The sequence below is a fragment of the Microchirus variegatus genome (assembly GCF_963457635.1).
Source record: "Microchirus variegatus genome assembly, chromosome: 4".
Taxonomy (NCBI): domain Eukaryota; kingdom Metazoa; phylum Chordata; class Actinopteri; order Pleuronectiformes; family Soleidae; genus Microchirus; species Microchirus variegatus.
The window spans coordinates 32,337,731-32,470,442 of record NC_139805.1 but is presented as its reverse complement, the minus strand read 5'-3'; the positions used below and the strand labels follow the sequence as shown (position 1 = coordinate 32,470,442).

Below are 132,712 nucleotides of genomic sequence, written 5' to 3'. Positions count from 1 at the left end.
GTTCTCGCTGATTAAAGTAGAGTTTCCAAGCGCTCACTTTTGTGTCTCTACCCAGGAAACGTCCAAACTAGAGTGAATTAATGGTTTTTGAATAAAAACTGCCGTTTGAAACAACACAATGTAGGATTTTGACCTTCAAATAAGGTCTCAAAGATCATTTTAATAATACATCTACTTGCAACAGGGGTTAATGACACCCCCGTCAAAGCATTGCATTGGCACAGCCTCAGGTCGGTACCGCGATGACACAACAAAAAGAACTGCAAAATTTGACTTTATTTGCAAATTAGACGTCCTACTTCAGAATTAACTGGTGTTTTTGGCTTGTTAACAATTACATGTGCAAACTTAACAAATTAACAACATTTTACAACAGTTGTAATACCGTTTAATACCCCCCCTACTTTTGGATTTTGGATTGTTCTAGCCCTACTTCAATCCAGAACTGAAACAATTACTGAATGAATCGTCAACTATTTTGATAATCGATTAATACGCTTTTTCATGATTAAAACAAGATTTCTGATTGTTTTAACTTCTTAAATGGGAATATATTCTTCATTCTTTGCTCCATATAACAAAGAAATCACTGAAATTCAATCATTTTGGATTGTGGACCAACACTGGACCAAACGATTAATCGGCAGATTAATCTATTATGAAAATAATTGTTAGTTGCAGCTGTACTTAAGTCTATTTGCAACATGTGTGTTGTGAAACTGGGTTTGTTGAAGCCCTTCAACAAATGAGAGGGAGGGGAATATAAATGCAAAATACTTATCATGGCAGCTATAAACCGATTTGAACAGTGTTTAAAAATACATCCGTATGATTTTAAAAAGTGCGTTGTTGAAATGTCCAGGTCCGGCTCTACATGAAGGCCTGCAGTTTTCTGAGAATTTGCTTGGCTGCAGCAGGAGGTGAACGACCTCAGTGTTTCAAAAACAAATCTGCTGGTCCAAACCACAGCGAGAGAGGGGGGGGGGGGGAACTGTCTCTACAAGGCGACTTTACAGGCTGAATTAGGACACGGAAGAAATGTACCCACCTTCCCTCCGATGAGGGGGAGGATGTGCATCTTGCCGGTGTGGGCGTGTTTCACCGACGACACAATGAGGCAGGTGCCGCTCAGTGTGACCTGACGCTTCGACCAGCGGTTCACCGGCAGCGCCAGCTTCCCTTTGCGAACGTTGAACACGCCGGAGAGCTGCACGCGCTCAGAACCGCCCACGCTGCGAGGCTTACCTGCAGAGACAGAGAGGGAAGTTACTCGGGAGAACAGCAGACTTCTACATCATTTACAGCCACCAAATTCAAAGACTTTCCAGGACCAATTCCCTCAAATATAAGGACTGCATGTGCTGACGCAGCTTAAGAAGCAGCACGTTCTGCATCTGGACAAGTGATTATCCTCGGAGGGAGTGTGCAATTTTGCCCTTATAATCAACCCTCAAAATGTAGTGAGCTATGATGCGGGCTTAAAGCCAAGTGGAAGATGAAATTACCCATGATGCTTTGCAAAGTTAGCGAGCCGGCTGATTTTTTTCCAACAAAGATGGCGGCCACATCTGCCAAGGAACAATTTTGTTGTAATAAATTTTCCCAAATAATGTTACAATGTCGAAATGTGTTGGAATATGTTGGTTTGATATACATCCAAAAGACCGTTGAGCTTTGAACACTAAAAATAACTGACGATTTATGAAAGCAGCTTGCTAACTAGCTAACTAGCTGGCTTGCGGCTGTTTGCCGGTGCTTCGGGAGAGTATGCCCGTCATGTAGAGCTGCACGGTGGGCGGACACTCTCGGGGCACTCGGCAGGTAGCCGCTGGCTAGTTCTGCTACATCTGGGTAGTTTTGTCAGTGTTTTGGATGTGTGTACCAGCGTTCAAGCTAACAAATACCCTGGACTTGTCAGATTTTAATCACATGCACGTGATATAGCATTTACGAGACAACGCAACAGGCAACACAACAGCTGGATCCGCCGGCATTTTTCCTGAATGAAAATAGCAGCACGCTCCATGTGACGTAGGTTAGTTACGTTCACTGCGCTAATTTGCATATAGCAGTGTCCCAATCTCATAGGGAAGCCACTTCCCTCAACAAGGGGAATTTACAGTTGTGTGCACTCCAAATCAACTGGAAAATTTAAGGGGGAGAAATGGGACAGGGCCTCTATCATTTGCGCTCTCTTGCTTAACTTTACTCGCTCATTGTGCTGCGTGCAATCTCACACCAACCGGCAGTGAGAGAGAGACCGTGGAGTCCTGTGTCCACAACACCGCTAGTAATTATGACTCTTGATGACTCTTGATGAAGCTTGTTCTGTGTAGGACTAGTGTACATAGCAAGTGTACGAGCAATGCAGGGCATTTAACATCAACTTAACTTCTTAATTCAAGTACTTCCAACAACCCAAAAATCAATTTTGCAAACTTTCAAGGACCTGTAAGGACCCTGTGTTAGGTAAATTAATTAAAACGTAATGTTTATGCTACGTTATTTTGTTTAAAAGACAAAAATACGAACTATAAATTCAGCAAACTTGTCCCGACGCAGTGTTTTGGGAGTCACTGCTGTATACGATGTCGCCGAGCTCGCTGGCAAACCAGAGTATGCCGGTTATTGCTTTTTAAACGACAGAGATCCACACAGCACAGCAAAGCAAAGCTCTGTGGGTTTTTGTGAATCAGCTCTCACGCTGGGGCCTCTCTTTCAGAAAGTGAGAGCAGCAGGGAGAAAGAGAGATGTGTGGTTATGTAAGCGAACTGTAGCTAATAGCCCGAGGGCTGAGTGAGTGAACAAGTCACTCAGGCGTGAGTTGTTACATCGCTGGCACCACAAGCTACCACAGTTCATTTAAAGACACAGGCGGTGCTAGAGGGGGGGACGGAGGGCCGGGGCTGTGTTTGGATCCAACTATGACAACAGAACTGAATATTTTCTTTAAAAACCTGCTCCTTTCCTGCTCTGCTCATCACACACACACACGGCATAGAAAAGGTGAAACACGACACATGACGCAGAGTCAAGGCCTTCAATCAGATTAGCTTGTTATGCAACACAAAAGCATCACTTAGGTTGAGTGGAGATTATCGAGCATCCACTCCGGATCAAACCTATTCAAGTGTGTCCGCGTCAAAGAGCCTCAAATGTCAGGGTCAGAGTCAATGTCTCTTTTGTTAGATTTTAATCATATAATTCCAGATATTAAATCAACTATTTGTCAATTTTTAGTGACTTGTGCAGCCGCTTGCCTTTAAATAACGATAACATCATGAATAGTTTTGGATTCGGAGAGGAAATAAATACTTTCCGACCACATTGAAAAGCGATTTAACCAATGAATTTGTTTTTGAAGAAAATCTGATTAAGATTTCATACTTTACAACCATTTAAAATTACCATGGAAGGAAAAATAAGAGCACCCACTCAGTAACTGGGTAAGGAAATCAATTAGTGAATCTGAAATTCAGGTCATTTCAATGTTTTTAGTTATATCTGACATTTTATAAGCAGAATAATTAACCAAGAAGACAGTGATATTTGCAGGGCTAGTAAATCATTTTTTATGCCCATTAACGTAAGTAATGTTACCCCACATTTTAAGCAAATGTTTAAAATTTAATGGTGGTTTAATGGTCCTTTAGTCACTTCATTCAGCCAATATAAACATGTTGAGAAAGTAAATCTACACTTCTTTCAACAAAGTAATATTTACCAAGAAAAAAAAATCTTTGCAGCAACTTAACCCGTTCCTTCAAACGGTTTTCAACCTATAACCTATAAATCATAAAAATATAGTCGCATTATTACTTCCCAACGGTTGGTTTGACAGGCTTCAAACTTGGTAGGCGACTTACGAACGGTATCAGTGTGTGCAGTGCCAACTCTGACAGTGTTTGGATGAGAAACGCAAGAGATATCCATAGAAATGTGACAGATATGATCGCTGAAAAAGCCGCTTCCACTTCCTCACAAAAAACCCTGAAACGACACAAAAATAGAAAATGAAGTATATTATAATTTTCCAAACCTCAAGGTAATTTCTGTTTTTTTTTCCCCTGACCAACAGTCCAACATAGACATTTGATTACACAGTCTGAGAAGATGGAAACGGCAACAATGATTGAAACTATTCATCCATTATTAAAATAGTTGACCAGTTTTTCTCTGGGTCTAACTCAGCGTCAGCAGTTCTGTTTGTAACACTGCCATGATGCATAATTCCAGTGCTTTTATTTTTTTTTTGCTATTTATTTCCAGAATGTAGGATCTGCCCACATTAAATGCTCCTTTTCAGATCTCTGAACAGAGCACAGGGCACAAACGGGAACAGCGAGTCCTGAACATAGACAGAAACGTGACGCAAGCAAAACATCAACGCTGGAAGACAAAAACGAAAAAATGTGGGTTTCTTTGGAGTAGATCGGTTCTGGTCCTTTTCGAAAATAAACAGCAAAGTGGAATGTGTATTGTGCGAGTCCACCCTTCCCTGGGAGGAGCAGGGGAGACGTAGCGCGTTACACACATGCCCTCCTTCCTTCCTCTCAGCGTGGAACATCCTGTCTCTCTGCGAGTCATTTCCTGTCCGCGATACATTGCCGCATCTCGTCCTTCCTCGTCAGGTCTTGATGTTCCTGAAAGCAGGACTAGAAAAAATGGTTCCTGCCTTTTTTTATATAGTTAAGGCTGATTAATCAGTTAGTTCTTGGATAATCTGTCATTTGTGAATTTCATTTTAAGCTCTCTAATAATTCCCATGTTGATGTTTGTCTTTGTGATATGTGACAATAAACTGAATATCCGTGAGTTTGGACTGTAGACCGGACAAAGCGAGGACATCTTGCCACTTTTCCAGTATTTTCTGATGCAATGCAGACATAACAAAACAAATATAATTTGAAGATTAACCAAGAATGTAAATATGTGAAGTCTTTTATTCTGAGACTGTACCACAAACTTTCACTTAATCCAAACCAGCCTCTTAGTCCTGGACCATGATAGCATTCATTAGGAACAAACCTCGACTCTTATGGTTTTCTGGTTTCATATTAAGATATTAGTGGAAAAAAAATTTTCTTTGTAAGGCTTTATTCTATTTCAGCTCATGTTCCATAGACATGTTTCTCCATTATCTGGTTTCTTTTTGCTAGGTTTAAGGTCAAGCACTATGGAATTACATTTGTTTTTGACTTGTGCAACACAAATAACCTTTCTTTCCTTATGATGGATGGTTGATGCGTTCTGGACGTCACACGGTATTTAACCTTGCAAAGTAAAGCGGTGACCTCCGAGTGCTGCAGTCCCGGGATGAAAAGGAGTCTGCTGCTGCGACCGTCTCTGAGAGATCCAAAACACTGAGGAGGTGAAATCTGAGTTCTGCTAAAGGTTGATTTTCTTAGTGTCAGCACTGTGTGTGTACGTGTGTGTGTGTGTGTGTGTGTGTGTGTGTGTTAAAAAGAGAGAATGTGCATTTTGCTCTTAGTCATCCTCCTCTGGCTCGATCCTGAACATCAGCATTAACAACCAAGAGTCAGAGGTTTTTGTGGATAGTTTTACTTCTTCTCTTCCAAGTTCTCTTTCGTGCTTGAAATAAAAAAAAAAGGAATACCTCATCAAAAATCAAAAGGACTGCGAGTTAACTTTGCTTCCCCTTTTAAAGTCAAAAAGGCCCGTGTTTTCCAGTCGATGACGCTTAAATATTCCATTTCATGTCATGTCAGTGGAAAATCTTACAGTATCTCATCACACCACTTCTCTAGGAAGTTGCCCGTCACGAGGCACTTCCCCGTCACGCATATCAGCGTTAAAAGTACACGTTTTTAATAATAAATTAGCTAGAGCTGCAACTAACGATTATTTTCATAATCGATTGATCTGTCGATTATTTTCTCGATGAATCGTTTGGTCCGTAAAATGTCAGAAAATGTTAAAGTAGACACATTATACCCTATTATTTCTCCAATTTAACCAAGTTCGCCTGGTGTCCTAATGAACAGGTATGTGACATGCTTTGGTCAAAATACCATAAAGATGACGCACCACAACAGTTTAATCACGCTGCCAAAACAACCCTGTTCAGAACGCTCTGTTTAGTAATATCTCTATAGGTCCACCTTAAAAAAAAGTAAAACGAAACTTAAGGGACAGGAAATGACATCAGCCACAGAGGCTACTCGGAGCTAACAGCAGTTAGTATTTGGCAAAGTGATCATTTGCAGGCTCTAGCAGGCACATTGCCGTCGTATATAACATGTATCCACTGGACAGACAAATCCTCTGAGGCTGGAAGTTTGTGTAGAACTCTGTGCTGCGCTAACCCTAACCCTTTCGTATACAGTTGCCCTCGCCAGCACTCTCGCGTGTTTTACGGACAAAGCGGGGCTCCGCGACACAATAATTCCAGTAATTTAGCGCATTGTGACGTCCCGATGAGCGTGAAAGTCAACATCGCGCGTTTCTTCTCCAGAACTTAGAATCAGGAGGACCATAAAAACATGAGTGAGTCATCTTTTTTCGCCAAATGATAGGACCTCCAGAGGCCTACAAATATAAGGCTTTGAATGATTATAAAGTTGATTTTGCATAATATGCCCCCTTAAAATAAAATAAATCTGTGTTTGTCAAACCTGGAAATGACGACATTCTCGAATGTCTTCTTTTGTCCACAAACCAAAATTATTTAGTTTTAATGATTTCTTTATGGAGCAAAGAAACTAAGAAAATATTCACATTTAAGAAGTTTAAACAATCAGAAATCCTGTTCTAATAATGAAAAAAGCTTCAAACCAACGATCAAAATAGTAATCGATTAATAATCGATTAATCATTTCAACTCAAAAATTAGCCAGCTATTACAAATTAGGCTGCCCATATTTCTAAAAATCAGCATCGACTTCTGACAGCATCTCACCGCTGTGTGTAAATGTTAGTGTGCAGCAGTTAAAAGGGCCCCTGCTCTCAGCAGCGTAACTATATGTCATGTTTTGTTTCTCTGTCATGAGACTGTGGGAGCCAAAGAGCTGCAGGGGGGGTGGAGAGTGGAAGGGAAGGCGGGGAATTAACCAGGCAGCTCTCCGTGTGACAGTTTTCAGGGTGTGTTTGACACTTAGAAAAGGAAATGAGTGTCTTTGGTTTAAAAAAATGCTTCATAAACTTGATTGGATAGACCAATATTTTGCAATAAATGACAGAATCCAGATTGATTGTATATCCATTATCTAAACATCTTATCCTTTGGGGGTTGGAGGGGGAACTGGGGCCAATCCCTGGACAAATTAATCAATATTGAAAATAATGACTAGTTGGAGGCCGTCTTGAGTTAATGGTTTCTTTCGGGTGTGAAATAAATTTGACAAAATAAGGAAAAGACTCAGCTCCAAATCTTTAAAAAGGATCAGAAAGTGTGTTAATGGTCCAAAAATGTTATGTTATTATTATTACACCACTAGCTCCTGATCTTTATCCCGTCTCTTTGCTGAGGGTGTTAAAATAAGGTCACAAACAATATCCAGTTGTGTTAATCCCAGATCATGGCCTGGGTTTTTTTTTACATCCTCTTACACTGAAACAGGTTCAATAACAACAACAACAACAACGACACCATAATAGGAAGAGAACCTAAATCCATTGTGCCTCATATTTTTGCTCCGCAGTGTGTCAACAGATCACACCTGTCACCTCCAGATGTGTCTCCCTGCATCACTACACACACACACAGAGCTGTAAAGGGGAGTTTACAGGCAAAACACTGGGTATTGTCCCCCACAGGACAATCGCACACACTGGTTAAACAGTCCCACTGACCAAACACAATGACAGCGCTCACGCTACACTGAGAACGGACGAACAATGAATGAGCAGAGATGAAAATGGCATGGTGTAACTGGCGCCCAGGGGCAAAGACTCTGACAGCTCAATTTAGCACGCTTGATAAATCTTCCCAGGGTGCTTTATCAAGCGTGTTAAATCATACCTGCAGTCGTCTTTACTGCCTAAAAATAAAACATGACTCGAGTTTTGATACGTGTGCAACTCACCAAAGTAGAAACGGATCAGGCAGCCGATTTCTGGATTCATCCCCTCTTCCTGCACCCTCCAAGCATCCTCATAGCCCAGATTGGTGAGGTACTCGTTTAATATCTGCAGAGGCCTCTCCTCGTCTGCCAGCCGCCGCACAGCTCCACCGTGCAGCTGGACAAAAAGGGCTGGGGTCGGAGTAGAATTTATGGGCTCTGACCATACTCTGCTCCCCCCAGAGATCTCCGGGTCAGGCTGGACAGATGCTTGGCTGGTCAGGGGTCGAGACAGGGAGCTGCTGGGGCATTTGGAGGGAGGTTTGATTAATATTGGGGTATCTGTGTTATCCCCAGCGGCCGTCTCGGTGTCTTGATCTAGTCTTGTCACTTGGTTGGAGGGGTCAGAGGTGGTGGTGGTGGTCAGGTCTCCCTGCTGGTCCGCGGCACAGTCGCTGTTTGAGTGTGTTGGGGATGAGGCGAGGTCCACTTCATCAGAGGAGCTCTCAAAGGGGTCAGGGTCCTCTGTGGCACTGTCACAGTTTTGGCTCAAGACCGAGGAGTCGGTGTTCATGCCCAGGCCATCGCTGATCGAGTCTCGGTGCTCTGTGCTCCTGGATCCAGCTGTACTGAAGTCCTCACAGGTGCTGCTCTCCATATCTGAACCCGAGTAGACCCCATAACAGTCTGCACTCAGACTCAAGTCCACCCCAATGTCATTCAGGTAAACCTCAGATGAGGAGTTGCTTGTGCTTTTATCATCCAACAAGTTAGAGGAGAGTTTAGTGTCGAGATAATACTGTTTCATGAGTCCATTCTCGTCTACTTTGTGGTTTCTGACGTCCACACCAACAATCACACTGTTACTATCATCAGACTGACCATTACTGTATTTACAATTATCATTTACGTCAACTGAAGCAGCAGTTCTGCTGTTGATTCTCAGCACAGCCCCAGCTTTGCTCCCCTCCAGCTTCGAGGCTACCTCCCTGGCTGAGGTGTCCACTGTGCACAGAACGGGGCGTGGGTAGGAGGGCGTGAGCCAGTCGTGGACGTGAATGCAGCCCCGCCGGTACTCCGATCTCACCCATGACTTATCCGAGGCCTGGAGCTGCTTGGACTGCTTCTGCCGAAGGAAAGTCCTCCTGTCCAGGCTGAGGGTGCTCAGCGGCGAGGCGGAGGCGGCGGCGCCGGCAGCCTCCGCGGAAGACAGCGCGGCAGAGGCGCTGGTCGGCGGAGCCCCCAGCGACAAATTCCTCTTGTGTCTGTGTCGTCTCCTGCTGAGCAGAGAGTTGACAGAAGTGCTGCTGTTGGCCGATGTCAGACTGTAAATGTTGGCTGTTTTCACGGCGGGCATGTTGGGGTTTTTGGCCGCACCGCCGCTGGCGTTGGCAACTTGATTTTGATAAATACCGTTCCTGATCGCAATCTGAAGAAGGGAGGTGGCCGCGATTCCCTTCCCGAAGAGTTTCGCCTCTGCGCCTCCCCCGTCATCCTCCCCGATGGAGGGTCTCTTTCCAGCGGAAAGCGGCGTTAATCCACTGGGCTTCATATAGTTACTGTCACTGACACAGTCCGGTAAACCATGTGGCGCTGACGGCGTCGAGACTCCGCCAGTCCCGTTTTCCTTCACACTTTCCATCGTCCCGTTAGCAAGCGGCGGCGGCGGCGGCGTCACGGAGTTAGCAACAGCCCGCAGGTGGTGAACGCTAGCCCCGCGTTAGCTCGCAGCCTGTTAGCCTCGCTCGAACTATCACTGGCTACAGTTTCACCGACACGCTAGCTTAGCATGCTAAAGTGCTGCGCAGTTCGCCAGAAAAAGAGTTACTCCGCTACATCATTCCGTCCGGTAACGCACCCGTTAGCTCTCCGACAGGACCGGACCGGCTGGCCGACATGAGAAAAAGGCGTTTCCAGCTGCTCTCCGTGGAGGCTGCCACGAGAAGGCGCGACAGCTACTGTACAAACCCACAGCAGCAGTTATGGTCAGCAGTGCACGGTGGACAGGGCGGGGTCTCATTGGATATGAATTATGAGGCGTTTAGGTGTCAGCACAGTGCTCGGAATTATCTGCATTGTGTGTGTGTGTGTGTTGTCAGCGTTCTGAAACAAACCGCGTTGCGTTTAAAAACGTACAAATCCTCGAGTTATTTTAGATATTTACGTGTCTTCGGTCCTTACAACAATGCAAATACTCATATTGTTTAAAGTAAGGGAGTCAACGCCGCATCAGGCTTCTTTTTTAACGTTCAAAATACCAATATACGGTGTGTTTATGCAGAATGTATCGTTTATATCCTTTTTGAGTTATCCTTTACGAGGTATGTGAATCTAACACGGACTGTAGTTTATTACTTTGTCATCAATCCAAATAATAATAATAATAATTATAATAATAATAGTAATAAAGTGTTTCCCCGTTTTCATTTTCTCATTCTACACTCATTTTTAACTGTAAATTATGAAAAGGTCCGCAGTTTCGTGTGGAATTCTGCAGTTGTTTTGAAACACGTCTTCTACTGCCATCTAGTGGTGTACAGAAAAACTACATCACTGGAGTTACCAGCAAATTCCTCAAGTATGATTTAACCCTCATTAATAGTATATTATATTATATTATGTAATGTTATGTTATATTTTATTATATTACATTATATTATATTATATTATATTATAGGTAGGTAGGTAGGTAGGTAGGTAGGAAGGCAGTTAGTTTGGTAGGTAAGTTGTAAGAAGGCAGTCAGGTAGGTAAGTAGGTAGGGAGCTAGTTTGGTAGGTAGATAGGAAGGAAGGATGCCTAGGTAGGTAGGCAGTTAGGTTGGTTGGTCGGTAGGTAAGTAGTTAAGAAGGCAGTTACCAAGCTAGTTTTGTAGGTAGGTAGGTAGGAAGGAAGGAAGGAAGGAAGGAAGGAAGGAAGGAAGGAAGGAAGGAAGGAAGGAAGCCACTAGGTAGGAAGGAAGCCACTAGGTAGGTAGTAAGCTAGTTTGGTAGGTAGGTATGAAGCTAGTTTGGTAGGGAAGTAGGTAGGTAGGAAGGAAGGAAGGAAGGAAGCCTCTAGGTAGGTAGCCAGATTGGTCGGTCGGTAGGTAAGTAGTTAACAAGGCAGTTACCAAGCTAGTTTGGTAGGTAAGTAAGTAGGAAGGAAGGAAGGAAGGAAGGAAGGAAGGAAGGAAGGAAGGAAGCCGGTAGGTAGGTAGGCAGTTAGTTTGGTAGGTGTCGTAAGAAGGCAGTTAGGTAGGTAAGTAGGTAGGGAGCTAGTTTGGTAGGTAGGTAGGTAGGTAGGTAGGTAGGTAGGTAGGTAGGTAGGTAGGTAGGTAGGTAGGTAGGTAGGTAGGTAGGTAGGAAGGAAGGAAGGAAGGAAGGAAGGAAGGAAGGAAGGAAGGAAGAAAGCCACTAGGTAGGTAGGCAGTTAGTTTGGTTGGTCGGTTAAGAAGGCAGTTACCAAGCTGGTAGGTAGGTAGGTAGGTAGGTAGGTAGGTAGGTAGGTAGGTAGGTAGGTAGGTAGGTAGGTAGGTAGGTAGGTAGGAAGGAAGGAAGGAAGGAAGCCAGTAGGTAGGTAGGTAGGAAGCAAGTTTGGCAGTTAGGTAGGAAGCTAGTTTGGTAGGTAAGTAAGTAGGTAGTTAGGTAGTTAGTTAGTTAGGTAGGAAGCCACTAAGTAGGTTAGGTTGGCTGGTCGGTAGGTAAGTAGGTAAGAAGGTAGTTACCAATAATATCACAATACAACAATTCTGTGATAATCAATATCTTGCAAGACAATCATATAGAGATACATCACAATATCTACATCACATTGCATGAGGAAGGATGACGATATAGCACCAAATCGATATTTTGACCCACACCTAATAGAGAGAGATATAGAATGATGTATTTTATTAATCCGACCCAAAAAAAACTGGGAAATGATTGTGTTACAGCAGCACGATTTCAAGCACTTTACAACTCATAAAATAAAAAATGGTTCAAATCAACAATAATGAATAGTGGTTGTTGAATAATTATATTATTATTATATATTATAAGAGAATAAATCCTGAGCAGAAAGTGTCCCAACTTTTCTGGTATTGTAGTTTGTGATTTCTTCTTTTTTTTGTGTCTCTTATCAGATCAGCGTCTGTGACATAAAAACGTGTCTCTGTGTGTGTCTCTCCCTGTTTAAATAAACCTGATAAAAAAAGAAAAATCATTGCCCATATGTCGCCTCAGTGCAAACTACTGTGAATGTGAGCGGTGTCAGAAGTGTCTCAGTCCCTTATCGCCTGGCCTTATCCACACAAACAGTCAGTCCCACAGAGGGCAAAGTGCAAACTGTGACAGTGTGGCTTTATCATGCTCCCTCCCTCTTCCTCCTCCTCCTCCTCCTCCATGTCAAGTCTCCACCTCGTTTTTTAATAACCAGTCGCACAGAGACTTTCACTCATCAGGCTCCACGGTTGCTGTGATTTTCACTGCAGCTACAGCAACATTCAGGTAAGAACTTTTCCTTTTAAATTATGTGACATGAAATGAAGGAGGAGATGACAAATCTGCCTGTCTTTGCAACACGGTGACTGTAAACTGCACAGATTACACGTTTGTTTGTTTGTTTTTTTTAAATCCTCATTGAACTTTACTTCCTTGCCACTGCTGATCCAAATTCCACCACTAAATGATCACGTGATGGATGATGCATTTTGGGGGTGAGTGGGGACTGAGATTAGGAGGTAATTTAATCCCGACTGAATTGATAATTAACTGGTGTGATAAAGAGGAGCAGATTGATTTGATTTGGAGAAAACGAATGAAAATGAAATTACCTCTCTCTGCTGCTCCCGAGTTTAATTCAATAACTTCAAATAAGGTTTTTGTAATCTGATAAAGAGGCTCAGTGGGGATTAAAATGAGCTAAAGTGGTATTATTTTGCTGCGCTAATAACACACCAAAAAGAAGCACTAACTGAATAGGAATAAAATAAAATAAATAATTATAGGATATTTGAGAATGACAAGGGAAAAACAGTAGCTTGACTCGTGTCACGTGTTCGTGTCAATTTCAGTTCTGGTCTTTTTTGCACAAACACTTTGGCTGTTGAATCAGCCGCAGAATTAACCACAAAACACACAATACAATATGTTCCCGCTGCGTTTAAGATGACAAATGATGTTTGTGTCCACGCTGAGGGGAAAAAGACATAAACAATGGAGGATAATCTGCAGTGGAATGCCTCTCAAATGCCTTTCAAAGTGGGAAATAGAGACGGACTAAAATTAAATGTGGCTATAGTTTCAGTTTCAAGGCCTTGGTGAATCATGTATATGTACAGTATATATATATGTGTGTGTGTGTGTGTGTGTGTGTGTGTGTGTGTGTGTGTGTGTGTGTGTGTGTGTGTGCACTCGCTCACTTCCGTTTGTTTTGGTAACTCAGGCGGAGCGACGACGAATTTAGCATCGGGAAAAAATGCTGGAAAAACAGAGCAGCGATACATAATTGGAGAGCAGTCGGCGCAACTTATATATAGTTTGGTTGAAAAACCGAAGTGCAGTGTTTCAGTCGGGGAGACGTACATTAAAAAAAAACTAGAAAAATAGAAACGTGCCACCGTGTAGACCCATATAGAGAGATTATTCTGTATCTATAATATAATATATACCACGCTGTGCCCACGTAGACCGCGAGGCCTGGTGACGGAGGAGAATGCCTGGGTTCGGTCGTCTGAACTTTGCTTTGTCGACAATGAACTTAGGCGGGAAACTGGTGAGGGGTCAGATATTTGTCACCAGTGAGTCATACATATATATATATATATATATACATATATATATGCACTCTGACACAGTTTAGCTCTTCCTCTTTTTCGCCCACAACTGAAAGAAAGTGGTGACAATCAAAGATAAGAGTGGATTTCCCATCGTCTGAAGATGAATATCGTTATAAGGGACAAACATAGCGGACGTAATCCTCCAGTTTTGTCGGTTGAAGCCAGCCAGGAAACAAAATCAGACCTTTTAGTCCAGGTTCCACTGGATCCAGAAGATCCCTGGTTTACTTCTGTGCACGTGCGGGGTCAGGGTCCCTGTAATATCCCACTTCACCATCAGGTGGCGGTACAAAAAAGAAGAAGCCCAAATCGGTTACAATCACAATTCAATTCTTCAGTAAATGAGAATTTAATTTGTGGCGGGATTCCAAAATGATCACAAAAAACAATCTTCGAGAGGACAAAATGTCTCAAAAACTACATTTAATGTAGATTTGATGAATAATCAAATAGAAAATAAGACAATAAGACGTAAACAGAAAAAAATATAGTATTTTCAATGGTTTTAATGACACTTTTAACATGAATTCAATAGTTTAGCTGTGTGACGAGCTGTCACTTGTCATTATTCTGTGTCATACATGATCACGTTAGCGTTCCACCACGTTAACCACATGTACAGTGGTGACATGGTGATGCTGTGATATGAATGAATGACTGAGATTGAAAACAGGAAGTCGTGGAGTGTTTCGGTGTGCGTGCTGCTGCAGTTCCCAGCAGGTTATTTCCGTGCGTTGCTCTGGCGAGCACTGGTCATATCACTGTTTACCCTCCTGTGGTCACATGGTCAGGGTGAAGGCGAGGTTAACCACCGCTCTGTGTGTGCGTGTGTGTGTGTGTGTGTGTGTGTGTGTGTGTGTGTGTGTGTGTGTTGGTGCGTGTCTTCCCACAGACATGCACCAACATGCGTGTAATTGCTCTGGTCCATATGTTAGCATACGGCACAGCTAGCACTGAATTCGCCGCTCCGTGGCTCACGCAGGAATGTGGAAGGAAATTCTTCGACATCTGAAATCAGATTCTGAAGGAGGAAGAAAAATAAAAAAAATTTAATTCACACAGCTTAAAGGTTTTCTCTGTGTTCAAACAAAAACAGCATTTACAGACACATTTCATGGCCCCCTTTTTAAGGTCAGAATAACAGGCACCTCACTCTATTAGAGCTCTATAATAAGACTCTCCTTTGGGTTGCCAGGTTGTGGAAATTCCCTCTGCTCTGGCCTGTTGGCCCAAAGAGTCCATTGGAGAGGTGTTTCATATTATTTAAAGAACTAAAAGGACACAACATGTAGTGTTGTAGCTGGTGGAGGAGTTTACCCAACCTGGCAACCTAAAGGTTCTAATTAATTGTGGATAAACAAAGCACCAGCGCTTGATGTATAATTGCTTAAACGCTTTAATAAACCCATTAATTATTGCTTAAAACCTGTTCCATTTATTAATTAAACTAAATAAGCGACTGCAAAACACCTCAGTGACTTGAAAAAGATAAAATATGTGGCAAAACAGCATAATAATGAAATTCTGAAGTGCGAAAAATAATTAGGGCCGCCATTTTGAGTCATGTGTTTCTAGCAGCCTGAATTGACAAAAAAAATATTAGCTAGTGTGCAGTTTAAAGTGTAATCGTACTTCACAAACAATGATGATGACATCACAAAGGCCACCGTAGTTTCTTGACACTGTGGGGAAATATTGTTGCTAAGTAAAGCTATGTTTTTAGCTTAATTGTCTGTCTCTTAAACGCTGGGGGGAAAAAGCTATCATCTTGCTAGTATTAGGTAGTTTCTGGATTAGCTGGTCGCTAGTTAGTGCATCGAGCGCCGTTTCTTTAAAGTCTTGAGCCACTCCCCCACAAACGTTAAAATATAAAGTTCTTGAAGCTGACAGAGTATAAGCTGGCCTGAATTTTAAAATGCTGTACTTATTCTTCAGTATATTAGCTCTGTTTTTCATTTCCTGTAGTATTAGATGGGGCTAGTGGGAACATAGCCCCCAGGCTAGCTTGTGCATAACTGCAACTTCACATACGCTGAGTAAGGATTCCAAGAAGGCTGTTTCTTTTTACTGTTAAAAGCATGTTTTTCGTATTTGTTTCACTGTAAATCAGTTGTAAACATAGTATTGTCTCATTTTTAATGAGTAAACGTGTTGCTAAACTGTTTGTTTGGGTTTAACAACGATTAGCCTGTTGGAACACAACCCGTACACAGAGGCGATTCTAGAGTCTCTAGGGGCTGTAGGCAAAAATTCCCAGGGGGCCCTTCCTTCCAACCAGTGTTCATCACCATTACGTTACAAATAATCTGACACCAACGAAAAATGTATGACTTCAAAATAAAAAAAAATTTCAGAATGAATGAAATAACATGGAAAAACCTTGCAATTAAAAAGTATGTGAAAATATAAATGTAAAGAACAATAAAATACTGTTAATAACTTTTAAAAAACTATATAAACGTCGTAAAAAAATACATTACACTGTAAAGAACCCACATTTTAAAACAATATAAATATATAGAACAATAAAATACTGTCAATAACTGAAAAAAACATATATAAACTGAGTAAAAAAGATATGCATTACACTGTAAATAATCCTCTTCATTTTCCAGAATGATAACTTCACTGAGGTGGGGTCCTTTAGGGAGGTTTCCTACTGAGATGTCATTGCAAATTGCCCATTGCTTTTTAAGGGGGACTGGGATGCGACAGCCCTCGGGCTCCAAGTGTCGGGGGCCCCCTATCGGCTCGGGGCCCCAAGCAGTTGCCTGTTCACAAGCTGCGCCTCTGCCCGTACAGACTCTTCTTTGTCGTTCTCCTGACTGATTGGACTATTGACTTACACTGCCCCCCATGATTTCCAGTGGTATTGGCTGTTTTGGACGAAATGAACGATTCATTAGAATCTGATCCTTTAAAGGCAATGATTTAGTTTCCTTGTCAGATTCTTTGTTTCAGTGGGTTTGTGCTGAAAACACACGAGGCTGTGCTTTTTTAAAATCTTCTCTGACTCACCATCATCATCTTCATCATCACGTCTTCTCTGGTCATGAGATGAGTGAGATCTTCCAGTTTTGTTTTTTTGTTGTTGGCCTCGATCCCAACATCCAGTGAAAGGATTTAAGGATTAAATGAGGTTTTGACCGCATTTGAACCCAACTATTGCCGTCTGGGACAAACCAGTTCCAGTTCCAACTTCATATATAAATACGCTGGAAAAACATCTGCTGACCAGGGTTAACAGTTCTCCTCTCTCTCTCACTTCCTTAAATGTTCACGGTCACACCCTGTATTTCACTTCTTACGACTCTGTAGGCGTCCATGTGACCGACTGCAGAGATCAGCCATGGAGGAAGCGCGCCAAATCGATCTGACCTACATCACCGAGCGCATCATCACCTTATTCTGCCCCCACGAGTGTCCAGAAGAGACCTACAGGCCAAACCTGCAGGACATTATCCACATGCTGCAGTCAAAGCATGGACACAACTACATGGTGAGGGCTTTGAAGAGACGATGTCTGATGGGTCGTCCGTTCATCTGCTGTTGATGTACCTAGTTTGTACAACGGCTTAAAAAGAAGAAAACTTTCAAATAAAAATACTCACATCTGAGAGAAATAACTGTTAAATATCACACACACACACATTCCTCATGAATTACAAAGGCTTCCTCACATTTTTAGAATTTTTTTTTTTGCTTTGATCTCAAGTCATTTGTAATCGTACCACTACTTCTCCCGAAATCACATATAAGCAGTTATACAAAAAAAAAATCAAATTCAAATTTTTGGAGTAAAATTTGAGTAATTTAAAGGTGCCATATGTAAGAATGTGGCCAAAAAGGGTTACTACATTCAAATTCAAAATACCGAGGTCTTTTAGTTTTCGTTTTCTGACGTAACTGGCAAATCGTGGTTGCTTGGCAGCTGAGACTCTACTGACTGCAATGATTGGTAGACAGCGGTAGGTGGCGCCACATGCCAAAACATGATTCCGAAACATAAACATGATTTGCAGTCTGCAAAATATATTTTTTTATGCAAATATGTTGTCTGTACTGTTTTGTTGTTGAGTTCAGTTTGTTATATGAACATTATTCCTGAGTCTCTGTGACATATAAGGAGGATTTTATGGCCAGTTGATTTAGATTTATTACATAATGCACCTTTAAGTAAACATAAAGAGAAATAAACTGCTGCTACTTTTTTTGTAACCATACAACGTTTCTAATTCTCATGCTATTTATTTTTCCTTCCTTCTCCAGCTCATCAATCTCTCACAGAGGAATGAGATACTCACACACATGAACCACAAGGTAAAGTTATGTGACTATTTGATTGCGTTATTAGTTCAATATTCAAATATTCCAATAACTCCAGCTCATGAGAGCTACAGTGAAATTAATGGAGGGGTTCACAGCGTGCTAAACTATAACAGGAGCAGCTGCAAGATGCATTCAAGAAACCTCGTAAATCTCTATAATTTCTTTTACCACCATCTTAATGCTTGCTATAACAGGAGCAGCTGCAAGATGCATTCAAGAAACCTTGCAAATCTTCTATATCTTTCTATACCACTGTCTTAATGCTTGCTGCTGCTGCCGCAGTATTCCAGAGACTGGGAGCAGCCACTGAAAAGACTCCATCACCTCTGGTTTTACATCTTGTCATCTTAAAAAACGAGCAATAAAATCTTTAAATCAACCCTGAAGCAGACAGGAAGGCAGGAGGGAGGACAAAAATGGTGTAATGTGGACATACTTTCTTTTTCCAAGTTCAAAAATCACACCCAAGATTGACAAGAAGAGTGTGGAAACAGTTGTCCACTGTGTGCAGTAAAGTGCAGTGTGTGTGTGTGTGTGTGTGTGTGTGTCAGGTTTTGGACACAGGTTGGATGGACGTCTTGTCTCCCAGCTTGGATCAGATCTTCGGCGCGTGCACGACGATGGAGAACTGGCTCCAGACGAACCCGAGGCACGTCCTGGTGCTTCACTGCAGGGTAAAACTAACGCCTGTAACGCATTCTTCTGCACACACAGAGACACTGACGTCCTCTATAAATTGAACTGCGCGTTAAATTAATGCGTCTCTAACCTGTGTCTGTTTGTCCTCCACAGGGAGGAAAAGGACGACTTGGAGTCCTGGTGGCCGCATACATCCACTACAGCAACATGTCAGCCAGGTAACACCGATGCTAACGCATGTGTTATTATAGTGAATAACCACTCGTGAATTAGGTTTAAAGCTTATTTTTTTTGGCTATCCTAATACTCCTGCACAGTGTAATGATGTGGTTATGTTGATCCCCTATAACAGCGGTAACAAACTGGTGGCCCGTGGGCCAAAACGTGGCCCGCCAGCATAAGTATGTGGCCCGGCAGATGAATTCAAAAGTTTTTAAAATGACATTTTATTCTCCACATCTCACACTAATTTGTGTCTTAAAGAGTTGGTGATTAAAGACAAACATCCACATGATCACATAGGCCACTACTGTGACACAAATGTGGGTTTTTGTCTCTGACTGAAAACATATTAAAGGTCCTATGTGTGAAAATATTGGTGATATTATTTTGATTTGGCAGAAATTGAAAATAAAACAACTATACTTAAAGGTGCATTATGTAATAAATCTAAATCAACTGGCCATAAAATCCTCCTAATATGTCACAGAGACTCAGGAATAATGTTCATATAACAAACTCACCAACAACAACAGTACAGACAGAAATATTTTGCAGACTGCAAATCATGTTTATGTTTTGAAATCATGTTTTGGCATGTGGCGCCACCTACCGCCGTCTACCAATCATTGCAGTCAGGAGAGTCTCAGCTGCCGAGCAACCACGGGTTGCCAGTTACGTCAGAAAACGAAACCTAAAAGGCCTCGGTATTCTGAATTTGAATGTAGTAACCGTTTTTGACCACATTCTTACATATGGCACCAACATTTTTCAAGTGTAAAAATCACCACATTATATCCAGGGTCAGCTCATTTTGGAGCACCGTGTTTCTACAGTAGCCCACAATGGACAAACTAAACTTTACCTCTTTTGAGTTTTAACGCCAAGTGAAGGCTACAAAGGTTCAACAACACACTCGTAAGGGAAGTGTGAGGCAATATTTACACACTGTACCTTTAAGACACGAGCACACACAGTGACTAAATGAGTCATTTTTGTATAACATTGGATAATTTGCTACTCAACAACTCCATTAATTGCACAAAGGAACTTAATTAAAGGTCCAGTGTGTGAAAATTGAGCTGAAATGAAGTTAATTTAGCAGGAAGGTGACTGTTTGAAGGTTTGGTTTTTTATTGCCTTATTATGAGTCTTTTATGTTGATATCAGGAGCCAGCTCAGCTCTATCAGCTGCACACGGATATTCAGGAACACGTACGTCGCTTTAGGCTCAGGGCCACGTTTGTCCCCCCCCGGGGGGCCGAACCATTATCATTAGCAGAAGTGGCCCACGTCCAGATGTTATGTGAGGGAAATGACTATTCTTAAGAATCATGTAACTGTAAATTAATAACACGTGTGTGTGTGTGTGTGTGTGTGTGTGTGTGTGTGTGTGTGTGCAGAAGAATAAAAGAATAAAAAGCACTAACAGTGAATAAAGGCTGAGTCTGTGCTCAACAGACTTTGAACCACAGACGTGTTATTTGATTTTACAGGCCGGGGTCATAAACATGACGTTCTTTTGTTGTTCCTCTGTATGTCGTTAAAGAAGATTTTTTTTTTTTTTTTTTTATGGTTTCTATGTCAAATATTAAAGGCAGATCTTTATGTGAGATGAAGTGAGAGGTGAACGACCTCATGGAGACCAAAAACCTGGTCTGAATGAGGCAGAATCTCGTTTTCTGAGGAACTTCTGTTCAGTTTAGATGGAATGATTGGAATTGTGGTTATGGTTATGGTTAGTGACCATGCTTTGTTGACGCTTTGCAGATGAATGGACGTCTTGTGGGGACATTTTGTCTGGACCCCTACAACACTAAAGGGCTTTTTCAGGGTTAAGAGTTGGGTTTTAGGGTTAGTGTAAGGGTTAAGGTTAGATGTGTCTTCACTAAGATGTGAAAACAAGTTTGTGTGTGTGGGTGTTTGTGTGTTTGTTGTTCTCTATTTATGGGCCAACATCTGTTGAGAAACATCCGATGATGACCTTGTGTGTGCGTGAGTAAGTGCAGGTGCACAAAGCCATGTTTGATCTCACAGTTGGTTCAGTCCACTTACAAAACAGTAAATGTTTTATTTTAGTCACAAAACACTAGTTTTGGTTTTATTTCATCGGATTTTGTTTTTTTCCTGTTACATAGTTTGGGTTTTTCTGCTGCTGCAGAAAGAACACATGCAGCAAAAAAATTTTTCAAGACAATAACATAAGCTTTCAAGGAAGTGTATCTTATTTTTTTGGCCTAAAAAGATAGGTTTTTCAGTTTTAATCTCGCTTTAAGATTTAAACCCAAATGCAAACTTGTGTTAATTACAACATTTTCCCCTCATTTTAAGGCACATTACTGTCTGAAAGTGGCTGCAGATCTACAAGGTAGTTTTATGTTACCGCCATCGGCTGATTGTTCTTCTTAAATGAAGTGAATTCAAACCAATTTAATGCAGTTTGAATGTAGTTTGAGAGACATAACCTCACAAAGCCTCATTGTTTAACACCTCAATTATTCACCAATCAGGTTGCAGGAAAGGTGGCGACAAAATAATCTCTGCATTATCGCATTAAATCACAACAAGCCGACAATTAGGGTGTCAAAGTAAAGGTGAACTTTGACCTCTCGGCTGCTCCTTGAATAACACACCTCTCCCTCAGTGCAGACCTTTCGCTCGACCACTTCGCCATGAGGAGGTTCTACAACGACAAGCTCTGGGCTCTGATGACGCCCTCACAGAAACGGTAAGGTCGCTGCTTGACTGAGATTGTTGATGAAACGTATTGCAATTTGATTCATAATGCACTGTTTTAAGTCATGCTTTAGATTAATGTTTACTGAATAAAACATGTTGACATATGGCAATCACCTGTAACTGTGTCAATCACACTGGTGTCCACTCATATATGGCGAAATAGGGCGTAAAGGCAGGGGTCACAAGTCCATCGCAGGGACAACATACAGCAAGGCAGGCAACTGCTTGGGGCCCCCGAGCTGATAGGGGGCCACCAGGGATTAAAACTAACTTTTTTCACCACCGTCCCGGAAACGTCCCGAAAAACATTTTGAACCGTCCCGAATCGTCCTGAATCGTCCCGAAAATCTTTTTTTACATTTTGAGTTGTTACTTACTGATAATATAATAAAAACACAATACATTATGTTGATAATAAATAATATATTTATTTCCAGACTAGATTTGTTGTGTTAGATGACAACCAACACACTCAGTCACAGAACTGTGGTCTACCGGACCTAATGCCACTACTCCACCATTTAGTGACTGCATTTAGTGGGTTGTAGTCGTCATTAGAAGGGCCATGCATTGAGATTTGCATGAGGCTGTTTAGGGCTGTCAAAATTACTCAAAAATGACTTTTGAAAAAACACAAATATTCTAATATCTGTATTTGCGCATGACATCAATGACGCGCTTATCTGGTGTGCGCTGTATCCGCTGCATCTGGGGGCTTTAAATCAGCCAGACTGTCAGGTGATGACAGCATGACGTCAATAACAGGATGAACTAATACAACCAGACATAACTACTTGTAGATGTAGTTTATTTAAGTTTAAACATATTAGACAATATATTACCTACACAAAAATAAGTAAATGAACTAATGACCAAGAGCGCTGATCTCTCTCTCTCTCTCTGCGCATAAAAAAATCTATTTTAAATAAATAAACAAGCAACGCTAAGCCTGGCGGGGCTTCATTCAGTGATTGAAACAAACATTTTAACATTAATGAAATGTTTACATGCAGTGCGGGCGCGCAAAGCAGACAGCCGCGCTGCGGCTCGAGCGGCGCACAGTGAGAGAGGAGCAGTTTTCCTACGGTGGCCGACAGTGGCAAACGCACTGCAAACCCCAAAACACCAGGAAATGAGAAAACACCGGCAAACAAGAAAACACCGGCAAGTAACAAAACGCCAGCAAGTAACAAAACGCCAGCAAATAAGAAAACACCAGCAAATAAGAAAACACCAGCAAATAAGAAAACACCAGCAAATAAGAAAACACCAGCAAATAACAAAACGCCAGCCAGTAAGAAAACACCAGCAAATAAGAAAACACCAGCAAATAACAAAACGCCAGCCAGTAAGAAAACACCAGCAAGTAAGAAAACACCGGCAAGTTACAAAACACCGGCAAGTTACAAAACACGTGCTCCGGGTCTGTGGGGGCGCTGTCGTGCAGGTCTTCGACCAACCTGTTGACTCGCAGTGTTGGAGTAGCATCCAGCTGCAGCCCCGGAGACCAACACCCTGGCGTGATAATAGTGGTTTAATGTAACGATGCTGAAGTTGGCACCACATTCGCCTCCGGTTCTCTTTAATTTTCCGTTCCACCTTAAAAATGCAAGTTTCGGCCACTGGGTGGCGAGCTATTCTGCAGAGCACACGGTTGTTGCCAATGCAAGTTTCGGCCACTGGGTGGCGAGCTATTCTGCAGAGCACACGGCTGTTGCCCGGGGTGTTTTTTTTGTTGTTGTTTTTTTTCAAAAATACTTTCCAGCATGTACAGGTGCATACACATACAATAGATAAAAACACTTGTATTTATCTATTTGTGTGTATTATTTAAAAACACACAAAATAAACACTTTAGAAGAACAGCATTCAATAATATTTACTCATTTTAATATTTAATCATTACTAATTTTGATATCTTTTTAGTTCTGAGAGGGGGATATTGCTGACTTTGCAGTGCCTCCTAATGGACAAACATGGTTTCCCGTTGAATGTCTCACCTGATTTGAATACTACAGCTTCTCACCTTTCCAGTGATGCCCCATATGTCCATATTTACTGTGGAATTCTGGAGAAAATCCATTTCCTTTGAGGTATTTTGTATATGTGTATATGTGTACTGGAAAAGTTTAAATAAAGTTTGTAAAAAAAAAAAAGTTTTGACCCAACACTGCGATAGTACCCAGCTGAAGCCACGGAGACCAACAAGTCTCTTCCGTGACAGATTTTGTTTAGTTAGTTTTACAAAAACTTACAACAATAATCACCGTTCAAACAATAAAAAATAGAAACCTTTATTGTAAAATTATGACATGACAATTTTTTAAATTGTATTTTTAAGATTTAGTTTAGTTAGTTTTACAAATAAAAAGTGAGTAGTAGTAAAGGGAAGAAACATTGATATCTTTATTAGTTAATAGTGTGAAAAATGTGTAAAACGGTGAAAAAAGTATAACAGCGGAGCTCCAGGGGGTGTGTGTATGTGGTGCTTGTTGTATCCGCTCTGGGGCTCCAGGGAGGCGGTTAGGAGGCGGTCGTTGTCCCCGCTGTGGCGCTCAATATATGGACTGGCTAACGTACTTTTATATTCTTCCTTCGTTCTTGTTTAAGATAAAAATCACTTCCGTCAAACCACTCCCGTCGTTTCGGTGTGTATATAAAGTTTTTAGAAAAAAAATCCCGTACATTCAACCACTATTATCACGCCAGGGTGTTGTTGTCACGCCAGGGTGTTGGTCTCCGGGGCTGCAGCTGGATGCTACTCCAACACTGCGAGTCAACAGGTTGGTCGAAGACCTGCACGACAGCGCCCCCACAGACCCGGAGCACTTCCGTTTTGTTACTTGCTGGTGTTTTCTTACTTGCTGGTGTTTTGTAACTTGCCGGTGTTTTCTTACTTGCTGGTGTTTTCTTACTTGCTGGTGTTTTCTTATTGGCTGGCGTTTTGTTACTTGCTGGCGTTTTGTTATTTGCTGGCGTTTTGTTACTTGCTGGCGTTTTGTTACTTGCTGGTGTTTTCTTATTTGCTGGCGTTTTCTTATTTGCTGGTGTTTTCTTATTTGCTGGTGTTTTCTATTTGCTGGCGTTTTGTTACTTGCTGGTGTTTTCTTACTTGCCGGTGTTTTGTAACTTGCCGGTGTTTTGTTACTTGCTGGTGTTTTCTTACTTGCTGGTGTTTTCTTATTGGCTGGCGTTTTGTTACTTGCTGGCGTTTTGTTATTTGCTGGCGTTTTGTTACTTGCTGGCGTTTTGTTATTTGCTGGCGTTTTGTTACTTGCTGGTGTTTTCTTATTTGCTGGCGTTTTGTTACTTGCTGGTGTTTTCTTATTTGCTGGCGTTTTCTTATTTGCTGGTGTTTTCTTATTTGCTGGTGTTTTCTATTTGCTGGCATTTTGTTACTTGCTGGCGTTTTGTTACTTGCCGGTGTTTTCTTGTTTGCCGGTGTTTTCTCATTTGCTGGTGTTTTGGGGTTTGCAGTGCTTTTGCCCCTGTCGGCCACCGTAAGTTTCTGCGTCTCACTGAACAACACAAACATGAGCGCGCAGACATTTACCTTTTCACATAAGTATTTCCCACCGACCACGAACCCGTTCTGGTTCACAGAAAGTGTTGAAAACTTAAACAGAAAAATTTAGTCAGTCAAAATTCTCTTTCGTCCCGTGGTCGTCCCGAGAGAGAATATTGATCGTCCCGATGACAATTAATGACGTCCCCGGGACGGTGTTAATTTTAATCCCTGGGGGCCACCGACACTCGGAGCCTGAGGGCTGTTTTTATTGAAATGTGCAGTGACCAGCCGCCTCCTCGTCCCCCTTAAAAAACAATGGCCAATTTGCAATGACATCTCAGTAGGAAACCTCCCTAAAGGGGCCCCACCTCACTTTAACCTGTGTGAAGTTATTGTTCTGCAATTTGAAAATGAAGAGGATTATTTACAGTGTAATGCATATCTTTTACTCAATTTATATATGTTTTTTTCCAGTTATTTACAGTATTTTATTGTTCTATATATTCATATTGTTTTATAATATGGGTTCTTTACAGTGTAATGTATTTTTTACCAAGTTTATTTTATTGCTCTTTCCATTCTTTCCACAAGGTTTCTCCATGTTATTTCATTCATATCAAAAACATTTTTTATTTTGAACTCATATATTTTTTGTTGGTGTCAGATTATTTGTAACATAATGGTGATGAACACTGGTTGGAAGGAAGGGGCCCCCTGGGAAATTTTGCTTAGGGCCCCTACAGACTCTAGAATCGCCTCTGCATACAGAGACGGACAAGCAGAGAACAAACAAGAAAGAATACACAGAGAGGGCCTCGGTCAAACTGGTGACCTTCTTGCTGTGAGGCAACAGTGCAAGCCACTATGCCTCCATGTGCGCCACCCTCATCGATGTGTTTGTTTGTGTTCTCCAGGTATGTGTGGATGGTGGGGAGCATGTTGAAAGGAGGACTGAGGATGAGCCAGTCGCCGACGTTCCTCCTCTGCGTGGTGCTTCACGGAATTCCCAAAATAAGACCAGATGGAGGTTAGCAGCAGCAGCAGCAGCAGCTGGACAGTCTGATATGAATTACAGGGAATGAAGCAGATTAATAACAGCCTCAATCCTGCATGTATCACTCCTTTCCAAGTCATTATACAGCTACAGTCACACTGTGCATGATCAATTCACATTATCAGTGCGTAATGTTTTTAAAATCATCGTCAAAAACAACTTTTGGTCATGGAAGTGACACCATTATTCTCTTGTTTCCCTGACAAATGACAGCGTAAATCTCTAATGGAGACAGGTAAAATATTCAACTAGAAATCTAAAATTTCCAGTTCCGACTCAGTTTAAAACAGCAGTAATAATATTCAAAGGAAGAAATAACATTTGTCCAAATAAAATAAAGATGTTGCTTTCAGTGAGACAAGGGGGTATAATTAAAGAGCGAAACTAAATTTAACAACTTTAAAAAATGAAACGGTCTAACAGATGAATTAAAGCAAGAGTAAAAACATAAATCAGTTTAAAAGAACATACAAAATACAAATTTTAAATAAATATAAGGATTATCTATCTATCTATCTATCTATCTATCTATCTATCTATCTATCTATCTATCTATCTATCTATCTATCTATCTATCTATCTATCTATCTATCTATCTATCTATCTATCTATCTATCTATCTATCTATCTAGCCGGCTAGCTAACTATATCTATCGATAGCTAACTAGCTACCTAGCTACCTATCTAGCTAGCTATCGATTACAGCTAGCTTGATACAGCTAAATGGCGAACACGTCCATGTTGTTTTTAATTGCGTCTCCTTGCTGCGTTTCCTCTCAGGATGCTGCCTCTTTCTGAGAGTTTACCAGAGTCTACAGGCTGTGTGCACGTCTGCAGTTTAGTAAGAAATACACACAAACTAACTCAAATAATGTAATATAATATAAATATACACTGTATAAATGATACTAATGTGTTTGTGTCCACTGCAGTCACGTAGCAGCAGGACGGACAGACAGACTCTACTTTGTGCTTGAGCCGGCTCAGCTGCTCAAAGGCGACATCATGGTGAGTGAAAAGTGTACATTATATATTATGTTATAATATATTATTATGTTATCGACTTTAATTTTGAATTATTATGAATTAATCATTACTATTGTTGTTTAAAAAAGCCCAGTAGAGGGAGCTAGTATGAGCTAAGCTAAGAGCAGCTGCTATGTTTACAGTAATATAGTTGTATAAATATTATGTTGCTGTTATTTTCAAATTAATATTAATATTATTAATTAATACTTGTCTCGCATGTACAAATAGTTTTCTAAGGGTTTTTCCTGGAGAAACTGAAAAGAAAATAATAAAACCCAAATGAAGTAATTATTACTAATTTATCATTAAAAAAAAACAAAAAAACATTATGTGTGTTACAAAGAGTAATCACATTCTGAGAGTGTTTTTTGTAATGGAAGCAGAATCTACGAAAGCCCTGATATTTGCTATCAAACTTAATCAAATGGAAGTTTTTATTTGCTTATATCAAATTGCGGAGATTTGTGGGAAAATATTATTCATAAAAATATACATATATTACTATTATAAGCGATAAGAATATAAATAATTGGAAAATATTCAAATCATATATACAAATCATAGAAGTAAACCATAAAAACATTATTACTGCAATCAAATTTCTGAATAAGATAACATTAAACATTACTGTTATTGTTAGTTTTGCTTGTGGACATTGTTAATGAGGTGAATCTGGACACAGACAGTGACATTAATGTCATTATTTCCTGTTTTGCAGGTGGTTTGTTATGATAAAAACAGCCGCTCGTCCTGTCGCCACGTCGTCTTCCGTCTCCAGTTTCACACGGGCCTCGTGCACGGACACTGTCTCACATTCTTTAAGTCAGACCTGGACTGTGCCACTGAAGGTAAATACTAGAGTTAGAATGAGTGATGGTGATATTTCTGCTCAGCTGTGATGCATTCAAAGACGCTCGTAAAATCCGCTCGCTCACTCTCACACTCTCTTCTCACACTGCATTGTCTCTGATTTTGGTCGGCCATAATAGTTTTGGATTCATTAGTTTTTGTTTTTATTTAGTTCTGACATTTTGTTTTTAAAATTAGCTAGTTTTAATAGGTTTTTAGTGGGTTTGTTAGTTTCGCTGGATTTTTTATGCTGGTGAGCTGGATATAGTTGATGTGCAGTTAGCTAAAAAATATAGACAATAGACTAAAGACAGATATTAACATAACAACATAAATAATAACTAGGACAAGTTCGTTGAAGGTGCGTTCCAGAGGTGCAAAATCGTCAAAATGGCCAAAAAAATGGCCGCTCAACCCAAAATGGCGGCCTTCATGTAGGATTTACGGCAAAGTCGTGTTTTACTTTTTGGACCGTCCTGACATGATTAACGCGTGTACTAACTTGTACGTGAAACTTTTTTTTCAAACATTTTCAATCCCAGGGAGCAATGGGGGACTCCTGGAGACTCTTACTCTAACCTTAACCACAATTACAGCTGACATAATCCTAACCCTGACCCATAATCCTAACCCTGACCTCAGCCGAGCTTTAAAACATGTCTCCACCTTAAAATTTAGTCATTTACGCTATGACGGGGACTCGATTTAACCCCATTATGTAACTGTGTAAACAGATTTAGGTCCCCACAACATAAGGAATAGCAGGCGCGCACACCTCTCTCTAATCGGTCACTGATAAATCTACTCCCGCCCTGCAGTACAAACTAACCTGAGCTCACCTCGATGGTCTCCTGTATGTGCGGTGCAGCTGTGAAGTGAAGTCAACCCACGTCCGATCGCTCTCTTGCTCTGTTTCGTAACATTCCAGATCCTCGCTTCCCAGAAGATGGAAAAGTGGAGCTGCTGTTTTCAGAAAGTCCTGAAAAGATTACAGGTAGACCCACTCTCACACATGAAATGAGTTATTTTATTTTATTTTTTTATCAGCGAGAGCCAACACCTCTCTTCTGAGAGAATATATCTGCATCTAAATGTGCTTCAGATGTCTCTCAGGCTTTCATCCAGTATTTACTACAGAGTTTGGGCTCAAGTTTACATACTTCTTTTTATTAGTATTATGGTTCAACCAGGAGGTAACAACAAGGATTATACAAAATCTATTAATTAATGTGAATTAATAGTGTTTTTGGGGAGGGTTAAAATGCCATAAAGTGTCATCTGCCATTCCATTTAAAAGCTTAAACCTTCGTGGATTATTTTTAAAGGCACGTCTGTGTTTAATATGTGTTTTAATCCATCCATTTTATATCATATTACAATAAATAATACATTTAAACACAGCGTGTGTGTCTGAGGCTCAGCTGCCAGTGAGGTGATAGAATATGATACTATAATAGTAATTATAAAAGATATTTAGTGAGTCTTCAATGTTCAGTGTTCGATTGTGGATTATACACTGTTCCATATAAAAACAAGGACTTTTACTTTGAAATATCATGAATATTTTTTATTGTGATATCTATGGATATATATGGAATATTGGCAAAAAAAAAACACATTCCACATCATCATCATCATCAAATCCCCAGGTGGGGGCAGTGTTGGACACCAGGAGAGGACGTCCTGCTGTTGTCCTCCACGTCCTGGTCCTGGTCCTCAGCACGTACAATCACACAATCACACACCCCACGCCTTTTCAACAGGAAGTAATATGACGGGTTATCACGCACACACATCTGACAGGAATGCAGATGGCAGATATGGTGCACACACACCCCCCCCCACACCCACACACACACACATTTGCACAGCTATTCTTCTGAGGAAACAGCGTTACTATCCTTAATCTTAACTTTAACTAAACCACAGTTGAAATATTAACCCTAAGTTCCTTTGGAAATGAGGACCAGGTTTTGGTCTCTTTGGCCAGAAAAACTTCCACACACACAAATTCCGTCACAAAATGAAATCAAAATTGATCATTAAACGAAGTATGAAATAAAATCAGCTGGTGTTATTGTGCAGTCACACACACACACACACACACAAGCACGCACACTGTAGTAGGTGTGTGTGTGTCTTGTCGTTGCTTCACCTCCTCCTGACTGAAGTGCTGCTGCCTCTGTGTCTGCGTCTCTGTTTGTTCATTTCCACGCTCAGGCAGAGAGCTGTGGATCAACGGCAGCTCCGTGACGCTGGACTACGACACTCTGGACCCTCTGGTCAGACGAGACTCCTTCCGTCAGACTCTGTCTCCTGCACACAAAGGTAGCGCAGAGACATTCTGTCTTTCGCTTTATTTTCTGAACTCTTTCAAGTGTAGCCCGAGATTAAAACTGTGTTTGTTTTGCGCTGTCATATCAGTGACCTTCAGGTTTCTGTGGGTCAAACTAAGAGGAAAAAAGCCACACAGGCTTTAATCTCTCCTTCATATCTCATCTTCACATGCTGGTAATCAGCTGGTGCATTTCCAAAAGTTCCAAAAGTGTTTTTCCTTCCAAATCAGGCCTTTGGCTTCCATTACATAACAAAAACAAAGCATTTGTTATTCATCACGAGAAAACGCAAGGGATTCTGTTTTTTCTTCTGGTAAATTTAAGCGGGAATTAAATCATTGGTTATTTAGGTTTCATTTTCATATTTGAGATAACGAGTGGTTGGTATCACAGGCCTGATCACAGTTCATATCATTTAACTCAGCACTTTGATCATCAGGCTGCAATTATTAATCAATTAATCTCTTAGTAATTAGGGTTCCAAAAGCGTCCTTCTACAAGGGTTGAGGTTCTACCTGGAACCATCTGCTTCTGAAAAACCCTTTCCCTAAAGAAAGTCATTCCGAGGTTAAAATTATTCCTTCAGAGGTTTGCAAATATTTTCAACGCATCCTTGTTCAGGGCGATGCCGACTATTATGATGGTACATTTCAAGTCATTCCGAGATACTTTTTGTTTTTGAGAAGAAAGTCAGCTCACTGTCAAAGTGCATCAGGGCAAACGAATCATTTCCTGAATTAAAAAAATTCATGAAAATTATTCCTTAAGAGGTTTGCAAATATTTTCAACGAATCCCCGTTCAGGGCGATGCCGACTATTATGATGGTAAATTTCAAGTAATTCCAAGATACTTTTTGTTTTTGAGAAGAAAGTCAGCTCTCTGTCAAAGTGCATCAGGGCAAATGGATAATTTCCTGAATTTCAAAAATTCATTAAAATTATTCCTTTAGCGATTTGCAAATATTTTCAACGCATCCTTGTTCAGGGCGATGCCGACTATTATGATGTTAAATTTCAAGTCATTCTGAGATACTTTTTGTTTTTTTGAAGAAAGTCTGCACTGTCAAAGTCCATCAGGGCAAACGGATAATTTCCTGAATTTCAAAAATTCCTGAAAATTATTCCTTAAGAGGTTTGCAAATATTTTCAATGGATCCTTGTTCAGGGCGATGCAGACTATGAAGATGGTAAATTTCAAGTCATTCCGAGATACTTTTTGTTTTCGAGAAGAAAGTCTCGAGGGTTCCACTAAGATCCCTTTTAAAACCCTTTATTCAGGAAAGGGGTTTTAAAGTGTTCTCTGGATAAAAACGGTTCTTACTGGAACCATTAGCGTAGGGTTTTTCATAAGCAAACGGTTCAAGGTAGAACCTCAGCCCTCTTTTGGAACCCTAATTTCTAAGAGTGTGGTCCCACAGACAGCTTAACATGAGTTTTTTAGTGGGACGCACAGCGATAATCTTTGTAGATAAAAGACTGTGTAGATCAGTGATTCTCAAATCCTTTTTATACCAAGTACCACCCTGAGAAAATATTTGAGCAAAGTCAGCTGCACAGATGGAGACAGATTTACTCTCTCATCCTCCTCATCCTCTTCCTCACATATACTTCACACACTCGAGGTGAAATGAGATTAAGATGGAGTGAGATTTGGTTCATTTTCTACACATGATGGCCAAAATTCCACCAGAGGAAGCTCGCGTACCACAGTTTGAGAACCATGGGTAAACTGTCATGTCAGGAACAGCAGCTTTGTAGAGTAAATCAGGTTTTTCTGCCCCCAAGTGGCCAAAATGACTCCAAGACTGCCCCTGTGGCTGCTGGTTAGACCGGTCAGTCTCTGTTGGTCCAGATCCAGTCTGGGTCAGATCGTGTGTTTGGACTGGACTCTTTGGTCTGTGGTTCAGTCTTGTGGGAAATTGTCCAGTCATCAGTGCGACAGCTTACAGCTGTTGAGGCCACAAAGGCCTCTTTGACATTCCTCTCTCTGGGAACGAGGGCCGACTACAATCACCTCGACAGCAGCAGCAGGACCAGGGACCTCTGTGTGTGTGTGTGTGTGTGTGTGTGTTTTTGACTTTTTCAAGAGGGTTCAATTGAGTTAGAATAACCTTTAACACACAAAGGAAAACAACAACAACACAACAACAACAACACAAAAACACACAACGCTCCAGACGACTGAAACAATCACCTGTGGTTGAGGTTCCTGTTGCAGCTGTGACACAGTAACAGTATATGCTGCTGCTGCTAAATCTGCTCCGCCATGTAATTTACATCACTGACTGATCACTGGGGACAGAAATACTGGAAAGTTTCCTGTACACACACACACACACACACCACACACACACACATATACATTTAACCACTGGCACACACACACGTAAGCATAATGAGGGTGGCAGCCAGTTAGCGACAAGAATGTTGTTTTCGACCACAGGTGGTTCTACTTTACCCTCTCAGCCGACTCACACTTCCCTGCCTCCTTTTACCTGCTCCCTCTCTCTCTGTTTGTGTGTGTGTGTGTGTGTGTGTGTGTGTGTGTGTTTCAGGTTCAAGTTGCAGGTTGCAATTTGTCCGACTTGTCGCCCTTCACCCCCCCCCTTCTCCTTTGCAGACAAGTCTCTCCAGAGTCCGCCCCCATGTTTACATTCCCCTCTCTCTAACTCAAGGTCCTTGTGCTTTTTTTCCTCCTTTTCTTTTCTTCTTCTTTTGCTTTAAAGTGCATTTTTGCTGCTGTGTGTGTGTGTGTGTGTGTGTGTGTGTGTGTGTGTGTGTGTACCAAGGTTATTATAGTGAACGAAAACTAACATAAAACTAAAATAAAACTAAATAGAACTATAACAAAAATGTGCTTATTTTTCGTCTTTGTACGTGAATTTCATACATAATCCTTTTGGGTTCATATATGTGTGTTTAAGTACAATTTTGAAAGGTTTTATTTAGTGCTGGTTAGCGCGGTTAATGGCGTCAACGTGAACACATGACGTGTTTCCATGACGACTGACCGGAAAAAGACGCGTGTGACGTTATGTTTACGTGACTCCCAATCGTTAAAATGAGTCTCTAAAGTAACGCTAAACTTTAAAAACAGAGGCACACATACGCAGTACACAGGTACGCTGGTTATTTGTAGCGCTGCTCTTTTTGTTTACAAAACAGACCGCTCCAGTTCCACTGTAGGAGCGCTAACGGCGCTGAAGGAGCTAATGCGGCTAATGGAGCTAGCTGCATTAGCGCGTCTTTTTCCACGTTAACCTAGTGCCCAGCACTAGTTTTATTTGATTATTCATACATGATAAAATGTTTTCAATTAGCATTTGTTTACATTGTTGGACATAACTAAAGCTTTGCAAGTTGAACACAACATTCGTTTTCGCGTGTATATTTAGCGACGACCACGCTCGACAAATCTACTGACTTTCTGTCATAAACCATAACACTTTACGAGAAAGAAAAGCACAATTCTGAGTGAGATCCAGCTAACTGTATTTACAGACACACACAGTGAACATAAACAAGGACGAGTCAAAGACAAGGACGAGCTGTGGATGTGCAGTGCAGCCGACTGTCTGTGCGGAACAATCACAAAGACAGGACGCGCTCTTGTGATATCTCGCGTCTTTTCAGACTAGGCAAGGCAATGAATAACATCGCAATTTGTGTATGAAATCTACACGTTGTACATGTTTTTTAAGCAAGGTTTTTGTGCTATTTTAATTTTAATCTTCATTTTTTTGTCTTTGGTGCTCTTAAATTAATACATTTTTTATAACAAAACAATTTCCTCCGGGATAATAAAAGTATTCTGATTCTGTGTTCGCTGTCTATGCGGAAACGCCCCAAAAAAAAAGATGCAAATTCACTTAAACCGTGTGAGAATCGCATGAGAGACTCTGGTGTTGTTTACATTTAAAAGAAGTTCTACGCACTGCAGCTTTAAGGTTAAGGGATCAGGCTTTAAGTTAAGGGCTGTCCAAATACATGGAAGTCAGTGCAGCGTCCTGACAACAATAGCTGTGAGACCGCTCTGTGTGTGTGTGTGTGAGAGAGGCTCGGTGAATGATCCACCCTCCAGTTTCCTTCTGCTGCGGATTTTTCCCCTTTGACATGAAAATGCATGAGTGCACACACTCTCTCTGCAGGATTACTTACCTGTGTCAGCCCTGGACAGGATGCAGGAGGAGGGAGGAGGGAGGGGGTGATGGACGGTGGGTGGGTGGTAAATTTAAGGAGAGAGAGAGAGAGAGGGGGGGGGGGGGGGGGGCGCTAAGCAAATACTTGTTTCTTGGTGACGGCAAAGGCGGGGATTTTCGTGGAACAGGAAAGGAAGGAGTACAGGAGTGACATGAGAGAGGGTAAGAGTAGGGAAGTTGAGGGAGGAGAGAGGGGGGTTCTGTTAGCACCTTAAGAGAAAGAATGTTCTCTGCTTGTCTTCCTGTGGCAGCCTCAGAGAGAGGGAGGACGACAGCACAGACTTCAACTTATAGCTGAATCTTTCCAGTCTTCCCTCATCTCTCTTTCTCCTCACCCCTGTCCATTCAGTCCTCCTCCTCCTCCTCCTCCTCCTCCTCCTCCTCCCCTTTCCTCCTCTGCTTGTCATCTGCTTCTCTTTTCCTCCCTCTCTGCCTGCATTTCCATCCTGTTGCTCGTCCGCAGAGGGAACAGTGAAAGTTAACTCCTGACTGACGCTTTAAGAAAAGTAAGCTGCTTTTATTTGTCTTTCTCCCTGTTTACGTGTGAGTGTGTGTTTATAAGTATTCTCTGTCTGTGTATGAGTGTGTGTGTGTGTGTGTGTGTGAGCAGCTGTGAGGTGTCTGGTATTTCACTCTTATTTTCTGGCTGGACTTCAGATCAGAGCTGTGGTATGAAGTGTTCTGTATCGCTGCAGTCTCATCTGATCTGACCTGATGTCCTGTATCAGAAATGAACTGGTTCTTTTTAGTTAAAACACTTGCATGCATTATAATTAAATCTTAAACTAAAACGATTTCCTAAGGTTCAAGGTGACTGTGAGGTTTAATCCAACCGGCAATTTAAAAAAACACACATATTTTCTGTATGATAAATGACTAAAGATGCACTAAATCCTTAAATAAGTTCATTTATAGACAAAATAGACACATTTTCCATTGTTCTGTTATGAAAATGTCATATAAACAGTGATTTATTATTAATCCTCTGGATTTATGGGAATATACGGTTTAAGTTGAGCCTATATTATAGTAATTAGCATGTGTACATAGACAGTATATTCAATATATATATATATATAGAAGTTCAGTAAATGAAGAAAAACGTCAAGAATCTGTTATCTGAGCTTGTATCAGGACAGTCAAAGTATGAGTGTGTGTGTAATCACTTCAATCTGACCTCAGGTAGACGTCCATGACAGACACATCCTTTGCGTGACACACACACACACAGAGGTTTGCAAAGCTATTCTTCTCAGGACACTGCATTCATTTGCACTTATCTCCAAACCTTAACCTTAAAGCCTCACCCTAACTTTAACTTAACCTTAACACCTCAATTCAAACCTAACCAGTTCTTCTGGTGAGGTAGAACCAGGTTTTTGGTCTCCATGAAGACGACTGGTCCTTACAAGGTCAGTGTTTATGACAGAAAAGTACATACACACACACACTCACACACACGCGCACACACACATCCGCCAGCAGCCCACACAAAGGGGGCTCTGTGTTATCTACATGGAGTGTGTCTGTGTCTGAAGTGGTGGTGGCTGTGTGTGTGTGTGTGTGTGTTATTATGAATCATATACAGCAGAGGTGCAGGTATATGGAGTCATACACACACACACACACTGTAAAACATAAACATGCAGATACCAGAAAAAGGCTGTGATCATCTTTACACGTTCAGTTACGCTTCAGTGTAACAGCTGCACGTGTTTGTTTGGGAGGGGGCAAAAAAACCAAAAGGAAAATAAGAAAATAATCCATGTTATTGTTGATTCCTGTAAGTGATTATGTAACATAGCAACCATTCTCTCCATATTCACGTGCTGCTCAGTCATCGTCAGTTTCACCATTTCCTTACAGCAAATTGTTGAAATAATGACGTTAACACACTCTACTGAATGTCAACAAATGACATTTGAGTGTTCCCGCTCATCTAAAGGAGGCGAGTCCCACTTTTTAAGGACAACTGCGCCCACTGCAGTTTCTTTAACCCTTTAACACCGAGCATATCGCAGACGCAGCACTTTGCATTAGCGTAATTACGCGCCGGTTGATGCTATTGGAAAAATTATTGACATCCGCCAGGAGGTTTATGTTTTCGCCGTTTGTTTGTCTGTCTGTTAGCAACATAACTCGAAAAGTCGCAGACGGATTTGGATTACATTTTGGGTGTGATGCTATCACTATTTTTATCGCTATTTTGTGGGGGGCTGAGCTGCCTTGCCAGAGGTCTGCGCTCTCCGAGTGCTTTTCTAGTTATTATTTGTTATTACGGTCATTTCACACTCGCACTGTTTCAGGAAGCCTGCAAATCAGAGTCTTATTCACGAGAGAGGAAAAAAACGCCTGTACATAGTTAGCTACGCGGACGACAGCAGCATCGCCTTTGTTTACGCTCTCGTAGACTATCGCGAGAGTTTGATGCTGATGATCTTTTCAAAATCAGTAAACTCTGTGAAAGTTGTGTTGTTCTTCAAGAAACCACCATTATTTCCTGTTCCAATTTGGTGTTAAAGTGCAGCCTTCTTCACTTTCCTTTGCACACTTTAGCTTCTGTACGTGCTCAAACCGTCTCATCTCTGTGTCTTCATGTGATCCTGACAGTGTTTTGTGTCTTTCGCAGCTCCGCCTCACGTCCTGGACCCTGGAAATGGCACTTTGTACGCCCAAGTGAGGAAGAAGAGCAGCGAGGAAGGGGTTTCCTTCCCCCAGACCACCAGCAGCCCCAGCTGGAGTGACCGAGCTCTGTCTGCCAGCAGTGATTCGGGCCTGTCTGTTGCCTCGCAGGGGAGAACTGAAGCCAGGCAGAGCAGAAGGGCCACAGAGGACAAACGTGCCCAGGCAGCGAAGCTTCTCCCTGGGGTGGACTTTGAGATTGCTCAGCCTCTTCTGGAGGTCATGGCTGAGCTTGCCGCCTACGGTGGAGGGGACGTGGAGAGGGCAGGTGATGAATCAGGATTGGGACACACTATCAACGGAGAATCCAGTGAGAGGGAGACTGATATACTGGACGATGAGGATGTAGTAGACGGCGTGCTGAGCTCAAGGAGTATCTGCTCGTTGTCCTCGGAGAATCTCCCTGAAACTCGGACATCAGGAGGCACCGGGAACTCCACCACGCACTCCTGGGTTCAGCAGCATCAGCAGGTGACGGTGGACGTCATCAGCGACGGTTACCTGGAGGTGGATGCAGAGGAGAGGTCGAGCAGAGTGAGGAAAGAGAGGCCACCACCTCTGGTAGCTCCTGACACACCACACCGAGGAGTCAGCAGCAGGGAGGCCGTGCAGCGAGGACAACCGGCGGATGGAGATGGGACACACGGCGGCACACCTGTTGACAATAAATCTGATCTCAGTTCGTCCTGCAACGAAGACGATCTCACAACTTTGACCACGGACTTCGACGAGTCCATGGAGCAGCTCAACCAGCTGATTCTGGATCTGGACCCGACCTTTGTCCCCGTTCCCACCAGCTGTGCCCCCCTGTCCCGCTCGGCCTCCCTCCACAGCAACGGCCTCAGCCACAAGGGAAATACACTTCAGTCAGGTAAGACCAAGCAAAAATAAGCACACACCTTTTTAATCCAGAAAGCCTTTCGATAGCTTTTTGTCTTTAATGTCTCTAGTACTCATTTTTTATGTTGGTACGATAAACGTGCTGAGACGTTTGCTCATTTGCGAAGCGCGCAAATCGACAAGATGTTGCGCCAAATCCAAATTAAAGTTCCTGTTGAGATGAGGTTGTGGTCCCAATTTACTTTTTTGTTCGTCTTGGGGCTGTAACTAGTTCCCGTGAAGTTTTGTGAAATTTGGTGGAACTTAAATTTGGTTCGCTCCATCCACGTTTTGCCTTGGGGGGGCGCTATAGAGTGCTGTTGGGTCAAGTTTATGTCTGTAAACATGTTCGGGGGCGGTCTCTTGTGTCAGGCGTGAAGTTTCAAGGCGATCGGTCAATGCAATGGCGGCGTTATAGGGCACTTCCTGTTTGGAGGCTCATTTACGAAACGCACAAATCGACAAGATGTTACGCTAAATTCAAATTCAACTTCCTGTTGCGTTGAGGCTGTGGTCCCGATTTACTTTTTTGTTCGTCTTGGGACTGTGACAAGTTCCCGTGAAGTTTTGTGAAATTTGGTGGAACTTAAATTTGGTTCGCCCCATCCACTTTTCGCCTTGGGGGGGCGCTATAGAGTGCTGTTGGGTCAAGTTTATGTCTGTAAACATGTTCGGGGGCGGTCTCTTGTGTCAGGCGTGAAGTTTCAAGGCGATCGGTCAATGCAATGGCGGCGTTATAGGGCACTTCCTGTTTGGAGGCTCATTTTACGAAATGCAGAAATCGACAAGATGTTACGCTAAATTCAAATTCAACTTCCTGTTGCGTTGAGGCCGTGGTCCCGATTTACTTTTTTGTTCGTCTTGGGGCTGTGACAAGTTCCCGTGAAGTTTTGTGAAGTTTGGTGGAACTTAATTTTGGTTCGCTCCATCCACATTTCGCCTTAGGGGGGCACTATAGAGTGCTGTTGGGTCAAGTTTGTGTTTATAAACATGTTCGGGGGCAGTCTCTTTTGTCACGCGTGAAGTTTCAAGGTGATCGGTCAATGCAATGGCGGAGTTATAGGGCACTTCCTGGTTCGAGGCTCATTCACGAAACGCGCAAATCGAGGAGATTCAAAATTGAAAATCAACTTCCTGTTGAGTAGAGGTCATGGTCCCAATTTCCTTTTTGGGGCTGTGACAAGTTCCTGTGAAGTTTTGTGAAATTTGGTGGAACTTAATTTTGGTTCGCTCCATCCAGTAATAGTCCTGGTGCAATGCACATGTCTGACCACTATGTCAATATCGCATTGTTGCAAGTTTCCAGAGTTTTTATGTGTGTCAACCTCCTCAAAAATGACCGGAAAGCCACGGATATAATAATAATCTGAAGGAAAACAATAGGTTCCTCCCACAAATTCGTGCCAGGAGCCGTTTTTGGCCTCTAGCATTCGTGCTGGGGCTCGAATAATTACACCACATGCTCCTCTTACTTATCATCATCATCATCATCCTCAGAGGACATTTAGGACGAAGATCCGCTTTGTTTTTTAAAAAGGAAAGAAAAATCCTGAGTTGCTCACAAACATTCCTTTTCCTTGACAATATCCCATAAATAAAAACACACACATTTTGTAAAAAAAAAGGAAAATAATTGATGACACATTTGGAGTGAAGCACCTGACTCCACACCCTGGCTTCACTGAATTCCACAGCAGGGTACGTAAGTCGACGTGGTGTCTATTTTTGGGTGAACTGGTCCTTTAAGGTAATTATAGTTTTACACACATTGTCACTTTATGAGTGAAGCAAGGGGGAAAAACACACCTGCGCCAACAAGCTGCTGCAGGTGAACCTACAGTATATATATGCGCGCACACACACACAAACTTGTTTTTACACCTCAGTGAGGACACATTAGCGACATAATACATTCCCTAACTCAGGGCTTTGCAACCTGTGGCTCTTCAGCCCCTCTGCAGTGGCTCCTAGCAGCGTTTTGTGCGTCACATCCGACGTCTACGTCAAATGCAACATTAAAAAGCCTTAAATGCAGTCATGTGGACATGAATTACCTGAGTACAGGTTTTGGAGTCTTTGTCCATCTTTGCATCCACAGGCAAGTTTTTTCTTGAGCATGAACTACATACAATATGAATATTACTTCATTTATTTCAAAGTGGGGTACTTTTAATGTCATTCAATTGCCACATACAATGGAAGAAATAGGTCTACTTGATTCTGTTTGATTTTTTTGAGTATAAAAAGCAATGAAATGTCAACAGTTCTTATGGCTCCAGTCCTTACCCTAACCCTCACAACTAAGTGCCTATAATCTTAAAGGTGCCATATGTAAGAATGTGGCCAAAAACGGTTACTACATTCAAATTCAAAATACCGAGGTCTTTCATGTTTCCTTTTCTGACGTAACTGGCAACCCTTGGTCGCTCGGCAGCTGAGACTCTACTGACTGCAATGATTGGTAGACGGCGGTAGGTGGCGCCACATGCCAAAACATGATTTCAAAACATAAACATGATTTGCAGTCTGCAAAATATTTTTTTTTATGCAAATATTTTGTCTGTACTGTTGTTGTTGGTGAGTTCAGTTTGTTATATGAACATTATTCCTGAGTCTCTGTGACATATGAGGAGGATTTTATGGCCAGTTGCTTTAGATTTATTACATAATGCACCTTTAACCCTTAACCTTAGCCCAAGTCTTAAAAAGTTTTTTACTTTAAACTTATGATGTCCTTCACAAAGATATAAATACCCACATGAGTACACCCACATACAGACACATTAATATCTATCACAGATGAAGAGGAATATAGGAGTATAGTGTTTATATTTAAGCGTGGCTGCTGTTTGCTGTCAGGGAGGCAGCGTTTGATTAAACAGGTGCTGCTGGATAGTTCTTTGCTGTGTAAGCAAGAGTGAAGTCGGGGACCTGTGCTCTCTGCACACAGTGCCGTGTTTACACTCTAATCTGTCTTATTTTGAATGGAAATATACTGGAGTTACATCAGAAAGAAGAAAGATCGTACAAGGACAAACATTTGTTGACTCGTACACTATCGTTCGAAAGTTTGGGGTCACCTATACAATGTTTGTCGTGTTTTCCATTAAAAGTCACACTTTGATTCATCAAAAAGAGTTGCATAATGAATAGAAAATATAATCAAGACATTGACGGGATTAGAAGTAATGATTTTTATTCAAAATAATAATCTTTGCTTTCGTCAAAGAAGCAGCAAAACTGTGCTAACATCATTAGCAAACACAATGTACCATTAGAACACTGGAAATGGGCCTCTATACACCTATGTACATATTCCATTAAAAAACAGACGTTTGCAGCTAGAATAGTCGTTTTCTGATTCAAAAAGTGCTTTTCCTTAAAAAATAAGGACATTTCTAAGTGACACCAAACTTTTGAACGGTCGTGTATATAACAAGGAGTCACAAAACAAACATTTCAATTTTCGGAAACAAATAACAGGATCAAGCTTCATAAAAATACAGAAAACCTGGTGAAATTTTAATGTGTTTACTCCCTCCACCCACCACAAACACGTCCTGTTGACCCTGGCCTGTAGCACCATCTTAAAAAACACAAACTCTGAACATTATCTACGTTCCTGTTCCCGACTCAGGAACGTCATTTCCCCACGGGTGTCAGTGCTGCCTCTTCTTCTCTGTTTCTTCTCACTGTACTGACTCCTATGACAGATTTATTCGCCTGCTCCTCTCCGCCGGGACAGGACCTGGAGGGAGAGCCGCATTTCTGCAGCGACCTCCATCCCTGGTTCATGTTCTCTTTGAGTACAGCGGGTCATGGGTCTCTTCACGTACCAAGCAGCTGCTCATTAGCCTCCCGAGGGGGTTTTGCGCGATGGTCCACGCGGGAGATCCGCAAACATCGAGCTTTGACGCGAGCCGATCCGCTGCCACGTTTAACCTCTGTATTTTCGCACACCTACGGGTCAACGAGAGGTCTGCTATAAGTTCTCCTCCAGTTGTGGAAGCACAGGAAACGGCGTACACGTGTGTGTGTGTGTTGTATGTAGGTCAGTGTAGTGTCAGGGTTCTGCAGAGCTGATATTTCCCTGAAGGCACATTTGGAGCCGTAACTCTGACACCTCACCACGCTCTGTTTTTAACATGTGTTTTTGGGATGTTTTTGTCAGCGACGAGGAATGCCTTTGAAGTTTGACACAACACTTGTGTTTGCATCACTCCTCCTCCTCCTCTTCTTCTCCCTCTCATCATCCCGATGAATAGAGAAGTTGGGTATCGAGGGATCCTTGACCCGCGGAGGCTCCTTCTTCAGCAAGTCCTCTGGTGTGGAACACTTACGGGATTAGTGACACAGCGGAAAACTGAGCCGATATTTACTCCTCGTCGCTTCATGAATGAAAGTACGAGCATCTTTATTACGACACACACATGTCAGCCACTTGTTCCTGTGGCCGTGTGTGTTTTTCCGGGGTTGTCCCGGCAGCAGAAGAGTTCGATTTTATTGTCAGAGCCGAAACATGAAATTGAACATGATTCGTGCTTGTTTTCCGCCCCGTGGTAATCCTCAACTGTGAAAAGTCCTGTTCAAGATGCGCCGACGTCATGTTTTTCATCAAAAATCTTCATTCGTAACCTCCTGCAGGGACCGTTGTGATTTGCAAGGCGAGGGTCAGTTGACTGATGTGGTTTATCTTTCGAGCGAGGACTGGTAAACAGGCTCTGCCCCGAGGCCGAGGCTCAGCTGATGTGATGTTTTTCAAACCGTTGTTGCTCAGAATAAAAGACTCTCACATCGCTCTTTATCACAGCCACAAACAAACATATTGTTCTATACGATAATGAATGATCTGATCATCTTAAACTTTGTTATTAAAGACTCGAGAGAGAGTGAGATTGGGTGTACTTTTCTTGTCAAAATAAACCTTTCAGTTCAGTCCAGTATCAGAGAAGTTGTCAGGTTATAGTTAAGTTAAGTTAGATAAGTCAGAGCTCGTTTGTTTTCTTATAACCTACGATTCTGCGGCCCGCCGCAAAACAACAAACAATGCTCGACTTATTACAAAAGGTAGAAACCAGCTAAAGGAAAGACGACAGAGTTTAAAGAACGTGCTGCATAATTAAGCCAAAGTACTGCCTGTAAAATGACAAACAAGAACAGGGTTTTCTGTTAAATACAGAGTAAAAAAAACACAGGGCAATGCCCCCCAGTGTGCATGTTTTATGCTGTTCTCTAGTAAGAAATAAGTCAAATTCGTATTAAACATGTTTGTTTTCAACTTACTGCAAAGTATATGGACAAAAGTATTTAATATGGTCCCTCCTTTTGCAGCTTTAACAGCTTCTTGGAAGACTTTCAAGAAGAAGTGTTTTAAAGACTCATTGATGAGGTCAGGCATTACAATGCTCCTGTTCATTACAATGGTGCTCGATGGATGGGGTTAAAGGTCAGGGCTCTGCGTGCAGGACTCAAAGTCAAACCATGTCTTTACTCTGTTGCCACAAAGTTGGAAATTTGTCCAAAAATGTCTTGGTATGCTGAAACGTTAAGATCGTCCTTCACTGGAGATGAAGAAGAGGCCGAGAGCCCAAACAAAGTCTGACTGAAACTCGACGGTGGCTACGCTATCGTCTATATGCCGATAACCCCACCCCACGAGTAAAAGAGCTGTATAAATACAAAACCATTGACCGTTTATATCAGATGGAACAAAAATGGCAATAAAAATAATCTTTTGTGAAATGGTTTGTCATCTTTTAAACATAAGTCCCAATTTTGGGGAACTAATATTAGTATTATTGAGGTTCTTCCTCCGGGGTTCTAGCTAGCTCATGGCGCGTTTTGCTACTATGACTGCATTTACTTGAAATTCTTGCTATAGTTCACACACACATTGGCATTCAGCCGCAAAACTCACAAGGTTAGCGGCGCGTAACATCTCAGGGTGCCTTTGGGTACCCTTAGAATGACCAATTTTCTCCTTAAATGTTCAAGCTCCACACCAACTACACTTTTAGAAATAAGGGTTCCAAAATGGTCCTTCTACAAGGGCTGAGGTTCTACCTGGAACCAAGAAAGGGTTTTTCAAGGGTTCTTGGTAACACTAATGGTTCCAGTAAGAACCATTTTGATCCAGAGAACCCTTTTAAACCCCTTTCCTGAATAAAGGGTTTTAAAAGAGTTCAGGTGGAACCTTTATATAAAGGTTCTACCTGGAGCCAAGAAGGGTTCTCCTATGAGGACAAGCCGAAGAACCTTATATGGTTCTACTTTGCACTTTTATTTCTAAGAGTGTGCCCACGTGGTTGCCACTGCCATTACGCTAAAATAAAATCCCGGCCAGAACCCTGTCCTCCTCCTCTTCCTCCTCCTCTTATAACCACTTAACACTGTGTAGCATACAGAAGCATAAAGCTAAAAGAAAGCAGATGTTTTTTTTGTTTGATGGAGTGGGAGTTCAGTCCAACATACAGTAGATGAAATGCAGCATTTAAGGCTAAAAATAATGATTTTTTTCCTACTGGAGTAAACTTCAACGGAAACCCCCAGCAGCTGTGAGACAGAAACACTCACTAAAGCAGTCGGATAAAAATGATCCTTTGATTAAAAATTGCTTTATCATTCATATATTTTGTCCGTCTTCCTGGTGGAGCAGGGGGTGACTTTATAACCACAACATGTGGATTATAGATCTTCTGCGGGTGGATAATCTCCAGCCCAGGGCGGGGGGTGACGGTGGTGGTGGTGATGATGATCTGCTCACACATCTGAAAACAGAACAACCGATTGTTCCAACACATGTTCCATTAAAGATGTTGTGATGTTCCAACATCTGCTCACAGTGAAAGCTTAATCTCTCCGTCGGCTCATAAACGCGCCGCGACGGACACTTTTGTCAGAAGCAAACAATTGGCAACAAACGCCAATCACTGTCATCGCCGAGGCCTTCTGGTCACGACGGTGTCAGTGTTATTCCACTCTGTCGTAATTAACAGGGATAGACACAACAATCACTGTGGATGTTTCAGTTTCATACTCTACTGTCTGTGTGTGTGTGTGTGTGTGTGTGTGTGACTAAGTTTGATTCTTATCTGTCTTCACTCTTTATCTCCTGATCAGGGTGGAAGCAGCAGAAGCAGGTCAGCGACGTGAGTGGACTACACAGTCCAGGATGGCGAGGAGGAGGAGGACGAGCTCAGACCTTCAGGGCTTCCCCGGCCTACAGTCCAGCTTTCTCTTTCTCACACTCTCGGGTAAAAGAAACCTAACTGTTTTTCCATTTTTTTCCCTCACCTATAGAGACATTGAGAGGAGAAAAATACACAAACAAACAGATAAACTACAACTATTATCATTACAACTCAGATTCTTTAGCAGAAGATGAAATCAACACAAAGAGACATTATACTCCTTATATTCTCATAAATTGGTAAAACGACCCTCAGTAATATAACATTCCTGCACCTGTGTTTGTGCATGATTTCTTGATTAAAAACATACTTTATATTTACTGTTTTTAGGTGAAAGTCTGGAAATTACACGGGAAAAGGTCTCTTTACTATTTACATCAATGCAGAGTTGTAAAATTTGGCCATAAACCATTTCCTGTGACCTGCCATTTCATATAATAAGCTATGTATCTGTGTTTTTAAAATAATAGATTCATTTTGCATCAAAAATGTCTTTTATTTTGAAATTCTGTGAAAAAAAATCATCATAAACATCAATATTTCGATATCATGATGGAATATTGTGCTATATTCTATCACTACCCTGACTGTAAAGTTGCTTTTTTCCCACTTCACCGTCCCTTACTGACCGAACCAGACCCTCGGTGAAACCCTTAAGTGATTTCACTTTCCTGCTTTTAAACGACTGCAGAACAAAAACAGATCCGTTCGCTCCTTATCAACCGAGAAGTTAGTGGCGACATGAGAATAAAAAGCAGAGCACAGTGTGCAGCAGTTCCACTGTGAGCTGAGACAATGCAAACATAACATACTGTAACTAGAGAGAGCTCAGAGAGATAAGATTAAACTGAGAAAACAATGTGTCCTGACGTCAGGACGGAGGAAAGAGGAGCTTCCCTGGAAAAATATCAAGTAGAAAGACATTGATTTAGAGTTTAGAGGCAGACGTCCGCTAAAGGTCACGTAAAGGTCAGTTACTTTTAAAGTTAAAAGTACATAGATTTGAAGGATGAATATGGTCATTATTCATGAACAACTTTACGCCGATGACATCCTGTAATAACTCTCATTTGTAAGACTAGAAACCTAGAAATTACTTTGCAAATAACACATTATGAATGTATATCCTTTGTACCACAGTGTTGTAGTTGCCATTAAAACGGGGAAAATTACATGTGACATAAATGCCATTTTCATTTTTTTTTAATACACAAGAGGTTTAATGTCACTAGAAGGATCTCACTGTCAAATACAGGTTTCTAACTATGAGCTCTTTCGATTCTTTAAATTCATCTATGATTTTTTTTTAGATTCCAAGGCTGTCACATTTAATCTTTAACCATTCTGTTACCGTACTTCTCATTACTGTAACTCCTAGACCTTTTGTGATATCTAGAAAATTAAAAAACTATGGATTAGACGATCTGTCCAGGTTGTGGCAATGTCAACATCCTCATGTGGAGGATAAAGCGGTAGAAGGTGACGAAATAGAGCTTTGCGCACATATACTTGTCATTACGGTAGAACCTCAGGACTTCCACGGAAACAAGCGTCCAATCAGATATGGAAAGTGAACGTTATCTTTGCCTGATTATCATCACAGTCATAACGAGAGTTAAAGCCCAGTTGACTTCTCTGAGTCTCCGTTTACTTATTTTGTTATTTGCAATAAACTACGGCCAATTTGACCAATTTACTATATTCAGTTCTCCCAGAGGAGCTCTTTTACATCAAGGTTATTCATCACTGATTGTGTTTGTAACTCTATACCTTCATCCTCACATGGTTCTTTTTGAGTCCCCTTCCCCCCTTTTTTTGTCTTTTTTTCTGTTTTTGCACACATTCTTATTAAAAAAAAAAAAAAACTGGGTGGCATGAATGGCCCAGCTGTTTACACCAAAACACAGACTGTAGCCACATGCAGATCCCAAGACTGATGTCTGCTCGTGTGTGTGTGTGTGTGTGTGTGTGTGTCACCTCATAAAATCCCCCATCATGCTCACTGATTTTTTTTTCTTGTTCCTCCAAAAGCATCTACAGAAAACCTACAGCGTGGACGACCGGGGACAAATGGACGGTTCGGACATCGTCCCGCAAACGCCATCCTTCCCGGTGTCTCCTCCGACGCCCTACAGTAAGTAAGGAGGACCTCACTGTGTGTGTGTGTGTGTGTGTGTGTGTGTGTGTGTGTGTGTGTGTGTGTGTGTGTATGCTTTATAATCTTATCACCTTCTTCCTTCTCTTCCCAGTGAAAAATTTCTCAGAGTTTTCCCAGCTCAGGAGTGGAGAGCAGTGGGACCAACACAGCTGGACACAAGGTACACTTTCCCAGGAGTGTGTGTGTGTGTGTGTGTGTGTGTACAGTGTGTGTGTTTGACAGATGAGAGCCCTACAGTTTGAATCCAAACACTTGAGTTCCTAATTACTACGAGACAAGAGCTGGCTGGAATGTCCTCCAAACACACACACACACATTCAAATCTTAGTCCTAAACTTAACCAGTTCCTCAGAAATGAGGTTCTGTCTCATTAGGACCAGGTTTTGGTCTCCATGAGGACTTACTGGTCCTGACCATGTGAGAAAAGTCAACACACACACACAGTCTGGTTTCCATGACTTCAGAGGACTTTACATTCATTTCCTGAAGACTTACCCTTACCTTAATGATATTTACTACTGACCTAAACCCCATTAACCCTAAAACCAAGACTTAACCCAATTCACATTTGATTAAGACATTTGTGTTCTTAGGACTCTACACTGCCTAACCCTAGGTTTACTTTAACTGCAGTTTAAATCTTAATCCTAACTGTATTTGATCCAGGTTCCGGTTCCCATGAGGATTACCGGTCCTAAAAAGTCAGTGTTTATTTGTTTTTATACCTTAGTATGGACTACTGGCCTAACCCCTAACCCTGTGTAAACAGATTTAGGTCCCCACAACTGTGACTTTAACCATCACAACAAAGCACCAGACTTTAACCCTCAAAAAAGCCCTCTAAAGTTGTGAAGACCAGCCAAAATTGTCCTCACAAAGATCACTACTAGTGTTCTTAGGACTCTGCACTGACTTCCCGAACAATCCCTAACCAGTTAATGCCAAACCCTAGGGCTTAACCTAACTGCAGTTTGAATCTAAATGCTAACTTTATTCGGTCCAGGTTCCGGTTCCCATGAGGATTACCGGTCCTAAAAAGTCAGTGTTTATTTGTTTTTATAACTTAGTACAGACACAACCTAAACCCAATCAGGTCTTAACTGTGAAAAAGCTTGGGCTCAGATAAATTGTCCCCACAAAGTTTGTGGACCTCTCAAATATATATTATAAATACTAGTACACCCTTTGCTTCTTTGCTGAATACTGAACATTATTTCCGATTATATAATACAAATAATATACAAGCTGATGCAGGACAGCTGATGCTGGACGTCTGCTAATAATAGCCGGCGGTCACAGAGGAAGAGAACACTGCTGGCAGGATGTCCACTCACGTCCTGTTCTGGGAGGGGACAGTGAGGGGCAGAAGGGAGGGTCTTTTGTTTTGTTGGGACATCCTGCTGGAGGAGATATGCAGCTCACAGCTGCAGGAGGAATTTACTGTAGCCTCAAAAACACACACCGACCTGCAGCCGAGTTTTCATATCCGAAACGAGGGACATGTTAGGGGACGATATGACAAAGTTCTACGAGGTGTGAAATCAGTGCGGCGATGAGAGGCTTCCTGGACTGGTCCAGCATCAGCAGCAGGTGGTGGTCTTATCATGAGTGTTTAGCCAGTTAATGCTAAACACAGTGTTATTCAGACAGGATTAGTTTTACATGGAGAGGTCAGGTAAAGTAATTATTACCAGAGCTTCTCAGGGATTTTAGTTCAGTGCGAATGTACCACGTCAGCAATCATTTACCAAACCATGTCAGTGAAGATTACAGGGACTTTTACCTTGGCTAAAAATGTAAAGGAAATAGCCCAGCAGTAAATATGTGCGTAAATACGCTGTCAATTTCCCGTTTACGGATGTTTTTCGGCAAACGATGAACACCATTTCGAACCAAAAGAAGGTCAAAAGCACAAGACTTCAAACACAACGTTTCCTCCCTGATCCATTTTCATGGTTTAGGCGTTTCAACATTTTGTCTTTACCATGTTGATGGTGTGTCTGCACTTGTGATAACAGGAAGCAACGTCAAAGATTGACTTGTTTAAAATGGGCAAAAAATATGAATAGGTTTAGGAAAAGGTTTTGACAGCTGTTTTGGGAAGCGCACATTTTTTGCCACGAGGAACAAATGTGTCAGGTTTTTTTGTAGCTTAGCAAATTGTTTGCTAATTCAAAGAACTCTCATGGCAATTTGACAATTTTTCCAAAAATGATTATACTCTGGATAAAATTACGCTGCTTCCTGCAACCATTTCAAAATAAAAGCACGTAAAGGTGATAGAAGACGACATTCACCGTGGAACTGGAAGCACTTACACTTATGACATTTGCACTTGAGCTGCAATAATCTGCCACATTGGACTATATATGGAATGATATATAGTTCACAATAAAACTACTTCTGGTGCTAAATAAATCAACAAATAGAAAAAAAAATACAGAAATAACTAATTATAACTTGATATTAAATGGCGAGCCACATGAAATCAAGTGGGGGGCTGTATTTGGCCCACAGGACGCAAGTTTGGGTACTCTGCTTTAGACCAAAGCTTACAAAATTAGTAGATTTGAAAAAGGAAGCACAGAGACACTGCTGTTGTCCTGAAAACATACATCACATATTAAAGAGTGTCGTCCATCTTCACTGCTTTAAAGGGAAGTTCTGTCTGTTTATTGTAAACGGACTCGTCAGAACTGAGAGGATGAAAGGGAGACTGTTATTTGTGCAAAGACAAACGTTTCCTCAGTCTTTCTTTGTTTCTTCGTTCTTTCTTTCTTTCTGCTGGACGGACAGAAGAATTAACAAAGGACAGAGAATATCTTCAGCTCGCGCTCATTTCGGGGGGCAGACGAAGAGTTTCCTGTTTCCCACGTTAAACGGCAGACAACAGTCTGGGAAACAGTTTACCATGGCGGGACAGAACACTCTGACCCCCCCCCCCCCCTTCTCTCTGTAAATAATTTTTTTTAATTCATGTTTACAGTCATTAATGTAATCATAAATTGGCCTGAGGCGGCTGTGGAATAGTGTGTGGAGTGATTACTGTGGGCAGTGGGCACACTGAACCCCCCGCGGCACGAGTTCCCACAGTGTTATCACCGGCGTGATCACACACTGTGGTGAGTGTGATGTTTGTGTTGGTGAGGATCAAACACACAGACACACACAATTACATAAAAGTAAAAAGCTGTATATATATTTCCCATCCTTTAGCCTTTGCACAACTCGTCACACATGCTTCGCTTTGCCTCAAACTGAAGATGAACCCCACCGTTGGTGAATCTCCAAGCTCCACATGATGGCTCAGCTCGGCTCAGACATGTTATGTAATAACATTTCTTTCTGTTTATTTGAGGCCAAATCAACAATAAACAGTGATATATATACAGACAGAAGCTCTCGGGGAGCGGAAGCGTCTTTCAGAAGCCAAAAGGAATGCAGATGTGGTTATGAGCTGAGGTTGAGGAAAAGGCAGATGGTCTTTGACGCAGACAAACGCTGGAGTGTCTGACTCTCAGAGGGGTTGAAGGTCAGGGGGAAGTGCAGGTCAGTGGTTCTCCTTCAGATGGTGAGATGTTTCATGTGTGACGAATGAGAGGCAGACGAGAAAATGCAATTTTTTGGAACAGAAGAGTCTTTACACTTTCTTTTTTTATCCTGGCTTCTCCCTCTAGGGGTCGCCACACAGTGCATCATCTTCCTCCATCTTGTCCTCTTCTGTTGCACCAACTGTCTTCATGTCCTCCTTCACAACATCCATGAACCTTCCCTCTTCGTCTTCCTCTTTCCCTCCTGTTCAGGCAGCACCATCTTCATCATCCTTTGACCTAAACCATCTCAACCTTTTACTTAATCTCCAATCCGTTTAACCTGAGCTGTCCCTGGAATAGGCTCATTCCTAATCCCGTCCATCCGGGTCACTCCCAAAGAGAATCTCAGCATCTTAAGCTCTGCTTCCTCCCGTCTTTGAGACAATCCCATCGTCTCCAAGCCATACTGTACATCACAGAAGGTCTCACCACGTGGTCTTGTGTAGACCTTTATTCTTCTGTCAGACATCACCCCTGACCCTCGTCTCCAACCACTCCATCCTGTGTCTGCACTCCCTTCTTCACCTCTCTTGTGCATTGTCCATTGATTTGGATGGGACTCATCCTCATCTTTCTCTACCTATACTGTCTTTGTTGTTGTTGCCCACTAGGACAATTTTCTTGGGTTCTTCGTTTGACAGTGGCCGTAGTGACTGTAATGACCTATTCAAATAAACATACAGTGCTTTAATATGGAGTCTGTCCCACTTCCACTCAACATCTATGTGAATTTTTGACCATTCATTAATTCTCGAGCATTTATGAGGTCAGAGACACTGATGTTGGACGAGAAGGTTGAGGTCAGGTCCAGTCCAAGTTCTTCCACAACAAAAACTCAAAAGTCAAACCATGGCTTTATAAGTCGTTGCTTTGTGCACTACTTAAGGATTCCAGGCTTCTTCAGAGCTATTGCAGAGCCCGAGAATACAGTAAAATCCAACGTTCTCAGCTGTGGCTGAAGTGTCTGTTTCCAAACTTTAGGGCTTCATAAACGAGGTAATGACTCAGATACATACCAAAAAACAGCGTTCATTGAAACTTCTGGTCTATGGGAGCTTTAATACTTGAACGATTATTCATTTATACAACCATAATTATGGGAAAAACATTCAATTTCTGACAATATTGCGACACAGTGGACCTTTAAAGGTCTTTATCTCAGCAGTATCATGTTCATGAAGTGTCCACACACAGATGGACGGAGCCATGTCATTTCAGAGGTGAAGGGAAGGCAGACGGCACATGCTCCAAAACGAAAACAAAAGTCAACTCCGCTCAATTCAATCGGGAGCTTTATGGTGCACTTTATGATGTGCTGAGATCACACGCCGTCACTGTGCGTCCACACCGGCCTTTGTCACCGTGTTTGTGTGCGAGCAGATGGTGGGAGTGGACACACACACACACACGGTCCAACAGAGGGTCTCACAGAAAAGCCCACTCGTCCAACACTCCAGAGGCACCAGCCACCACCACCTCCTCTTCGCCGCACTCCATAAAAGGCCACATGTGAACTCTGACCCCAGCGGAATCTACTCTGATTGGGAGAAAGTGCTCAGCAGGAACAATGCTCAGTGGTCAGCAGGAGGAAGAGAGCGAGACGGGAGGGTAATGTGGGCATCAATGGACGAGAAGAAGGGAGGGAAGGGAGGGGGGGAGGCTGACATTCTCTACCTCTCCTTCCCCCCCCCCTCTTTCTGTCCCTCCCTCCATACAAAGCCTGAAGTCGAGCGGTGTCACAAGAAGCCAGGAATGAACGGGGAGCTTTTATTTTTCCATCTGGACGACGGAAAGGAACTGGGCAGAGTGGCAAAACTATTAATCCCCGGAAAAAAAAACTTAACTGAGTGAGACAGAGAGAGAGAGAGAGAGGGAGGAGGAGATTCTACTAAGTCGGAGCGTTCCATTCCCGCTGGGAGGCAGATCGTCACAGTAAGAGATAAAGCCTTTGGAGCGGGAAGCAGGAAAAGTGATCCCCTATTTGGGTGTTAAAGAGGACAGTTACGGGGGGAGACTTGTCTTCAGAGTGTCCCATCATGACAGCGTCTCTGGGTATGTACCATTTAATACGCTCATGCTCGAATGTCAGAGGAATGAATGAATGATTCTCTTCGTTATTCTGTGTGTGTGTCTTGTGTAAAGGCAACAAACAAAATCAAAGATTGATGATGATTCCATCAGAGGAACTCTCCTTCTCGTTGCAGGTTTCCTTTTCTATTTTCTCTCTCTTGTGTTTATACATCGTTATCTCTCCCTCTGTCCCTCCTGGGAATTTTAAGGAGGGCATACGAGCACAGAAACACTTCCGTTCTCTCCTCCAGGCCGCTGGAATTTTGCTAACACGCCCATCCAAACCTCATCTCTTTCACAAGTTCATGAAGACTCTTTTTGTCGCTGTCGCTGTCGTTGTTGATCCGACGTCGTGAGCAGCAGCAGCAGCAGTGTCTGCAGCGTCCCACAGCTGCTGGGGATGGTGAGGTGGTTTGTTCCACTGCTGCGTTTCATGATCTCATCCTAGTTAAAGACACTTTTTGGCCTGATGTATTGGTGGTTTAACCAAGGGAGGTCTTTCCCCCCCTTCCCCCCCTCCTCCATCCACACTGCTGACCTGTACTTTGAAGCGTCTTGTTTCTGTTGGGGGGGGGGGGGGGGGGGGGCTCTTATTATTGCTGCGTTAACCCAACTTCTGCCAGATATGTCACACGCAATAAAACGCCAACATCTCACCGCGCCGCAAGATGAATAGTTTCGAAGTTTTCGCAGCAGTTTCGGGCACAATGAGACCTCTGGAAGTCCGGGCAGGACTTTTCCACATTTGTTGAAAGTGGAATAATTAGGTGCAGTCGCTGTGTTTATGCTTGGAATGAGTTCAGTGACTCAGCACTTTAGCATCAAAAGTTAAATATTCCCTTCAGAAGATCATGTCAGGGACACAGACGTCTTTGTTGTATTCAGTTTCTGCCCAGACGGACCAGACAGACTGTGTGTTTTGTGTTTTTGAAATTTACTACGTAGACCACAAAGAATTACATATTTTCTCTAAACACAAAGGCCACCAAGGTTCCCCTAAGAAGTGCTTGGCAAAGTAATCTGCAGTCTCACCATTAGATGTCACCAATTCTTACACAGTGGACCTTCAAATGCTAGAGCCTTTAATTCAGTGCATGGCAGGTATCCTATTGTGATTAATGACTTAGTGCAATAGCGTTGCCAGGAAACTGCAGCTACAGTAAAAAGAAAATACATTTTCCACAGTTTTTCTCATAAAATCATGCTTATAGAGCTGCTGGAGACACTTTACAAAGACTGTTTTCCTAAGATGAGCCACATTCTTCTTAAAGACAGACCTTGACAGTTGCTGTCCGCCGCCTGGACGCATCGTCCAACATTTTTGTCATTCTGTCACTGAGAAAGACGACATGTGGTACGTCTGAAAAATCTCCTTCCAAAGTCGAGTAATGCTGGAGAACAGTGTCTGGAGGAAATCAAGGAATCATCTGTTTTGCTCATTTCATCCCAGACTGACCATCAGCATTTGCATTTAGCAGTTTCTCCAAACTGAGCCACAATTCATTACCTGTGGTCAGCCTGGGCAACAGCCAATCAGAAGAGAGGCTGACACAAAACTCTCCTGTTCCTGCTAGAACTGTGTGTTGGGTTGTGACATATAACTCTTTTTATTGATATTAAATGTCCAAATAACACTTTATTAAATAATCCATTGGATTGCCTTGTGAGAAACATCTGACATCTGCACAACTTGCAGGAAGTAAAAGGGCAAAAAAAAAAAAAAAAAAAAGGCAGGAAAATGTAAACCCCAAGGCTGGAAAATGTTGACAGCACAGAGGACAAAAAGGCCAGCTGAGGACGCAGAGGACCAAAAGGGGACATTTTGTTCCACGGAGAATTAATCAACAAGTGGACAGTGTTGTCAGAAGCCGAGAACGTGCGGAACGTAGCAGAGCATCGATTGTTCTCCACGTCAACTCTGATGATGTAACAAGAGACTGGTACGACTGCTGGTTTGTGACCACGTGACACATGGAAATACAGGAAGTTTGTAATCTACCTTTCAACCAATGTGACGTTTTTTCTATGGAGTGGCGCAAAAACAACGGGCAACGTAGTTTCTATCCCCCTGGTGGCTGATTGCAGGTGATAAACCGTGGCCCCCTCCATTTTTAGCAGTTATGGTACACGTTAAATACACCTTCGGCCTCATCCATAGAGAAAAGGTGAATTAAAAAGCCCATAACAATACAATGAATTGACCAACTGTCATAAAATTTAACTATGTTTGTTTGGCCCACTGTGTAAGAATTAGTGACATCTACTGGTGATACTGCAGAGTGCAACAAAACAGACGCCAACGCTCACTACGGTGGCCTTCGCAGAACAGAAAGTATGCAATGTAAAGCACATTTAAAAGGCTTTTTCTATGGCTACGAAAACACACTTATGGATAGTATGTTAAATTTTGGCCAATAAACCCTCCCTGATGTTACAACTCATTCGCCCACTTGCAGTATTTTCACGGCCAACCGCACTTTGGAAACCACTGCATTAGCACATTGGTATATAACAGCTATAACCACATAACCACAGTCATTAGAATGTCTGAGTGCTGCTTATAAACATTTCTTTTTGAAGACGTACAAACCTGAAAAACAAATCACCAAAAGGCTGGTGACAAAAAAAAAATAGTTCTACGTGGCGTAGATGTATAAAAATGTTCTCTTATAATTTGACTTGAATTCCTGGGAGGGGAAAAAAAATTACCCAATGAACGCTCCACAACCTGCTCGGAAACAGACGTCTGAGGTTCCTCAACAAAGCAGCAAAGAATATGACTCAAAAGAGTGAAGCAGGTCCAATATCTTCACATAACGACCAGTCCGCCAAACATGAGCTGGCTGTGTTGTCATGTGTGGTTTCCACCAGCAGGAGAACAAAAAAAATCCATGATCACTTGTCCAGATGGAAGACGTCTGAAGGATTTGACTGCAGCTTGAAAACATGATCAAATATCTGGGTCATTAATGCACTGAGTCACTGAACTTCAGGGAAATTGAACAAGAAAGTTTGTCAGGCTAGAGATCGAAGTCAACATGTTTCTCCTTTGTGAGCTTGCAGTTCCAGATACGAGAATGTCCGATATGTCGTACAGTTTGATGCTGGAGGCTTTTACAAAACGAACTGAAACTGTACGTCACGAGCGTTGCCGTGAGCGACACAACAGCGGCGGCTACGACCGCAGTTTATAAAGCCATTAACCCGTTAGCACAATAGTTCAGACACTTGTAAACACATCGAGAGGATGACAAAGTTCCCTTTTAACTACGACCGTCTCCGTTTACTGCCACTTCACTGACTCAGTAAAGCCGTCGTTACAAACACAAGCAGAAAACGCAGGAAATCTGATTTACGGAGAGGAGGAAGGAGGACGCAGCAGAGTCTGAGGTTGATGGATTTTTTGTTTGTGATCGCATTCTGATGCAGAGCCAAGTGAAACCAAGGAGAGACAGAAAACCTCTCACTTATTCATATTTTACTTTAAAATGAGGACATTTGTGCGCCTGTCATTTCCAGGTTATTCGAATGAGGGAAAGTGAAAACTCGTTGGTGTACTTTGGTGGTGTGATTCTCCTCATTGTGTTTTATTTGATTTTATGCAAATACCCTGTCCCTAGTTATTATTATTATTCATCAGTCGTTATCAACGCCGACTTTGCTTCGTGCCGCCAGACACTCACTGGTAACATGGCTGCCAGAAATGTACACAAGAAAAACAAATCATTTAAAGCCACTAAACAAAAGGCGCGCCCTTATAAAGTGTTTGCCGACTGGAGTTCAATGATATTTTTTGCGATTAGACGTCAGTTTGGAAACTGCTCATTCAAGTCCATTGAGAAAATTGGTGTTTTTAGCTCACGGGGACACCTGCAGGTCTACTGCTGCCTTATTTGGTAAATTTTTTGTTATGTAAGTAAATCCAAACTGAGGATTTCACACACAAAAATATCACATTTGAACTTAATGAAAGAGGCTGTAGATGAAGAGCTCCAGTGTGCCGTATAATGTCAAAACGGTGATTTTCTCCATGGGCTTTGGTTGCTGAGAGCGAGTGATTTACGTTAAGTGACACAAATTTTAGTTTCCAGTCTTAAAGTTAACATTATTCTTAAGATACCATAGACTCCTCAAGCATAATGTAGAATGTATGAGGTGAGCTTTTGCTATGGATTGAGTGGTTGTGGATTGAGCCATGGTGAGGTCAACCTATGAAAACGTCAAAAAGCACACTAAAAAAGTGTCCCTGTCCCTTTAAATGTTGAGCGGGGCAGAATTGTTTTAGTCTCAGTGGTAACAGGTGTTTTCCTCCCCATTATGTCCCTGTGTGAATGCTCTGAACAGCTGGAACATGCCATCGCTCCTGTCAGCTTCAGTATGTGTGTGTGTGTGTGAGTGTGTGTACTTTGTAACCTTGTAAGGACCAGAAGTCCACACGGAGACCAATATCCTGGTTCTCATGAAGAAGAACCTTTACACTACCGTTTAAGTTTGGGGTCACTTAGAATGTTCCTTATTTTTGAAGAAAAATAACTTTTTTTTCAATGAATATAACATTGAATGAATCAGAAATACACTTGATACATTGTTAATGTGGTAAACGACTATTCTTGCTGCAAACGTCTGGTTTTTAATGGAATATGTACATAGGTGTATAGAGGCCCATTTCCAGTGTTCTAATGGTACATTGTGTTTTCTAATCGTGTTAAAAGGCTATTGGATGATTTGAAAACCCTTGTGCAAAGATGTTAGCACAACTGAAAACAGTTTTGCTGGTTCTGTGACAATTATTTCTAATCTTGTCAATGTCTTGACCCCAAACTTTTGAACGGTAGTGTATTTCTGCGGAACTTTAGAGATGAGGCTTTGTTTGGACTGCGTGAATGAGTGGAAGTCAGTGCAGTGTCCTATGAAGAATAGCTGTGTGTTTGTATGTGTGTGTGTGTGTGTGTGTGTGTGTGTGTGTGTGTGTGTGTGTGCTCACATTCCTGAGGTCAGCAGGGAGTCTAGTAACCCACTGTTGTCCTCCATGTGTTTGCATGTTTCTTAAATGTATGTATGTGTGTGTGTGTGGGCTCACCCTGCACGAGTAAATGTTTGTGTGCGTGAGTGGAAGAATAAAAGTGTGTCTTTGTCACACACAGCATCACTGATCATGTGTGTGTGTTCTCTTCTCTTCTCTCTCTCATGTGGACGTCAGTGTGGTCTGAGGTAGGTAATATGAGGTTCAGATATTAGCTCCAGATATCCCTCGCCGCGCTTTTATCGATTCACGGCATTCATCTGCGTAGCGAGCGTGAAGGTATGCGCGAGTTTGCAGCCTGACTCATAGAACAGTCGCTCTCCTGTGATCGGATAGGTGTAGAGCCAGTGTTCGTATGCATGCATGCATGCATGGGTTATGAGTTTGTGAGGAGGTGGCTGAGGGTGTTCAGTCGGGCTAGTGAACGTTTGGCAGCTGGATCCATGTGGGTTCGTGCCATCTGGAACTGGTTTTGCACAGTTCGGCCTAAACTGAAGAGGCTTTGTGAGCCGCTTTAGAGAGAGAGAGAGAGAGAGAGGGGAAACAAGAACAGACAGAAAAACACACGAAAAGAGGTCTCTGAAAGAGTTTTATAGAAGAAAGTAAAGTGTTAAAGTTAAACTGTAGATGTTGATGTGGAAAATGTGGGTTCGGTTCTATTCAGTTAAGCTTAAAAGGGGCACACATGGGCCAATGAATACATTAAACACCTGTTCAAATGTGTGTTAATGCTAACGTCTCATCAGCCAATCACAAGGCAGAAACTAGCATTCAGAGAACGGTCAAGACGACCGTCAGAAAGATGCTGGAGGATTTCAATAACTCAAAAACTGAGTATTTCAAAAAACTGCTGATCTAGAGAATGGTTTAAAAAGTAGCCAGGTGAAAAATACCATGTTGATGTCAGAGGAGATTGGTTTGAAGGCAACAGTAACTCAAATAAATGTGTTCCAAACAAGGTGTGTACGGCAGAAGTCTATGAAAGCACAGCCTTAAAGCAGAAAACCGTACCACCAAGTGCCACTTTATCAGGTGTCCCGTGTACCTAATAAAGAGGCAAATATATGTGTAAGACACTTACACTGATCACGGCCTCATTAAATAGGAATAAAATACTGTATATTATCAGTATTTCAAGAGCATTAATCAGCCTGGTGTTTGATGACGTTTTATAAAATGTTCAATGCCTTCAACTCACATGAAACCTTAATGCATAACCTGACTATAAATTACATATTTGACAGCACAAATACATACATATATACACACACACATATATATATATATACATATGCATATATATATACACATATCCATATATATATATACATATATGTACATATATACATATATATATATATATATATATATTAATATATACATATACCCCAATGATACAGACACCAGGCAACGACCCTAAGAAACATCCCCGACTGTCACAGAGTTGTGGAAAACACTTGAAGGAAGCTTCAATTACTTCCTGCGGCCACTGGGTGGTGCCAGTAAAAGACCATGTACATCATTATCTTGTTTTGACAACAGTTGGAGAAATTTAGATCGACCAAATGCTTCTTATGCTCTTAACATCCTGTTGACAGTAGGTGGCGATGTGACTACACTTGGACGTTTTCTCTGATTCTGTTTTTTTTTGTGGCAAAATCATGGGACGTTTGCCACCCTGCTGTGGCCATGCGCTTTCAAGAAGCTGGAAGATTTTTTATACATTTTCATGTCGTGGCTCTTGAGATGGAACGGACCAAATATCAAGTTGAACAGTTCAAATCTGGAGGAGAGAGGTGAGCTGTTGTGCGTAGGTCAGACATCTGGGTCAAACACACAGCAAGGGCCGCGTCGGTGAACCATGGAGACGACTGAAACCTTCCACCGAGAGGGTCATAAAGAATATTTACTCTTCATCTCTCCCTCTGTTTCACACCGAGCTCATAATATTCTCCGTCCATCCGTCTTTCCTGGACATGAGTGGCTATGGCGACGGTTCAGCGTGGAGACAGGAGGTGAAAGGTGTGTACGAGGGAGTGTAGTTGACCAGACCGACCTTCTACAGTCTGGTCTGTGAGGTCAGGGGGTCGGGCTGGGGTCACTCACACAGTTTGGCCCTGTTCTGTAATTAAGGATGAGCTCTGAAGCAGCAGATGTGACAAACCACCGTGGTGAGGAAGAAGAAGAAGAAGCAGCTGCCGTGGGAACAGAGAGAAGAAAGAGGGAGAAAAGTGACAGCAACTGTGGGAATGTTTGGAAAACCCTTGCTGCCCTTGGTGCTTTCCTATCAGCATGTGTGACTTTCCTCTAAACAACAACAACAACAACAACCTTGGATTATCTCCTTTTTATCTGAGCCGAGCATGAGATTCTGTGTCTCAGCTGTTGTTGGACTGTTGACCTTTAACCTCCATAGTTGACACAACGGGTGTCAGGTTCAAGAGATAAACACTGGTATGGAAACTAAATGATTCAGTGTTTAATCAAATCTGAGTGTTCGGGAATGGCGATTATTCAGGAAATCAGCAGCAATACCCTGTTTGAAGTGGTCTTACTTGATGATTATGTGACATCATTGTGGAAACAAGTTAAACATGTATGATTTTATATTATTTCTAAACAGCAAAACTGCATAAATCATAAACTCCAAGTCCAATTTTAAATGGTTTTTATGATTATTTTTGTCTCTATGATCAACATTTCAGTTGTCGATTCATTGATTTATTCCAATCTGCAATTGCATTGTTTGTATTGTTTTATCAAATACAGCACGTTTCCCAATAAGGGAACTCATTAAATTCCTCTAAAACTATGATTTATGTATATAAACATGTTTGACATGACTGCGTTTAACTGAATACGAACGAATAAAATTATATTAAATAGTGCTGGGCACGTTAACGGCGCCAACGTTAATGCATGACGTGTTTCCATGACAACTGACTGGAAAACGCGCGTGACGTCATGTTTATGTGATTGTTAAAATGAGTCTCTAAAGTAACGCTAAACGTTAAAAACAGAGGCACACATATGCAGTACACAGATACACTGGTTATTTGTAGCGCTGCTCTTTTTGTTTAATAAACAGACCACTACAGTACGACTGTAGGCGCGTTAATGGCGCTAAAGGAAGTAACGGAGCTAACGGACCTAACTGGTAAATGGTGCCTGGACTCCGGTTACTTGAATGGAGCCCCAGGCTTGGGCAGGCCCTGGTCCAGGCACTGTTTACCAGTTAGCTCCGTTAGCTTTGTTAGCTCCTTTTAGCGCCAGTTAGCGCGCCTACATTGGAACTGTAGCAGTCTGTTTATCAAACTAAAAGAGCAGCGCTACAAACAACCAGTGCACCTGTGTACTGCGTATGTGTGCCTCTGTTTTTAAAGTTTAGCGTTACTTTAGCGACTCATTTTAATAATCGAGAGTCACGTAAACCTGACGTCACGCGTGCCTTTTCATGGTCAGTCGTCATGGAAACGTGTCGTGCGTTAACGTTGATGCCTTTATTGTGCCCAGCACTAATATTTAATAAGGCCATGAAAATATCACACAATTGCAGCTGAGATGGCATAAATTTTTTTTTTTTTTTTTACTAAACTTAAGCCTCAAGTGCCTTCATCTGATGCATGCATACACACATTCATGAACTCATAAACTACACACACACGATTCCGTGAACCACTTCAGATGATGTCACTGTTTGATCCAAAAGCTGGAGGTCGAGTCTGAATTATCCGATCACTCCATCTCTGAGTGCATGAATGGAGAGCGAGAGTGAGAAGGCGCAGGGGGGCGGGGTCATGTTCAAAAACAAGGATCTCTTTATCATGACCGACTGTGTTCACGGTGACTCATGGAGCTTCACAGGCCTCAGTCTGTGGCCTGAGGAGTTTACTGAATGACACGCTGTTGTCAGAATGTCAGGATGTCATGTTGGCATGTTTGAAATGTTCTGTGATATCACACACACACACACACACACACACACACACACACACACACACACACACACACACACACACACACACACACACACACACACACACACACACACACACACACACACACACACACACACACACACACACACACACAGGTTCACACAGCTGTTTTTCTGAGGACCCTCATTGACTTCCATTCATTTGAACAGCCCTAAAACAAAGCATTATCGCTAACCTGAACCAAAACCAGTTAACCTATAGATCACAAAAGAGTATATTGGCTGTTTTTTTCCCCCCATTACTATGTTAAAACGTCCATCTTTGAGAGCAAAAAAGTACTCAAAATGTTTAAAATCTGAGTCAATTAGAGAAATGTAGAAATGCGTTACAGTTCAAAGTTCCCTTGGCTCGTTTTCATGGTCAAATATGGAATAAAAGCGGTCAATTTGGCAACTTTGGTACAATTATTGCTACTTTATATCACGACTAAAAATGTGATGTAAAATTAATCATAACTTTGAGGTCAGAGAATCTCGATCAGTGTTCCTCAAACCTGTAACTGATGATGTTCTCTAAATGCCGTTTTGATCAAAAGCCAAAATTATTCAGTTTTAACGAAAACAAACCAGAAGATATTCACATTTAAGAAGCTGGAAAACAATCCAACAGCTTGTTTTTCAAGTTACAGATGATCAAAATAATCGACTGGCCACAATTCAAATCTTAGACCTGAACTTGAGGACCAGGTTTTTGGTCTCCATGAGGACGACCAAGTCCTGACAAGGTCAGTGTTTATGCCAGAAAATGTCCTAAAATACAAGTACTCCATGCACACATATTATGTACTGCATTATTATTATTATTATAACTTGCTCTATATATATTTTTTGGGGTTTAATTCTTGTGCCGCACTTTGCAACTGTGTTTTGAAAGGTGCTGTAATGAAGATATACGGAATTCATAACCCAACCTGGCAACCGTTCATATCCTTCAGTGAAAATATGGAGGCTATGAAAACAGCTGCACAACTGTGTAACGTGTGGTTTTCTGTGTGTGACGTCTTCGCGAAAAATGTTTTATGGACGTTTATGGCTTCGTGCTCTATGTGGCCACGAGTGGTCTGATCGTTTTGGAGATTGGGGTGGTGGTGGAGGGGGAGGGGCTGAAGTTTGTTTGTGTTTATGTTGCCTGTATTGTCCATAACAAAAGGAAAACAAAGAAAGTCTGGTTGAAATAACTAAATATTAATTGAATTAAAAATCCATTTAAACTAAAGTTAAACCACGTTTTGCCTTAAGGGTCTGATCACTATGACAGTATTATGGCATTTTCATCCACACCTGACCTCCTCGCCAAGTTTCCAGAGTTTTCATGCACATTAACTTGCTCAAAAATTACTGGAAATCCACGGATATGATGATAATAATAATAATAATAATCTGAAGGAAAGCAATAGGTTCCTTGCACAAATTTGTGCCAGGGGCCATTTCTGCCCCGAGCATTCATGCTAAGGCCCTAAATATGAATAATAATATTCTGACAGAAAACACTTCAAACAGTGAACTAAACAGTTGTTTAGTTTTTCCTCTGACAAAAATAAAGCAGAAGGAAACCTGAGAGCAAAATGACAGGTGTGTTCTGTGGAGCTGTTGATGGATTTTTAATCCAAACAAAGGCAGCGTTCCCCACAAAAGCAAACACCGGTGGCAGCTGGTGGTAGCTCCGAGGTTAAAGCCCAATTTATACTCCTGCGTAAAGTGCTCTGCTTAGGCTACGCAGAGTCCTCTGCGTCGACGCAGAACCTGTCGAAGAGCCTCTGCGTCGTCTCCGGGTGCACGGAATATTTTTTAAGTGTCCGTCACTCCGTCAAGGGACAACGGAGACGGCAAGAGCTGCGATTGGTCCTCAGGACAGGCCGAGCTAAGCTGCTCTGTGCCGGCTCACAGTGAGCACCGTGCGTCTACAGAGGGCGGAGCTGAACACCGCCGACTTCGTCGCTGCCGAACTATAAATACATCATATCTTAACACACACAGCACATGTTTAGACTCTAAATGGCCAATTTCTCGCCTCAAATTATCTTAAAACTGCGTTCCGGGACACAGAAAAGTGACAAACGGCCGCTGTTTCAACAACAACAGTCTTTCTCCCTCGGACGCCATTGCTCACTGTAGCCAAAAGCACAACAACCTTGCGCAGCGACCCCTAGTGATCGGGCGGGAAATTGCAGCGCCTATCCGTCACCACGACGCAGAAGTATAAAGGCTCGAGTGGTCTACGTGGTGACGCAGACGGATAACGCATTACGCAGTCGGAGAAGTATAATGTGGCCTTAAGAGTGCGGTTATTACCGTTTATGGAACTGTGTCTCATTCCTCTTTCTTTCCTCTTTATGCGATGACTTGTGTGTAGTAAAGGTTGATTGATTTGGGTTTTTTTTCTTTTCCACCAGATGCCCGGAATTTCCTGGACGGCATGAACCACAGCGGCGGCTCCACAGAGGGCGACCTGTTCAGATCAGACGTGTCGGTCACTCCCGCTTCCTGTCAGAGGATATTTGGCTCCATGTGCTCAGTGTCATCAGGAAGTCCCCTCCCACACACAGACAGGTACAGGAGAAAAAATGTCCACAAAAAAGAAAACGTCCCGACAAGAAAGGTGTTTTGTCAATGGTCGGTCCACACGAGAGTAGGAAGATGAGTACACACACACAGGTTTGCGCAGCTAATATTTCATTAGTTTGGGACCAGGTTTTGGTCACAACACACAAATAGACCTGGTATCTAAAGCATATTACTGGTGTACAGGATGTGTGTCGACATTTTTACGCAAATCAACGTTAGTAAAATCGTATAAATTGTCCTAAAGAACCTCGTTCAAACTTCTACAATCAGTGTTTTAAATGAGCTCTATGTTTTTTCAGTGTGTTTTATTCAATTAAAGATAAATTAGAGAGTTTTCCCTGTGATATGTGGCCTTTTCTGACAGGAACCTGAAGTTTGTAAAATCACTCACTCCAAACCACCTGCATCGTTCAGTTTCCAGTGAGAAAGTTTGTCTAATAGTGAGATTACGTCGTTTATATACTCTTATATACTTAAAGGGATAGTTCGGAATTTTGGACATAAGACCTATTTTCCAACTCAGCCGGTGAGACGTCTGGAGACGTTTTCAAGAACTTTCATTCAGTTCTTCTAGTTGCCGAGTTCACTGGTGCTATGGCTAGCGCAAGTCAATGGTACCAGCTAGCATGGCATTAAAAACACTCATACTGACTCCACAGTGCACCCAAGGCAAATCAATTGTAACGGCAGATCATCGATGTACATATCTGTGTTGAAACAAAACTAACCTCGCATCGCATTAATTTTTGAGGGACTACTTTCTCAGCAGCAGCGGAATCAGTCCGCCACTGCCATAGCCTAACAGGAAGTATGACGCGCTGCTGCTGAGACATAAATCTTTCAAATTGCAAGGTTGGTTTTATTTCAAACATTCTATCAACACAGATATGTACATGGATGATGAGTGTCGGTATGAGTGTTTCTAATGCCATGCTAGCTGGTACCATTGACTTGCGCTAGCCATAGCACCAGTGAACTCGGCAACTAGAAGAACTGAATGAAAGTTCTTGAAAACGTCTCCAGACGTCTCCATCACACCAGCTGAGTTGGAAAATAGGTCTTATGTCCAAAATTCTGAACAATCCCTTTAAAATAATCCACATATTCATGTGTTGCTATATGGAGAAGGGGCGGGGTTTGCTAACAGCAGTAATGGACAGGAAGTTAGCCAAAACCTGTGTACGTGCTCCCTCTCACTCCCTGTGTGTGTGTGTGTCTCCTCTGCAGTGCCACGCCTCCTCCAGTATGGCACGACCGCACTCCCAACTCCCTCAACTCCCCGTACCCCGCCCAGCCGTCGCCCCCTCTCTCCATAAGCACACCCAACGCCCACAGTTCCCCCCGGGGGGCTCTGAAAGGCCTGGGCGGAGGTGTGAGCGTCCGCAGCAGGGAGCCAGACAGCGCCGACTTGTCCTTGTTGTTGGGCAACGGCAGTCTGGACCACAGCCTGCTGGAGGCCATGGAGGGACTCGGGAGTCTGAGCCTTTTGGGGGACGGGGGCCTCGCTCCACTGCTGCCCGAGAAGAGGAGGGTATGGGGCGAGATGGGGGCAGACCTCGGCTCCCGCTCCCCTTCTCTGAGTGGCTTTTCCAGCCCTCACAGCGGGAGCAACCTCAGCATCCCTTTCTCGTCGTCCATGACCCCGGACCCTCTGAGGGGACACAGTGGGGCCCCGTCACCCGGAGCAGGTACAAGGATTGAGAAATGCTTCATTCCTCTCCATGCACGATTGCATGTGACTCTGTTTCTGTGACACAAGCTGGCGATAATATTGCATATTATGGCTCCTTTACAGCTCGTCAGTATTGGGAGTTTTCCTCTTGACGTGGCGTGTTTCCACTAGCTCGACTGGACTCGGCACGGCACGCTTATTTTGCTTTTCCATTAGTGATAGTACCTGGCACTTTTTTTAGTACCAAGCTAGCTGAGCCGATACTATGTGTGATATCGTCAGACTGCCGGCCACTGATTGGTCAGAGAGTGACGTCACAGGAAGAGTCATGAGCATGACGTCCGACACAAGATTCAAACCTAATAATACTGAACTATAGATTAAAGTAAATAAAACTTCATCAATCCTGAAAACTTGAAAACGTTAAAGGTGCATTATGTAATAAATCCAAAGCAACTGGCCGTCAAATCCTCCTAATATGTCACAGAGACTCAGCAATAATGTTCATATAACAAACTCACCACCAACAACAACAGTACAGACAAAATATTTGCATTAAAAAAATTTTTTTGCAGACACAAATCATGTTTATGTTTTGAAATCATGTTTTGGCATGTGGCGCCACCTACTGCCGTCTACCAATCATTGCAGTCAGTAGAGTCTCAGCTGCCGAGCAACCACGGGTTGCCAGTTACGTCAGAAAAACGAAACCTTAAAGACCTCGGTATTTTGAATTTGAATGTAGTAACTGTTTTTGGCCACATTCTTACATATGGCACTTTTAAACTGGAAAATCAAGTGAGAAGTATACTAGATCATGTTCTTTTTGACAACAGTAACGTTGCCCCCTGGTGGCTACTTAATATACTCTTACTTCTAAATTGTCCTCAGGCAGAAAACTGGAATACGACGTTCACCTTATACATGCCTCAGACCAAGTTGGTGTCTTTCTACCATCCATTAACTTGTAAAATATTAAAGTCTTTAATCTGACATCTTTCTTTCCCTATTGGATTTAGAATATTTTCATTCTGACAAATTATATTTAATTTATTTCCTTTTTTTTTGGTCCCTGACTCTCTTTTCTCTTTCTCATAAAAAAAACAACCCTTTGAAAACTGAAAATAAAATATTTAAAACTGAAATAAATATGCCATTGTTTTGTTGTTCTGAAATGTATTGTTTTTGGGCTGAAGCCAGACTTCTAATCCTAACTCGGAGCTTTAATCTGTGTCTCACAGACTCGGGGGGGAATAAGCAGGACACTGTGAAGTTTGTTCAGGACACTTCAAAGTTCTGGTACAAGCCCGACATTTCCAGAGACCAAGGTAAATAATAAATATTAGCTTTAGAACTTTAGAGTTTACAGCGTTTAGAGTTTAGCTTTATCTTTGTTGTTTTTCCTCCTCAGCCATCGCGGTGCTAAAGGACAAAGAGCCGGGCTCCTTCATCGTCAGGGACAGTCACTCGTTTCGCGGGGCGTACGGGCTGGCGATGAAGGTGGCCACGCCCCCTCCGTCCGTGATACAGCAGAGTAAGAAAGGTGGGTTCAAAAAATGACAATAACAGCCCTATTTCACCTGGTCTTCATATTATTTTTTGACATAATCGTGTCTTCGTGTCTCTGCAGCGGGAGACTTGTCCAACGAGCTGGTGAGACACTTCCTGATCGAGTGCACACAGAAGGGAGTGCGTCTCAAAGGTTGTCCCAATGAGCCCTATTTTGGTGAGAAAAATTGCGGAAACTATCAATATTTTATCGTACTTAGAAAGAAAATGATGAAATATCGGAGTGATATGTGTCAAATCAGAAATATTTCACCATATTCATACACAAACTCCATTTAAGCCCCACATTTCTTGCATTTTATGATATGTTGCTCTCATTATAGACGGTTTAGAGTGTAAAAAATGTTCCCAAACGTCTGGTATTAATGATTTATTCGTTCAACGGAGCAAAGAAACCAAAAAAAATTCATATTTATGAAGCTGGAAAATCAGAAAATGGGCCTTATTCATTAAAAAAGGCTTATAAAAAGTCAAATATTGGTGTATCAGTATAGTTTAAATTAATCTCAGTATCCACAGCTAATCCCCAGCAAAAAGTAAAGGATGAATTTGGATGAAATTTCTTGTTTAGGGATATTTGTTTTGTCCCCGTGGAGAAATGATTACATTTTGATGGTGATATGAATTCATTTATAAACAACCTTGAAAGATAAAGAACAATGTGAGGAGCTGAGCGGCCTTGGCTGAGGTTTGCTCTCACTCTCACTCTCAGTGAGATAAACAAAAATGTATTTTGTCCTACGTGTAGCAAAGAAAAAGCTGTAATCCACCGCAAATTATTGGATTTTATTTAACTTTACTTACTTAACTAGTTATAAAAAGTCTCGCTGAGATGAAAAATACACTCAGTATAATGTGAAATTAATCAAACATACACAAACTATCTACTTGAAATATACACAATACAATTTCTGTGTGATGTGCAATAAACTACAATAACACAGACACTGCACTCAGATTAAATAATCCATTGCATTTGCTAAAATTACAATAGGAAAGGATGTAAAAGTCACTGTGGCCTTGAATTGCAATGACCTCTGCCACCATCTAGTGGTCAGAAATGTGAGGTGCAGCTTGCACAGCTAAATAAAATGAACAAATGATGTCTTTTTTTATATATATATCTTATGTAGACTTTACGGTGGCCTGGAAGTGCAAACAACGATTTGTTTCAACTTTAAGTCATTTGTTTTTGTGTGTTTCATGTTTTTAAAATAATGGTTTGTACTTCCAGGCCACCGTAAGACTTCATTTAGCTTTTAAATGTTCAATGTCTTCATAAAATTCAATGAGAATTCACTACGATCGACGTATATTTGTTCTTTTACGACCATTGTGCGATGTTCTCTGACGTCTTTTGGTGTTTTTGGTGCAGGACACACTGAAAAGTTAGAATAATTGGTCTGGGTTGTGTGTGTGAAAATAAGATTATGATTTCATGAATGTTTCCCTCTCTCTCAGGAAGTCTCACTGCTCTGGTTTGTCAACACTCCATCACACCTCTGGCTCTGCCGTGTAAACTCATCCTGCCTGATAAAGGTAAACATGGACGTATGTCTTCATGTCCTCCTTAAATTGTGGACATTATAGCTGGTCTCACTACTTCAAATGTCTCGTTTATGTTCATGGTTAGGATTTAACTAGTTTTTTGTTGTTGTTGTTGTCCTCATGTTGTCCTCACGAGGCTGACCGTCATCTCTGAGGCTGTGGATAAGTTAGGATTGTGATATTTAAATTGAGGTTCGGTTAAATTTGACCCCCCCTTGACCACCAGGCGGTACCCAAGAGCATTTTATTACCTTTATTTTTCTTTTTGTACATGATTATCTACAAAAACACAACTGCCTAGATCATTTTATGCAATGTAGTTTTCGTGGTTACAATGAATGCATCTCCTATATACTTTTTTAGTCGGCTGACATTGGAAATGCCATTTTTTTCAATTTTACATTCTGTTATGTTTTTGTTTTAATGATAATAACCTCATTACAGACCCGGTGGAGGAGGTGAACGACTCCCCTGCACAAACGGCGACAAACTCAGCAGCGGAACTCCTCAAACAAGGAGCAGGTACAGAACACAGAAAACCACGGAACTCCAGTGATGTTTGTATCAGTTAAATCCGTCTAATTTACCTCTTTCTTTCTTTCTTCCACCTGTGTGTGTGTGTGTGTGTGTGTGTGTGTGTTTTGTCGCGTGCAGCGTGTAACGTGTGGTACCTGGGCTCCGTGGAGCTGGAGTCGTTGACGGGTCACCAGGCCGTGCAGAAGGCCACCACGGTCACGCTCTCCACGGACCCGCCGCCGGCCTCCACCGTCGTCCACTTCAAGGTGTCGGCGCAGGGCATCACGCTCACCGACAACCAGAGGAAGTGAGTCACTGTCGTCGTCGCACACAAACACACACAAACACACACACACAAGTTTGCTTAGCTGTTCTTCTTAAGACACGCACACATTCTTAGTAAGTGGTCTACATCCTTAAAAGTGCATTATGTAAAAAAATCTAAAGCAACTGGCCATAAAATCCTCCTAATATGTCACAGAGACTCAGGAATAATGTTCATATAACAAACTGAACTCACCAACGACAACAGTACAGACAAAATATTTGCATTAAAAAAACATTTTGCAGACTGCAAATCATGTTTATGTTTTGGCATGTGGCGCCACCTACCGCTGTCTACCAATCATTGCAGTAAGAGAGTAGAGTCTCAGCTACCGAGCAACCACGGGTTGCCAGTTACGTCAGAAAACTAAACCTAAAAGACCTTGTTTTTTTTAATTTGAATGTAGTAACCGTTTTTGGCCACATTCTTACATATGGCACCTTTAAGCAAGAAAAGAGCCACAAACTCTATTGACCCATAAAATGAAGAAAATAACATGTATAAAGGTTTTTAAACAGATATAATACATATATATATATATGTATGTATATATATATATATATCTCAATCATATACATATACATACATATACATATATATATATACATATACATAAATATATATACATATATATATATATACATATATATTTATACATATATATATACATATATATTTATATATATATGTATATATACATATATATATATACATATATATAGATATATAAATATATATACATATATACATATATACATATATATATATATACGTATATACATATATGCATATATATATATATACATATATACATATATACATGTATATATATATATACATATAAACATATATATATATATATATATATACATACATATATATATATATACATACATATATACAGAAAAGAACGATACACAACCTCTTATAAAAAAAATATAAATAAAACACAGAATTATGTAGACCTGTAGTCCTTCCACTGCTTGGAAAATGAAGCCACTTTGAAATCAATGACGCAGTATTTGTGATTGTATGTCGTTCATGATTGAGATAAAAGATTATAAAAGTGTGTGACTTCTGTGTGTGTGTGTGTGATTGTGCAGGTTGTTCTTCAGGAGACACTACGCCGTCAACACGGTCATATTCTGTTCTCTGGACCCACAGGGCAGGAAGTGAGTCCTTCCTTCTGTGTGACTTTTATTGATTTATTTCTGGCACTAACACGATCGTCTAATGAAGTTTTTTATCAGATCAGATGATCAGAGATCTTTGTGGTGAGATGATTCAAAGAGCTCCTCCAGGCGTTAACCTACAGTCGACACTTGCACGATGTAGATTTACAAGCCCAACCTTGTTCATTTTCTTTGTTCAATGTTGAGTAGATCGAGCGATTAAATACTGCAAAATGGCTTACTTGATTTGACCATGATTTCAGTACACATCGAGATAATCGTTATTGCAGCGTTGTTGACAATCTTAATCTTGCTAGGAAATAATGTGCAGTTGTGATGAGATGATGTTGTAAGACCTACTTTATAGTTTAAAGGCCACTTTTTACAATAATCTAATCGTTTCATTTTTACCACACAGATGGACGAGAGGCAGCGGATCCACGGCAAAGTGAGTTGTTTACTTTGATTGTGTACCCAGTGAACTCTTAGAAAAGTAGAACCATATAAGGTTCTTCGACTTGTCCTCATAGGAGAACCCTTTTGGAGGGTTCCACCAAGAACCCCTTTAAAACCCTTTTATTCAGGAAAGGGGTTTTAAAGGGTTCTCTGGATCAAAATGGTTCTTACTGGAACCATTAGTGTTACCAAGGACCCTTTTGGAACCCTTAATATTAAGAGTGTGTTTCAGAGCCTTTTACATGATTAGAAAACCTTATTTTTAAAAGGAACCCCGACTATAAGACTTGTAGTTCTTAAAAGATAAATGTTAGTATCAGTTATAATAAATTGATATAAAAAACCTTCTTGATGTCTTCGTTTTTATAAAATTTGTAAAAATAGTTTAACTCGTAGGTCGCCATTGTTGTTAACGTCGCAATGCACTCTGGGTAGTGACGTAAAAAGGTTGTACTGGGGGCTTCGGGACCCTGTTGTGACTGTTCAGCATAAACATGTCATCTGCGAAACACACAGGAGGAGGACAGCTGCTAAAAGACCTCACCGGAGCGGGTGGATACAAACGGAGACTTAAACCAAATGCCTGTCCGACAATTCTCCCACATAAGGAGCCTAAACGCCCGCGTGAAGCGAGTGAAATTCGCGTTAAAAAGCGGCAGAGACGAGAGACGCTAGATGCTCTCCTGAGCAGACAACCCGCTTCTGCAGTCACCGCTTCACTGTATATCCATGTATGGAGACGCAGTTGCCGCACAAACACCACCGGTTTTGTCCCACTCTCGTCTCATCCCGTCTTTCTTGCTCTTCATTTTGATGCTCGTTTTGTGAAACATTGTCAGTGCTGTCCTCCTCCTGTGTGTTTCGCTCGGGTTCAAATTGAAAAGGCTGAACAGATGACATGTTTATGCTTAACAGTCACAACAGGGTCCCCGAAGCCCCCAGTACAACCTTTTTACGTCACTACCCAGAGTGCATTGCGACGTTAACAACAATGGCGACCTACGAGTTAAACTATTTTTACAAATTTTATAAAAACAAGGACATCAAGAAGGTTTTTTATATCAATTTATTATAACTGATACTAACATTTATCTTTTAAGAACTACAAGTCTTATAGCTGGGGTTCCTTTTAAATACTTAGTCGCTCTTTTTAAGGGTGATATTTAGAGATATTTTAAGTTGTTTCTTAAAGATTTAGGGCACATGCAGTACTTTCATTCTCCCATTCTCCATGTATTTACTCTATATTTTGCCATGTATTGTTACTTCCTCCTCTTTGAAACTATGTTTCCCTCTTCTGTGCTGTATGTTGCACAAGATTTGACTTTATTGTTCCCATATCAAAGAAGACCTGGATCAAACTGAAGCAGAGCGCCGCTAAAGCGAGTACAATACAAGAGGTTTCCTCTACCTTTTTCCTGTATTTGCAAAAAAAAATGCTTTGAAAGCCGTCTCTAAAAGTGTCTTTCGTCGTCGTCTTTCCGTTCTCTCTGCCAGGATCTTCGGATTTGTGGCGAGGAAATCGCAGAGCGACACCGAAAACATCTGTCACCTGTTTGCCGAGCACGACCCCGAGCAGCCGGCAAGCGCCATCGTCAACTTCGTGTCAAAGGTCATGATCGGGTCGCATAAAAAGTAACGCGAGAGAGAGAGAGAAGGGAAGAAAGAGACTCTGTGCAAGAGATAAAACAAGAGGACGACGTCTGTGGAGAATGAACTGCTGCCACTAGAGGGAGCCAAAGCTGTACAGATGCAAAGCATGTCATCCTTCTTTTCATATCTATATAAAACGTGTATAAAATCTCGATTTATCTCGTTGATGGAATTCAGTGTCGAGAACAAATTTGACTTCCGATGAAAGAGAAGAACGTTAGAAAATAGTCTGTAAAAAAAAACCTTTTGCGTTACCACGGATCCCGTAGTTGTTGTGTCGCTGTATAGTCGTCGCACGACAAAGCCAATGATGTGGTCGCATCGTGCCTCTTCATCTGTATATTGCTCAAAGTATTTATGTGTCAAAGGCTTTTGTTTTCCACTAATTATGTACATGATGTCGTCTATTTTTGTATATTGTTAACACGTGCTGTACATACGGATTAAAGGATTAAATCACCACTTAATCCTGTCATTGGACAACTCACTTTCCCAAACCAAAGTCCATAGAGAAACTGTGTATTTTTAGTAGTGCTGGGCACTCCGTGACGGCTGACCGTAAAAAGACGCGTCTGACGTCACGTATACGTGCCGCGACACCGGAGTCCAGGCACAGGTTTACCAGTTAGCTTCGTTAGCTCCTTTAGCGCCGTTAGCGCGCCTGCAGTTGAACTGGAGCGGTCTGTTTATTAAAGGAGAAGAGCAGCGCTACAAATAACTAGCATACCTGTGTACTGCGTATGTGCCTCTGTTTTTAAAGTTTAGCGTTACTTTAGAGACTCATTTTAACAATCGGGAGTCACGTAAACATGACGTCACACGCGTCTTTTTCCGGTCAGTGGACATGGAAACGCATTGTGCGCTAACATTGACACCGTTAACACGGCCAGCACTAATTTTTAGCTTCACTGGGACACCGGAGCTGCCGTTCTACGCCTTCATCGTTTGGTAAATTTCACTGCTGAAACCAACTATTTCCAACACCACGTCTGAAGTGAGCGTGTGTAGCCGTGATGCAAAATCGCTTATTTTCTCTGTGTAGTTTGGTGCAGGAGAGTGAATGTTTGATATCGTGACACAATTTTATCAGAGGAACCTTTAGTTAAATGGATAAAATCTGTTTTTTTTCCAATCAACAATCCATTTAATGTGCTTGTTAGACTTAAATGTGCCGTTTTTGTGTCATCCTTCCTTTCCCCTTCCTTCCTTCCTCTTCGTTCCTCTCTGTGATGAATGTAAGAACATAATGACTGTTACCGCAGCTCCTCTGAATCCGAGGCCTTGTTAAAGGATTAGTTCGCCCAAATTACTAAAAACACAACTAACAATGTGCAGTTTAACCACACAGGAAGCTCCACTTTGATGTCAACAGGGTTTGAGGATTCAGCAGAAGAGCAGATTTTTTTTTTTTTTTTTTTTCTTAACACCGCTCCCACGACTGTAAAAAGAAAAATGACTTCTTATATATCGGAAATTATTTAAATCAACAGGTTTAATTTCTCCTTTTCCATCGCTGGTTAGGTGCACGTGTGCAGGTCTTAGTGCATTAGAAGACCAACAGGTTTTATTGTGATTGTAGATTAATAGTTAAGTTAGTTTCGCACGCAGACAACATAAGGCCCTGGGGCCAAATGCGGCCCGTGAACCACTTTTTTCCGGCCCGCCACATCCTCACAGTTTCAAAATGTGATTATAGTGAGACACGATGAAGAGAATGAATCCTCACAGTATCTTTGGGACCTTTTTTCTGCCATAAATACCGACCTAGAGACAAAAACCAAAGAACATTCTCACATCTTTCACATTAATAGCATTTAAAGGGCTGTTTTACAAATTTTTTTTCCCCCGACTTGGTCAAATTAAGAGTCGACGTAAATGTTTCATTCACATTCTATTACAGAGTTGGATTAAATTTGACCTTTCAATTTAATTTTTTCCAGATCTTTTACTTAAAATAAAAGTTGTTATAATTGACAGAAACACAGTGAAGAGCAGTGTAGCGCTCAGTTTTATTAATTTTCATTGTTGTGGGAATGAGACTGAGAATGTCTCTCAGATCCACTGTCTGAGGATCAAATAACATATTTATCTATGAAAATTAGTAAACAAACCTATGTTTATTGGGTGAAGTTCCCCTTTAACTCACTGTAACACACAGCTAGACTTTTAATTTTGAAATATTTACATTTTGTAGTCATTTTTTTTTGTGAATTTTTACTTCATTTTGAAATTTAAATGTTGTGCATGTTGCATATAAATATGGATTTAATCATTAATATATTTTAAAACTCTGGGAAATCTCTGGTTTTGACAGACGACACACATTTTAATGCCTCAAATGAAGATACAGGGTCTAGGACCGGAAATCTGTGCACCAGAGGTGAGAAAACATGTCACTTTCTAACTTTTCACTTTAAAATCAAAAGGCCCAACTTGCACTTTTTGGCCAATAGATGGCAGTAATTAGCCATCGCAGCCCACATTCCACACAGAATAAGGAGAGTGTGTGTGTGTGATGATGAGGTGTGCACAAACTAAATGACAGGTTTTTCCTTTTCTTTTTTGGGCAAATATGCAGTTTAAAGGATGTTTTGTGTCTTATTTTACCTTGTTTTCATCAGAAATTAACAAAAAAAAAACCGACAAAAAAGTCCACACGCAAGAAAAGAACCACCCTCTTGAATCAAATTGGCAACGTCCATGTTTGTGCGAGTGTGTGAGACACAAACGGAGGCGATTTAAACGTACGACAGGTCTCCAAGTGCCTCAGAGTCCAGATCCTGAGATACCAGATCCTGAACGAGGCTCTGTTCACGCTTCCTGGTCCAGAGAGCGAGAGGGATCCGAGGAACAGGAAGTGGAACAGAGATGTGGGGACGCATCACCCATCACTGTCCCCCACAGTTCTGCCTGGCCTGTGTGTGTGTGTGTGTGTGTGTGTGTGTGTGTGTGAGGGGGAGGATGTGGGGGTGTAAGTGGTGTTGTGGGGGGGGAGTTGGGCTTTGCCGGTGGTGGATGACCTCACCATTACGGCAAACTTTCCCACAGCCTGCACACAAAGAAGGCCGTCAAAAGGTAAAAAGGACGAGAAAGAATAGAAATTTACCACAGTGTGTAAAGAGAAGCCGAGAAAGCCAGCGGAGGGGGGGGGGGGGGGGAGAGTCGTCTTCCCCTTTTCACTCCACTTCCACAGATTCTCTGGGTTTTTGCCACGACCCGCCGTCACTTTGCTGAGTCACCAGTCGCCGCCAATTTGGACCTCTCCATGGCACTTCCTGTCAGGCAGACTCACCAGCAGAAGCGGCAGCACCTGCTAGCGTCCTCGTTGCTGCTGGACGACATCACATTCCTGGCATTGCTCGCGCCCCGGGCGGGCGGACAGACGGACGGTGTTTGGAAATCCAGAGGCCGGCTTCCGTTTCGGGAATGCCTGCCTCACAGAGTCTCTCTCTCTCTCACTGCCTCTGATCCTCGGCCTCGTCTCACTTTAGCCGAGTTAGAGTTATTTAAAGCCTGTGCTAAGTGTACGACAACACACACACACACACACACACACACACACACACACACACACACACACACACACACACACACACACACACACACACACACACACTGAAACCACAGCGACCCACAAATAAACCCTCTCCTATTTTTAATTTGGTGGGCAGGAGGGACACGACTGTGACCAGGCCGACAACCTCACTCGCTCTCCCTCTCATTTGCTATTTGATACTTTGTTTTTGCACCAAATCTGGTTCGGTTTGGATTTAGCGTAAGTTTAATATCATAGTATAGACGTATATATTTAGCATTAACAGCTCAGAGTGTCTGTTCTACTTAATACATTTATATTATAGATCACACAGTTTTTGCGCATTGAAATTTTTACGAAGCAAACATGATCTCGATCGTTATGATTGTTACAAACAAAATGTTGTTATTGGTTTATTCTCCGCCGCGAAAAATACACTTGTTCTCTCCGCTCCCTCATTTGTAGTTTGTGCTCCCTCACTTGTTCTTTGAGCCATGGTTTTTTCTCTGCGGCGGGCCTTAGGAAGTAAGGAAGTGAGGAAGCACAAACGGGAATGAGGGAGCGCAACACACAAATGAGGGAGAGCAATCGACAAATGAGGGAGTGCAAAGAACAAATGAGGAAGCACAACAAACAAATGAGGAAGCGCAAAGAACAAGTGAGGGAGCGCAAATAACAAGTGAGGGAGTGCAAAGAACAAATAAGGGAGTGCAAATAACAAATTAGGGAGCGCAAAGAACAAACGAGGGAGTGCAAAGAACAAGTGAAGAAGTTCAACGAACCAATGGGGGCGTGCAAAGAACAAACGAGGGAGCAAAAACGACAAATAAGGGAGAGCAAAGAACAAATGAGGGAGCGCAAAGAACAAGTGAGGAAGCGCAAAGAACAAGTGAGGGAGCGCAAAGAACAAATGAGGGAGTGCAAAGAAATGAGGGAGCGCAAAGAACAAATGAGGGAGCGCAAAGAAATGAGGGAGCCCAAAGAACAAATGAGGGAGCGCGACGAACCAATGGGGGAGCGTAAAGAACAAGTGAGGGAGTGCAAAGAACAAATGAGGGAGTGCAAAGAACAAACAAGGGAGCGCAAAGAACAAGTGAGGGAGCGCAAAGAACAAATGAGGGAGCGCAACAAACAAATGAGGGAGCGCAAAAAACAAGTGATGGAGCGCAACGAACAAATGAGTGAGCACAACGAACAAATGAGGGAGCACGATGAACAAATGAGAGAGCGCAACGAACAAATGAGGAAGCGCAAAGAACAAGGTTTGTCCACTGGCTCCTCTTAAGACACTGAAAATGCACTGACAGCCCAAACAAAGTGTGATCTTAACCACAACCACATCTTCACATCTTCGAGCAGATCCTCAGAAACGAGGTCCTGCCTCATTAGGACCAGGACGAGGACAGCTGGTCCTGACAAGGTCACTATTAATGCCAGAATAAAAGCTCCCAAAGAAGTAACAAATACAGTACACACACACACACACACACACACTACACACACAGAGCCACGCCCACTTTGCACACCAATCAAAGTTTGTCTACGTGCTCTCAGGCACATGCTGAGAAAGCAGTTGCCTTTACGGCCGAGCCTCTTCGTCGCATTGTCTCTGCTATGACTGACTGAAACACACTGTTTCAGGCACACACACACACACACACACACACACACACACACACACACACACACACACACACACACACACACACACACACAAAAGGCCTGGGCACTTGGGTATCAGCGTCAGTCTTAATGAACCTGTCTCCAGGGGGCGGGGCCAGGGTAATGTCCCACACAAAGAGCTCCCACTGAGCCACCGAGCCAACCAGAGGCCAACAGATTAACTTGCATTACATCAGCATCCCCACAATACACCTAATGAGGGAGGGATTGTGTGTGTGTGTGTGTGTTGGCTTTCATGGCCATTGCATCACTAATTAAATGCTGCAACGACTCACTCTTTTTTCTTTTTTTTATGCTGATTCAGAGCGCGTTCGGTTGCGTGAACGCGGGCGAACTCGGAGGCCAGAACACGACAAACGAGTATTCAGACTGATCTGATCACATGACTCGACATATTTCATGAAACAACGCCATGATTTCACAGAAAAAGTAAAAGGATTGTGTTCCCGCGTGGATACGACAGTATATCCTGACATAAGATTAAATAACATCAAGCCTATGCATTAGCATGTCTGTGCTGAGTGTGTGTGTATCTGTATGTTTTGTATTTGTATTTTGTTACAGAGCATCCTATGAACTTTAAAATTAATACAAGTGAAAACTGATAATGTGGTTGTATCATATCGTATATTATGGACAAAAGTATTTGGACGCCTGATCATTTCACCAACTATAACAGCTTCCAAACTTCTTGGAAGACTTTCCCCAAGATCCTCGGCTCGGCTCGACCCTACACGGTTGGGTTGGTTTTCCATTACACTATAGTACCTCCTCAGCGTGGTTCGGGTTAGGGTTAGGGGTTAGTTAACCCTCAGCTCGCTTGGAACCTTGCCAGAGCAGGGTGGTGCTGAGGCGAGTCGCGCCGGGACTATGTAGTGGAAAAGCGGCATATTATGTGAATTTGTGTCCGTTCCGTTCTGTAGAGCATCGATGAGATCGGACACTGATGTTGGAGACGAGAAGGTCTAAGGGCCACGGAGACCCCTCGAGCCTTCATCGTTCTCCGTCGTGGTGCCGGATACGCACTGCAATTTCCCGCCCGATCAGAAGGGGTTGCTACGCAAGGTTATTGTGCTTCTGGCTACAGTGAGCAATGGCGTCCGAGAGAGAAAGACTGTTGTTGTTGTTGTTGTTGCAGCAGCTGAATAACATTAAAACAGTGGCCGTTTCTCACTTTTCTGTGTCCCCGAAACGCAGTTTTAAGATCATTTGAGGCGAGAAATTAGCCATTAAGAGTCTTAACATGTGCTTTGTGTAACACAGCGCAGTGACGTTGTCAGCGGTGATCAGCTCCACCTCTGTGGACGCTCGGTGCGCACTGTGGCCGGCACAGAGCAACGTTATCTCGGCCTGTCCTGACCAATCGCAGCCCTTGCCGTCTCCGTTGTCCCTTCGTGGAGTGACGGTCACTTTACCACGTATCGGCGGAGACGATGGAGAGGCTCTCCGGCGACCTAGAGGGGTTTCCGTAACCTACGTAGAGCACTTCACGCAGGAGTATAAATTGGGCTTAAGGCTCACCACAACCTCTGCTCCAGTTTGTCCCAAACGCCAGGGCTCTGTGTGGGACCAGTCAGTCCTAGCTTTGTGCACTGGGACACAGTCATGTTGGACCTTCATCAAACTGTTGCCACAAAGCATTGTCCAAAAAACGTCTCTGCATGCTAAAGCGATAAGATTGTCCTTCGTTGGAGATAAGGGACCGAGAGTCCAAACGCCTGCCTCACTCTCCGCGAGTGTCCGTGGTTTGTCTCGGAGCTGAACACCGGGAAGAGGTCTGGGAAGGACGAGGTTCCATGGGAACACCTAACTTCCTGTGTGGAGGATCTTCTGTACGTGGAGGCTCTTTAAAAAGGCTGCAGGAGGGTTTGGGGAGGGTTTTTCCTGTGGCTGACCAAGAACCCTACTGACCTCCAGTGAACGTACGAAGACGGACACGGTCGCTCCCGTTCCTTTTGGATGGAAAAACGCGTTGAAAGTGTTTGAAATGTTTAATAATGTTGACTTTGCTGTTTTCAGAACAGGTACCAAAGACCAGAGTCCAGAGTCATCTCAGGTTAAGTTGGTTGATAAGTTAACAAATGTAAACGAGCTTAAGGCTTAACTCCATTACAGCTAATAAAGCTGTGCACTGTCCTTATTACCCTTTTTTATTTTGCTGCTTTCATCGTTGACGGAGTCTGTTACTGTAGGCCGACAAATCACGAGAGCAACAAGCTTTAACGCGAGTAAAGAAACAAAATATACTGTATTTGTGTACGAATACAACGTTAAACCAAGCTAACCATGTGTACTGTGTATTTATATCATTGTGAGGTCCAAGAAAAACGTACAAACCGGTCAAATTAAGGTTTGTATAAGGGGTATTTTGTCTCTGATGCATCCTCGCTAAGATATAAAAACAAGTGTGTGTTTAAAACCTATGGATACACCTTCTAATTCACATGTTTTCCCTTTGTTTCTTTCTTTACTTTCTAAATTATAGATCATTAAAAACCATGAAAGAACACATAGAATTACGTTGTAAACGAAACGCAGACACACACACGTACATGTACGTATATACACTGTATAGCCTTTGTACGACGACAGCAGCAGTGTTTATGTCTTTGTGCCAATCTCTTTCTCGCTGTCTTTTTTTTTTTTTTTGACGCAATGTATCTCTGGTTCGTGTTTCAACTGAGTGTGTTGGTTTTTTTCCTCCTTGTATTCGGTTTCAGGCTCATTCTTTCTCCCCCTTTTTTCTCTCTCTCTCCTATTTCCTGTCCTTTATTTGGCTTCTTGTGTGCACTTTAATAACTTTACAGAATGTTGTGAGAACAAAGGGGCGAGTAAGTGAGTATACGTGATTCTCCTGTGTTGGCTGTCCCGACTCCGCCCACACACACACACACACACACACACGTTTGTGACGCATTCATAGTGAGGACACTCATTGACATAATGCATTCCCTAGCCCCATACCTAACCTTAACCATCACAACTAAGTGCTTAACCCTAACTTTTAGCCCAACCCTAAAACAAGGTCTTCACCCTAAAAACGCCAATTTTAAGACCAGTCAAAATGTCCTCACTTCCTTAGATATGTATGATTGTTGGTCCTCACAAAGAGACCCATACAAGAACACACACAGTGCTTCACCCCAAACCTAATTCTAACCCTAAAACCAGGTCTTAACCCTGAAAAGGCCATTTTTAGAAGAAGATATTCATACAAGAACACACAAGCACACACATACACACTTGTTTTCATATCTTAGGGCAGACACCTAATTGCCATATTGCATTCCCGAGCCTCTTACCTGAACCATAAGCATAACCCTAACCATCACAACCAAGTGCTTACCCCTAACAATTAACCCTGATTCCAACCCTAACCCTAAAACCCGGTCTTAACCCTGAAAAAGCCAATTTTAGACATGAGGACCAGCCAAAATGTGCTCACTCCCTTAGATATTTATGTTTTTTGGTCCTCACAAAGATACCCATTCAAGAACACAAACTTGTTTTTATCACTAAGCGAGGACACCTCATTGCCATATTGCATTCCCAGGCCTCTTACCCAAACCTTAACCATCACAACTGTGCTTATCCCTAACCCTAACCCTAAAACCAAGTCTTAACCCTGAAAAAGCCAATTTTAGACATGAGGATCAGCCAAAAAGTCCTCACTCCCTTAGGTATGTATGGTTTTAGGTCCTCATAAAGATACCCATACAAGAACTCACACACACACAAACTTGTTTTTATGACTTAGCGAGGACACCTCATTGCTATATTGCATTCCCGAGCCTCTTACCCAAACCTTAACTTTCACAACTAAGTGCTTATCCAAAACCCTAACCCTAAAACCAAGTCTTAACCCTGAAAAGGCCAATTTTAGATGTGAGGATCAGCCAAAATGTCCTCAGTCCCTGAGGTATGAATGTTTTTTTGGTCCTCACAAAGATAACCATACAAGAACACACACACACAAACTTGTTTTTATATCTTAGCGAGGACACCTCATTGCCATATTGCATTCCCGAACCTCTTACCTGAACCTTAACCATCACAACCAAGTGCTTTATACAACCCCAAACCCTAAAAATCAGGTCTTAACCTTAAAAATAGCCAATTTTAGACATGAGGACCAGCCAAAATGTCCTCACATCCCCAAAATGTCCTCATTTCCTTAACCCTGAACCCTAAACTTTAACAATCACAACTGCTGACCCCTAACCTTAACCCTGATTCTAACCCTAAAACCAGGGTCTTAACCCTAAAAATAAGCCAATTTTAGACATGAGGACCAGCCAAAATGTCCTCACGTCCCCAAAATGTCCTCATTTCCTTAAGGAATGTATGTTTTTTGGTCCTCACAAAGATACCCATACAAGAACACAAACACAAACTTGTTTTTATAACTTAGTGAGGCCACCTTAATGCCATACTGCATTCCCATGCCTCTTACCCTGAATTTTAACCATCACAACTAAGTGCTTACCCCTAACCTTAACCCTGATTCTAACCCTAACCCTAAAATCAGGGTCTTAACCCTAAAAAAAAGCAATTTTTAAATGCAAGGACCAGTCTTGACCAGTCAAGTCAAGTATGTATATGTTTTGGTCCTCACAAAGATACCCATACAAGAAGACACACAACTTAATGAGGCCACCTTATTGCCATGTTGCATTTGAGTGCCTCTTACCCAAACCTTAACCATCACAACTAAGTGCTTATGCCAAACCCTAACCCTAAAACCAGATCTTAACCCTGAAAAAGCCATTTTTAGACATGAGGACCAGCCAAAATGTCCTTTTCCTTAAAGTATGTATGAGGTTTCTGGTCCTCACAAAGGAGTTTAGTTTATTGGACACACACAGACCCATCAGTATTCCCACTCATCAGCATTTCTACCCTGAGAGTTTTTTTTGGGATTTCTCTCTGACGACATCCAGCAATAAAAAGGCGAATGTTGGGAATAAAATACGTGGAAGTTCCTTCTTTCTTTCTCTGATTAGAGAAATAAAAGAACCAAAATAATAAAGAACGAGCAGCAGCAGCAGCAGCAGCGAGGCTGAAGGTGAGAGAAAGAGATAAAGTGAGAAGGGCAGACAGAAATAGAACAGGGTCATTCGGGATGGCTGCAGCACAATGGGCACCCAGTGAGGAGAGTCTCCAGTATCGGTGCGAGCTGCCCCATATCTCTGCTGTCACACCCCTCAGATTTAACCAGGGGCTGTCTGCGGGAACAGAGGGGGGGGAGGTTAGGTAGGGGGTTGGTGGTTAAGTAAAGGAACGACAGGCATTGGCCTGAACCCAGATGGATCGACTGTCTATCTCAACTCCACAGTGGTGGGCCGTTATTATTATGCGGGTGCAGTTCATGTCGAGGGATCACGGCGTTCATCTCCTCGGGGGCCACGACGTCGGCTCCCAGACGCCGTCACCAGACTCCGTAGGAGAACACGAAACCTTCTCGCGAGCATTTGGTGCAACATTTGCTTGTCGTTTCCTGACCAGTGTGTCATATTCAGCGTCTGGGCAGCTAACAGCGTGCTGACAAAAAAGAAAAGAGGCTGCATTCGTTTTGACTCGTCTCTCTCTCTGACCTTGGCAGTGTCAAAGTCGCCTTGACCCCGAGCAAAAGGAGGAGGACTGATACCGCGTGTTGTTGATGCTGTCAGGCAGAAATCTGTCTCGTGCAAAAAGTAAATAATAAAAAAAAAAAGTTCCCACACAAGTAAACTGCATGTTTACAGACGTCTATGTTAATATGGAGGTTTTTACACATGAATGAGGGCCCAAATGCAGGTGGAACAACAGGAAAATACCCCTGAAACACGGAACAAGAATGCATGGAAACCTACAAACAAAGGTTTATTCCAAAGAATACACGAATAAAAACAATAAATACACCGGGGATAATCAAACACAGGTGAAACTAATGAGACACAGGTGAATCACATTAGGGGCGGGGGAAGACAGGAAGTGAAAGTTAACAAGGTGCGCACAAGGTAGAAAATACAAAATAAAACCAGAAGCAAATTGAATACTGTATAAACAAAAAGTGGCTGGCAAAAACCAGGATCAGGACACTTTCAGAATGGACAAATTGAGACGCCTTGAGTGAGTTTAGGTGCGAAAAAGCAATAGTAAGGACTAGGAAAAGATATTTGTTTTCCTAATATCGTCAAAATGACCCGTCTCAGCCGTGAGACAGGGTATTTCTCACTGTAATACAAAAACTACATATATATATATGTATATATATATATATACATATATATATATGTAAACACAAAGAAACCTATGTTTCACTGACCGGAGAACGATAAGAGAACGCTGGATTTGCAAGAGCCTATTATGATGTGTCGTTAAGTGACGGAACAACAATCAGCCTGGAACGTGACGCACACGGAGGAATCGGAGGAAGCTGAAGTGGATTCAGTGATGGAGACGCTACGCAAAGAATACGCATGCAGTATAATCCCGGGATTAATCCCCCTCAAACACAGCGAGTTGCAGCTACGGTTACGTTACCATACTTAAAAAACCTCAGTACCCCTCTCAAAAACGGTCTGAAACACCGCGGCTGAGGACATCGTCAGTAAGGAGAGATTTCTATCGGCTCGTTTACAGCAACTAGGAGGTTTTTGACCATAAAAACAAGTTAACGTATGTAAGTAGACTCAAAAATATGTCGACCAGAGGAAAGTAAAAAAACGAGAATCTGCTCATGTGGATCCTTTTCTCCCACACAAGGAAGCCAAACAGAAAGCTTCTGGAAAGGTTACCCAACACTCTCTTGCTTTTACAGTCCATTATTGTTGCTTTATCGTTGCCGGGAACAGACACACTTTCACTTTCAATCTCCACCTTTTTCAAAAAAAGGTCATTTTAGAGAGTGATACACTTATAAATGTGTATAAACTGCAGCGCCGTGTACCTATGCTTTCATATTCTGGACATTTTAACAACGGTGACTGCTGTACATGTTTTACACATAAAGGAAATCCACCTTTTAAAGGCCTCGACACATCGAGCTTTCACAGCGTGTTCTGAACAACTACGTGAGTTGACGCAGCTGCGGGCTTTGAGCGCTGTTCAAATTTGGCTCCGTTTGCCCTGAATTCATGACAAACTGAGCGAATACAGTGTTAAACCTAAGGCAAACAACAAGGGATTTGGACTGAAATGTTTCCAACCCGGTGGTTTTTCCATCACGCGAGTGTCGTCCACACGTCGAGATACGGTGGGAACATTTTGTCAGGAACACGGAGGATCTTCTCATCGACTGACCTGTCAGCTGACACTTAGCCTCGTATGCTCCTCACATATACATTTATTAGATTTGTCTCAATGTACCCATGACCAAAAATAGTATGTGACCGGAGTTACATGTAGCATGAGTCTTGCATGTACACAGTAGCCGTTTCACCCCCCCGGAACTAACCAAATTATTAAGTAGCCTTGTCAGTCCACAGAGTCCAGTGGCTATTTAAAGTAAGGCTCGCAGGACAAATTTAGCATTACTAAGTTTAGGATGACTGAATTATCAGGATGATTGACCCTGGAGTCTGAGTAAAAATAGCTCCCAGAGGGTTCCGCTCGCTAACTTCATAAACCTACCTTGTGAGACGCGCCTCAGGGCCCGATTCACATCAAAGACGGCGGAGTACAAGCGCGAGTGTGTGTCTTATTCGGCAGTCAGCTGCTCCGCAGTGTCGAGTTTACTGAGGTTTACCATGATAATTACCAGATGTGTTTCTAGAAAGGGGCTAATTTGTCTCCCAACGTCTTATACACGACTACTGTCGATCAGGGCTCGTCTCCTCCCGAAACTCTGCAGACAGAGCAAACCTCTAAAGTTTCTACCTGGAATCTCACGGTCGGCTACCTTTTCTTTATTTTCTGAACACAGGCGAGTATTCAGGCTGAGCTCAGTGTCAGCTGTCGGCGGCTGCGTCTCCACGCTCCTCCAGACTCTTGTGTTTGCGATGATGTCATGCTGCAGCGGGGGTGTGTTGGGGGTGTGTTTGGGGGTGTGTTTGGGAGGGGGGGGGGGGCTGGAAGCACAAGGGGGCAAGATAACAATGATGGCTGAACCCTTGACCTTCTGGTCGTGACCTTCTAGCGCCAGCCGTGGGTGAAGCCTCTTTTTTGCAGCAGCGCCGTCACGTGGCGTCGTAGCCTGCGCTGAGTATTAGCATGAGCTAATGAACCGGGATCTTGACGCCCCCCCCCCCCCCCCCCCCCCGAGAGCAGAAGGTCGCAGGAAACCCCCCCCCCGCCCCGCCCGTAAGTGCCTGTGTTCTTTCCCCTAAGTGCTGCCGAGAGCTGAAACAATTAATCGATGAATCTTAAATGTGAATATTTTAGGAATTAAGATAAGAAATCATTAAAAACTGAATCATCTTGGTTTGTGGACAAAACAAGACGTTTGAGAACATCATCATTTCAACATTTTTCTTTAGCATTTAGCATTTGAATTTAATAATCGACAGATTAAAGCGGACCTAGACCGGAAGTACCAATTAACGCTGTTTTTTTAGTTTGTATCTGCGTCATTACCTTGTTTACGAAGCCCTGAAGTTTCGAAACAAACAGTTCAGCCACTGCTGAGAACACTGTGTTTTATTGTAATCTCCGGCTCAGCGAGATCTCTGAAAAAACCCGGTCCGGTTACGTAAACAGCGGTTCTCCGGAACAGCAGATCGTCCTGCTCCGGGCACTAGTCCGGGTACATCCGGTTGCGTACATTGAACCGCAGAAGAAGAATAACGTCTGTTGTGGAGGTGTTTCACGAGCGACAGTGTCTTCTGACTCTGGGTCTGACTCCGGGTCAAAGTCATAAAAGAGACTGCGGCGGGGAGTCGTGAAGAAGCTATTTTTAAACATTGTTAAAACAATGTTTTGATAATGAGTAGCAGTGCATCCACCGCTCCAGAGGGGGGAGCTGCGCTTCTGAGAGTGGGTGTGCTGAATATGTCACTTCCGGGTATTGGCCAATCACAAGACAGTTGGGAAGGCTCTACACTGGCTGGCCAATCACAACACACTCTGTCTTTTGGGTGTGAGATTTCAGTCTGAAACACCGCGGCTGAGGACATCGTCAGTAAGGAGAGATTTCTATCGGCTCGTTTACAGCAACTAGGAGGTTTTTGACCATATAAACAAGTTAATGTATGTAAGTAGACCTCCATAACTCACATATATGTGCAACAGGACCACTCTATGTGAGCTTTAATCAATTATGAAGCTCTAGTGCTGCCATATCTGTACAGTACGCCCTGGCGACAAAAAAACCGAAAGAGCAAAAAAAAAAAATGGAAAAACACTCCCGCGGTAACCTGACGCACATTCACACACACTTCGGCGAAAACACACTAGCGCTTGACAACAAACACAGGAATGCACGCATGAACGCACACAATCCCATCCAGGTAGAGTTTCATCCAAAAACGTAAACATGTCCACTCAAAGAAAAGCGACACACCCTCCCCGGGGACACATTCCTGTATCCTGAGCCCTGCGGCTGATAAGCGCCTTGTGTGATGCGGGACACATGGGCCGATTCCGGACTCATTCAGTACCTGGGAAACGCTCTCCGCTCTCCGCTCGCCACCCCCCACCCCCCCTCCACCCCTGTTCCCCAACTCCTTCTTTGGGAACAAACCCAGCCTTGTGCAACACCCAACAATGTCAGTGACACTCACTGCCACTAATTGTTAGCTCACAATGCTTCCTGGTATTGTGTTCAACAATGCCCACTCTGTATAGAGAGTCTAACCTACTTGTATTGTCGCTAATTGGTTTCTTGAGAGGAGGAGAAAATGGGGAGAGAAAGGGAGAGAGGAGATGTTTGGTAATGGACTGCGGTTTCACTGGAGTTGCCAGTAAATAGAGTTCACAAAGGGCTTTGTGGGGTCGAGGGCCGAGGGGTCAGAGGTGGAAAAGAAGAGGCGCACCTGCACTCTCCACAGGGCCCCGACAATGAGCTTATTCAGCTGCTGCTGCTGCTGCTGCTGCTGCTGCCGCGGAGGAGGACGGAGGGAATTTAAAAAGGTCTGTCCTGTATCTTCACGAAACTCTGTTGTTCTGAGAGAAAAAGACAGAAAGCGAGGAGAAAAAACGATGACGAGAGAAAAAAGTGAGACGGGGAAGAAAGAAAGAAAAGGGACGGGACGAGGTTTGAGAGTGGGACGATACGTGGCGCTGGGGGAGGGGGGAATGAAAGGAGGAGATGAGTCGGGGATTTGTAAGAGAAGAAAAGGAAGGGCAGAGAAGTGGAGGTGGAGAGGGACAGTAAAAGAAGGGTGATATTGCTGCTTCGATGAGGACGGACGGAGAAGACAATTCTTCCACATTTATACTTTTATTTAGTCTTAAAATACTTTACTTTTGCCACGCGCCAATACTCTCAGGACTGTTTTCTTCCAATATTTAGATTATGGGCAAAAATGCACCATGGTCCCTCAAACTAAAGTCAATATTTATGTCCATAAACATGAAAATGACAAGTTGTTGAGTCTTTTATTTATTTTTTTGGGGGTGGTTTTTTCAGGTGATGAATCTGAGGTTCTGTTAATTTGCATGTTTCTGAGGCTGGTAAATCTAAACTGTCTCTGAGTGTAACTTTCTCAGTTTTGCAGCGGAAAACACAACAATTATGTTGAGTTTTCATGAATAAGAACAAACAAGTAGAGCTGAAACTCTATTAATCTGCGTGGCGTCATGTTTACGTGACTCCCGATTGTTAAAATTAGTCTCTAAAGTAACGCTAAGCTTTAAAAACAGAGGCACACGTACACAGTACACAGGTACGCTGGTTATTTGTAGCGCTGCTCTTTTCGTTCAATAAACAAACCGCTGCAGTTTGACTGTAGGCTAACGCTAACGACGCTAAAAGAGCTAATGCAGCTAATTAAGCTAACTGGTAAAAGGTGCCTGGCCTCGCCGTGGAGTCGTACCTATGTTCCCCAATCGGGGAGCATCTGACCTATGTTCCCCGTTTTTTTTCCCAAAAAAGGTCCTATGTTCCCCTGTCACATACAAAGCGGGGGAACATAGGACATGGGGAACATAGTTATGGCCCCCTCGCCATTAACTGCCTTAACCTGTCCAGCACTGTTAATGGATTACTAAATGAATCATCAACTATTTTGATAATCGATTAATCTTTTTATGATTAAAACAACATTTCTGATTGTTTTAGCTTCTTAAAGGGACACTGTGTAGTATTTATGGGTTTATATAACCCCCAAATCCACTTTTTTATACATATTATGTGCTCCTGTATTGTCTAGTCGCTGTATAATAATGTAAAATAACATGGTCGCGGGCCGCGGTTGCATAGCCATTAGCAGCGAGACGCCATGTTTCTACGGGAGCCTGTAAGGACAAATGCGAGTGAACAAATCAAGCGTCTCTTTACTTGTAGCGGAAGTCCCGCCTCCACTCTCTCCGCTTCGTCTGCTACGGCCGCGGTAGCTCGCCCTCTCCCTCACCTCATTAACCTCATCTGCTGACACGGAGAAAGACGACGAGGACGACATTTGACCAGCTGATGACACCGTAGCGCTCAGGGAAGGGAGGGGGTGAGCAGAGGAGCAGTTCTTTGTTGTAAATTTCAGCCTCTCCTCTAGATGGCACTATAAACTACTTACTTCACCTTTAAATGTGAATATTTTCATAGTTTCTTTGCTCTATATAACGAAGAAGAAATCATTAAAACTCAATCAGTTTCAATCACGAAACAAGACACTGCAGAACATCATCGTTTCCAGGTTTTTAATCGTTTTGACTCAATTGATCGATTATGAAAACAATCATTAGTTGCAGCTCCACAAACGAGCCACAAGCACCTGATGAAAAAACAACAGGTTTGTCTTCTCCATCCAATTTAATCTGGTTGTTATTAAGGTTTTTTTTTTATCACTTCTGTCACTTTGGAGCACCTGCTGTAACAAATAATGTTTATTCTCCTCTAAATAAACCTTTCATTTCCTGCCTTGGAACGATTCCCCCCTGTCAATTTATCTCCTACATGTCCATGTACAGTTTGGCCTGATTGCTTTGAGCTTCATCACTTTACTTTCCTCTGAGCTCCAGAGCGTAAATCATCCTCCACAAGTCACAAGACTTTTTTTTTATTTATCCACTCGTCATCCTTTCAGATTTGAACTTGAGAGAGAGAAGCTCACGCTGATAAACTTTGCACAGTTCAACACACTCCTCCACTTCTTTGTACCTTATAAGGACACGGAGCTCATAACGCCGGGTTTTTCAGTGCATTTGAGAAGCAAAAGAAAAAAAAGAAGAGAAGGAGTTAAGTACTCTAAGTTAAGTACTCTCTACTATAGTGAGCTTATTTGGTGTTTTTCACCTGATGTTTAAAACTCGGCGGACGAATAACAGAACTGTATGTATCATGTAGTCTTTTGCCACTCGTTCTCTCTCTCAGTTGTTTTCTTAATCCATTTTTGGTATCTTCTCTTGTTCTGTGGCCTACTTTTTCTCTCTGTGTGTGTGTGTGTGTGTGTTGCTCCAAGGAATCTGCACTAACTTTTTTTTAATCAGAAACAACAGATAACTCTTCCTCCGTCTTCCCCCCCCCTCTTTCACACAGACGTACGCATCTATAAACACGCATTCAAAGACGACACACACACACACACTTACTGAGACACACACACACACTCCTGTGTTGTTATATATTACCGTGAAGTCCCAAGGCCATGTTTTTGTTTCCGTTGTAAATGTAACAGGGGTAAAAAAAACAAAAAAAAACACTGCTGACAGCAAAGTTCAGACACTGGAGACACTCAGTGGATATAAAGGTGTGTGTGTGTGTGCGATTAAAACTCGCTCACACCAGGAAAAAAATTAAAGTAGTGTTGGGCGTGTTAACGCGATATCGGCGTCAACGTTAGCGCACGTTAACGCATGGCGCGTTTCCATGACGAGACGCACGTGACGTCATGTTTACGTGACTCCGCATTGTTAAAACAAGTCTCTAAAGTAGCGCTAAACTTTAAAAACACAGGCACACATACGCATGACGTCATGTTTACGTGACTCCCGATTGTAAAAATCAGTCACGAAAAGTAACGCTAAGCTTTCAAAACAGAGGCACACAAAGCTAACAAAGCCAACTGGTGAACGGTGCCTGGCCTCACCGTTAACTTGCCCAGCACTACTAATCGATAAGTAATGTGATTGTCAGGTTTACGTGACTCCGTATTGTTAAAATTAGTCTCTAAGGTAACGCTAAGCTTTTAAAACAGAGGCACGCATATGCAGAGCACAGGTACGCTAGTTATTTGTTAGCGTTGCTCTTTGCCTTTAATAAACAGACTGCACCAGTTCAACTGTAGGCCAACGCTAACGGCGCTAAAAGAGCTAACGAAGCTAACAAAGCTAACTGGTAAACGGTGCCTGGCCTCGCCGTTAACTTGCCCAGCACTACTAATTGATAAGTAAATTAATCGTCATGTTTACGTGACTCCACATTGTTAAAATTAGTCTCTAAAGTAACGCTTAGCTTTAAAAACAGAGGCACACATACGCAGCACACAGGTACGCTAGTTATTTGTTAGCGCTGCTCTTTGCCTTTAATAAACAGACCGCACCAGTTTGACTGTAGGCCAACGCTAACGGCGCTAAAAGAACTAACGCAGCTAACGCAGCTAACTGGTAAACGGTGCCCAGCACTACTAATCGATTAGTAAATGAATCGTCATGTTTACTTACGACATGTGACTCTGCATTGTTAAAATGAGTCTCTAAAGTAACGCTAAACTTTAAAACCACAGGCACACAAACGCGTACACATACACAGGTACGCTGGATATTTGTAGCATTGCTCTTTTTGGTGCTAAAGGAGCTAATGCTGCTATCTGGTAATCGGTGCCTGGACTCCGGTGTCGTGGCACGTAAACATGACGTCACGCTCATCTTTTTCCGGTCAGTCGCCATGGAAACGCATTGTGTGTCAACCTAGCACTAAATTAAAGATTGTGCAAAGTGAAAAATGTACGAAAACCACCTCACCGACTTTTTAGTAAATAAATAATTTTGTTAAAAAAGTGACTAAATAATCATGTGGGACATATACAGTGGGATTTAGTGGGGACCAAAGGCCCAGAATGGTGCTATAAATGTAATATAAATGGGAATACTTACATAGAATACAATGGCTATAAGAATGTACAATATAGATATATATATACTTCTTTCCAGCACAGCACAGTGTATTTTTGTGACTTCTGCGCAATTATTGCTACTTTATATCACGACTAAAACTGCAATATAATAGAAAATGAATCAGAACTTTGACGCAACAACATAAGAGAACATTTGACCAACCAATAAACACACTCACGTGGGTGCACTAAAGGGTTAAAGATCGAGATTGAGACTCGTCAAGGTTTCATCTATTTTCCAAGACTGACCTGTCCGAGAAGGCAACAACACACAGATTACAACACAAACAAGACAAATACAACGAGTTTCCCTCTCCATCCCTCAGAATCGACTTAAACTCCCCCACAGAGATCCGTTCTGACGATTTCAGATCAGACTGTAAGTTATTACATATTTAAAAGTTCTGTTATCGCTCTCCGGACCATCATCAATTTTGTCTAAAGAACAGAATGAGAGCAAAGGCCGTGCTGGTTTTGGTTTCTCCACATTGTAGGTGGACAGATAAGGAGGAACATGGCCAAGAATAGCTTAATATGCAAAGATCGACTAAAGCGAGAGCATGCGTACAAACTTTATCCAGTAATAAAGCACGGTGGTACACAGTGTCTGTTTTCTTTAGATAATGTTCAGGGTCAGTAAAAGAAAAAAAAAAGTTGCTGATACCAAATCTCGTCTCGTCTTGTGGGAGAATTTGGATTTGTTCCTAAAAAAAGAAACCCTTGAAAAGCTTGACCTTCAGCTCAGGGACAAGCTTCTCCATAGAGAAGAAACTAAAACACTGCTGGTTTAGCTTCATTTTGACTCATCTTTAGGACTTTTGAAGTAAGTCGCAGAGGTTTTCTGCGTGTTTTTACATTGGGATGAGACACATTTTATTGGGACATCTCAGCTTACTCGTAAACCAAAGGTAGGTGGAGGCGGAGTTACTCATGAGTGAACACTGATGATAGTTATGATAACTATGGCCCCAGTGCGTCATCCAGTCACTGTTTCGTTGACGTCAAACCATGAAGAAAAACGTACGTCAACGCCCCCTGAGAACGTTTAAAGGTAAAGTAAGTAGTTTATAGTGCCATCTAGAGGAGAGGCTGAAATTTACAACAAAGAACTGCTCCTCTGCTCACCCCCTCCCTTCCCTGAGCGATACGGTGTCAGCAGCTGGTCAAATGTCGTACTCGCCGTCGAGTGGAGGCAGGACTTCCGCTACAAGTAAAGCGACGCTTGATTTATTCTCTTGCGTTTGTCCTTACAGGCTCCGGTAGAAACATGGCGTCGTGGCAATGCAGTAGTGGCCCGCGACTATGTTATATTACATGACTTTTTGAAACACTACGAAAATTAAACACAAACTATTATACAACGACTAGACAATGCAGGAGCACATAATATGTATAAAAAAGTGGATTTTGGGTCATATAAACCCATAAATACTACACAGTGTCCCTTTAAGTCAACAAACTATGACGGAATCCACTGATCTACACAAAAATGCTAGAGCTGGACGAACTGGGAAGAGAACCAATCAGAAGAGAGGAGGTACAGAGGTTAGGTTCATCTACACAGATGGAAGAAAGCGACAGAAATGACGGCGTTCGGAAGAAAGAGAAGAGACGACGTGGTTGAATTTCACGTACGGTTTCACGGAAAACAAAACCACCAAAGGAGTCATCCAGAAATCCATGTAAAGATTCTGTAAAGTTGGTTTTATCAGTTTAAGCTGTCGCTAAATTTCAGAAATCCACACTGCTAATTTTGGATTTTAAATAAAAAATGTACATGTTGAAGATAATAAGTCCAAGGGTGAATTCCAATTCCTTGCTTAACCCTCAATCTCAAAAATGCGCTCCCTCTAGTGCAAGTGCTGTCCCCATTCTCATAAAAATTAAGTTGAAGGGCAAGTTTAAGGGCTGTATCGCCCTTAATATTGAGATTTTCCGAGACCACCCTTGGGAGCAAAGGCTACCCAGAATGCATTGCGGGTTTTCACATAACAAAGATGGCGCCGAAAGCAGCGAAAAGAGTACGCTACAGATTAAGTATTTTCTTTGTTAATAGAGATATAAAAATGATGGAAAACATTGTATTATCTTAGTTTAGGCTCATATTATGGATTACTGACGTCATTGTTGCGTAACATTTATTTTACGATCTTTTCTCAATAGCCGGCCGGTGCGGACAAGCGATGGTTTGCTATGGTTTACTTTCCAATAAGCCGTGGTGTGTGGTAACTGTCAGCTGAATATGTCCGTGGTTGTGGTATTTGTATGAGTATCATCTTATAACTAACTGACAACCTAATAACTTGACTGACAAACGGATCGTAATAAATAATCCTGACGTAAATGTGTTCTTCTTCTTCTTCTTTTTTGGAGTTGACAGACTGGACGCAGCTTTCGCGTTATTCTGCCCCCTACAGTCTGAAGACGTATCTGCATTTACGGGGTGTTCCCTTTCTAAGTGACAAAATAACCCTCAACACTTGGTTTTGAGGGCCAGTTAAGATTAAGGGTTGAGCTTCAGGGTTAAGATAGGAATTGGAATTGGCCCTATGTGTGATGTTTCACTGTCTTCAAATGAAAAACAAACTAAATGGATGGTAAAGACAAATAAAAAATGTTTGCTATCAAAAGAATGATTACTGTATTACTGATCTATGCTGTAAATTCAAACCTTACTAATAAAAAAAATAATAGATGTCAGAGAAATATTTAAATAATACAAACAAAACCATTATATTTCAGAATAAATCATCTCAGACGACTAAAATATGACTGGAAAAACTGCGTCCAGATACATTTTCAGACACAGAAGCCGTTTCAGTCTGTACTACATCACTTTATTTTCACTATTTTCTGACATATATATCATTTATGAAGTGGGAGAAACCTGGCGGTTGCTTTACACGATCTTTAGGATCCTCAGAAACACAGCATGTCCAGCAAATTGAGATATTATATATATATATATATATATATATATTACAGTATATGCTATGTCTGGTGAGCTGTGGGGCTTTTTATGTTTTAAACACATTTCAAATGCCATGAGAGATTAGGAAATAATGAGAAATCTGAAGGTTTACTGTATGTTGTGATTGATCACCTACACATGTTCCACTTTATCACAGGGTGAAACACACACACACACACACACACACATATGGACATATGGAGTGAAGGTAACATGCACAGGATTAGGCTGTAACTTACACACACACACACAGACACACAACCACAGTGTGTACATGTCTGACATGTTCTCACACCTACTGGAAATATTCCGTGTGGTTTAGGTGAGGACCAGAGCCAGAGGAGAGCAGCAGTAACACTTCATCAGCTGAACTGTCTCGCTGTGAATTTATTCTATAAAAACAACTATCTTCTATTTTTCCCTTTAGTTTTAGTTTTTATTGAGTATTTGTTGCAAAAACGTAAAAACGGGACTACATTATGAGGCAGAACAGAAAGTGTTTCTCACGTTGTTCAATCAATGCCGGTCGCTCGGGTGGAACTGAAAAGAACGAGGAAGCAGGAAATGAATGAAGTCACAACATGATTGTTTTCAAACGTCTCCATTTCTGCCCGGTGCTTATGGAAATGCAGCCTCACACTTTTCAGCAGGAAGACTGAGACACAGGAGTGCAGGTGAGGTTTAAAAGCACTTTGTTTGAGAAGTGACACATAAATAAAGATTATTATTATTATTATAATTATTATAATATAAGTGCATCCACTTTATCCTCTGTGAAATATAGTTAGAGGCCACGTGTTGCCAGAGATGGAAAGAATACTGAAATATTCTACTTTACCACTATTTTGATAACATTTTACTAAGTAGAAGTACTGAACGTCTAAAATGTACTTGCCCTGATCATTCACCTGTCCTCCTCATCATTCACCTGTCCTCACCATTATTCACCTGTCCTCATCATTCACCTGTCCTCACCATTATTCAACTGTCCTCATCATTCACCTGTCCTCCTCATCATTCACCTGTCCTCACCATTATTCACCTGTCCTCATCATTCACCTGTCCTCACCATTATTCAACTGTCCTCATCATTCACCTGTCCTCCTCATCATTCACCTGTCCTCACCATTATTCACCTGTCCTCATCATTCACCTGTCCTCACCATCATTCACCTGTTCTCACCATTATTCACCTGTCATCATCATTCACCTGTCCTCACCATATTCACCTGTCCTCACCATATTCACCTGTCCTCACCATCATGCACCTGTCCTTACCATATTCACCTGTCATCAACATCATTCACCTGTCCTCACCATCATGCAACTGTCCTCACGATCATTCACCTGTCCTCACGATCATTCACCTGTCATCATCATTCATTCACCTGTCCTCAACATCATTCACCTTCCATCATCATTCAACTGTCATCATCATTCACCTGTCCTCATCATTCATTCACCTGTCCTCATCATTCACCCGTCCTTTCTGGTCCTTTTATGGCTAAATAAAGCAAAAAAAACAAAACAATCGAGATGGAAATTTTGAGGATTAGTTATTAAAGGATACAAATAAATAAAAACTAAATACATGGCTGTTTAACCTTGGTTTGAATGTAATTTTTTGAGCAATGGGAATGTGTTAAAAGACGTTCTGTTAAATCTCACACGACACGACCACGTTCAGAGAGAACGAGCAGAATCACAACATCCAAAATAAAACTCTAATGTTTTTAAAACGCCTATAAACTTAAATAGAGTAGATGTTGACAGATCTATACAGTAGAATAAATATAAGCAGTGAAAGACACAGAGGCAGGAAAAGAAGGCCGATTTTTAAAAAAGGGGGGAGGGGTTTGGTGTAGAGAGCAATAAAGGGTGAATGGGTGAAGGGTTTGTTATGTGTTTGTGCACAAGATAGTGAAGAGAGAGAGGCAGCGGTGAGAGGTGTCGGTGCTTTTTAAAATAGACTACGTGGAACGCCAAATCCCCCTCAGCAGCACAGATCAGCTGACTGACCAACTGATGGACGGACACTTGCCAAGGAGTAGGTGTGGGGGCTGGAGGAGAGAGCAGAGCTTAGAACTCTCTCCACTGACACATTCACCACATACAGACAGTCGTCTTTCTCTGTCCCTGCCAATACTGACAGTGTGTGTATACATGTCATTTTATAGCTTTAACAATATCAGACTTTTCACCTTTTAATGAAAAAGAATCTTCAACCGCAAGTCTCTCTTGATCTTATCCCTAATAAACTTGCTCAACAATTTTCTCTTTGGTATTCTCGTACTTTAGTATTCAGTAAATCACAGTACTATATGGTAATAATCATCAACAACAGGGGTCTCAAACTCAAATGACCTGGGGGCCAATGCGCATCTACTGTGGCCAAGAGCAAAAGGTGGTAAAAATAAACAACAACTTTACAATATTGCGTTTACAATATTGCATCATGATATCACACATATACTTGTATACTTAATACTGTATGTATTAATATCAAAAACAGACATTAATTTTAAATCACATAAATAATGTGTGGACAACTGTAATTAAAATTCGCACCAGGAGCAGTCTCGGCCACTGCCATTCGTGGCTCGGGCCCTAACAAGTGTATTATTATATGTAATTGAATGTTGTATATGATACATTTAATAATGGGATAATTATGACCAAATGTCTTTTTATTACTATTATAAAAACATTGCTAGCACACATGTATTCGTGTTTGCTAACATAGCAAATTCAGCCATGTTTTCATTATAACATGATATTAAAGGGGAAATAAGTAGTTTATAGTGCCATCTAGAGGAGAGGCTGACATTTACAACAAAGACCTGCTGCTCTGCTCACCCCCTCCCTTCCCTGAGCGCTACGGTATCCGCAGCTGGTCAAATGTCGTCCTCGTCGTCTTTCTCCGTGTCAGCAGATGAGGTTCGTGAGGCGAGGGAGAGGGCGAGCTACCGTGGCCGTAGCAGACGAAGCGGGGAGAGAGGAGGCGGGACTTCCGCTACAAGTAAAGAGACACTTGTTTTGTTCTCTCGCGTTTGTCCTTACAGGCTCCGGTAGAAACATGGCGTCTCGCTGCTAACAGTGGCTATGCAACCGCCCTCCGCGGTCATGTTATTTAACATGACTTTTTGAAACACTACGAAAATGAAACAACAACTATTATACAGCGACTAGACAATGCAGGAGCACATAATATGTATAAAAAAGTGGATTGTGGGTTATATAAACCCATAAATACTACATATTGTACCTTTAAGTGGGGGGCCACATGTAATCGATTGGGGGACGCATATGGCCCCCGGGCCCTCAGTTTGAGACCCCTGATCAACAACAATAGTTATAATAATAATATGAACAGAACAGGATCAGAGGATACATGCTGTTGAATTGCACGTCTATAGTCTGTGTGGGGCCAATTTGTCCCCTTCCGCTGGTAAGCTAGTGACATTTGAGCTAGCATTGTTAGCTCGGAGTGCGGCAGAACTGCTAACCCGTCGGTGTTTCTTGCTCGTGGCCAGGGTGGGGTCCTGAATTGTAGGCGTTGCCATCATCCTTATCCCAAAAGCAGCGGCAAGCCTGTGGTTTTGTGATGCAATGATTGCTAGATGGGGGCAGGTGGCGCCACATGCCAAGTGCTTTTGTCCATTTTTACAGAATAACTTACAATTTACTGCATGTTAAAATAGTGTATTACCAATTTAAAATGAAGGAAAACCGAGAAAAAACACTGTAGTTGTAGATAAACACCAGTTTTTGGTGTAAAATTGGAACAGTATCGAACATATTTAAAATAAAATGAGTTTGTGTCTCAGTGTCAGGCCAAAAATTGGAAACTATGTTCAGGCCTTTTGTCCAACTCGCTCCTCTCTGGTGACAAAGACGCTGGTTCGCCGGCTTCCTGAAACAGCGCAAGTGAAATTACCGTAATAACCACATGTTGACTTTCAGAAACCGTAATTTTACTGACGTGTCGTCAGCGATCCACTGTGTTAGACGGTTTTAACACTACAGTTCCATTGATGGAAGCTGTGGATAGAGTTCACACGGAAATGCTCCAGAGTTCATTTGCTTGCGGTCTGAGATCGCGTCTTTAAAGCGGTCCAGAGTTCGATTGTTTGGTCCTAAGAAGTTTACTGTAGATGCACCAGGCTGTGAACACAACCTTAGTGTAACTTGGGACATTGACTCACTGGTCAGCTGCACGTCCACCTTTCATGCAGCTATAAACAGAATCTAATTCTGTGGAGGAAAAAAACTGCTTAATCTAATTCCATTTATTAGTCTCCAGACATCATGACCATGAGGATGGAACGTACATTACATTAAGGACTTGGCCTTCATCATAGATCATCCTGGTGTGTGTGTGTGTGTGTGTGTGTGTGTGTGTCTAAACATTGGTTTCAGTTAATCTAATCAAGTAATTTGGCTTCGTCTTATCAGTCAGATCTCTCTCCGTTTTTAATCAGATTTGAGAGTCAGGTTTTCTGAAGTTGTTGAAAAGCAACGATTGTGAAAATCAAAGCCATTCGTACACGGGATTAAATCAGCGTTCAGTCACCGGTCACATTACGACATTTTCAGCTTCAATTCTCAGATTTATTTTTGCCAGCGATGCAAATTCTGGCTGCTAGCATAAATTTGTTAGCCATGAATGTTTTCAGTGAAACTTTCTTTAACAACATCTGTATTTTTATTTTTTTTCACTTCATCTTATGTCATTCTTACTTAATTGTTTTATTTTACCCTTTTGAAATCACTGTCGAGTTGAAATGTGGGATGACGGTAATTTGCGTTATTGTTTCCTGTTATTTTGTATTGTGTGTAATTCCTCAACATACATTTTCGCCGTCTATAGTTTTACCCGACGTGCTCAACTTTTGTTGTGTAAGGGTATGTCTCCCATGTTTTCCCACTCTCCCACTTTTCTCTCTGCTGGATTATGATATCTTTTGTTATATAGATACGTGGCCTTTGGCATTTGGATTAGAGCAGGGTTTCTCAATCCTGGTCCTGAGGACCCGCACCCCACGTCTTTCCTTGCTCCAACACACCCGTTTCAAAAGAATGGGCCACTATTAGGCTTTTGCTGATGAGCTGACCGTTTGAGTCAGGTGTGTTGGAGCTGAGAAACATCTAAAACATGGACCAGGACCAGAAGAAACCCTGGATTAGAAAGATGCAATTAAAGGCTTGCATTAAATGCAGGTCTTGAATCGCCTGTCGCTCAGTCGGCAGAATTTTAATAGCCTCAGACTTTTAATCTGCAGCCTACGGCTAAGTGAAAAGGGCACTTGGCTTGTAACCGGATGGGTTGCCGGTTCAAGTCTCCACCAGTTCAAAACAGAAGTAGCCAGTACACTGCACCTTGTTGGCCTCTTATTTAAGCGTGAAATGGTCCCACACTTTGGACCTTTTTTGCCTTTTTACAGGCCGTTTCACTCTCCGTCTCCGCCATCGTGTCAGTTGACATGTGGATGTGCGGGGTGCGTCTGCTAAAACGGTCCGTGTGGAACAATGATCCCTGCGCTGAACACGAGTAATCTTTGGAGCCCTCGTGGCTGCTCCTAATTCTAGGTGGGTTTCAATGGAGAGTAAGTCATTTTCAACTTGAAGTGTTGCACAGTGCTGTAAATGCGGCTGGTTATTAACGTCGAAGGTCTATGAGCAGCACCAGTTTCTTATGGGCTGAAATATGTGCCACCAGAAACTGAATTTGAATTGTTTATATTTGAATTTGAATCGCTAAACTTGAATAATTGCATTAAAAAACTGAATTTGAATCATTTATATTTGAAATTGAATTGCTAAACTTGAATAATTGCATTAAAAAACTGAATTTGAATCACATAATTTGAATTTGTATTGTTTAATTTGAATTATTGCATTGAAAAACTGAATCTGAATAGTATAATTTGAAATTTAATTATTCAAATTCAACACTCCATATCTCTTCGTATTCAGTTCTCACAATTCAGATTCAAATTACTGCGACATACATCCGGTTAGTTCAAGGATGAAGGAAGAGCAATCGAGCGCAGATACAGGATCTGCCGGCTTGACGTTGTTAACAGCTGCCACGAACGGCTTCCTTAACCACTGACTGTAGCTCTATCCTACCGGTAAGTTTCACTTTACGTTAGTTTGTTTACTTGACTGGGTTTGTTTATGTGCTACTGGTTAGCAGATGAGAGGCTGACAAACTCTCATCTCATCTCTCATTGCTAAGTTAACGTTAGCCTACATTTACGTTACCTTAGCTGAAGCAGCCGGATAGATCTGAGTTTGTCAGCCTCTCATCTGCTAACCAGTAGCACCTAAACAACTCCAGTCAAGTCAAAAAACTAACGTAAAGTGAAACTTACCGCTAGGATAGAGCTACAGCCAGTGGTTAATGAAGCCGTCGTGGCAGCTCTTGTAGTTTGAAATCAAGACGAACACATTATTAATTCATTCGTCTGTTAACCTTTCCTGCTTTATCTCCTGATGGCACACACATGACAGGCCGTTTTTGCTGAAGAGAATTCGGCTTTATTAGCTGATTGCACAGTAACACTTAACACTCTCACTATCTGCTCCGGTCGGCGTCACTATTCATTCACCGGCACACATGTAAACACTTCCGCTCACATGCACTCACTCACGCACTCGCCGTGTCCCAAAGCTGTCTGGGTTACACATTATTGTTAAGGCACATCCCACAACACGTCTCTTCAATTGGAACAGCAGCGTAACTTCAGTGTTGTACTGTTTGAATGGCGGCTGGCTGTGCTAAGCTTCATTAAGGGTCGCAGGGGTGCTGTGCCAATCTCAGCTGACATCCATCCATCCATCCATTATCTACCGCTTATCCTCCACCGGAGCGTCACGGGGGTGCTGTGCCTATCTCAGCTGACATTCAACGTTAAAATAAATAAAACATTCATACTATAGAGACTTTCAAACTATCAGGTCAAAACGTTTACATTAGAAAAGAAAGTAACGCGTCAACAACAAATCTATCGATCACACCAAATATCTAATGACGGAGCCGTCTGAGCCAGCGGATCGTTTCAACAGGGCAGGCCGAGATAAGGCTGCTCTGTGCCGGGCACTGCACGCACCGATCGTCCGCTGAGGCGGAGCCGATCACCTACTACAAAGTCGCTGCCAAACTATAAATACATCACATCTTAATACACAAACCACATTTTAGAATTCCAAATCACTAATTTCTCGCCTCAAATGATCTTAAAACCGCGTTCTGGGACACAGAAAAATATTTATTTCAGGTTTGTTTTTTAATGCAATTCTTCAAGTTTAGCAATTCAATTTCAAATATAAATGATTAAATTCAGTTTTTTAATGCAATTATTCAAGTTTAGCGATTCAAATTAAAAAATAAACAATTCAAATTCAGTTTCTGGTGGCACATATTTCAGCCCATAGTTTCTGCCAAAACGTTGTCGTTTTGGTTCTGAATGCACCTTTCGGAGGCGGCTGTTGTGTTGTTGGGTGCTGAGGAGCGAGGCACCGGTGAACTCCCTGCTCACAATCACTATGCAACTGCAGGGTCTTGTGGTTCATCTGCGTTGCAGCTCCCAAAACCACACCGTGATGCAGCTGGTCAGGACGCTCTCGCTTTAAAAGGGGCGCGCTCTAAAATCCTCCAAAAGGAATGAAGATGAACACAGAAGGGCTATATTTTTGTCTCGCTCGCTCGCTCTCTCTGCTGAAGACCAGCCGGTTTCCTGCTTTCCCAGAATAATGTACAGTTTATGAGGCAAGGCAGAGGGCCATGCGTTATAAATGGCACCGTCTGAAGCCGTAAGCTCAGTGGCTCTGTCCCCGCTCTGTCGCCCTCCTTCCACTCACTCCACCGTCTGCTGTGTTTGTGATATCCAGAGGCAGCGAGGTGCTGTGTCAAAGGCATCCAACTCCTGCTGGACCTTTTAGACTTTTAGGGTGAATTCCAATTCCTTGCTTAACCCTCAATCTTAACCCTCAATCTCAAAAATGCGCTCCCTCTAGTGCAAGTGCTGTCCCGATTCTCAGAAAAATTAAGTTGAAGGGCAAGTTTAAGGGCTGTACCGCCCTCAGTATTGAGATTTTCCGAGACCACCTTTGGGAACATGGCTACCCAGAATGCTTTGCATGTTTTCACATAACAAAAATGGCGTCGAAAGCAGCGAAACGAGTACGCTACAAATGAAGTATTTTCTTTGTTAATAGAGATATAAAAATGATGAAAAACATTGTATTATCTTAGTTTAGGCCCATATTATGGATTACTAACGTCTTTGTTGCGTAACATTTATTTTTATTTTACGATCTTTTGTCAATAGCCGGCCGGTGCGCACACGCTATCGTTTGCTATGGTTTACTTTTCAATAAGCCGTGGTGTGTGGTAACTGTCAGCTGAATATGTCCGTGGTTGTGGTATTTGTATGAGTATCATCTTATAACTAACTGACAACCTAATAACTTGACTGACAAAAGGATCGTAATAAATAATCCTGACGTAAATGTGTTCTTCTTCTTCTTCTTTTTTGGAGTTGACAGACTGGACGCAGCTTTCGCGTTATTCTGCCCCCTACAGTCTGAAGACGTATCTGCATTTAAGGGGTGTCCCATTTCTAAGTGACAAAATAACCCTCAACACTTGGTTTTGAGGGCCAGTTAAGATTAAGGGTTGAGCTTGAGGGTTAAGATAGGAATTGGAATTGGCCCTTAGGCTGTTTTGGATTCCTGTCATATTTACCCCCCCTCCACGTTTCCTCACACAGTAAAAGTGTCACACTTTCCTCTTCACTCTCCCCCGCCCCCTGCTGTGAATGGTGATCAGCGAATCGTCACCCCCCTCCCCCCTCCCTCCAATTCATCGAAACCCTTCACAGAATTTGAAGGTTATTCCGCAAAGGATGCGATAAATCTTCAGGCGACCGAGAGTCTCGTCTTACTCAGAGGAGTCGCCTGCTTCTTGTTCGACCACTCATCCCTCTCACCCCCGTATCCTCCTCTCCTCCTGCTACTTTTCGCCTTCGTCGGGTGACTAACATCTTGGAAGATGAGGGTGGAAAACATTCTCAACCATCCTTAATGAATACCAGAGACAGTTGTGTCACATGTCTGATTCATATCCGCTGTTATCTCAAAGGCTCCATTTCGCCATTACACTAATCCCAAACACGGTGGAAGGAAAAATCAATTCACTCTTCTTCTTTTTTTTTAGGTAGAACGTTCCCTTGTGAACATTTTGAGGTGTTTGAGTAAAAGTCTGTGACACAGATTTGTTCATTTCCATTTGTTTGACAAATACTGAAGTGATGGCAGGATGTTCTAAGGCTTCAATATGTATGAATTTCAGGTGGAATAAATGTGAACTGCAAATATATTACACTTTTTGAAGGCAATGGACATCTGTAATTATGGATTTTTGGACAAATCAAGGAGTCATGATCTCATTCCATACACGTCTGTCCCATCAGTGGCTCTCCCCGAGGTTTCGCCCATCATTTTTCCTGCTGTAAAGTGGAGTTTTTATAGGGTCCTATGTTCCCCGGGTCCTTTTGGGTGAACAGCGGGGAACATAGAACCCTTTTTTAGAGAAAGGGTCCTATGTTCAAAGCGGGGAACATAGGACCCGGGGAACATAGGACAAGGGGAACATAGGACCCGGGGAACATAGATACAGTCCCGTTCACAAAAGCCACAACCAAAAACGATGCGACAGTGTAAGCTAGCTTTATTGTGGCTGAAGAAATCACCTGTGCTTCAAAGTCATTTTCTCAAGGTGCGGTTACATTTAGTTACATTTATTCTGTCTTACATTTACATCTGGCCCTTTGAGGGCAACCATTATGCTGATGTGGCCCTCAGTGAAAATGAGTTTGACACCCCTGCATTAGTAGATCGCTCCTCGAAAACGACAACGAGCACGTTTGTTGACGCGTATTCCGTCCCTCTGCGTACGTCATCTAGATCATTGGTTCTGATTGGTTGTAGGTTTGTCTAATTCACAATTTGATCTCCATCTGTTGGTGTCTTGAAAGCGGAACAAACGCAGATACGAATAAAGAAGCTCACAGATGATACGCAGTACAAATTGGGATTGTTACAAAGCACGGCTCAACTCAGAGAGCGAGTGTTGTTCGAGGACAACTGGAAAAACTTCACCAAAACACTGCACAGCTTTTTAAGTTTTACGCTATTTACTGTAACTTCAGTCATCAAGAGCATCAAGTATAAATCAGGCTTCCCACTCATGTTCCTCATTACAAACGTCCAAGTGAAAGTAGATCCATCTGTCCGTCCGAGTCTCGGCTTTCTGTGATAATTGTCACTCCATAAAATGTAATGAGTTCTTTCCGAGGCCAGTTTTCATTCATTCATTCATTCATTCATCATCGGTCTGCTTTAATGCATCTTCTGTCTGTGCTACTTTTCCATTGTTTTTATAATGGGTGGGTTTTAAAAGGTTGATTGCGTCAGTGGAGCAACAGGGAGAATAATTATGTTTGGGGTCTGACATTTGAAGATGAAGCCTCTACACGGAGATGGTGATGAGCAATCACGGTCACAGCGAGGAATAAATGTGTGGTGTTTGATGCCCAAAAGTGTCAAACAATGAAGTTTTATATCTCATCGACCATTTATCTACACATTTTGAAAAGCCCTAAAACATGATTTTTTGGAAAACAAAGCAAAGCGTTTTTTGGTTTACATCTGTGGCAGTTTTACAGCGCCACATACAGGCCTGGCATATTTACATATACTGTAAACTAGAGTGTTTATAGTGCTGTTATGGACAGAATATGAAGGCATTGCTTGAAACAGAGTTGTGTTTATGGAAAACTTGAGGAATGAAAAAGAAATGGATGATATATCTGTTTCCGCGATGCCCCAACAAACAGTATGTTGCCACCCCCACGCACAAAATACACCTGTTGTTATTCAATTTGTCGCATTTAAAGAAGCGTAAACAACACATATAACTAATATACATGAAATAAAAACTCATTTTGTGTTGCATTATTATGGACCGACTGCAGCACCTCCATCAAAAAGAAGTGACTGTGATGGTTGTGGGAAAGTGTGTTTGTATTGTGTTTTTTTAAAGAGCACAGGCATACGTTCCTGTGGCCTTTAACAGAGAGTGGGAGACGTTGATTGGACACAGATTTTTTCGCCAGGCCAGTGTGACTACAGGCAAAGTGGTGTTTCGTGTGAGTTCAAGATGTTTGGGGCTCGAACAGCGCACACAGAGGAGATGAGGACGTTAAAAAGGGAAAAGGGGAGGGGGGGGGGGCTAGAACAGAACGAGAGGGGAATCACAGAAAGATCTGGAGTTTCTGGTGAGGCGATTGGTATGAGTCAGAGTTTCAGATGAACACAGGCACAAACATCCAGACACTCCCCACGCCATACACCGCTGATTACCCGTGATTCTGGCCCCGACTCGGAGCAAAACGTCAGTACAATTGTTAACAATTGTTTGGGGAGTCGGTTATCGACTGTACTCTGATATCTCCGTGATCTGAGCTTTTTTAATCGAACCACATTAATTCGTCATAGCTAAACATCGCGATTGCTTGCATCAGTTGGACGTTTGAAGTGGGGGTTTTTGCATCTCAAGTTGAACCCTGAACTTCCCACTTCCCTTCAGCCGTCTGTATGTTGTGGGTCATTTTAAAGTAGACATATTATACCATATTTCTACCTAGTTCCCTGGTGTCCTAATGAACATGTCTGTGACATGCTTTGGTCAAAATACCTTAAGGATGAAGCACCACAGCAGTTCAATAATCACCCTGCCAAAACAGCCCTGTTCAGAACACTCACTTTTGAGTGCCTGTCTCTTTAAATATGCAAATGAGACACAGGAAACTACGTCAGTGTCACTGAGGCTCCGGCAGCTAACAGCAGTTAGCATTTGGAAAAGCCATCATTTGCCGACTCTAGCCGGCACATTAATGTTAAATATATAAAATGTAAATCTTCTGAGGCTGGAAGTCTGTGTAGAACTCTGTGCTGCACTGTGCAGCCAAGAATAGAACACTTCAGACTTCCGATCTTCCGGATACTATTGCCCTCGCCTGCTCTCTCAAGTTTTTCAGGGAAAAAGCGGACTCCCGCGAGACAACAAATCCAGGAATGTCTCATTGTGACGTAGCAATGAGTGCTGGACCACAAGAGAGAACACAACATGAGTTAGTCATCTTTTTTCACACTTTTCCTACTCACAGGGCCTCCAGAGTCCCAAATATAATGATTAAAATTAGCGTTAACGCATGACAAGTTTGCATGACGACTGACCGGAAAAAGACACGCGTGACGTCATGTTTACGTGCCCGCGACACCGGAGTCCAGGCACCGCTTACCAGTTAGCTCCGTTAGCTTCATTAGCTCCATTTAGCACCATTAGCACGCCTACAGGGGAACTGGAGCGGTCTGTTTATTAAACGAAAAGAGCAGCGCTAACAAATAACCAGTGTATCTGTGTAACTGCGTATGTGTGCCTCTGTTTTTAAAGTTTAGCGTTACTTTAGAGAATAATTTTAACATTCTCGGGAGTCATGTAAACATGACCTTATGCGCGTCTTTTTCCGGTCAGACGCCACGGAAACGCGTTGTGCGTTAACCTTTAAGAGCAAGTGTATTAGTGTATTAAAAAGTTTATTTTGCATCACATGTCTCCTTTAAATAATGCATAATGCAGCCGTTCAGACGTTCATAAGCATGCAGGCATGCATGAATCGCGCTTGTGCAGTGAATGAGAGGAATGTGCAGACATCCATCCAAACCGAGATGAACTACACGAGGAGGTGAAGGCCGCAGCGTCCCGTGGCCCCCGCCGCGTAAAACATCATAAAAACGCACTTTGATTACATTCCGCTAGTGAACCCTGGTATGGCGTATTTTGCAACGAGGGTTTTTACACACACACACACACACGCAGTCGATGCCGTTTCTGCGGGGGTGACTCACCCATGATGCATCCGTTTGATGTCCTGCGCTCGAGACCTCCCAACATTTTTACGTCCCACCTGCCACATAGGTTAGAGGTGGGGGTGGCGGTGCCGAGAGAGCAGGGGGTAAGGAGGTTATTAAAATAAAGACATGTAAAGAGGGGCATGTGTGTGTGTGTCTCACATGTGTTTAACGGTCTGTGCGTTACAGTGTACAGTCTGCTGAGGATAGGGCTAGTTAACCCTTCGACGATACGGCTCAGGTAGGTTCATTTTTGAAGAAACTGTGTGTTTTGACGCCATCATTTTTGTTTTTTTTTAATGCTTTTCAAATGTCCCTCCCTTCCCGATGGTTCACCCGGCTTCATTCGCTCGCCGCAGCTCTGCTGCTTTCTCGCGTGCGTCTGGTGCGAACACGCCCAAAGACGGCGGAAAACGGAACAGCTGTTGTGCGTCAATCACTGGTTACAGAAGGAAAAAAAAAACACCGCTGTGTACCATTCACAACACACTGCATCATAACCATATGACAACCAGCACAGACGTCACCCATCATCAACCCAATCTGAACTCCTGTTTTTGAAGTCTCCACAGTCACTGGAGTTGGCCGGCGCCATGTTGACAAATGGAAGTTCAAAGGCTTTACCCAGAACCAGACTCCCTGTGTAGCTGTTAATCACACTGGTGTCCACTCATATGTGACGTACTTTATCATCCATTTTCCTCTAAAAGGGGAGTGTGATGTTGAAAAAAAACTGATATCATGTTCTGTTCAAGAGGAGCTGAAACTTGTGATTGAGACCATTCAATATGGATGTCTCCCCCTGGTGGCTATTCAACTAGAACTGGAAACCACAAAATTCTGTCCATATGATGTGGTTTATGATCATAAGGTACCAAATCAAACATTAGCACAACCTGATCAACATAGGCAGCATTAATTATGCGACAGTTAAGTAACTTTATCGGGAGCTCGGTGAATAGAGCTGAATTGTTATGGTTGGTGTGTCATGGTTAAGATTTACCGGTCGATCTATGTTCCTATCCACACCTATGGTCATGAGCTCCTCCGCACTGAGAGGAACCAGATGAGGTGGCTCGGGCACCTGCTTAGGATGCCTCCTGGACGCTGGGAGGTGGAGGCCCCCAGGGAAAAACCCAGGACTCGCCGGAGAGTAGCCTGGGAACGCCTCGGGATTCCCCCCTGAGGTGGCCGAGGAGAGGGAAGTCTGGACTTCTCTGCTCAAGCTGCTACCTCCGCAACCGGACCTCGGATTAGGGGTAGAAAATGGATGGATAGATGGATGGATGTGGCTGATGTTTTTGGAAAATACCAAAAAAGACAGACTTTCGTGATGTTGACAGGATTTGTGGCGATTTCAAAACTCCTGCATGTTGGCAAACGTAACAGTTGTTTCAATGTGGTCACATGAAATTATTCACGGTTATCCTGATCATGGAAATTTGGCACCATGATTTATTGAGAATTATTGGGTTTCTTATCACTTTGCGTAACACGACTCTGCAGACACATGGACGTGTGTGAAAGTAGAAGCCATCGGAATTAGGAACTGGGACTGAGGTCACCACCAAGTTCACCGCGTTACAGTTGGAGAAAATCGGAAGCCAATGTTAGCCACAGTTCTCAGGTGTCCATCTATCCATCGTCTACCACTTTATCCTCCACAATCTAAGCTGACATGGGGCAAAAAGTGGGGTCACACCCTGGACAGCTCACCAGTCCATAGATTTTTTTAAATTTTCGAAGTATCACAAATTGGTTCTCAAAGTGCGGCCCGGGGGCCAATGGCAGCCCGCAGAAACATTTCTGGTGGCCCGCAATGAATTACAGTTGATAGTTTTAATCCAGGAGCTACTAAGCTTGTTAAATGTTTATTGGACATTACTGGATACAGACCAATAAGTGTAAACAAAAATACTGGGTATTTACCTGGTTTCTATATGGTGAATTTTAGTGTATTATTGGGTTATAAGCTGGTAATAAGCAGGTAGCTACAGCCCCCAAATACTAGCTATTTACCCAGTAAATATATGGTAACAGTAATGTGTTACTTGGTATTAACCTGTAATTAGAAGGTAAGAACAATAGCCAAAACACTGGGTAATTACCCAGTAAATTATAAAGCGTTATTATATTAACGCTTAAAGGGGAAATAAGTAGTTTATAGTGCCATCTAGAGGAGAGGCTGAAATTTACAACAAAGACCTGCTGCTCTGCTCACCCCCTCCCTTCCCTGAGCGCTACGGTATCCGCAGCTGGTCAAATGTCGTCCTCGTCGTCTTTCTCCGTGTCAGCAGATGAGGTTCGTGAGGCGAGGGAGAGGGCGAGCTACCGCGGCCGTAGCAGACGAAGCGGAGAGAGAGGAGGCGGGACTTCCGCTACAAGTAAAGAGACGCTTGTTTTGTTCTCTCGCATTTGTCCTTACAGGCTCCGGTAGAAACATGGCGTCTCGCTGCTAACGGTGGCTATGCAACCGCGGTCCGCGGTCATGTTATTTTACATGACTTATTGAAACACTACGAAAATGAAACAAAAACTATTATACAGCGACTAGACAATGCAGGAGCACATAATATGTATAAAAAAGTGGATTTTGGGTTATATAAACCCATAAATACTACATATTGTACCTTTAAATTACATTATATTAACATTTATATTACTTAATGCTAAACTGTAGAACTGCAATCTGGTCATTAAAATGATTACAAATGGGATTTCTTTCTGTTATTTTTCCTTTTTTTTTTTCTTTGGCGGCCCTCAGTCCAATGTTGGGTTCCTAAATTGGCCCTCATGTATCAAAACTTTGAGAACCCCTGGTCTAGGAGTTACGGTAATGAGTGTTAGCCACAATAACAGTCAACGCTCTACATGGTATTTTACGGTGTTTACCGTTGAACTAGAGCACTATGTGTACGACTTATTTACTGTAAAACAAATAACAGAATCAGTGGTAAAAGTTGAACAAGCACAAGTACGCTGCCATTTGTCTACTTTGGAAAAAAGAGACGCCCGAGGTGAATAAAACGCTGCAGATTGAATTAAATGCATGTCCGTTAATGTCCTTGAAGATATTATGTCTTTTGTTCCTCTTTCCTTTTTTGCCAGGACTCATCGGGGAAAGATTGCAGGAGACCATCATCATCTCCTTTGAAATGATAGATAAATAAATCAGTGTGTTTAGTTTTCACTTTTTTTTGGGTCCCACCCTGATGAGAGAGCGTTTGATTTTCATTCAAAATCCTTTGTCATTTTTTCCCCCACTCGTGTTTATCTTCATCTGCTTCACCCAGTATCTGCGTTTCTGTATTAGTTTGTGTACAGTAATGATGAGGGTGAGGGTCTGTCATAGTTAAATTTGCCATGTTTGCCTCTTTATTTTGTGTCTGTATGTGAAGGCTCGGAGGTTTTAAAGATGAGATTCACGGGACAATATACAGTATATATATATGTATATAATAAACTGGCAAATTAAATGTGACAGAGCATCTTCTATGGCACGTCTTGGAGAATCAGAACAGACGGGGGTAAAATAAGCCTCTCTGTTTTCTGTGGTTTTTCAATCATTCGACCATATGATTAGACTGTAATGAATTTCTTTTTTTAACCCTTTGACTGCGGCTCAGGAGGCGGGACTTCAGCCGGAGCTGCGGGTCAGACAATTGGTTGTGGCGGAATGATTGACAGGCGGCACGGCCAGGCCGTGATTGGCCGCTGAAAACCTCCTGATCCGTCTCCACCAGTCCTTGCCAGTCAGGTGACTATGACTCTGTGCAACACAAAAAAAATCAATGTTATCACTCTGTGCTCACAATCTGCAGGACAGGGGGCCACTAATGGAGAGCAGAAATTCATCAATGCAGTCAACTCTTCCTCTGAAAAGTCTATTCTCACCTCCTGTGGCTGCTTTCGTGGTCGATGGCAGATTAGATTTATCGTCCAATAACGGCCGGCGTTTGGGATCAAACGGCTGCTGTTTCTTCTTAACTCTTGGCCGCAGAAATAACAAAAACCTCCGTGGTTGTTATTGGACAGATACGATCGCTATCAAAGCGGCGTGAGGCGTCGTCGCTCTAGATCTGGCTCACAAACGTCACACGAAGACGGTTTTTCCTCCTCTTTCGCTCTCTCGTTGTCTCCGTTGGTTAAAATCAAGCCCAGTGACACAAAAGTGTCTCATAAACAAAGCTATTTTGACAGTTTTTGAGCGCAGTGAGTCGTGTGCGATGACTTCACCATGTGTTTTTTGGGGGGTTTTGATGGGAAATGTCCATCGCGTCCCTGGCTCGACAGAGGTTCGAGGCTTTTTTTTGCAGAGCGTGCGGTTTCTTGCACAGATGTCGTATCGCATCTATTTCACTGCACTGACATGAACACAGGCTCGTTATCTGTTAACACGTGTTAATCTTTATTGAAAGTAATGGAATGTTTTCATATTTCCAGAGTTTTGCCTCCAGTGCAAAATAGGAAAATTCATAAATCCCTCTCCAGATCACAGGAAATACACTGTAAAAAAAAAAAAAAATTCAAGGCAACTTTGCTGCAATACATTTTTGAGTTTACAGCCCAACAAAAGATCTGGAGTTTTTAAAAAAAGTTCCATCAACAAATATTATTTCGTTAGACAAACTTGTAAGTTAGAGTTGTGCCAACTCAAAATTTAATAACTTTTTTACATTATCTGAACAAGATTAGTTAGTAGCCAAACTGTTTGAAAAGAGAATTTTGAGTTGGCACAACTCTAGCTTACAAGTTTGTCTCACAAAATAATATTATTTGATGGAACTTTTTTAAAAACTCAAGATCTTTTGTTGGGCTGTAAACTCAAAAATTGATTACACCAAGTTGCCTTGAAATTTTGACTTTTCTCAACTTTTTGAGAATTTTTTTTTACAGTGTTTTTTTTTTTTTTTAAATCATCTCTGTTGATAGTGACAGAATTTTATGAGTGTAAATATGGTGAGAAATCCTCTCTTTAGATGGTTCAATCGATTCTTTCCCTGCTTTGATTGAAATGCGTTTGGCTGCAGTTTTTCCACCGCGACTCTTGGAAGGATGAGCAGTGAAGTTCGGGGATTCCCAGCCTCATCTTTTTTCTTTTTTAATTATAACGCTGCAGTCGTCATATTTCTGACACACTGGTCTGACTCTTCTGACAGTAAATGACTGTCATGTGAGGATATATATAAGGCTCAGCGAACCTACTTCTATATATATATATGTGGTGTTTTTCGGCTGCTCCCAACACACACATTTAATTTGGCAGCTATTTTTTTGGCAAAGGGGACTGGAACAAGTCCCCTTTGCCATCATTCAGCTTAATAAATGTAAAAAAAATGGATGTCTGGTTGCAAAATTAACATTTCACAATGACTAAATTAAATTTTTTGCTTCTGAAATGTGATTATCAGTTTTCTTTGCTCCGTATCACAAATAAATCATTAAAAACCGATTCATTTGGGTTTGTTGATGTTGGGGGACTTTTCTGTTACCAAGAGCTTTGGAAAGCAGTGTCTCTGGAATCAGTGACTTGTGAGTTAGGTTTAAAGAATTCTATTGAAGACAGATCATCGCTGAGGAAAACAGAGGGTAACGTCAGACCAACGGACGTCACCTCAGATTGTGACGAGCAGCTTCCCAGCGAGCGCCGATGCTCGCTGTTACAGTCATCGCTCTGTGACCTTAACATGGTTTATTAGGACCTGGACGCCAAACTGTCTCCGGAATGGTGACGCTCTCGCCTCCCACCGGTATCTAAAAAGTATCTGACGGTGGCGAGGTTGTGATTTCTGTGGAGACGACCTTGAATAGTTTCTGTGTCTGATCATCATCATCATCCCTTCAGTGAGAATTAAGGAATCACATCACTAAGTGTGACTGAAGAAGACGTTTGGAAACGTAATACAACAACAACAAAGAACAGAGTTAACCCTTCTGTTACCAGAAATCACCAGGATTTGGCGTACGTGCTTCTCATTACCGTAACTCCGAGACTGTTTGGGATACCTAGAAAATGCAAAAACTATAGACTGGCGATCTGTACTGACGGATGGATGGATTCAGTCATTACGGTAGCCCCTCAGCCGTGGAAAGCGTCCAGTCGCAGACGAGATTCACCAGCGCGTCACACTTTTGTCTGAGACGTCGGCTTCTCAGTACCGTGATTCCTATACGGTTGAATAGCTGCCAGATATCGAATGTGAAAGTTATCTTGGAAAAAGGGAATTAACATTTTTTGGGACAATTCTTCAGCCATAAAACCTAAATAAATCCAGACGACCTCATTATCATGACCGTCATAAGAGGGTTAAACATTTTATGGAACGAACAACCAAGTGATTCATTGAGAAAACAGGAAGTTCTCCAACAACCAGGCTCCTATTGGATGATACCAGCTGTCAATCACACAGCATTTATGTGCTCTATCATTTACTTTCCTCTAAAATGGAACATCATCTACAAAACTCATGTTCTCAAAAAGACTCTAGCGATTGAGACACCAAACTCCGAAAGAATTTTATATTTGCTATTTTAACATAGGAACATAGGTACGACCCCTTCATGTTCTCCCTGGGTTCTCCAACTTCCTCCCACAGTCCAAAAACTGTCGGAGTGAACGTTTGTTTGGCCTGTGTTGGACTGGTGACCTGTCCAGGATTGTTGAGGATCATAGAAAATGAATGAATGAATGAACGTGGTCATAGTTTCGTACCGAGAGTGAGTGATGTTCACAGCAGCTCCAGTCCGTCCCGCGGAGCCTTGTTTTGGTTCGACACGGTAAAATGTGGTGCTTTGTAAGGACTTTTCCAGGTAAATACAATGTCGTAGAGTTGATTCTTACAGGTTTTCATTGCCTGCTTCAGCCTGAAGCGCTAGTTCCCGGCTCAGGAGGAGAGGAACCCCTGGTATAGATAATGAAAGGACAGCATTAATATTATTTTCCCCCTTTCCACTTCGCCTGAACAAATTAGTTTGCTCAGCACTCAGACGTGGGGGCTCCACAGGCCGCGTAGTTAACCGGAGTGACCTGCAGCACATTTTTATGTTTCATGTTTTAGGACAGAAGAGTGATGAATCGGGGGGAAGGATATGAACTAACTGATGAGACCCAGGAAGAGGAACGTGGCCGAGTGCGTCATTGTTTCCAAAAATCTGTTTCTGCCCCCCCCCCCCCACGGTTTCCAAAGTAAGACCAGGCCAGGCAGCATTATCGAAAAGACTCAGGTGTAGTGGCACTGGAAAAGCCAGTAGTATTTCTCAGCCGGATTTTTATACACAGATATAGGGCCAATTCCAATTCCTATCTTAACCCTCAAGCTCAACCCTTAATCTTAACTGACCCTCAAAAAAAGTGTTAAAGGTTTTTTTTTCACTTAGAAATGGGACACCCCTTAAATGCAGATACGTCTTCAGACTGTAGGGGGCAGAATAACGCGAAAGCTGCGTCCAGTCTGTCAACTCCAAAAAAGAAGAAGAAGAAGAACACATTTACGTCAGGATTATTTATTACGATCCGTTTGTCAGTCAAGTTATTAGGTTGTCAGTTAGTTATAAGATGATACTCATACAAATACCACAACCACGGACATATTCAGCTGACAGTTACCACACACCACGGCTTATTGAAAAGTTAACGTTAGCAATCACTTGCCCGCACCGGCCGGCTATTGACAAAAGATTGTTAAATAAAAATAAATGTTACGCAACAATGACTTCAGTAATCCATAATATGAGCCTAAACTAAGATAATACAATGGTTTTCATCATTTTTATATCTCTATTAACAAAGAAAATACTTAATTTGTAGCGTACTCGTTTCGCTGCTTTCGGCGCCGTCTTTGTTATGAGAAAACACGCATGCATTCTGGGTAGCCCTCGCTCCCAAGGGTGGTCTCGGAAAATCTCAATATCGAGGGCGATATAGCCCTTAAACTTGCGCCTCACCTTAATTTTTCTGAGAATCGGGACAGCACTTGCACTAGAGGGAGCGCGCATTTTTGAGATTGAGGGTTAAGCAAAGGAATTGGAATTCACCCATAAAAATGCTTGTTTGCGCGTGTTGGTGCTGCAGCTCTGTGCCGGGCCTCCTGGTGTGAACGGCACCATGTACTTTTGCGGCCACGGAGCGGCACTTTCAACTTAACAAGGCCATGTACCGCCTGATTCGTTTACTCTAAAATACATGTTGCGGGCACACAGGCGCAGCGTGTCATTAGAAATCACTTTGACAGCGACCCAAAACAGAAACGTCGCGGGCACTTCTTGCTCTTTTTTTTTAACCCCCTCCTACACACAGACAAAGGCAGAGAGAGAGTTTTTTGGGGGGAGGTGGTGGAGGAGAGAGGGGTGAGGGGTGTCAAAAAAAAAAAAAAAGTGTGAACTCCGGCTCCTTTGTGACCTGTTGGAATCACTCGGTGAGCATTCAGGGTCAGCGAGGACAAAGGAGGGAGGGGAATCTGTTCTTTCTCCGCTCAGCAGGGAACAGCTCATGCTCGACTAACTCTTTGGATCCCCACGGAGCCAATCTATATGCTCTTTCTTCTCCCCTTGTATCCGATTCTGAAAGTGTGTCAAAGCCAATCATTACGTTTGCTTCAGATATCATTGACCCCCGCACGCATGCGCGCGTGCGCGTTTGGAAAGAAAAAACCTCCGGGCGTTTTTTTTCTCATGCGCTCAACTTTTCAGCGGCGTCGTTCGCCGGCTAACCGCACAGCAGAGCGTCTCTGGGAAGCGCGGCGTTTTTTTTCTGTCCAATGTGTTTTTGCGCCGCATGCAGCTCCGAGAGGTCTAATTACGCTGGGTTTCAAAGCACAGACACCCCCATGTCAAAGGCAGACTCTGTAAATCACACACAGTCATTAGTGGGGGAAAAATATGCTTTTTTTTTTTTTTTTTCAATTCTTTTGAGGGCTTGGCAATACAACATAAAGCCATGACAAATAAAAGCAATAAAGTATTTATTGTCTGGAGGGTAGAAATGGTTACATCTCCCCGCACAGACAGGAATGGCATTTACGCAAACGAATTGGCTGTAAACGCTTTTTATTTGAAACCCAGGATATAATTAGAAACTTGTGGCTTTCCAAGAAAGACTATGTATGTGCTTACATGTGTGTGTAAGTCTTGATGCGTCCATGTGCGTGCATGACACTGTTTTTTTCCTTCTCTCTCTCTCTCTCTGTTTCACACTCACTTTCTCTCTCTCCTTCATTATGTCAAGTAGCTCCCAAATATTTTGTGTCAGAAATAAAGTTCACGTGAGGAATTTCGCAGGCGCTCGTGGCAAAAATACATTAGACTATATGGTCAGGAAATAAATCTGACATGTACAAGCTGTTCAGAGCCAGTGAACACAAAACACCCTGTGTTTCTGACTGCACACCATCTCTACCCACAGTGTGTGTGTGTGTGTGTCTCGCAAGATTTTGAAGACTCACACTCGGGTAAAATCTTTGCAACCTCAGGCAGAAACAGAAACTTTCCCTCCTTATTCGTTCTTTAAAAGTTCACAGTAAACATATCGTTTGCTGTGTTTTTGCACCTGCAAAAATGTACAACTCCATCGTTCACACGGACGCAAAAATTATCAAATTCTCTGGAAGAAGTCGAAGGGCCACGCCACGTTGGTGTAGTGGTTAGCACTCTTGCCTTTGCAGCAAGAAGACCTGAGTTAGCATCCTGGAACAAGGGCTTTTCTGCATGTTCTCGCTGCATGTGCATAGGTTTTCTCCAACCTCCCAATGTCCAAAGACATGCAGGTTTGGGGATTAGGCAAATTGGACACTCTAAATTGACCGTAGGTGTGAGAATGGATGCTTGTTTGTCTTTAAAAGTGTGCCTGCGATTGATCTGTCCAGGGTGTGAACCCAACTATCGCCCTGCGTCGGCTGAGATTGGCACAGCTTCCCTCCATGAACCTCATGTAGAGGATAAAGCGGTAGAAGATGGATGGATGGATGGAAGTAGAAGAAGCAGCTTCACTTCCTCTTCCGTAGCAAACAAACGCAAACGCGTCTGCTCGTGCCCTCGCTGTCCACTATCCTTAGGATTTTCCTCTTCCATCACGTTTTCCATTTTTCCCTTAGACACATGGTGTATTTCTATTCCAAAGGAGGAAGGATTTCATGATCGGACATAGATTTTCCTTTACTCCGATGACTTGTGTCCGTGCAAACATAACTACTGTTGCAAGTAATGTCTTCACACACACAAAACCCTGCAAAAAAAGTGTCTCTCGTGTTGCTGTGAAGCTGCAACAGAAGAAGACGACGTGGAGCATTTCTAAAGTGATGCAGTTCATCACTTTAGAAATGCCCTCACCCACATGATGCAAGGTTCTCTCTTGAAGGGTTGGTGGTGACGAGAAACGACAGTTCAATTTCTGTTGAATAACATGACAGGGTCTCTGCAGGTTTCAACAAATCAAATTTAAGACTTTTTAAGACTTTTTAAAGACCATAATGAATACAATTTAAGACCCATTTCAAATCTATACTGGCAAAAAAGTACAAAAGACATGAAGGAAAATTGGAGCCACAAATCGTTGAACTTGCAATTTGGCTTTCATTAAGTTTTGTCCGCTGCTATGCTAAGCTGTAACACACCGCACAGCCATGGCGCGCACACAGCACGCTAGCTAGTGGTGCGGGATAAATTCTCACCGGACAGCACAGGTGGCCTACTTTAGTTCCGTGTTGTAGTTCTGTTATCGCATCCTCAAAAATAGAAACATTTCAAAGCGGGACTGAAGTTTATGCATGTTTTAAATAAAAGTAACATTAATAGATTTTTAAGACCTTTCAAAATTGTATTTAAGACCTTTTATGAGATTTTAGGAGAATACCCTGCATGAACAACTTGATCTTTCCTGGTCATCCCCAGGTGCCCTTTTGCGACTAAACCTAAACACTTACTGTATTTGAAGTGAACACATCTCATGTAAAGAAGATTAATTCTTCTGGTTTCCTTTGTGGATGGAAGCATATCCTGAAAAGCCACCAGGGAACAACTCTGCGTCTTCTGTTTGAATGGGATTCTATGGTAAATGTGTGCTTTTTATTTCCCACTTGATTTATAACCTCAATAAAACATTTTCTTAAAGAGTTTAAAGATCTCACTCACCAGTTCCAGCTCTTCCTAAATAGCAAATGATGTTCTCCAATAGATGATAAATCATGGCTCATAGAAATGGCCCATGAAAGCAAGGCATTTAAGTAAAATGTGAAAATCATGATGAAGAGGACTGTTTGAATACAAATTGTCATTGACCCAGAAGTTTCAACTCTTCAATAACAACTGAAACAGTGAATAATTGGACGTATGCATTCAACATTTTAGAGAAGGTTAACTTAAATTCACCTGTCAAGGTTATAGTGCATTTTAGCTGCATTCTGAAATCCAAACATCCCTAACTTTTTGTGAGTAGGGTATAAGTGGACACCAGTGGGATTGGGACTAAATCCAGAGGCTTCACAAACATTACGACAGGTTGTCAGTAAAACACGATCTCACTGATGTAGATGTGTGAGATTACTGTTAAAATTAAGGATTTTACTGCACAAAAGCTGCTAATGAAGACAAATGTGTCCACCACTGGTAGTCGAGGCTAATCGAACATCTGTCTTTGGGTGAATTCCAATTCCTTGCTTAACCCTCAATCTCAAAAATGCACGCTCCCTCTAGTGCAAGTGCTGTCCCGATTCGAAGGGGCTACCCAGAATGCATTTTGTGTTTTCACATGACAAAGATGGCGCCGAAGGCAGCGATACGAGTACGCTATAAATTAAGTATTTTCTTTGTTAATAGAGATATAAAAAATATGAAAACCATTGTATTATCTTAGTTTAGGCCCATATTATGGATTACTGACGCCATTGTTGCGTTACATTTATTTTTATTTTTTACGATCTTTTGTCAATAGCCGGCCGGTGCGGACAAGCGATCGTTTGCTAACGTTTACTTTTCAATGAGCTGTGGTATCATTGGGTATCATCTTATAACTAACTAACAACCTAATAACTTGACTGACAAACGGATCGTAATAAATAATCGTGACGTAAATGTGTTCTTCTTCTTCTTCTTCTTTTTTGGAGTTGACAGACTGGACGCAGCTTTCGCATTATTCTGCCCCCTACAGTCTGAAGACGTATCTGCATTTAAGTGGTGTCCCATTTCTAAGTGACAAAATAACCCTCAACACTTGGTTTTGAGGGCCAGTTAAGATTAAGGGTTGAGCTTGAGGGTTAAGATTGAGGGTTAAGATAGGAATTGGAATTGGCCCTTAATGTCTGTTCATTGCACAACTGTCTAAGGGTTGTTGCTCGACAGCTGTGTTACAACCTAAGCCTTCATTCAGGGAAAACAAAAACGTTGCAACATCCACTGCTTATGACAGGTGTGTACATAAACTACCATTTTCGAACCACTGGGCTTCAGTTTACATTATGTCCATTCAACAATGGCATGGGTGTGACAGAAAAGTCACAGCCGACGCTGGAAATATAATTTTTTTCTATGCTTTGCTTTGTACTGGAGCTCCGTCTTTTTGCTCACGGTGGGAAAAATAAGAGAGTGAAGAGTCAGCGGAAAAACATTAACCACAAAAATTAGCGAATCATTTCATCAGACACCTCTCTCTGTCTCGGTCTCTCTCTCAGAAACATCACTAGCCAAACAGAGCTCCTCAAAAACACAGCTCGTCTATGAGCTCGTAGGCAGTCGTAGAATTAATTTGCAGAGTTTAACTGGCTTGGCAGCCGCTCGCAGAGATAGGACTGTGATGAATCAAGGAATCAAGGGTTTGTACTGACTGATGAGACCTAATCTGGAAGGAAATGTAGGCGTCTGAGTCATTGTTTCCACTCGGTCTTTGTGTCTGGCTCGTACCGACTACAACTCTGGAGTTCCCAGGCTGAAACAAACAGGCCCAGAAGTGTCTCCACAAATCCCGTGAAAGTAAATATGAATATATAACTGCAGATGTAGCCTCGGGACACAGTGGACAATCATACAAATACACATTTAGAGGCTCTAAATACCCTGCCATGGACGTGCCGTAACTACTTCACAATAAAAGCCTGGTTGAAACACATCTGTGTTTCTTCTCGTGTTTGTACGGAATATAAACAAATGCTGCGATGATCAAACTTCCTGCTCAACAAACATCAACATTTTCACCATTTCGGTCACAGTTAAACGACATTAGTCGGTGTACACAAACACAGAGCTGGCTCGGCGACAGTGCCGCTCTCTGTCTCCCTCTTTGTCCACCAGTGGTACTGCAGCCTGATAGGAGATTTTAAAGTCAACATTATACCCCATTTCTCCATGTTAACCTAGTTCCCTGGTGTCCTAATGAACATGTCTGTGACATGCTTTGGTCAAAATACACTAAAGCACTCGCTTTTGAGCGCCTGTCTCTTTAAATATGCAAATGAGACACAAGAAACTACGTCAGCGTCACTGAGGCTCCGGCAGCTAACGGCAGTTAGCATTTGGAAAAGCCATAATTTGCCGACTCTAGCCAGCACATTGCTGTTAAATATATAAAATGTATTCACTGGACACGTATATCCACTTCGCGGACTTCCGCTCTTCCGGATACTATCGCCCTCACCTGCACTATTGCATTTTTTAGGGACAAAGCGGAGCTCCGCGGGACAACAATTCCAGGAATGTCTCATTGCGACGTAGCAATGACATCATCAAAGTCAACATCATGTTTTATCTCCTATACTTTCACACGTTGCCGACTCATAGGCCCTCCAGAGTCCCAAATATAAGTTTTAATTTGATAAAAAAGTTGATTTTGCATAATATGTCTCCTTGAAGTGTTCCTATTTGGTGGAGTTCTTTCCAAGACTTCTTCTATGTACACTACCGGTCAAAAGCTTTGGAACACCCCAACTTTTCCATTTTTTTATTGAAATTCAAGCCATTCAAGTCCAATGAATAGCTTGAAATGGTACAAAGGTAAGTAGTGAACTGCTAGAGGTTAAAAAAAAGGGAAGGTTACCCAAAAACGAAGTGTCAGTGAGTACAGTTTCCTTCACTATCAAAAGGCACCCAGAAACTGGGAGAAACTCTTACAGCAATCCAGGAGAGTCAACAGCTTGTGTGACAGGCGGCTCATCATCATCATCACCATCCTTTCGCCTACTGTACGGCGTACAAAACTCCTGCCTGATGAACCGAAGATTTCAAACTTTGATTCATCAGTCCATAACACCTTCTTCCAGACTTCAGTAGTCCATTGGCGGTGTTGGCAGTGTTTCATGGCCCAGACAAGCCTCTTCTTCTTATTCTGACGTCTTAGCAATGGCTTTTGTTTGCTGCAACTCAAAGTCTTCTCTTCACAGTTGAAACTGAACTTGCTTACTACGACCACTATTAAGCTGTGCTTGAAGCTGTTGTCCTGTGAGCCGCCTATCACGCAAGCTGTTGACCGATAGTGTACCTTTGGATGAAAGTGTCTGCATGTAAATGTAAAGCAGTCTTGTAGGAGCAGATGCAGTTACTCAACGAGTGCACGGTAAATGACTGATAAAACACTGAAACTAGGGATGGGGCAATCTCTATAGTTGTATCGGAAATTTCCGATCCGTCTGTGTGTGTGTCTGCTGAAATGTCTCCACAAGTGATTCCCAGACTGCTCTGTTAGCTGGCTGCAAAAAGTGGAATGGGTTTCCTGAACTGAGGCGTGTTTCGATGAGACGCGGAGCAATGATGCACGACTCCGTTCAGGAAATCCATTCCACAGTTTACAGCCAACTAGCAGGCGAGCATGATTGACCAGGAGTTAACCAGGAAGTTCAGCTCCGCAACCTGCAGCCGACTTAATCCCAGTCGTCACCGTTTTAAACGCCTGCGTTTGTGTCGCCAGGGGTCTGTAAAGTCGCTGTATAAACGTGTTTATTAAGGCCTTATAATCAAAATGATGACAAAAACAATGATAATAATATTAAAGCAAACAGAGCATCCATATCGGAATAGTATCGGAGTATCAGCAGCTATCTAAAGTTAGATATCGGGATCGGATCGGAAGTGAAAAAAGGTGGATCGGTGCATCCCTAACTGAAACCATGTTATTGGACATCCTGAGAAGAAACACTGGAGTGAAACTCTTGCCAGGCTTTACTCTAATAATTCTTTGCTCCACAGATGCCATTTTTCTGATGTCAAGTGTGAAGAGGAGGAAATGCCCACGTCTTTAAAAAGTAAATAAAACTGTAGTAGTGTGGATGTCTACAGGCTCTCATGGTTTGATATGAATGTTCTGCAGTTGTAACAGAGAGGAAATGCTAATTTAATTGTGTTCGGTGTCACAGTCGCTGTGATGGTGTCTCCGATTGCCTCTAATTGAAATGTGTGCCGTGTGCTCCCACATGGGCCTGTGTGAGCAGCAGCAGCAGCCTCCAGACTCTGCTGTCAGCAGCCTTGTAATGCAGAGCAGGTGGCATGGGAACACAGCGAGAGAGAGAGAGAGAGAGAGAGAGAGAGAGAGAGAGAGAGAGAGAGAGAGAGAGAGAGAGAGAGAGAGAGAGACGACGATATCGCTCTCACTGCACTGGCGTCTTCATTATTCCTCTTCGCTTCGTCACAAATCAAGTGATACGATGCGTGCTCCCCGAGCCCTTCCTCCCATCATTCCCCTGTCATCCCTCCCCCGCCGGCAGACTCCCACACAGGGCTTCCCAGCACTGCGAGAGGACCCCGGGATGTGACCGCGCATGAGCTGCACGAGATTAATCTGCCGTTTGATGGGAAACGTGTTGTTCTCAAGGTCTCGCAGGGGGGGGGGGTTTAAAAGCTGGAGTGAGATTACATTTTCATTCTTCTCTCTTCTTCTTTTTCTTTTTTTTTTCTCCACTGCTGTCAGAGGAGCACGGTGTATTTACTTAACCAACCTTTTACAGCCGTCACCTTTCACCACCACCACCGCTGCTGCTGCCACCGCCTCATTCAGCTGCTCTGCTTAGTGATAAGCGGGGGCAACCATTAATTTCTCCCCCCACGCTCTCTCTCTGTATTCACTTAAACTATTTGCAGAGCTCAACGTGCCCTTTACGCAACCACTGAGGCGAAGAGCACAGGGACATGCGTATGAACAGGGTACAGTGAGCACACACACACCAAGAAAATACAAGGAATCATTTACGACAACATTACATTTACAGCACAAACACACACACACACACGGGAGGTTTGTGAGGCCGTTTCCTGTCAAAATAAAAGCATCAAGCGCAAAAGATATTAGACGATATTTCTTGGTTTCCAGAAGCTTTTCATGGAATTGGTCATTTTTGAAATATTAAACACGGGAAACTTTCCGTGGGAATTATGCAAATTGACGCTCGGACTTCCACCTTCGAAAAGGTGACCCACAATGCACTTGTTCACCAAGCCGTTCACTTGACGCCATTCCATTCAAAGTGAAGGAGAAACATTTCAGCCGACGCCTCTGCCTTCATACGTGTGAGTCAGCTGTTAGAAAGTAATATAAACAGTCATTTTAACTTTGGTTATATGCCGCTAAACAACGTTGAATTTCAGTTTTTGGCAGAAGCCGCTGGAAGAAAATGAGAGTCAGCGATGAATGAAATTAAACCGTTACCCGAGCTTAATTTTTTCATTGTTATGATCAATTACAGGAGGTTTTTTTTCGATGACTCCCCTGACAATGTTAACCAGAATCAACACATGAGATGGTTTATTGGGGGGGGGGGGGGGATGCATAAATTCCCCCGCTAAGCAAGCTATTGGAGGTGACAGGGGATGGGACTTGTGCCCGCAGCAGAGACATAAACTGAGGTTTGTGGAATGGTCTTGTCCGGTTGCCAGAGGAAACACTGACCAAAAACATTTCTAACAGAGATTGTGCGCACAGTTATTCTTGGTTGCAGCGGACACAACGGTAGATATTAAATCCATGTTCAAAAGTCTGGGGTCAATTATTTAAATGTCCTTATTTTTGAAGGAAAAACACTTTTGGTAAACGACTATTCTAGCTGCAAAGGTTTTCAATATGTACATAGGTGTATAGAGGCCCATTTCCAGTGTTCTAATGGTACATTGTGTTTGCTAATCGCGTTTGGAAGGCTATTGGATAATTAGAAAACCCTTGAAAACCCTTGTGCATTTATGCTAGCACAGCTGAAAACAGTTTTGCTGGTTCTTTGATGAAAGCAAAGTTTGAAGGGCAAAATTATTATTGTCTTGACTATATTTTCTATTCATCTTGCAACTCTTTTGATGAATAAAAGTGTGACTTTTAATGGAAAACACACAAAAACTGTATAGGTGACCCCCAAAACTTTTGAACAGTAGTGTATTTAAGTAAAAGTACATTTACAAAGAAGGTATTTGAGTGATCAGTGAAGGTCAGCAGATGTAAAAGAGACTCCTGAAGCCTTTTTCTGGCACAAACACTGGCCTAGTCTGGACCAGACAAAAACATGGTCCTTAGGAGGCAGGAAAATTAAATTTGGAAGGTATTCGAGGAACTGGTTTAGTTTAGGGCTAAGATTTGAATTGTGATTAAGTAAAGGTTAGGGATAGTGCTTTTACCAGGCCGTCCAAATGAATGGAAGTCAATGTAAGAAGAAGAAGAAGACGACATCTGATTAGTTTTGCTTGTGCGATGCTAACATTGTGTTGCCGTCGGGCTGGAAAACACAATTTATGACCCTTTTCTTCTGCAAGATTGATTGCATTTTTATCACATCTTGATCATCGTAACAGTTTTCTATGTCTGTGTGAGCAATTCGAAGCCACAGAACAAGAACTCCCAGCGTGATCTTTTTTTTTCGTTGTTCTTAAAGCTAAAAGGCATCGTTTCAAGAACGGTCGTCAACCACAAACACCCCCCAAATTACTACACGCTGCAGTATATACGCCAGGCCTATGGACATCACCAAACATGGAGAAGAACAGGATGTGCATGAAGCTCTGGGACCCGTTTTCCAAAAAAATGCATTTCAAAGTCGATACGATACAAAGGTTTTGTACGCCGACGTCTACATGACCAAACACCCTTAACTTTCCTATACAGCCTGTCAGCGCCTCCACATGTGCATCATGAAGGAGCATCCATTAGAACAAGGCCAGGTGCTGCTCGGAGGAGGTCGTGAGCTTTCCTGAGTGCAGCGACCGGGACTTCGTTGTGGTGGAAAAGGGCTTCTCATCACGATCTAATCAGTCACCCGCAATCCAAACAGAGACGTCAGGCGGACAGGTTTAGCAGGCGTCAGGGTTCGTGTGGAGCCACTCTGCAGCTGGTGTGCAGGACGTGTTGCCTTTTAGGTCCACTCTGGCACACACACACACACACACACACCTGCTCACTATCAGGCCAGGGCTGCAGCGCGTGTCAAAATATATGCGGAGGTGAACGGCACTCAATTTGTACGCAACAGCCTGTGCTCTTTAGTTCTGGTCCCAACACCTGGAATTTTGTCAGAAGTTCAAGTTGTCTCCATTATCTCTGAGGGGCTGATGTGTTTCAGTATGGATTCAATAAGGTTTTTAAAAGTTCTCGGTACACAGCCTCCACAAAAGTCTATAATTTTATATGTAAATATTTATAAACATGACAGGAAATAGTTGGGCTGACTTATTGAAAACCACAAAGAGCAAAGTAAAGGGCCAACAAACTCAAGTATAAATAACTTTTTGATTCGATTGATTTGTTCTGGGGCCACACGGTTGGTGTAGTGGTTAGCACTCTTGCCTTTTTGCAGTTTCCAAATAAGAATGAAACAAATTTCAAAAAAAGTGATGTGTAAAAACTCAATTTGTTGTCCATTGTCGAGAGCCATGGTAATCGTATACTTGAATGTTAGGGTTCCTGTAGGATTCTTTTTAAAAATCTATCAGCATCTCTTTAAACTTTGGCACAATGTCAAGACAGGATGCCTCTGCACACCACTCTGCAAACTCTCGTTCCACGCGACCACGTTCGGGCCTTCATTGACAAATTAAATAATACGACACCTTTCACGTCGGCTTTGGCACAAGTTTGTATATAAAAACAACCCCCCCGTTGGGTAACCCTAACTAACATCCATCAGATCAGATCACAGTTGGCCAGAATAAAGTATGGCGAAGTCACACCTGGCATTAAAAAAACGCTGTTGCAGACGAGTTGCCTGTGGCCACGCGTGACCGTTTCCCTGTGCGGTTCACCACTGACGTCAGGTTTATTTGTGATGATAAAATGATGTTGTTAAATGTGACTGTGCAGATGTTACCATCGGATTTTGCACATAAATATTCTTTATCTTTTCTGTACAAGGACTTGGGAATGGCATTATAACATTTATGTGCAGGTGTTTTTCAAACTGTCTCTTGTTCCCTTTTCCTTAAATGTGACAAATCAACGGCTGGGTGGCACCTTTTCTTTGGCTGGAAGACTTTGTTTGTCATCAGTCACCAGTTGACTTTGGCCTTCAGAGCTTAGCTGAGCAGAGCAGATTTTGGTTTTCGTTGAGGGCAAAGTGACAGGTTTCACTTCAAACACTTCAAAGGTCTTCTTCAAGGCTGCCAAGTACAATACTTTGCTGATCTTAGGATGTCTGCCGAGGAGGACACATCGAACCGACGTCAATCTGCGATGGCAAACAGCTATGTACGTTCTATACTTCATGCATGAGAGTAAGTTAATCTTCTCACCAGCAGGTGGTGGTAGTCTGCATTCATCAGTGGAAAAAAAAGGGAAACCAGGGGAATTAGTACGCCTGAAATCTTCAACACAATATATAACAAGAAATTTTTTTGAGATTTTAAATCTTAAATCCTCATAACAAGTGCCAAAATTATATTGTTTCATTTTTGTTTTCATATTTAAATATGAACGAGAATAATTCCATCCTTCTTTCATTCAGCATTTGTTCATTTGATCTCGTCACAGAGTCATCCAACAGATAATCGTGCCATTTGCCACAAAAAAGTAATGAATTGGGTTGAATCCATTATTTAACCTCATTTCTGTCCATCTGCCTTCATTCCACTGTCCCAGGTGTCCATTCAAAGAAGACGGATCCATTGAGCACACGCCCAGATCTCTAGAGAGGTGACATCAAACCTCACCTCTCCAGGACCCAAAATTAGAAGCACCTCTACATCACTCTCTCTAAAATAATCTCTTTAAAACGTTCCTCTGATCTAAAATCATGTGAACTGCACCGTTAGCCTCGGCCCCTCATCTACCTGTGGTCAACACTGTTGTGCGGCGAGGTTAGGTTTAAGAGTCCCAATCCTCTTAGCGGGGACTTTGTCTTTGCAGTGAAATGCTCTCTGATCCCCTGTACCGTGCTACAGAACCCACAGGTTCATGGGGACCGGTGTTTGAAGAAGAGGCTGCGCCTGGCAGGGGCAGCGAGCCTGAAGACATCCGAGTGGCCCTCGCTTGGGTATGTGTGTCAGGACAGGAAGGGGGGAAAACTGATCCTCTTAGCAGCCTGGAATTGGCCGGTGCTCAGGAAAGTGTCACTTGAGTTGGTCAACCTGAGAGCACCGGGCAAGATTGTCTCGCCTTGTATCTGCTTCCCACAGCAGCCGTCGCCTCCTCCTCCTCCTCCTCCTCCTCCTGACCTAAAGACAGTCGGTGACTGTGAACACATGACTGTGCTGCTAAGTATGCCATACCTGGCCTGCAGGCATGAGTTCAACTACAAGATGCCACACTGCCTCTTTGACCAATTAGAGCGAGCCTCTGCTGGGCAGGACCCAGACCTCCTGCCGGGAGCTGCCAGGCGTATCCAACTGCAGCCCAAACAAACGACACAGACTCCACCACACTTCGTGTAACACATGCACGAAACCCTAACCCCGTTGCCTTCTGGGCGCTCCCACATGCAGAGGCCTTGATTAAAAACCTACAGCTCAGTCGAATTCTTCTTTTCTCCACCTTTTCGAGCTGCACACATTCCTCTTCTTCGTCTTCTTCTTCATCTTCCTGCCTCCAGATGTTTCTCCGACCGTGTCATGCACACAGTGACAAAGTGTTGACTCCTTCAATTTATTGAAAACAGACACACGACAACAGGAAGAATTCAGTTCCTCTTCATTACAGCGATCAATAATGAACGGCTGCGTTTAACAGCGTGCGTGATAGTTAATAGATTCCAATAAAAGCTGCACCATTATCTCTCGGAGGCAGGGGTGGTGTTGTGTAACAGCAGCACAATTAAAGTCGCAAATCATGTTATGTGAACACAAGAGCTTATAATTTCTGGTATGCTTTACTCTAAAGTTAGCCCTGTGCCTGGAAGAAAGAAAGAAAGAAAAAAAAAATCCCAGATCACTGATGGCTGATGTGGAACATGTGGAAAATTTCATGGTTATGCAAGTTGGGAAAACACATAAAAACTAAACAGGACTGTTCTGACTCAGTTATTTACCTGCTTCCACTTGAATGAGAATCTTTTTTGGGGGGATTCTAGCCAATTCAGATACAGTTACAGCTTCAGGTCCAGGCCTTGAATTTTCTTGGAAAAATGATTCAACTGTCAGCGCCGACCTCAAAACAGCCAAATTAATGGCGTCTGAGGACGGCGGTTAACAAACGCAGATGTCTGCCACCCAAGTTGGCATCCGCCGTACAACTACATCCCATCTTCTTTGCTCTAGTAAATTCGCGAGACGGTTAAAAGCATTAGGCGGTAATGCTGGATGTCGATACCGGCGATGATGGAGCGAGCACATTTCCAACATCCACCGACAAATACTGGCATTTTTTTTGACCAGATTTTATGACATGCAGTCAAGTTCTGAAGGCCCCAAAACAGCCCAGATGCAATTATCAGTCTGAAAAAGAACCCTTCACGATCTGATCTCCATGTTCCCTCACTGGTGGACCAGGCCAGTCTTCGCTGTCCCCCCCCCCCCCAGCTGAGTTAAGGAGCACCAAATGATTTGCATCAGATGGCAGCACAACACGTTATTTATGCTTCTTTTTTTTTTTTCTTCCCCCCACCGTGAGCCACAGACAACATCATTCAACAAAATTATATCTTGTTCGTTCTCCTGATGGGAAAGCAACCCAACCGCGCAAGATAAAAAAGGAAAAAAAAAAAACACTAAAATTGAAAGTGGCTGTTTTGGCTGAGCAGCACAATAGCAGTAAATGGAACACGATTGCCCAAATAAGCATGTTTACCAAGCTGAAACACATTCTGTTGATGAGAAACGCTGTCGTGTGGCTGAGTCAAAGAATGCTTAATTAAGTCAAACTCCTTAACCTTGTGGAATATAAATGGATCCTCCAAGAAAATGCTTTTCAAAGAAAACACATGGGGAGGCAGCAACGTAATTTGACTGTGATGAAGTTGGGATAGATTTAGGTGATTACTTTGTTTTTCCTCCGTGATTTTTATCTTTTTAATCATCGCTGGCTTTACTCGATAAAAGCGTTTAGTGTGAGTTAGTTAATTAAAAGAGAAGTGGTTTTTGTAGCTCTGGCCTTGATTTCAATCACTTATGAAATTGTTATTCGCACTTCACACTTCACACTTTAGGCGCTTTCACACCTATAGTTTGATTGCTTTGGTCAGAAAAATGTTACAGTGTAGCAAACAGACGTAGGTACGGTTTGCTTTCACATATGCGGAGCTCTAGACGAACCAAAATAGACCGCGAAGACCATCGGCACCGGAACCGGACTAACCCCCGATTTCCACTGGGCGCATCACCGACGTTCAGCGGTCACCGGAGTCGATCGCTGCAGCCATCACAAATCCGCGGCGCTGACGCACCCGGTGGAAATTCGGGGTAATCCCGTATCTCATCTCATATCCATAATGCATTAAACTAGACCGTTTTGTCCCATTTGGTTTGGTTGCTTTCACACCAGAGGAACCGTACCAAAGTAGAGTGGATGAAGCGTCAATCAACCTGTCCGAGACCTGCCTGAAGAGGTGGTCTCGGACCGGTTGGTACGCACCAAAGTACCGAGATTTCATTCACACCAACGCAAACGAACCGAACCAAGGGCCCAAACAAGTTTGGTCAAGTGCTGTAGGTGTGAAAACACGCTTCGTCTGACTTGAACTGGACTTGTAAAATAAAAGTCAACATGTTGACTGACATTATGCGCCATTGAATATGTCAAAGTCACACTAACATTCCCTGGTAATGTGATTGGGAGTCGATCTCCTACTGTTTTTATACCATTGGCAAGATAAGATAAGGGAAATCTATGAGTCGTACTCAACCTGGCCTGGGCAACGCTGCACAGGCGTGGCCAACTGGCCAATACCGTCATCAACACGCAATACAAAAACCCAGATTTTGAAAAGTGTGTAAAAAGAGTGCGTTGGGTGCCCCACCAATAGGTGGAGTATTAAGCCCCGCTCACCAAGCAGAAAAAATCATTTTGGCAAGTAGTCGCCAAGGACAGACGTCCGAGCCTCAACCTGGTGACCCTCGAACCGACTGACACCCTGACGACCCTGCCCGACAGGCCTGGCATGTGTCAGAGAAAGATGTAGCTGTAGCATTAATCTCTTCTTCTTCCTATTCGCTGTGGCCAGACTTGCACCACCACCCGATGGTGAAGTGGGA

General features: G+C 42.4%; 2 protein-coding genes across 2 annotated transcripts in view; one reads left to right on the top strand and one right to left on the bottom strand.

Annotated features, from left to right (window-relative positions):
* The window catches only part of LOC310925959 (PH domain leucine-rich repeat protein phosphatase 1-like), a 26,668-nt gene extending 16,777 nt beyond the window's left edge, over nucleotides 1–9,891 (bottom strand). The window contains exons 1-2 of the mRNA XM_083888041.1: nucleotides 8,046–9,891; nucleotides 1,049–1,245 (exon numbers count right to left, since the gene is read on the bottom strand). Of these exons, the coding sequence (XP_083744167.1) occupies nucleotides 1,049–1,245; nucleotides 8,046–9,663 (1,815 nt within the window). The 5' untranslated portion in view covers nucleotides 9,664–9,891. The remainder of the gene's footprint in view (nucleotides 1–1,048; nucleotides 1,246–8,045) is intronic.
* A 7,280-nt stretch (nucleotides 9,892–17,171) lies between these two features.
* LOC310926492 (tensin-3-like) lies at nucleotides 17,172–74,184 on the top strand (the record flags this gene model as incomplete). Its single annotated transcript, XM_083888636.1, has 26 exons — nucleotides 17,172–17,321; nucleotides 18,092–18,142; nucleotides 18,703–18,825; nucleotides 18,944–19,008; nucleotides 21,654–21,737; nucleotides 26,171–26,283; nucleotides 27,091–27,151; nucleotides 27,243–27,318; nucleotides 28,058–28,187; nucleotides 29,117–29,182; nucleotides 30,409–30,516; nucleotides 37,353–38,276; nucleotides 45,404–45,537; nucleotides 47,515–47,608; nucleotides 47,724–47,792; nucleotides 64,709–64,865; nucleotides 66,108–66,568; nucleotides 67,794–67,880; nucleotides 67,964–68,095; nucleotides 68,183–68,278; nucleotides 69,583–69,660; nucleotides 70,114–70,191; nucleotides 70,324–70,492; nucleotides 71,614–71,682; nucleotides 72,101–72,130; nucleotides 73,636–74,184. The coding sequence occupies 26 exons, from the start codon at nucleotides 17,172–17,174 to the stop codon at nucleotides 73,775–73,777; spliced, it is 3,747 nt and encodes a 1,248-aa protein (XP_083744762.1). The 3' UTR covers nucleotides 73,778–74,184.
* Between the last annotated feature and the right edge of the window lie 58,528 nt (nucleotides 74,185–132,712).